Here is a 113,254-nt window from a genome sequence, read left to right as displayed (position 1 = left end):
AGTAATGAGGGAATAGAAACCAGGTGTGTGGGAAAACAAGACAAAACAAATAGAAAATGAAAGGTGGATCGGCGATGGCTAGAAGACCGGTGACGTCGACCGCCGAACACTCCCCGAACAAGGAGAGGACACGACTTTGGTGGAAGTCGTGACATATATACACACACAGTGCCGTGAAAAGGTATTTGCCCCCTTTCTAATTTTCTTTACTTTTACTTTTTTTATACTGAATATTATCAGATCTTCATCTTTTGATATTTTGGCCAGCAGCATACCACCCTGCATACCACTGCTGGCTTGCTTGCTTCTGAAGCTAAGCAGGGTTGGTCCTGATCAGTTCCTGGATGGGAGACCAGATGCTGCTGGAAGTGGTGTTGGATGGCCAGTAGGAGGCACTCTTTCCTCTGGTCAAAACAACAACAAATTATCCCAATGCCCCAGGGTAGTGATTGGGGACACTGCCCTGTGTAGGGTGCCGTCTTTTGGATGGGACATTAAATGGGTGTCCTGACTCTCTGAGGTCATTAAAGATCCCATGGCACTTATCGTAAGAGTAGGGGTGTTAACCCCGGTGTCCTGGCTAAATTCCCAATCTCGCCCTCAAACCATCACGGTCACCTAATAATCCCCAGTTTACAATTGGCTCATTCATCCCCCTCCTCTCCCCTGTAACTATTTTCCAGGTCATTGTTGCAAATGAGAATGTGTTCTAAGTCAATTTACCGGGTAAAATAACAGATAAATAAAATCCAAAACCTAATATTAGATAAAGGGAACCTGCAGCAATACAGGGCTCTTTTTTTATAATCTGAAAACACATATATGTTATTTGTCCCTCTTATACTCTCCACCAAATCTCCCTTTTCAAAAATACTGCTTTTAAGCAGATAGATATTCCAATGTTTTTAAAGAAGCTAACTAATCCAATGTTATTAAATCAGCTAGATAATCCAATGTTATTAATCAGCTAGCGAATCCAATGTTATTAAAGCAGCTAGCTAATCAGATGTTATTAAATCAGCTAGCTAGTCCAATGTTATTAAATCAGTTTGCTAAACCAATGTTATTAAATCATACTGTTGAAGTCGGAAGTTTACATACACTTAGGTTGGAGTCATTTAAGACTCGTTTTTCAACCACTCCACAGATTTCTTGTTAACAAACTATAGTTTTGACAAGTTGGTTAGGACATTTACTTTGTGCATGACACAAGTAATTTTTCCAACAATTGTTTACAGGCAGATTATTTCACCTATAATTCACTGTATCACAATTCCAGTGGGTCAGAAGATTACATACACTAAGTTGACTGTGCCTTTAAACAGCTTGGAAAATTCCAGAAAATGATGTCATGGCTTTGATAGGCTAATTGACATCCTTTGAGTCAATTGGAGGTGTAACTGTGGACGTATTTCAAGGTCGACCCTCAAACTGAGTGTCTTTTTTGCTTGACATCATGAGAAAATCTAAAGAAATCAGCCAAGACCTCAGAAAAAAAGTCTGGTTCATCCTTGGGAGCAATTTCCAAACGCCTGAAGGTACCACGTTCATCTGTACAAACAATAGTATGCAAGTATAAACACCATGTGACCACGCAGCCGTCATACCGCTCAGGAAGGAGATGCGTTCTGTCTCCTAGAGATGAACGTACTTTGGTGTGAAAAGTGCAAATCAATCCCAGAACAACAGCAAAGGACCTTGTGAAGATGCTGGAGGAAACAGGTACCAAAGTATCTATATCCACAGTAAAATGAGTCCTATATCGACATAATCTGATAGGCCGCTCAGCAAGGAAGCTCCAAAACCGCCATAAAAAATACAGACTACGGTTTCCAACCGCACATCTCTACAAAGATCGTACTTTTTGGAGAAATGTCCTCTGTTCTGATGAAACAAAAATAGAACTGTTTGGTCATAATGACCATCGTTATGTTTGGAGGAAAAGGGGAAGGCTTGCAAGCCGAAGAATACCATCCCAACCGTGAATCACGGTGGTGTCAGCATTGTGCTGTGGTGGTGCTTTGCTGCAGGAGGGACTGGTGCACTTCACAAAATAGATAGCACAATGAGGAAGAAAAATTATGTGGATATATTGAAGCCACATCTCAAGACATCAGTCAGGAAGTTAAAGCTTGGTCGCAAATGGGTCTTCCAAATGGACAATGACCCCAAGCATACTTCCAAAGTTGTGGCAAAATGGCTTATGGACAACAAAGTCAATGCATTGGAGTGGCCATCACAAAGCCCTGACCTCAATCTTATAGAAAAGTTGACAGCAGAATTGAAAAGGCGTGTGCGAACAAGGAGATCCACAAACCTGACTCAGTTACACCAAGTCTGTCAGGAGGAATGGGCCAAAATTCACCCAACTTATTGTGGGAAGCTTGTGGAAGGCTACGCAAAACGTTAGACCCCAGTTGGTGTACTTTTGTCCTTTCTTCTCATGTGGTATGGATGAAAAGGTCCCCACATGAGCGCTACATGCAGCGTGTTATCCCTCTTTCCCACCCCACTTCCCTCCTCTCCCAACCCCAAAATAGTTGACTTGGAGCACAGCTAGCGAGACAGACTTCCTATTCAGGCAAAAGAGCGTGGCACAGAACCCAGAAATATGGGTCAACGGTCCCCGAACAGTCTCCCAGTTTCATCACAGTCAAATACATGCCAGTTCAGAGCCACTACTAAAACAGAGTCTGTGTAGAGTTTGTGGAGCTCTCCTCTTACACGTAAGGATTTTTCTGACAGCATAATTGCAGCCACATTATGCAACATTACCTCTAGGGAGTTTATCATTGCCAATCATTTATCATTGAGTGTGAAAACGCCTTTTCAACAGTCAGCCAGGTCTGACAATATGTTCTGTATTTTATTATCGCCATCAGTGCCCCAACACATGGCCCTCTGTGACGAGTGATAGGGAACAGACTATTTCACAACAGATCCAGACGACTGCCTTCCTCCTCTTGTCCTCCTTTTGGAAATCATGTCAAAGGGCATGGTTCTTCACACACATCCAACGTAACCTCATCGACTTATCATCAATGTCAATATATACACCCATTTATTGTGGACATCCATAGGCTAAGGCACTGACACAGGAGGTCTCAGAGGCATTAGGACTTACACAAAGCTATCTGTACAATTTTGTTTGATTAGGAATGAACACTGCAGCTGGGGCTTTCCAACCAATAAAGGGGTAGCCACAGAGATAATTTGGTTGATCTTTATGGGGGAGGTACTTAACATCAAATAATTCTCATTGGATACAAGTCAACCTCTCCTGATGGTGTTTGATGTACAAGACACTGGACACAAACCACCCAACCACACATGATGGTCAATGTTCAGCAACCAGACACTGGACACAAACCAATCAACCAAATGCACAACTTATTTCTTTTTCTGATGACATGTCAGTGTAGAACTAACAGGCCACACTCATAGCAGTGTTTAAAAGCAGCAAGCTCAATGAGTTTCTGTAGTTGTATTACATAGCATCATATACTGTCAAGCTGACACTCAGGGCTTAGTGATGACTGCTTTTCACGTGATAAGACTGCAGTAATACAGTAGCCTATTCAGCACTACTACACTTAATAAAGATGCAGTCCGGGATCTTAAGTACTTACAAATTCGTAACATATCATACAAATTGGAATTCATAGCATATCATATTTTGCAGGATGTAGCATATCATATGAAATGGATGACGAAGTACACAATTGTGCACAATTTTCAGAGACCCCTTTTGCCTCGTGAGCGCTAGTTTCAAAACTACCAGCTGAAATTATACAAAACCTCTAGAGCATCACTTTAACTTGTCCAACCACACCATTGCATCTATGTTGCATGACCCAAACACATGTGACTCACTTGATATTACTTGCACAATAAATTTTGGCAAGATGGAGGTTTTCGATGACCTTGCCTTTGTACCCACTCCTGGTTGTTTCTAAAACAGCTCTGGAGAAATGCCAATTGCACCAGACATTGAAGACATTGCCTCAAAGCAGTTGCCTCCACCACTGCACTTGCTCTAAACACCCATCGTCATGAATATTCATCATTTGACACTATGTGGGAGTTGACATGGATCCCATTATGTATAAAACCCAGCACATCTCATTGCATCTTCGTTTGTGGATGCTCGACTAAGACGAAATCTAAGGAAATCATTTAACAGGTTCCTATACAAGTAAGTATATTAAAATATTTTCTGCTCTTTTCTGTGGACTCTTCATTCAATCTAATTTAGAATTATACAGGGAAATCTACATGGTCAGAATATTATTTGAGATATTTTCACTGATATATTACTTAATGCATTATGATGATCATAATATGATCGGCGGTCAATACTAATCATTTAGCAAATTAGTTATTTTTTCTTTGCAGAGCCATTGAATAGTCTATTAATTCTAAAATGTACATTTTTCTCCGTAGACTCAACTTAAGACAATGGAGACTATGAACGAGATCATTCCTTTCGCTAAAGAGATCCTGAGCCAGAGGCCCAGTCGGGGCATGATGAAGGTGTACCTGCTGGGTTCTACCCTGGCATTGTTTGGAGTGGTCGGTGGGCTGGTGGAATCGGTCTGCATGCCATTTTGTGATCAGGAGCCATTAGACGAGGAAATGATCAAGCTGATCACAGAGGAGAAAAAGAGGCAAATGCTGGAGCCAGAGATAATCACTGACGAGCCTGATGTTGTGGATGAGTTGCAAACGGAGATTGATGCTAAGAAGCCACTGGAAAGTCGTCAGAGGAGGGCGTCTATCAGGTCACATGCCTGTTGAAGATGCACTGCAAGTCCTTCTCATGTTGATTGAACTCTACACACACTAATGAAACCAACACTTAGAACACAAAATGTTGTGAAATAAGCTAAATCCACCTGGCAATCAAAAGGGATTGCACTTGGTGATTTCATCATGATAATTTGGCCATGTTTAGGGACACCTTGACATATTAGCAATGAGAAGAGAAGAGACTGGATGGATGGACCGATGCAACAACAGGCTACAGACTGGCTGCTGGGCAGCAGAAGCTTTATGACTGATTGAGAATTTGTATTTTCTTTTGGCGACCTAATAAACCTATTTTATGTTACCACTGGGTCATGATGTGTTTCATGTCAAACAGTGTTTTGAGTAACCTAAGGTAGCCTGCCCAATAATGTATATATATATATACGCTAGATGACTGACAGGGGGCTCTGTTTTAAGGCCACTGCGCAGGCATTTTTGTACTCCTCCACTAGTGTAAAAAGTTATAGAAATGCATTTATAAATGTCGACATTCATTTTTGCCAAGTATATTCTATTACAGACACCTTCATGCATACTTATTTGAACTGAACATAAATAAATAAAAATATGTAAAAAATCTTAAGGTAGATTTTTTTAGAGGTCCAATGTTACTGTTCCCACTACAAGAAAGAAATACATAAAAACATGTTATTCTGTCCTTGAAACATTTAATTTAAATATTGTGAAATTCCACCCATTCCATTGAAGGACTGCTCCTTTTGAGGTGTACCAATATGGAGGTCAGTGGCTTCAAAGCCTATCATTGGCCAATACATAGCATCAGCAATCCAATGTTTATATACTATAGGTTTCAGAGAGGACACATATTTTGAAAAGGGACAGGAACGCTGAAGGAGGTGTAGTATATGGCCAATAAGAGGGCTTTTCTTATGCACGACCCAACGCGGATTGCCTGGACAGAGCCCTTAGTCGTGGTATATTGGTAATATGTCACAACCCCAGAGGTGCCTAAATGCTATTATAAACTGATGACCAACGTAATTAGAGCAGTAAAAAGAAATGTTTTGTCATTCGCGTGATACACCACGGCTGCCAGTCAACATTCAGGGTAAGAACCACCCAGTTTACAATTGCTTTTAGACAGTTCATGCAGTAGGTGGCAGCATATCTATTTTTTAAGCAGAAACTGCCTGTCCTGCCGGAAATTACGTCGATGTTGTTTTTTTGGCTGTACCTACCTAGCTACAGTAACGTTAGCTAGATCATTTATCAGTTAGTCAGAAAGGCGTACCTGTAGCTTTTTGATAGCAAATAATCACCATATACCGTGCAGATGGCAGACCCTGCGGTGATGGCGGGTGGATTCAGTGCTGTAGTAGGGGTAAATAAAAACAATTGTCACACCATAGTCACGCCGTTAGCTAACTAGCAATTTAAGAGACGCTATAAAAAAAATTGGGGGGCTAATCAAATGAAAGCCATTCACTAGCTAACGTTACGTTTAAACGAATGTTGTAGGTGGCTGACTTGCTGTTTTATAAACTGGCGTTGACGTCAACAATGCTGACTAAACATATAACTAGCTATTGTAGTTTGCGATCCCTGAGTGAAAGGGTTTTCTCACTCACCTCATATGTTTGTTTTACAGCGTTCAGGGGGTGGTAAGGCGACGTCCAGTCCGGCAGAGAACTACCAGCTTGCCCGGCGTCGCACCCTCCAAGTGGTGGTGAGCTCGCTGCTGACAGAGTGTGGGTTCGAAAGCGCAGAGAAGGCGGCCGTGGAATCACTCACGGAGATGATCCAGAGCTGTATGCAACCTTTGTTTTGTTGTTATTGAAAATGTTATGCATGTTTTCAGTTTGGGATTAAACTAACAATAACCCTTTGCTGGCTTGAATTAAACAACAAGCCATGTCAAGTGACGAGGATTTTTAAGAAATAATCACAAATGTCTATATTACTGACCATTAATTGGTGTCTATTCCCTATGCTTTTTGAGACATATCTGAAGTGGGACGTTGTGCCAAGGCGTACTGTGAACACACAGCCAGAATCACACCCACCCTTTCTGACACTGTGGTCACACTCATTGAAATGGGTGAGTTTAACTTCAGGAAAGATGCTAAAGAATTGCAGCTTGAAAATGAAATCTCTATTTAATTTGCCTTCATCAACTTTTCTCTCATGTATCACCACAGGTTTCAATGTGAACACTTTGCCAGTGTATGCCAAGAGATCACAGAGGATGGTTATAACTGCCCGTGAGTATGTCTTTACTGTTAGTATGTCTTTACTGTTAGGAATCATTTGGTTGTGTTTATGAAGTTCTTAGGTAACATTGGCCTCTTGAGTGGTGCAGCGGTCTAAGGAACTTCAGTGCTAGAGCCGTCGCTACTGACCCTGGTTCGTTCCCAGGCTGTGTCACAACCGTCACTGATTGGGATTCCCTTAGGGTGGCACACAATTGGCCGAGCGTCTTCCGGGTTAGAGGGGGTTTGGCCGGGGGGTAGGCCGTCATTGTTAATAAGAATTTGTTGTTAACTGACTTGCCTAGTTGAATTTAAAAATAATGAAAAAACATTAGAATACGATATGTAAGAAAAAACAAGTGTTCAATCAATGTTATTCATGGAGTGCCATTGTTGCAACTATTAAACAGAAAGCATATGTGTTGGAACACAGTAAGTTTATTTTTATAACGCCCCAAAAATACCCCAAACACCAGAACGCACAGTCAAAATACACGTGGTGAAAACATCAGTAGCTTAAACACCATTATAAGTGCCAAGTGGCCTTTAATAAATAGTGAAACTCGACACAATCAATAATAGCATCATAATGAATGCCAGCAGTCAAAAATAGTCAATTATTGTCAACTCGTGCTTATATTGTGTGCATTTCTACGCAATGACAAAAGTTAGATTCCTAACATGGCGACGGAAGAAATGACAGCAGTTTTACGGGCGCCCAACCAATTGTGCTATTATGTGATTCTTTTTTTGCGTTATTTGTAACTTATTTTGTACATAATGTTTCTGCAACCGTATCTTACGGCAAAAAAAGAGCTCTGGGTATCAGGACAGCGATCACTCACCTCGGATTAGATGAAGATTTTTTCTACAATAAGCAGGACGCACACGACATTCTCCAAACACCCGACAGGACCGACATCCCCGTTATTTGCAACATGAAGCGACGCGGGTACAGAGGACAAAAAGCCGGATGCCTCGTGAGGACCTGGAGAAGGCGAGTGGGAAAGCTACCGTTACTGTCAATTGTACTCGCCAACGTGCAATCATTGGACAATAAATTAGACGAGGTACGATCACGAATATCCTATCAACGGGACATCAGCAACTGTAATATCCTATGTTTCACGGAATCGTGGCTGAATGACAACGTGGATATTCAGGTAGCAGGATATACGCTGCACCGGCAAGATAGAACAGCACACTCCGATAATACGAGGGGGGGCGGGCTGTGCATATTTGTAAACAACAGCTGGTGCACGAAATCTAAGGATTTCTCTAAATTTTGCTCACCTGAAGTAGAGTATATTGTGATAAATTGCAGGCCACACTACTTACCTAGAGATCTTTCAGCTATATTTTTTGTGGCTGTTTAGTTACCACCACAGACATGCTGGCACTAAGACAGCACTCAGTCAGCTGTATAAGGAAATAAGCCAACTAGAAACCACTCACCCCTAGTGGCCGGAGACTTTAATAGGTAGCAACACATCTGCCACCACCACTACCCACCCCTCTTTTACGCTACTGCTACCCTCTGTTCATCATATATGCATTGTCACTTTACCATATCTACATGTAAATATTAACTCAATCAGCCTGACTAACCGGTGTCTGTATATTGCCTCGCTACTGTCATTTTTCACTGTCTTTTTACTGTTGTTTTATTTCTTTACTTACCTATTGTTCACCTAATACCTTTTTTGCACTATTGGTTAGAGCCTGTAAGTAAGCATTGTTGTATTCGGTGCACGTGACAAATAGACTTTGATTTGATTTAGTTGTTATCCCTTGTCCTAACTGTTGACACACTTTTTGTAACTTTTGCTTGACATACCTTTTTTGTAATTTAGAAGACGCTCTTATCCAGAGCGACTTACAATAAATAGTGAGTGCATACATTTTTGTACTGGTCCCCCGTGGGAATTGAACCTACAACCCTGGCGTTGCAAGCGCCATACTCAACCACATGAGCTACACAGGACCTTTCTTTGGTTGTAGTGCGTAATCGTCTCCGTTGTTCTCTTTATTGTGTTCCAATAGTTTCTTCGTTCTTCAGCACCGTTGTAACAACAGCTGTGCTGGTGCTTTATTTTACGCAGAGGGAGGTCCCATCTTACTTTGTTCTTGGTGCCGGACAGACTTGTTTTCTTTGCAAGCATATTGTTATTCATAGTGAAGTTAAGAAATGTCCATGGTGACATTTCTCACCTTGTCAACGTAAGGTCTCTGACACTCGCTCACCTGCTGCCAGATGTGGATATTTTCCCAGATATTGAAAGCTGTTCAGCGTGTACAATTATGCACGCTCTCACTGTGTAATCTACTCCAAGTCGTCCAGAGTAGACTGATAACTGCTTTGATTTGGTGGACTGATATTAGGTACATACCATTTTAAGATTATAATTAGAATGGATCAATACAATAGAATGGCCCGCCCTGTTCTTCATTCACAGTTGGTAATTACATAATTATGCATTGTTCGTATCCCCTCGCTCATCAGCTCATCAATTCTCCCCTTTATAATTTACTTCATTTATTTATTCTGTTATGTGTGAAATTAGTTTCAGTATAGTTTAGGTTCACTTTCGAGCTGGGCACTGCACTTTCAACTGTCAGAAGGAGCAGAGCAGACCCTACTGTTGGGAGAAGGAGGGGCAATAGAAAAACCATAAAGAGATATGTGTGTGTGTGTGTCATTGCATGCATTCCTCAAACTGGTTATAACTCCAGATCTTAAATTTAAAATATAGACTTATTTAGGAAAAGTCAAGGACAGGGGGACAGAGTTAAAATAAAAAAATATATATATATAATCACTGCTCAAAAAAATAAAGGGACCACTAAAATAACACATCCTAGATCTGAATGAATGAAATATTCTTATTAAATACTTTTTTCTTTACATAATTGAATGTGCTGACAACAAAATCACACAAATTATCAATGGAAATCAAATTTATCAACCCATGGAGGTCTGGATTTGGAGTCACACTCAAAATTAAAGTGGAAAACCACACGACAGGCTGATCCAACAAGTCAAAATGAGGCTCAGTAGTGTGTGTGGCCTACACATGCCTCTATGGCCTCCCTACAACGCCTGGGCATGCTCCTGATGAGGTGGCGGATGGTCTCCTGAGGGATCTCCTCCCAGACCTGGACTAAAGCATCCGCCAACTCCTGGACAGTCTGTGGTGCAACGTGGCGTTGGTGGATGGAGCGAGACATGATGTCCCAGATGTGCTCAATTGGATTCAGGTCTGGGGAACAGGCGAGCCAGTCCATAGCATCAATGCCTTCCTCTTGCAGGAACTGCTGACACACTCCAGCCACATGAGGTCTAGCATTGTCTTGCATGAGGAGGAACCCAGGGCCAACCGCACCAACATATGGTCTCACAAGGGGTCTGAGGATCTCATCTCGGGACCTAATGGCAGTAAGGCTACCTCTGGCGAGCACATGGAGGGCTGTGCGGCTCCCCAAAGAAATGCCACCCCACACCATGACTGACCCACCGCCAAACCGGTCATGCTGGAGGATGTTGCAGGCATCAGAACGTTCTCCACGGCGTCTTCAGACTCTGTCACATGTGCTCAGTGTGAACCTACTTTCATCTGTGAAGAGCACAGGGCGCCAGTGGCGAATTTGCCAAACGTCCTGCGCGGTGTTGGGCTGTAAGCACAACCCCCACCTGTGGACGTCGGGCCCTCTTACCACCCTCATGGAGTCTGTTTCTGACCGTTTGAGCAGACACATGCACATTTGTGGCCTGCTGGAGGTAAGTGCTCCTCCTACTCCTTGCACAAAGGCGGAAGTAGCGGTCCTGCTGCTGGGTTGTTGCCCTCCTACGGCCTCCTCCACGTCTCCTGATGTATTGGACTGTCTCCTGGTAGTGCCTCCATGCTCTGGACACTACGCTGACAGACACAGCAAACCTTCTTGCCACAGCTCGCATTGATGTGCCATCCTGGATGAGCTGCAATACCTGAGTCACTTGTGTGGGTTGTCGACTCCGTCTCATGCTATCACTAGAGTGAAAGCACCGCCAGCATTCAAAAGTGACCAAACATCAGCCAGGTAGCATAGGAACTGAGAAGTGGTCTGTGGTTACCACCTGCAGAACCACTCCTTTATTGGGGGTGTCTTGCTAATTGCCTATAATTTCCACCTGTTGTCTATTCCATTTGCACAACAGCATGTGAAATGTATTGTCAATCAGTGTTGCTTCCTAAGTGGACAGTTTGATTTCACAGAAGTGTGATTGACTTGGAGTTACATTGTGTTGTTTAAGTGTTCCCTTTTATTTTTTTGAGCAGTATATACACACACACACACACACACACACACACAGTTGAAGTCGGAAGTTTACATACACCTTAGCCAAATCTCAGTTTTTCACAATTCCTGACATTTAATCCTAGTAAAAATTCCCTGTCTTTGGTCAGTTAGGATCACCACTTTTTTTTAAGAATGTGAAATGTCAGAGTTATAGTAGAAATAACAGCTGAAATAAATCATTCTCTCTATCATCACAAGTGAGTCAGAAGTTTACATGCACTCAATTAGTATTTGGTAGCATTGCCTTTAAATTGTTTAACTTGGGTCAAACGTTTTGTGTAGCCTTCCACAAGCTTCACACAATAAGTTGGGTGAATTTTGGCCCATTCCTCCTGACAGAACTGGTGTAACTTGAGTCAGGTTTGTAGATCTCCTTGTTCGCACACGCTTTTTCAGTTCAGCCAACAAACTTTATATGGAATTGAGGTCAGGGCTTTGTGATGGCTACTCCAATACCTTGACTTTGTTGTCCTTAAGCCATTTTGCCACAACTTTGGAAGTATGCTTTGGGTCATTTGTCCATTTGAAAGACCCATTTGCGACAAAGCTTTAACTTCCTAACTTCCTTGAGATGTTGCTTCAATAAATCCACATCATTTTTCTTCCTCATTGTGCGATCTATTTTGTGAAGTGCACCAGTCCCTCCTGCAGCAAAGCACCCCCACATGATACTGCCACTCCCGTGCTTCATGGTTGGGATAGTGTACTTTGGCTTGCAAGCATCCCCCTCCTTCTTCCTCCAAACATAACGATGGTCATTATGGCCAAAGAGTTCTATTTTTGTTTCATCAGACCAGATTACATTTCTCAAATGTATGATCTTTGTCCCCATGTGCAGTTGCAAACCGTAGTCTGGCTTTTTTATGGCGGTTTTGAAGCAGTGGCGTCTTCCTTGCTGAGCGGCCTTTCAGGTTATGTTGATATAGGACTCATTTTACTGTGGATATAGATACTTTTGGAAAAAGATATTGGTTCCTTTCTAAACTTAGCAATGTGGATGCAAATAGGACTCGGACCACAAAATGGGTGTAGTTGCAAAAGAGTTGAGTCCTCATTCAAAGGCAAGGACAGTTTGAATACAAAGAGAACAGTTATTTAGCATGTTTTTACGTGGAAATGTTAACTTTTAGAGGACTGAGATCAGTTATTTAAAGAAGACTGTGAACACCCTTGGACTAGAACTGAGCACAAAACACACGAACGCTATAGAGCACTAGTGACTGGTCCTAGAATGAAAGTAATTGTGATGCCTAGTTGCCTCCCTGACAATTTGTGTGTATTTTTCAGCTCCAGTAACAAATGCTCCTGTGATCCCGAAAGCCTTGATCGCTGGACAGAAACGCACTCATCCCTCCCACATACCCAGCCACTTCCCTGAGTTCCCTGATCCCCACACCTACATCAAAACTCCAGTGAGTTAACCACACTTCTTAGTTTTCCCAGCCAGAAACATCTTAGTATTAATACTTTTACGCTTTTTCCAGTAGTCTAGTGAAAAGATTTGAAAGATGAGTGAGTTTCTTCCTTGTTGTCTTTCTGTCACAGACGTTTCGGGAGCCTGTGTCAGATTACCAGGTGGTGCGAGAGAAGGCAGCCTCTCAGAGGAGAGACGTGGAGCGAGCTCTCACACGCTTCATGGCCAAGACCGGAGAAACACAGAGCCTTTTCAAGGATGACATCACTGCCTTTCCTTGTGAGCGCGCGCTCGTCGTTGTGGTCACACGTGATTCTATTTCTGTTATATGTTTCCCTTCATTCTTTCTCAATCTGTAAAAAAAGTTGTCAGTTCCCACTAATCTAATTTCTTACTACAGACAATGTTATGTGCATGTGTTTGCATTGGTAATATAACTTGTGCCTTTGTTATTGTGATTGCCAGTGATCGCAGCGCGGCCCAGCTCCATCCCATATCTCAGTGCACTACTGCCTTCAGAACTGGAGCTGCAGACTTTGGAGGAGACGGACTCCTCTGAACAGGATGACCAGACCGACAGCGAGAACACGCCATGCAACAACCTCAATGTGAGTTGGGGACAAGGGCCAAGGGAAATATTTAACCCAGAGTTATATTATCTGCAGTTCAATGTGGTTACGCCTATACAGAATTAACCTTTCATGAACACCAAGGAACACCTGCTTTCCCTGACAGACTGCCCAGGTGAATCCAGGAAAAAGCTATGATCCCTTATTGATGTCACTTGTTAAAATCACATCAGTCCGTGTAGATGAAGGGGAGGAGACAGGTTAAAGATGAAGGGGGGGAGACCGGTTAAAGATGAAGGGGAGGAGACCGGTTAAAGATGAAGGGGGGAGACCGGTTAAAGATGAAGGGGAGGAGACCGGTTAAAGATGAAGGGGAGGAGACCGGTTAAAGATGAAGGGGAGGAGACCGGTTAAAGATGAAGGGGAGGAGGTTAAAGATGAAGGGGAGGAGACCGGTTAAAGATGAAGGGGAGGAGACCGGTTAAAGATGAAGGGAGGAGACCGGTTAAAGATGAAGGGGAGGAGACCGGTTAAAGATGAAGGGGAGGAGACCGGTTAAAGAAGGATTTTTAAGCTTTGAGACATGGATTGTGTATGTATGCCATTCAGAGGGTGAATGGGCAAGATTTAAGTGCCTTTGAATGGGGTATGGTAATAGGTGCCAGGTGTACCAGTTTGTGTCAAGAACTGCAACGCTGCTGCGCAACTCAATATTAGAAAGGTGTTCCTAATGTTTGGTATACACAATGTATATTCAACTATAGCTGGTGTTGATTGCTACATCCTTATTGGGATGACACTGTTAGTATCCATCTCTAATATGGAGTCCATGGCAAGGCTAATTGTAAATTAGTTTATTTTTATTATGTTCATTTTCCTCATCTATACCTTTATTAAAATTTAGGATGATCCTGGAGCTGATAAGGAGAATTCCATGCTGCCCCCTGGGGGTGTGGTTCCCTCAGTGAAGGCCAGTGAAGAAAACATGATTGACAATCCATACCTGAGGCCGGTCAAGAAACCCAAAGTGAGGAGGAAGAAGTGAACGTTTACTACACTTAGCTACTAATTCGGACTTCTATCTGTCAGACACAACAAAGGGTCAATTGTAAGAAGCAGTCAACGGTTCTGTGCCTCTGAGAAGTGGACCCACGTGGACATCTGGAGTGAGGGACTCTCACCTGAACTTTCTACAGGGCAAATACTGCTCAATATGACTTTCTTCACTAGTTCCATTCATGAGAAAACAAACATTTTGCTATTCATTTTTTTTTTTGCAGATTTGTGGAGTGGTTCTGTCATGAAAGAAAATATGTAACATTTCCAAATTATGAGTTCAGTCATTGATAAATAATGAGTAGGAAATCAATGTTTTGATTTGTATTTTAACATGAAAACCTTTAATTTACCCAAATGACACATTTTAGCCAATCACCAAATACACATGAGGGCAAAAATCCGGCAACTTTATTGTCTACTTGTATACCTGGAGAGAATGGTGAATATCTATATTAAAGCGGCTATATAAAAACACTATTTATGCTTGTATCAGGTTGACCCCTGCAGAGTCAGGAGTACAACAACTGTAGATATGTCCTTTGCTTGGCAAACTCCTTGTCACAAAGCAGCTATGTAAGACAAACATGCAATGGCATTAGATGTTATTGCTGAAGATACATTTACAATAATCTCTGTATTACTTTGTATAGTAATGCAAAGTAAAATAACAAACCTCTGTCCTCAAGGCTTTCCTCTTGAGACAAGGGCAGTCTACCCCAGTCTGAGGAGCCAAAGTTCATAGGCCAAAACACCTTCCGGCTCTGAGTAGTATCATGAGCATATGACCCGGGGCTGCATCAGAAAAAAACAGCTGTTTGTAGTCAATCTATTTGACCGTTGATACATGCAATGCATTTATACAATAGATAATCAGTGTTTTCCTATCATGGACAGTTTGGAGAGTGCCATTGCCAATAACCACACACTCACCCTGGGTTGGAGTCAGCTGTAACAGGCTTGGTCCTGAACCTATTTGTGGTGTAGTTGAAGCGGGTTCTTCCAAGAGGGTACTTTACACCAGGTTCTGTCCTGCTGATACTTCCGAGGGGAATGAGTGATTATCTGGGTGGTGGGAAGAAAACACATTAACAGAGAAGGGTATTCAGAGACCTGAAAATGTACGGAAAGTAGAGGTTACAATCTGCATCACTCTCAGGTCTCTTCTGTACATCATACAGAATGGTAGCAACTTGATGGGACAATGACCAACAAACGCTTCACAATTAAAATGTATTTTGTATTCTTTTAACTGGCAGTTTGAGTAACTTCTGCAATGCATTAGGTATTACAATGCTGAAAACAACCAAATTGGTTTATTTGAAAACAACAGTATAACAGGTATAGTGGATAGAGGGTTGTTGAAAGAACATGACAGTATATGATTGAGAAACTCACAACATGATTGTCATAGCAGCTGGGGCCAGGTCGTTGCCCAGCCGGTTAGGTGCACAGTGCACAGGTCGGAAATGGCTTCCGCTCTTGGTTGCTGCCTAATGCGACGCTTTGCAGGGGAGCTATAAATTAAGCGATAAGCTCCAACATTTTTATTGATGCAAATAGATAATCACTGCGACATGCAATGTGGACTGATGCTAATAATTGTCCCTTCATCCTGCGCTGCCTTGTTTCTGTCTTTTGTTTACCTTTTTATCGGGTAACAATGGTAACCAGGTGAATGGATGCACGTAAATTATTCAAATTCTTGGCTGGGAACTTCACGTTGACATGATTGGCTGCTCTGTTCTCAACGTTCAATGAACAAGAATTAACTTGTTTATATTGCAATTTAATTATGTGACCATAATGCAATATTCCTGTATATAATGACAAAAATGTTTTTTTTGGGAGACAAACAGGCCACACTGTCCAAACATTAAGCAGGGTGTGGGATTTTAAGGATAGTGTAAGGGGCCAATATTTTACAAAAGTGCATTTGGCAAGTATTAAGTATTATTCTAAAATTTTCATCAATCTACACACAATACCCCAAATATTGACAAAGCAAAAACAGATTTTTAGATTTTATTGAAGGAAAAAAATGGATACCTTATCTACGAAAGTGTTCATACCCTTTGCTATGAGACATGAAATTGAGCTTAGGTGCATCCTGTTTCCATTGATCATCCTTGAGATTCTTCTGCAACTTGATTGGATTGTGTCGAAGCACAAATCTGGCGAAGGGTACCAAAACATTTCTGCTACATTTGAAGGTCCTCAAGAACAGTGACCTCCATCATTCTTAAATGGAAGATGTTTGGAACCACCATGACTTCCTGGAGCTGGCCGCCCAGGGACTGGGAGACGAGTCAGGATCGAGGGAAAGATGAATGGAGCAAAGTACATAGAGATCCTTGGTGAAAACCTCCTCCAGAGCGCTAAGGACCTCAGACTCGGGCGAAGGTACACCTTCCAGCAGGACAACGAGCCTAAGCACACAGCCAAGACAACGCAGGAGTGGCTTCAGGACAAGTCTCTGAATGTCTTTGAGTGGCTCAGCCAGAGCCCGGACTTGAACCCGATCGAACATCTCTGGAGAGACCTGAAAATAGCTGCGCAGTGACGCTTCCCATCTAATCTGACAGTTTGAGCAGATCTAAAGAATGGGAGAAACTCCCCAAATACATTTGTGCCAAGCTTGTAGCGTTATACCCAAGAAGACTCGAGGCTGTAATCGCTGCCAAAGGTGCTTCAACAAAGTACTGAGTAAAGGGTCTGAATATGTTTGTAAACAAGGCTGTGATGTAACAAAATGTGGAAGAGGTCCAGGGGTCTGACTACTTTCCGAATGCACTGTCAAGATAAAATTGCAAAGCCTTGGATTTTAAGCACTATTTTGTATGTATAGAGGCATGAGGGTCACTGATAGTTTTGACATTTTATTTCAATTTCACAGATGTCAATGAAAAAAATGCCAGCATTGAGTAAAACGGTCTTTTGAAACAAAGCATAATTTACAGAGCATTATTTTCTCACATTTCATCCTACTATGCATTTCCAACAGCAAAATTTAGGGTAGGCATTCTCTGCACACATAAATTCAACTTAATATTTACAGGCAATTCTTGCATTAGTCTTTAAATTACACAGCTGAGAAACTTACAATGCAAGCGAAATAACCAAAATCAGTCCCACAAAAAGCTGCAATCATATTTCAGTCACTGAATTGGCAACAAAAGCTTTCCTGTACAAACAAACCCCTTTTATTGGCACATGCGTGAGCTGATTAGGTATCAAGGGAAAAGGGAGGCATTTACAGTACATTATACAGTTCTTTGGGCAAGTGCAAATGAAGAGAGGTAAAGGAACGTACCCCCTTGGGTGGCAGGTAGCCTCGAGGTTAAGAGTGTTGCGCCAGTAACCGAAAGTTAGCTGGTTCAAATCCCAGAGCCAACTAGGTGAAAAATCTGTCTGTGCCCTTGAGCAAGGCACTTAACCCTAATTGCTCCTGTTAGTCGCTCTGGACAAGAGCATCTGTTAAATTACTGTTTGTGTAATACAAACAGAATAAAGGCTAAGGGGGATGGGATGGGGGATGGGATGGCTGAACTGGTAATCAGAATGGGGAGGTGGCTAAAGCAACTGACAATAGAATTTGAACAAATCAAAGTGGAGGGAACATCGTCACATGACAATAGGAAAGACAGCACGAGCAGTCTAGGGGGCATTGTCTCGTCTTCATTACTCCGACTGAGGCACTGAGATGGAGGGGCCTTTAGGGTCGTCAAAGCGGTCCATGGAGCGTAGCTGCATGATCATGTGCAGGCCGTAGGTGAGGATCAACAGCATCAGCAGAGAGGTAATCAGGCCCATCCAGATCCCTGGTGTGAAGAAGCCAGCACAGTCACTGGCATAGGAGAAATCTGTTGTCCCATTCAGTATGCTGAAGCCTTGGATCTAGATGGAAACAGATGCCGGCAAAATTATTAACAGTGGAGCAGGGGCTCACTTCAAAATATATGTCAAGCTCAATGTGACTTCCCTGGGTAAATAAAGGATGCATAAAAAAAACTTTTTTGTTCTAAGAAGTTCAAAACCCTCTAGAAGTTAAACCCTGATTATTGAAAGGCTCTTTGCGTGGCTGAAATTCAAGCAATCGTACCTGGAAGTCAGTGAAGAGGATTCTCCACTGGGTGGCATTCTGAGCGCGGGGCACTAGAAGTGCATTGCGGAAGTTGTTGACATTCTGGCAGTGGAAAGAGTACTCTGCCGGGGCATAGATTCCGTGGCTGCCATTGTAGGTGGCTGTTAGGGTGTTGAATACCAATTCCACAGTGTCCAGGGTGAACCAGTTCCGTGCAGACACAGGATAGCGCCGCTGGCTCATGGAGAAGCTGGAAATGATAAGACTCTAGTAACCACACACTTGACATAGGAATGGGAAGGTCCAGGAATGAACTGTTCATGCATTGAAAATATAAATAAAGAAGGTAGCGGAGACAGGTGGTGTCATAGGAACAGATGGTGTGCACTTTTTTGGTATAAGCTGCTATGATATTTGACTTGCATCTCATTAATACAAAAACTATTTTAAATGTTAACATTATATACTTACATGAGACGGAAGGGATTGTAAGGTGAAACAGAACTCCCATAATCAAGGACAAGCCTGAGAAAAACAAAATAGGATTCATATCCAAATCCTCCACCACAGAGCTCTGATTCCCTATTGTGGTCAACACACAACTGGGTAATTTGATAGTGCTAAAATATGCAACACATGTAACATAAGGCAACTAATCAATGATGTTATTATACTGCTACAATACTGTAGTATTGATATGATATAGTATCAATGATGTTACTATATTGCAGTATCAATGTTACTATATTGCAGTATCAATGTTACTATTCTGCTACTATACTGTAGTACCAATCATGTCACTATACTGCAGTATCAACCATGTCACTATACTGTAGTATACATTATGCTACTATACTGCTACTATACTGTAGTATACATTATGCTACTATACTGCTACTATACTGCAGTATCAAGGATGTTACTATACTGCTAGTAAACTGTAGTATCAATGATGTTACTATGCTGCAGTATCAATGTTACTATGCTGCAGCATCAATGATGTTACTATGCTGCAGCATCAATGACGTTACTATACTGCAGCATCAATGACGTTACTATACTGCAGCATCAATGATGTTACTATACTGCAGCATCAATGATGTTACTATACTGCAGCATCAATGATGTTACTATACTGCAGCATCAATGATGTTACTATACTGCTAGTAAACTGTAGTATCAATGATGTCATACTGTGGTATCAAGGATGTCACTATACTGCTACCATACTGTAGTAGCAATGATGTCACTATACTGCTGTAGTTTCAATGATGTTACTATACTGCAGTATCAATTATGTTACTATACTGCAGTATCAATGATGTTACTATACTGATACTAAACTGTAGTATCAATGAGGCCACTATACTGTAGTATCAATGTCACTATACTGATACTAAACTGTAGTATCAATGATATCATTGATACTGCAGTATAGTGACGTCACTATACTGTAGTATCGATGACGTTAATATACTGCTGCTATACTGTAATACATAGCAAAAAGTGGCATGTCATAGCAAAAAGAGAGTATCAGGCTCACTGTGAGTTGGTTTCATTACAGAAGGACCCAGACGTGCTCACAGAGCCATCAGAAGCAAAGGTTGATGGACCGAGATCAATCCATTCCTTGTCACTGAAGCTGACGTTTAGATTCTGGGCCCAGAGCATGATGCAAGGGCCTCTGGTGGAATTGAACATCAGAGGAGGTTTGACCTCATCCACAACTGCCTGCAGCAAGGAACGGCTCATAGAAGACTGGACAATCAAGGACGGCTCCTCAATCACCTAGGGAGCAAGGAGAGAACGCAATCAAAATACAGCTACAGCGTTATTGAGAAGATCTATAGAACATAACAAAAAGTACACCATGCCACTTTATTTCAAGTCAGGTGAATTCTGAAAAAGTGCTGATACATGGTGTAGATTAGAAGCATTTGTTAAGCATATTTTTATGTTTCTTACTCTTGAGGGCTTGAGTCCAGTGTAAATGGCAGTGTAGGGCACACTCTGGGCTTTCATGATGCTCAGAACCTTACCAATGACCTCATCTAGGGAGAGAGAAAAAAAGCATCACATTGTTGAGTCAGATAAATAGTTTTTGAATACACACACACCAGTACATATAATAACAAGGTTTTGACAAGAACAATAAATGGCCAAAACTTAAACGTACCATTGTTACGCAGGACATCCTGACAGGACAGGTAAGCACTGGAAAATAAGTATACAATACATGTTCAAGTTACTGTGGGATTGTGAACAAATCAATCAAAAAGTATTTTTCCAGAAGCCTGCACTCTAGAAACATTTGGTTTAATTGTATTACCCAGAAGAATATGGCAGGTTGATAACCAGCAGAGTGTTTTCTGAGGCATTGAAGCGGAGATGCTCCAGTGTGTCTGGGTCTACGCTGAGTGGGGAAACACCCAGCTTCTCCTGTAGCAGGCTTGGGACCGCACTAGCACCTAGCCATGACAGGGCAGGCAGCACCAACGGTGAAGACGAAGACTGTAACGCAGACTGGGAGAGAGAAATGGAGTCAAAATGAGTTGTCAACATACACCCGGATCTAAATTCACAAAGTAGGAGTGCTGATGTAGGATTAGATCCCCCCTGTCCATGCGATCTTATTCCCCACTCCTACGCTGAGATGATTTATGGCCCTGATCATATTAGTATCTCAATACCATGCCCCACCTCAAAAGACAGAATATTTACCTCAAGGTTAGGAAAGACACTGTCTTGCTTGTTTCCAAAAACTCCTCCATACCTTGTGAAGTCATCTTTGCTCAGCTATGTAGAAAATGCATATATCAACAACAATGTCAGTGGCATCTGCTTCACAGAGTTTGAGATGAATTAAAAACAGTACAATATAACAAGCTAAAATCCATTTACATGGCTAGTCTCATTATTACTACATATCTGAAATTCCAGCCTGCAGAAACAGGTCAGTCTGAGAATAGGAAGTAGTAAGGAGGAAGTGGGGCTGAGACGCATTGTCACACCAGAGAGGGAAACACCAGGACAGGGAATCACAAGTGGGTTACTATACTGTAGCTGACCAAGCTCTGCACTACTGGTCCCTAAAGCAAGAGCACAGTAGGCTATTCAGCTTTGACCTTACAGTATATAATGGTCATTGCATACTATGTGACACAGCTTTAAATAGTGTCTGCCAAGTAGTAGACAATTGTACGTGGTACAACTGAATACAATTATATGATTAATATCAGGCCTGACCTTGTCCTGTAGGAAGAGCAGCATATTGTGTGGGGCAGATCCCAGAGCAGAGTTTAGGTAGGCCATCAGCTGGACATTAGATATTATGTGACCAGCTGTGGGAGATACCAGCTGTGGTAAGGTGTACCTGGAAAGATGTACAACATCTTAAAATGATAGAATAACAGTACATCGAACTACTCAAATCAACAACTAACACGGAAATGATTAGCAGTGCATAATAACCCAATGATATCCAAAAGGGAGTTAATGCTTTGACCATTATAACGTTGTCTTATAAAGTGAGTATAGCTATGCAATACAGCTGGATTGGTTAGCTTACAGTAGCATGATAGATAGAGTTAGCACAGTGCTCAAAATCCCTTCGCTTTCAAACTAATAATACATATTTACCCTTCACTGGACCACATTACAAGCGGTACCTGACTGCCACAACTTCCAGTCGAAAATAAGGCAAATAAAAGAGCAATAAAGGCCATTTTAGTACGCATTTTACTTGACGACTCAGATCCTGCCATCGTCAGTTTGCTTTTCCGTAAAGTCCAAGTCACGTGGGGTAAAACGACTTCATTAAATCAGCTGACTGTCATGTGCGTGGAACACTTCCTGCTTATGCAGCCTGGGTTGCATTCAGTATGTCAGAACGGTGTGCAACGTTGAATTCAACGGAACCGGTACTCGACTGAAAGATCAGTTGAAAAACGTTGTAATTATGGTCACCCAGAGGGCAGTTACCATATGGTTCTTATTATACCTCAGTGTGTTAGTGTACCATATGTACACCATAGGGCTCCCGAGTGGTGTTGTGTTGTGGTGTTGTGGTTAAAGGCACTGCATCTCAATGCTAGAAACGTCACTACAGACCCTGGTTTGATCCTTGGCTGTATCACCACCGGCCGTGATCGGGAGTCCCACAGAGCACAACTGGCCCAGCGTCTTCCAGGTTAGGGCAGGGTTTGACTGGGATAGGCCTTCATTGTAAAGTAAGAATGTGTTCTTAACTGACTTGACTAGTTAAATAAAGGTTTAATAAAACCTTTATTTATCTCAGGCTGTTAACTTCTTATGGCTGGGGGCAGTGTTGAGTAGCTTGGATGAATAAGGTGCCCAGAGTAAACTGCCTGCTACTCAGGCCCAGTTGCTAATATGTGCATATCATTAGTCGATTTGGATAGAAACACTCTGGAGTTTCTAAAACTGTTTGAATGATGTCTGTGAGTATAACAGAACTCATATGGCAAGCAAAAACTTGACAAAAAAATCTGAAGTTTGGGAAATCTGAGGTTTGAAGTTTTTCAAATCTTTGCCTATTGAATATACAGTGTCTATGGGGTCAAATTGCCCTTCCTAAGGCTTACACTAGATGTCATCAATCTTTAGAACCTTGTTTGATGCTTCTACTGTGAAGGAGGGGGGAATGGGAGCTGAATGAGTCAGTGGTCTGGCAGAGTGGCATGAGCTGGTCACGCTGCTAAATGGGATATATAAGGAGGGGGAATGGGAGCTGAATGAGTCAGTGGTCTGGCAGAGTGGCATGAGCTGGTCACGCGCGGTCATGTAAGAGTTAGCTTTCGTTCCATTGCATTTCTGAAGACAAAGGAATTGTCCAGCTGGAACATTATTGAAGATTTATGTTAAAAACATCCTAAAGATTGATTCTATACTTCGTTTGACATGTTTCTACGAACTGTAATGAAACTTTTTGACTTTTCGTCTGGCCTGCGCGTCATGAATTTGGATTACTGGGCTAAACGCCCGAACAAAAAGGATAAATTTGGACAATAATGAGGGACTTTATCGAACAAATCAAACATTTATTGTGGAACTGGGATTCCTGGAAGTGCATTCTGATGACGATCATCAAAGGTAAGTGAATATTTATAATGTTATTTCTAACTTCTGTTGACTCCACAACATGGGGAATATCTGTATGGCTTGATTTGTTGTCTGAGCGCTGTACTCAGATTATTGCATGGTGTGCTTTTTCGGTAAAGCTTTTTTGAAATCTGACACAGCGGTTGCATTAAGGAGAAGTGTATCTATAATTCCATGCATAATAGTTGTATCTTTTATCAATGTTTATTATGAGTATTTCTGTAAATTGATGTGGCTCTCTGCAAAATTACCAGATGTTTTGGAACTACTGAACATAACGCGCCAATGAAAACTCAGATTTTTGCATATAAATATGAACTGCATCGAACAAAACATACATGTATTGTACAACATTAAGTCCTATGAGTGTCATCTGATGAAGATCATCAAAGGTTAGTGATTAATTTTTATCTCTATTTCTGCTTTTTGTGACTCCTCTCTTTGGCTGCGTTTTTCTGTGACTAGGTGCAGATCTAACATAATCGTTTGGTGTGCTTTCATCGCAAAGCCATTTTGAAAATCGGACACTGTGGTGGGATTGACAACAATTTTATCTTTAAAATGGTGTAAAACACATCTATGTTTGAGGAATTTCTAATTATGAGATTTCTATTGTTTTGAATTTGGCGCCCTGCACTTTCACTGGCTGTTGTCATATCGATCCCGTTAGCGGGATTCAAGCCGTTCAAGAACTGTGCGCACTGTTTTGGGAAACGTGTCGTTAACTTCTTGGCGCACCCATCCCGTTAGTGGGATCATTTACGTCAACATCCGATGATATTGCAGAGCGCCAAATTCAAATTAAATTACTACAAATATTTAATTTTCATGAAATCACAAGTGCAATATAGCAAAACACAGCTTAGCTTGTTGTTAATCCACCTGGCATGTCAGATTTTAAAAACGCTTTACAGCTAAAGCAAACCAAGCATTTATGTAAGGACATCTCTCTCAGCAGACAAAAAAATACAAACAGCTACCAGCAAACTAGCAAATTGGTCACGAAAGTCAGAAAAGCAATCAAATGAATTGCTTACCTTTGATGATCTTCGGATGTTTGCACTCACGAGACTCCCAGTTACACAATAAATGTTCCTTTTATTCCATAAAGATTATTTTTATATCCAAAATACCTCCATTTGGTTGGCGCGTTGTGTTCAGTAATCCACAGGCTCGAGCGGTCATGACGGGGCAGACGAAAATTCCAAATAGTATTCATAAAGTTTGTAGAAACATGTCAAACGGTTTTTATAATCAATCCTCAGGTTGTTTTTACAATAAATAATCAATCATATTTCAACCGGACCGTAGCTTTTTCAATTGGAGAGAGAGAAAATGTCCGCTCCAAGTTGTTGGCGCATGCAAAACTCTGCTGGCACCCAGCCATCACTGACACGATGTGATCGTTCTTGCTCATTTTTCAGAATAAAAGGCTGAAACTATGTCTAAAGACTGTTCACACCACGTGGAAGCCATAGGGAGAGGAATCTGGTTGATATTCCTTTAAATGGAGGGAAGGCATGCAATGGAACAGGGACCTTTCAAAATAAGAGGCACTTCCTAGTTGGATTTTCCTAGTTGGATTTTCACTCAACAGTGTAGGGGGCAGTAAACCGTCACGCAACGTTGCAAACGTTGCTGCGATTGGAACGCACCCCTGCCCTGCCCTAGAGCAAAAACACGTACAAATGCAACATCAAGCTTCTTTTTTTTTTGCCAAGCAATAACACTAATAATTGCAGTAGGCAAAGAAGGAAATAGCCCAAAATAGCTAGATTATTTTGCAATTGATTTACCACCACAATATTTGAGATTTTATCAAATTAGATAAGAATCTGTGAGATTATATAATCATTATGTTAGGATTAGCCTTTGATTCCTAGCAACGAAGACCTATTGATTGTAGGCCTATCAATTGTCTCTCTGTGATGATCTGATAAAGTAATTGAAAGGCTATTTATTATAGACCCCTCATTAGGCCTAATCTCAGAATATTGTTGAATAATATGGGATTTTTAAAGTAAACCGGGCGCTTTGTTGTCCGAGAAACCTGCGGTGCTCTCCTTGGTCCTGAAACGAGGACCTGAGTGGACCGTCAGAGCGGGTCACATTAATGCTGATGTGAGTGACAGCTAGCATGCGCATATTTCCGGCCTTCGTTTTCGTTGCTGTCAGTCATCGATATGGTCAATATGTAGGTGGCCCCTAGACCTAGTCAAATATGGTGGTCTTATAGTATAAATAAGTAGGCCATTAGACATTTCCACGTGTGTCTAATCTTGAGGAGGAATTAGCATATAGGGCTAAAATGAATGTTTTTTTTATATGCCACCATGAATAGGCTACACAAAGTAACCAACATAATGCTTCCATGAGCAACATTAATAGTATGTCATTCTTTAGTCTACACAGCTGATGTTACTTTTAGCCTATAAACACACCGGTAACTATTTTCAGTCTTTTATCATTCTTCTGAGTTTGTTCATAACAGCAGTGTTGGCGGAGGAATACCACTGCATCCGCAATTGCTGCGCCTCCCGCAATGAAAAGGACTGAAGGGGAAAATAAAATAAAACGCACACGTTAGTGTCTAATTAGACAATGGAAGATAATTGAAAAATGTTTAAAAAAATAAATCTAGCCTTTTTATGAATAGCGTAAGCATACAATAACATAACTGTTTAAATGTGAGGAGGGACGGTTTGAGGTTTCTCTGTTTCGTCTGTTGTGAGACTAGGGGTGTAGCCTAGTGTGAGGCGCAGACGCAAGGGATGTGCCCTACTTTCCGACGCGAATGCATCATTGCTGTTCCACAGCGTTCCATGGTTAGGGCCATCTTTGGTCGTTCTTGCCGGTGACAGTGTGTGGACCATATTCCACTTACAAATTACAACTGATTATAAATAATTACTAACTTAAAAAGGTATCTAACCAACATACACTTGCTAAAAAGAAACGGGGACAAATTGCGTCCGTTCTTCCACTTGGTTTCCTTTCCTGCCAATTCCCTGAAATTTCACTAGGCAAAAGAGGGCGAGACAGGAGAGGCGGTGATACAACATGGATGAGGAATATGATGTGATCGTTTTGGGCACCGGACTCACGGTAAGTAGTCTAATCAATTGTATTTGTGATATAGCATACTCAACTTTACATTTATGAAGTTTGCCTATGTTTCCTTATTCATCCAATAATGCAATTGATAGGAGCATCTGCATCTCTGGTTGACTTTAGGAAAATGTGATGGTAAATAGCCTATCTGCCACAAAGCTAATAAGATATATTTGAATAATGGATACAAGTAGGCAACAATTTATTTGGATACATTTGTGTTGTCAATGCATTGTTCATTCGTTGTGCAGCATCTTTAGGCGTAGCCCCAGAGTGATGGTGTAGTGGCCTTCATTGAACAGCATTTGCGCAGGTCTGAGAATGGTTTTAAATAAATAGAACCTCTCCCTAGTACTGTATAATGTTTCGTAGACCCGCCTCAGTCATCACACCCTGTTCCATATTCGAGGCACATGTGTACAGAGTTTACAATAAGACAAAGCCAACATTTTACGAGTACGATGGATATACATAAAATGAATATTTTTTGAGTGCAGACAGTTAATGATTTAGCCTGGATATGAACAATATCCACTACACTCATTTCATTTGGGGTGGCAGATGCAAAGAGAAAAAGCATGTATTTTCTTTATTTATACTACAATTGTTCGTTTTTTTATGAATAGTATTATTTGTATTATTCGTACAGTATTATTGTTATGGCTCAGACATCGCCTCGCGCTTGCGTACATCTTGTCCCTCCCTCTTACACCCCCCCCTCTCTCTATCTCTCCCTCCTGATACACACACACACTTGCTTTTTTAAGACTGATTCATATTTTGCCTTTCATTTCGTTTTAGGAATGCATCCTCTCTGGGATCATGTCTGTGAATGGAAAGAAAGTTCTGCACATGGACAGGAACCCCTACTATGGAGGTGAAAGCTCCTCCATCACCCCTCTTGAAGAGGTAAGGGCGTAGAACATTGTGGATCTAATGGTCATCATTTTGTGTCAATATCCACTCAAATATTCAATCATATTTAATATATTCCAACGTTCCACCCAGCCCTCCATGGTTTAACTCAGATATGTTATTATCCTGTATTTTCCTTTCACTGCCCCAGGTTAATGGTTTGGTATTTGTAAGAGTATTTATTGATGTTTTCACCCGTGCATATATTTCCCTTCCACAGCTGTATAAGCGGTTTGAGCTGCCTGACAGCCCTCCAGAGTCTATGGGTCGTGGAAGAGACTGGAACGTGGACCTCATCCCCAAATTTCTTATGGCCAATGGTCAGTTGTGGGATTTGTTTGTTTGCAAATGAGAGATACAAAAAAGCCTATAAGATTAATGAATATTCCTGTTACCAGTCGATACATACAGAACCAATCGGTACACCAATAGCATCAATCATAAATCATGTTGCTCAGTTACTCAACTTATTCATGTATGCAGACCATCACCACATAATGAGTATAAGTAGGAAGCAGAATTTACCCAAGAAAAAATGTAAATCACCATTATGATACCAATAAAGCAAAATATGGCATGGCTGTTGATGAAACATGGAGATACCTTACAAAGTTATAAAATGAAAACCATCCTTTTTGTCTGAAAATCCAATAAAACAGGTCAGCTTGTGAAAATGCTGCTATACACAGAAGTGACACGATACCTGGACTTCAAAGTAGTGGAGGGTAGTTTTGTGTACAAGGGAGGAAAGATCTACAAGGTTCCTTCAACTGAGACTGAGGCTCTAGCTTCAAGTAAGTTTGAATATACAGTAAACTGTACTTTATATTGTGTTGTGAGTTTGCTATGTATACCATCAAAGATTACATTTATTTACATTTTCCTACTATATATACAGTATAGTGTTGTATATGAGGCAGAGCTTTCACTTTTGTTTTTGTCATGTGTCCTCCAGATCTTATGGGTATGTTTGAGAAGAGAAGGTTCCGGAAATTCCTTGTGTTTGTGGCCAACTTTGACGAGAACGACCCTAAGACCTTCGAGGGCGTCGACCCCAAAGTCACCACCATGAGAGATGTGTACAAGAAGTTTGACCTGGGTCAGGATGTCATCGACTTCACTGGCCACGCCCTGGCCCTCTACAGGACAGACGAGTAAGAGCACTTAGATTGATTACCAATCGCTAATGAGATTTAACCTGGGCCAGGGTCTATCAGGAAGTAAACTGAAATTCCAAATGAATGCTTTGAAAAGCACACCCTGACTCCTATTGATCATGTGTCTCCCTTTCTCCAGCTACCTTGATGTGCCCTGTTTGGAGACCATCAATCGTATCAAGCTGTACAGTGAATCCCTGGCCCGATATGGGAAAAGCCCCTACCTGTACCCCCTCTATGGCCTGGGGGAGCTGCCTCAAGGATTTGCCAGGTCTGTGTGTTACATTTGTAATTCCTAAATCTCTATGTCCTTTCTTTAGTCAGACAAAGCTGTTCATATAGAATTCTGATCTTAAGTCACTCTGGATAAGGATAAAATAGTCTGCTAAAGCTAACTGACTCAATTGTAAATGTAAAATGTATTCAATAGTGTATTAGCATATTTATCATAACGTATAATTCATAGTCTCTCTCTCATACATTGTTAGATTGAGTGCAATTTATGGAGGAACCTACATGCTCAACAAACCAGTGGAGGAGATAGTGATGGAGGATGGCCATGTGGTGGGAGTGAAGTCTGAGGGAGAGGTAAATTCACCATCTAATCACTTCTATAAAATCACAATGTACTCTATCTAATCACTTCTATAAAACCACAATCTAATCACTTCTATAAAATCACAATGTAATCTATCTAATCAGTTCTATAAAACCACAATCTAATCACTTCTATAAAATCACAATCTATCTATAAAAAGCACGCTAAACTATCAATAAAATCACAATCTAATAGGTCTATAAGATCTAATCTCTTTACCTTATATTAAAGTAGTCAAGACTGCTGATAATCCACTGAAGAAAAGGGAACAATACCTGCACATATACAATTGGTAGAAGAGAGAAAATACAGTATGTTAGATTGACATTGTTGTCTTCTATATTGTCCTTCCCTTGTTAGGTGGCTCGGTGCAAACAGCTGATCTGTGACCCCAGCTACATCCAGGACCGTGTGCGTAAGGCAGGTCAGGTGATCAGGGTCATCTGTATCCTCAGCCACCCGATCAAGGACACCAACGACGCCAACTCCTGTCAGATTATCATCCCCCAGAACCAGGTCAACCGCAAGTCAGGTGAGGGGTGGACCAAATACAGGTTTACTAAGATGGGATGTTTCTGACTTCCTGTTGTCAGATGTTCTCTCTACCAGTAAGTTTACCTCACATAAAGTACAATAGCAGTGTTGTTGGAGAGTGAAAATTTCTGGAATAGTCCAGAAAAGTACAATTGTAAAATCTCAATCGAATACACAATTAGGTATCAGAAAAGCAAAGTGACAGCCACAGAACATATTTGTCAGGCATATTTTATACTTAAGCAATAAGGCACGAGGGGTGTGGTATATGGCCAATATACCATGGCTAAGGGCTGTTCTTATGCACAGAGTAATGCTGAGTGCCCGGACACACTCTTTTCCAAATCCCTAAACTGATCGAACTTGTGTTCTGTCCTCCAGACATCTACGTGTGTATGATCTCCTATGCCCACAATGTGGCGGCCCAGGGGAAGTACATTGCCATTGTCAGCACCACTGTGGAGACCAACGAGCCTGAGGCTGAGATAGAGCCTGCTCTGGAGCTGCTGGAACCCATTGACCAGAAGTGTGTCTTTACTCCCTCTTCTCTACTACCTCTTCCTCCCCTTTACTACTCTCTTCTCCCTCCTCTCTAGTCCGCCTTCCTCCGCTCTGCTCCCTCCTGTCTTTACCCTCTTCCTTCTGTCTTCTCCTCCTCTCTACTCCCTCCTCTCCTCCATTCCTCTTCTTCCTCCCACTTCTCTGATTGTCTTGGTCCTCTGTAGTTCAGTTGGTAGAGCATATGGTGCGTGCAACACCAGGAAAGTGGGTTCAATTCCCAGGACCACCCAAACATAACATTTATGCATACATGACTGTAAGTCGCTTTGGATAAAAGCGTCTGCTAAATGGCATGTATTATAATTTACATTTTAGTAATTTAGTAGATGCTATTATCCAGAGCGACTTACATATTATGTATTTAAATATATATTATACTGTATATCTCGTGTTGTTTCATCCCTGTCCAAAACTCAGCTTGTACGATGTGTGCTATCACAAATGAATAAAATGAATAGCAGTAAGGAGGCTTTTGTAAGTCAATAACTGACCTCTTCCCTCTTTATCTGTAGGTTTGTATCCCTCAGTGACCTCTATGAGCCCACAGACGACGGTACTGAGAGTCAGGTGAGTCAAACACATCTGGATATACCTCCTATATTGCTAAAACACCACCTTTCTGAGACATGTTTTAGGTCAAGGCAGTTGAGTGAAAAAAAATTGGTGTGATTTTATGTCTCGTTCAGATATTTGCCTCATCGGCCTACGACGCCACCACTCACTTCGAGACCACCTGCAACGACATCAAGGACATCTACAAGCGTATGACCGGAAGCGACTTTGACTTTGAGAACATGAAACGCAAACAGAACGATGTGTTTGGGGAGGATGAGCAATGAGGAGGGAGGGGCATCAGGGAGAGGGCGGGGCAGAGAAGGGAGTGAAGAGGGGGTTAATGGAAGAAGGCAGAACATATGGATGAGGTGGTAGAGGGCAGGGTAAAGAGTACAAAGGGTAACAAGTTAGATCATTTACAGATTGTAGGTGCAGGGTACTGGGTAGGGTACCTTATATGGGAGATGGTGGGAGTGTTCAGGGGAGTTCTAGAAGGTTCTAGAGTAGACAGCGAGGTTCTGCCTTCCGGTTGTCCACCTTTTTTCCCCCTCCTGAGGTCTCCGTACTCAAACATAATTAAAACACACACACACACACACACACACACACAGCACATTGTTCCAAGACTCACATTCCCTATTTCTATCTCTCACTGAAAGGCAAGGTTGATATGGTCTCTCATTCCATTTTAAACTACGTCTAAACTATGATCATTAGAGGTAGACCGATTCATTGTAATTGCAATTTCAAAAGCCTTTTCACTTTTCGACATGCATGAATACACAGTAGTATTGCACATAGAACATGATGATGCGGCAGCGTTCTGAAGGTTGGGCCATTCTCACACTGATCATTCCCTCCTGTCAACCCTGCTTTCACCCTGTTCTCTTCCTACTATTTAACCTGTTACTTATTTACATAGACAACTGCTCTTTTTTCGGCAAATCTCTCGCTCAGTCAGACAAAATGTTTTAAAATGAAAAGTTATAATATCAATAGGCCGTTCTGTCAAACTGATAGTGCTCACTTTGCAGTGCTGCTGTGTTCTCTGTGCTAGTAGTTAAGCTAACCGGTGGCTAACTGTTCTGTTGTCCCTAAAACCACGTTTTATTTCTCTGTTTGTTGTGTGATGTCAAGGTTACGATTTGAATGGTTTCCGTTCTTTATTTTTTAAATGTTTTAGAGTTTTTATTTCAACATTTGGTGCGCATTTTCACTTGCTGAAGTTATGAAGTTGACTGAATTTGAAATAGAAACATGGACTGTAATACTCTGAAGTGGACTTTGAGGTCAAACTGAAAAGGGAATGTGTTGTGTATAAGAGTGAGACGGTTACAGGGAGGGTCTGTCTGGAGGCTAGGCATGTTGGTGAGGTTACATGAATACATTTTTCAGGAAATGAGAAAGTCTAAACAGTGTCCTTGGGATGACCGAACTGATGTCACCTCATTGAAGTTGAAAATGGTTAAGGTAAGGGTCAAGGTTAGGGTTAGGTAAGGGTTATGGTTAAGGTTAGGTTTAGGGTAGGGACATCCCAAGGATAGCACTGAGTTGTACTCAAATAGGAAATCAGATCACTACATGTTGAGATATGATGAAGCAAGGTGATAAAAAATGAATGGAGTTAGGGACTGTCGCAGATTTGAGATCAGGAAAGTATTGCTTTTGTGTAAATGAAGGAAGACTGAACTCTCGGCTTGTAGTGAAAGGAAGCTCCAGATCATTGTTGTGGTCTAACTAACCCTTGTTGTGTATGTCACACAGAGAGACAAATTCCCTTTGGACTCCTGCTAGGCAACCTTACAGTAGCAAGTGGAGGGAAACGCGGACACTCCCAAAATGTAAAACACTTAACAGAATGCACCATTACAAAAGGTTCTGAGGCCTCGATATGAAGTGCCTCCCCAGAGTATGAACCAATTGCTTTTACTTGGTTTTAGCCTTAAATTTGGGGTCTTATCCAATATGTTTGGGTTCTCAAATAATTTCAGTATATTTAAAAACAATGTTATCTGCCGACCATTCCTCTGCTTATTGATGTCAGTTGGTTGACTTGATGCTGCAAATGTGTGGTGTCTTTCATGACTGCTAACTGTGAACATTGTATTTCCACTAACTACCACCACAGTCTAATATAACAGCGATAGAATCTCAGAAATTCTAGTCATTCTATTTCTATGTTCTAGTAAATCCTGGGGTTCTGTGGACTTGGCTGGGCCCTAATGTGAATCTCCTCCATTGTAGAAACCCTTAACCTCCATTCCGTCTTACCCTTTGAGGTTAGCTGTGTTCTCTTCATCTATATGTTTCCAGGCATGACATTGTTTTGAGATGTGGATCTGCAGCTTGGTTAGTTATTTACAGTACATATCAATTGTGGGCAGCAATGCTGAGATAGATGCCACAACATTTCCCTTCAAATTCGATTACAGTAACATGGATGACGTTAGTGGGAATTATTGCCGATCCCTTCATGTAGTCCATCATATCTCTAAACGCCTCAGTTTGTACGTATTTGGGGTGGCTCTGTGTGTCTTAGTACAATGCTAATTTATTTGATTTCACTGACGTTATGGTGTTGGAAGGTAATGCTGAATATGCTTCTCTAATATTAGTTTGTTATATTATCATAACTGATCTCAAAGTGATGCATATGTCGACTTCATTGTTTTAGTTTTGTTGTATCATGTTTGACCTGATTTACTGGTTATTACAGTTTTACATGGGTTAAACATTAACAGGTCTTATAACAGGTTGTGATGAAGGACAGTGGGACGATAGCAACAGTCTGGTCCTCCATCATAGGGTTCAATTAAGCTTTCAACCCTTCAGTCCAGTCATCTTTTAGACTCATTTCTACAGTTTCAGACTGTGCAGTTTTCACATTGTGTGAATTTCATACTGGAATTATGTTACCTTGGTGAATTGTGTTGAGCTTACTCTGCAAGCGTAGCTAGTTATATTTGGGCATTTTTCCCCTTCCTCGACACCAGATGCTGTCTTCTCTTTATTTATTTAAATGAAAGCCTAAAATGTGGTTTGATGTATTCATTTAAGAGTTTTGGCCTTTGACTAATATTATTGATGACATCCCTTGAAATTGCCGAAAACATAGGGCAGACGGAGAAGTAAACAACTTACAGTCCTTTGTTTGATCACTAGTATGTGAACAATGTCTTGTGTAACAAATAAAATGAATTAAACTATGAACAAAAGCATAGAAAAAAAAATTAAAAGCACATGGCAAACCTGAAAAGTCAAATCCATAGTGTCTGAGAGTCAATGTGTTTTAACAGAACTAAATCATTTGTGTAAAACTACCTACCCCAATAAGACCAAAACAAGTTCCATAGACAATTTATAATATTTAGTCATTTTAGGAATATACATACTGTATATACACAACCCTGACACTTAAAAAAATCCCACATTGCTCAAATCATCTATTAATATATTTGTTATAACATTAGAATTATAAAAGTACTTATGAAACATGATTTGCGTGAAGGAGAGATTGGAATTAGCTGTATGTGAAGATCAAGCAGCATTTGTCTGCCGAAGTATACAGAAAATTAAGATCTTACTGTTGCAATGTTAACTGCAGAAGGAGAAGTCTGTCACTATTGTTGTTTCAGAAAGGAGTGGTGCAATGACATCATCCCATATCCTTTATTTATTCATGTCTGACACCTGTGTAAATTACCTCATCATACTTACTGGACTCTCCCTCGGTCTCTCACGTTTTCTCTTTTGCATCTGTCTCTTGTTCTCTTTTGCCCTCTCTTTTCTCTGTCTCGTAATTGGCTCTCTTTTTCCTCTCATAATCTTGAATATGCATTCATGCACACTGCCACCGGTGCTCTCAGAGAGTAATAACTCACTATGTGACATTGGTATTGAAGGCTAGCCAGCAGCACCCTTTGTCCCAGTGCTGTTTGTCCTTATAGAGTTTCCCATGGCCTGAGCTACCCAGCTTTGAGGTGAAGGGGATAGCTAGATGAGTGTCTCGGTTCCAATCTCCATACCACTTAATATAAAGCAATGCATTAGGCATGTATAGTATTCTAACTAGTGTGCTAGGATGGACATTTGAAAAGAGCCCGTGAGTATTTACAGGTGATCCACCACATAGCTCTGGTAGGGATGCCCCAGCAGTCTCTCCACCTGCGCCTTGGGCACGACCCAACAACTTCCCAGGTGACCTTTCCTCACTGTGTCCTTCAGGGTCTTGTCCTGTAGGGTGACGGGCATGTTTATCACCCCCCACCTCAGCACCCCCTCTTTACTGGGCTGACGCAGTGTGTCACGAGGGTCCTTCATCAGCGTGACACGCATGTCAGCATGCTGGAACTGGCCTGTTGGGACAAGAGAACAATCACTAAATCATTACATATTTTTCTAAATCCCTTTATACAGCAGGGGCTTTAGGGTCAGGTGCAAAAAGACAAAGAAACCCATTTAAAGTAATTGAAGGGTGATAAATTAATGTACCCAGTAGGCCTTTGGTTGAAAGAGAGAGGCCCTGTCCGTCAGTGATGTAGAATCCGAGGTGTGCCATCTGCAGGTAGCTGGGGTGTCTGTAGTGGTGGAAGAGAACCAGGAAACGAATGTCCTTCGTCAGCTCGATCCAACAGCTCTGATGGAAGTCATCTCTGCTTTCCATGGAAACCATCACACCCTGCCTTGTAACAGATCCCTCCTGATTGGTGTGTAGGGTGTCCTGCCCCTCCCCCTCCACCACCACAGCATCCAATGAGAGGGTGATCATTATGGCGCCCAGCACACCTGTCCCGCCCCTGGTGGAGATGGTTATCTGGTCAAAGTATGTACGGGAACGGTCTTCGACGTCTTGTTTGGACGGAGCCCACATCAAATGACCATCCACCATGATACCTTCAGTGAGAGGAAGGCAATGGTTAATATATATATATACATATATACACAGTGGGGCAAAAAAGTATTTAGTCAGCTACCAATTGTGTAAGTTCTCCCACTTAAAAAGGTGAGAGAGGCCTGTAATTTTCATCATAGGTACACTTCAACTATGACAGACAAAATGAGGAAAAAAATCCAGAAAATCTACATGCTTTGCAAGTAGGAAAACCTGCAAAATCGGCAGTGTATCAAATACTTGTTCTCCCCACTGTATGTATGTATGTATGTATGTATGTATGTATATATATATATATATATATATATATATATATATATATATATATATATATATATATATATATATATATGCATTAACAGGATTAATGTGTTCGTATTAATGAGTTCCTATACAATGTCAGTGTGCTTCTCAAATTATACGGCACATTGCTAAAATGAAATTGCATGCCAGTAATATAATATGAGAGTTCTGGACTTGTCTTGGTAGTCTGTGCTGACTAACCTCTCTCTGAGTCTTCCAGCAGTCTCAGTACATCGTTGGCCCTGCCATCCACCGTGAAACAGAGATTCTGTTTCAGTTTAGGGAGTTGGACCACAAAGTGAGGGTCTCCATCAACTTCGGAATAAAACATGTTGGACATTAAGAAAAACAGGTGAGAAACATTAACTTTCAGTCATATGTTATGTCGTGTAGGCCCCTTACCAGAAGAGGAGAAGACTCTGACAGAGCTCAGTCTGGAGGGGGGGGGCGGCCCTGGAAGGACAACAGTGGCAATCTCATCTATCTGAAGCACTGAAACCAATGACAGGTCAGAGCCTGGGTCTGAAGTATATTAATCTTATGCTAGACTACATAGAAATACTTACAAGGATTTGATGCTGATTCATCCCCTGTAAACATACAAATTCCAAAAAAAGATGTTAAACATCTGTATCAACTTAGAAACATAAAGTATCCACATGGACAACACAACTAAACAGTTATATACACACACACATTTATGTATATACATCTAGAAACTATGACTTACAGGAATCATAGTCAAGGTCATTGTCGTAGGTTGCATCATAATCTGAAAGATGAAGTCAGACGGACATCATTAGACACCAGACAAACATACCCTCTCCCTGAGCTGGTCTAGGGGCTGTCATCAGAATCTCTATAGGGGAAACACATTTTAATATACAACATTTATGTTGTTACAGTGAATCTATTTTTCATGGCAGGGAAGTAAGAGAGAACCCACCTTTAACCACCTCCATATCTAAAGGAAGACCCGGAGGAAAAAAGATTACAGTTTAAAGCACCACTTCATCACTTAATACATTTTGTGCAATAGAATGGTTAAATCTACTGGCACACTCTTACATAAAAATGTTTCCAAAAGGATTCCAGCAGTCCCCAAAGGAGAACCCTTTTTGGTTCCAGGTAGAACCCGCTGTGCAAAAGGTCCTACATGAAACTCATAGGGGTTCTACCTAGAACCTAAAAGGATTCTTCAAAGGGGTCTCCTATGGGTACAGCCGAAGAACACTTTTAGGTTCTAGATAGAGAAAAAGGTGCTCAGTGTGTGCTTGATTCACCTTTTCTCTGGAGCTGATTGGAAGTAGAGACATCTGGTGGAGAGAAGTGGAACATGTCACAACTCAGGGCAGATTGATAGTACAGTGCCCGTGGTGCATTCGATTGTACATTTACATTTTAGTCATTTAGCAGATGCTCTTTTCTAGTGCGACATACAGTTAGAGTCAAGAAGATCTTTGAAAGAGAGCGAGAAAGTTGATCAGAGACAGCACACAAGTGTTTTGGAAAGAAAAGGGATACAGGTCTATAGTTTAACATCAGAGGAGTCAAGTGTTGGTTTCTTGAGGAGGGGAGCAGCTCAAGACATTTTGAAGTCAGAGGGGACGCAAACAGTGGTCAATGATGAGTTAATGAGGGAAATGACGAATAGGAGGTCTCCAGAGATGGTCTGGAGAAGGCGATGGGGTTGAGCAGGCAGGTTGTCGGGTGGCCAGACCTCACTCGTTGCAGGATAAAACTTTTTTACATCCGTACATCCGAACATCACACCTGCGGAACAGGTACAGGATGTCAACAACATCTGCCCGAATTACACCAGGAACGCACAATCCCTCCATCAGTGCTCAGACTGTCCGCAATAAGCCAAGAGAGGCTGGACTGAGGGAGTGTAGGCCTGTTGTAAGGCAGGTCCTCACCAGACATCACCGGCAACAACGTCACCTATGGGCACAAACCCACCATCGCTGGACCAGGCAGGACTGGCAAAAAGTGGTTTTGTCTCACCAGGGGTGATGGTCGGATTCGCATTTATCATTGAAGTAATGAGCATTACAGAGCCCTGTACTCTTGAGCGGGATAAATTTGGAGGTGGAGGGTCTGTCATGGTCTGGGGCGGTGTGTCTCAGCATCATCGGACTGAGCTTGCTATCATTGCAGGCAATCTCAACGCTGTGCATTACAGGGAAGACATCCTCCTTCCTCATGTGGTACCCTTCCTGCAGGCTCATCCTAACATGACCCTCCAGCATGACAATGCCACCAGCCATACTGCTCATTCTGTGCGTGATTTCCTGCAAGACAGGAATGTCAGTGTTCTGCCATGGCCAGCGAAGAGCCCAGATCTCAATCCAATGGAGCACGTTTGGGACCTGTTGGATCGGAGGGTGAGGGCTAGGGTCATTCCCCCCAGAAATGTCCGGGAACTTGCAGGTGCCTTGGTGGAAGACTGGGGTAACATCTCACAGCAAGAACTGGCAAATCTGGTGCAGTCCATGAGGAGGAGATGCACTGCAGTACTTAATGCAGCTGGTGGCCACACCAGATACTTACTGTTACTTTTGATTTTGACCCCCCCTTTGTTCAAGGACACATTATTCAATTTCTGTTAGTCACAGGTCTGTGGAACTTGTTCAGTTTATGTCTCAGTTGTTGTGTCTTGTTATGGTCATACAAATATTTACACATGTTAAGTTTGCTGAAAATAAACGCAGTTGATTGTGAGGGGACACTTCTTTTTTTGTTGAGTTTGTGTTCACTTTAACCGCAAGCAATTCAAAATGTTTGGCTTTGGTAATCGAGAGAATTGCAGAGGTGTTAAACTCGGATTTAACATGAATTGCAACCCCTCCTCCTTTACTCATCCGATCTGTTCTAAAAACCGTGTACCCATCAATAGAAATCGAGTTATTTGACACAGACTTCTTTAGTCAAGTTTCTGATAAAGCCTTTGTCTGCATTTGTCATTTTGGCCCATATTCTAATCATGTCTATTTTTGTAAATAGACATCTGACATTAACATGCAAGAGGCCTAAACCTGTTCTGTTTTTGAAATCATAGGGAGTCGGTAGAGATCGCATGGTATCTACCGGCCCAGGGTTTGGTCACACGTTACCAGAGATCAACAATAAAAGCATAACAATAAACCTGTTGTCCAATGCGTGAGGACTTGGCAGAGCCAGCACCATTGTCAATAAAACAAACAGTCTTTTGACACAGAATTATTTTTGTCATTCAATAGTTTGAGATTTTGGAAGTATGTCATCAAGTGTAGGTCCAGTTGCGTTTGAGAGTGGTACAAATGCAATTGCAGAGAGAGACCAAGTTCCTGGTGGTATTGACATTATGGTCTCGGAGAGTTTGCAAATTGTAGGGCATATAAGGCGAAGATAATTCACTCACCCATTGATCATTCAGCCCATTTAATCCATGATGGCATTGAGTAAAGAGCAAGCACAGTAACAGATACACAATGTCAGTTGTTAGAGGTATTTCAGCACAAGTGTGCAACGACCAGTAGACGTTGTCTACAGTCGTGGCCAAAAGTTTTGAGAATGACACATATATTGATTTCCAAAGTTTGCTGCTTCAGTGTCTTTAGATATTGTTGTCAGATGTTACTATGGAATACTGAAGTATAATTACAAGCATTTCATAAGTGTCAAAGGCTTTTATTGACAATTACATGAAGTTGATGCAAAGAGTCAATATTTGCAGTGCTGACCCTTCTTTTCAAGACCTCTGCAATCTGCCCTGGCATGCTGTCAATTAACTTTTGGGCCACATTCTGACTGATGGCAGCCCATTCTTGCATAATCAATGCTTAGAGTTTTTCAGAATTTGTGGGGTATTGTTGGTCTATCCGCCTCTTGAGGATTGAACACAAGTTCTCAATGGGATTAAGGTCTGGGGAGTTTCCTGGCCATGGACCCAAAATATCTATGTTTTGTTCCCAGAGCCACTTACTTATCACCTTTTCCTTATGGCAAGGTGCTCCATCATGCTGGAAAAGGCATTGTTCGTCACCAAACTGTTCCTGGATGGTTGGGAGAAGTTGATCTCGGAGGACGTGTTGGTACTGTTCTTCATTCATGGCCGTGTTCTTAAACAAAATTGTGAGTGAGCCCACTGTCTTGGCTGAGAAACAACCTCACACATGAATGGTCTCAGGATGCTTTACTGTTGGCATGACACAGGACTGATGGAGGCGCTCACCTTGTCTTCTCCGGACAAGCTTTTTTCCGGATGCCCCAAATAATCGGAAAGGGGATATATCAGAGAAAATGACTTTACCCCAGTCCTCAGCAGTCCAATCCTTTTATTATATATATCCCATTTAGCAGACGCTTTTGTCCAAAGCGACTTACAAGTCGGCTGGGGCCACTACTTTTGCATATGGGTGGCCCCAGTGGGAATAGAACCCACGACGCTTGGCGTTGCAAGCGCCATGCTCTACCGACTGAGCCACACAGGACCCGCAGTTGCAAATGAGAACTTGTTCTCTACTAGCCTACCTGGTTAAATAAAGGTGTAATGGTCTGGGTCTGTACCTTTTACAGAATATCAGTTTGTCCCTGATGTTTTTCCTGGACAGAAGTGGCTTCTTTACATAATTGATATTGTAGCATCTGTCAACAGACTGGGATGCGACGACTAACAAAGAACATTGTTCCAGTGAGCTGTTTTTTTTGTCACTGATCATTTGGACAAATCACGATTTTGCAGGTGCTCGCATCTTTACAATTTCGGAAGGGAAGGGACATTTGACCCATAGACTTGCACGGAACTTTGAGAGAGAAGGGGGAGGAGCTACCATTCTAGTTTATTTTCTAAGATCTGGCACAATTACGCAAGATTTTAGTTCTGGGTTTCCGAGATAAGTGGAAGACCTACCCAATAGTCCTGCAGCCTCCCACAGTTTTGGTCCGTCTGTAACGCCTGGCATGGGGGAAAACGTGGCAGAGACAAAGGTGGCAATCTGGTCCACATCTGGGTCTGTGTCTGTGTTACTGCCCTGTGGAGCTGGAGTAGGAGGGACATACTTAAGACTGTACAGGTGTGTGGTGACCTGAGGTTGGTTGGCATCAGCGGCAGACATGGTGGTGTTTTCTGAGGAAGAGAAGGATGAGAGGGATGAGAGGGATATTCTAAGTGGCGGGAGGGCTGTTCTAACAGAGATGGGCAGGGGCGTAGTGGGTTTCCCAGGCTGTGGAGCAGGGGTTGGGTCGGCTCTGACTGAGGTGGTGGTGGTAGTGGAGGTAGTGGTTTTCACAGTTGTAGGGACTGTAGTCTTTACTGTTTTGCGTTGGGTGGTAGTGGTGGTGGTTGTAGGGATGGTCTTCACTGTGGTGGGTGCAGGGGTTGTGGTGGTGGTTTTCCCAGGTGCAGGAGCGGTGGCTGTTTTGAGCAAGTTGGGCAGGGGGGTACTGACTATTCTGGCAGGAAGGGCAGGAGCAGTTTTAGGAGAGCTGGGAGGAGGGGTAGAGATTTTCCCTGAGAGAGGGACAGGGACGGTTTTGACAGCACTGGGGCTGGGGGTGGTAGTTGTAGTCGTTTTCTTGGGGGATGGTGGAGCCACTGTTTTCACTGGGTTGGGTTTTGTTGGTGGGGTGGAGCCCTTTCTGGGTTGAGGTGGAGGCTTTGTGACAAGAGGGTCTGGTTTAGCTTTGATCATCCTGGGCTTTTTCACAGGGATTGAGGAGGCTATGTTGGTGGCAGGTGTGTGGGCTACTGTGGTTGTTGTAGTACCTGTGGTGGTGGTGGGTCGAACCGTTGTAGTTGACGCTGAGGTAGGAATTTCATCAGCATCAGGCTTAACTACAATGAGGGAAGTAACAGGAGTGACAAAGTTGTACTTGAGGGAGAGGTTGGTGGCCTTCTCTCCCAGCAGTTTCTGTATGTTAGGGTCAGTGGTGTTCAGTTTGGCCAGCAGCAGCTCTTTGATAGTGAAGTAAGCCCAGAGACGCTGTACAAAGCTGGGGATCCCATCCATGCCCCCAGGGCAGCCCATAGAGAGCACTGTCCTATTCCCCTCTCCATTAGACACCAACACCTCATTCTCCACCTTCACCTTCTGCTTGGAGCCACTGGCTGTCAGAGACACCTGAGATGAAAATACAAAAATAGAGAAGAGAAGATAAGAGAAGATACATCTTTATTGGCCATTACAATATGAATAATTCAAGTGGACATTTCTTTTCATCTTATGGTATAAACAATTGACAAACACAGATCAAGCAACATGATCTAAATGACACAAACCTTCAGGTCCCTGACCCCTGGCTTGACCTTCCCAGTGACCACCAGCTCGGAGCCCTGGAAGTAGTTAGGGAAGAGGGAGCGTGTGACGTCAAAGGCCTGGTCGTCCATGTAGGTCAGCTGGATGTCTGACAGTAGCGGGCTGGCCACCTCATCGTAGAATCCCTTCAGCTGGAGTGCGGCGTCCGCATCCTCGTACACCATCCTCGCCACGCCGCGGTTGTCCAGTGCCAGGCGCCGTAGCAAAGGGAAGTCGGCGTCATCACCGAAAGCCAGGCCGAACAGAGAGGTGGCCCCTAGGGCGCTCTTAGCGTTGCTCAGGATGATGTCACCGGATGTCACGCCGATGGTAGCCTCACCGTCCGTCAGGAAGATGACCAGAGGGACCCGGCGGGTACCACCGGAGGAGGAGGGAGGGTTGACCAGCTGGGCGGCTGAGAGGAGGGCTGCATTGATGTTGGTCCCTGGAGGATAGAGGAACAAATGGGAAGGAGGCGTGGAGCAGAGAGGGAGGGTTGGCGGTGGAAGGAATGGAGGATGCAGAAGAGGATGCAGAAGAGGAGGAAAATGAGGAGTCAGAAGATGGAATGGAATGAAGAAGAGAGAAATACCGACAGTGTTTTCATGGTCTTGTCAAGTTGCTGCAGATATATTGCAATTCAAGTACATCAGACTCAATCCCACTCACATCCTTCAGCGATGATCCTCTTGACAAAGTCCTTAGCGTCTCGTATGTTAATCCGCGTGGCCCTCACTGTGCGACCCTTCCTCCAGGTGTGTACCTTGTCTGAGAAAGTGATGATGTTGAAGTGGTCCTCCTCACGCAGGTCCCCCAGGATAGTGGACATCGCCTGCTTTGTCTGGTCCACACAAATGCAGAGAGAAGAGAAAGGATAATTTATTGATCTATATAATGTAGAGTCAATGTTGTCATTCTTGTCTAAATGAATGGGGTGCATCTGGGTGCAATGTGAAAGAGGTAAAGGTGTAGGATCTTAATTGGATCACTTTTGTAGCTGAGAATTTTGCAGGAAATGCAGATGAGCTTCGTGATTTACACAAATTCACTGAAATCCCACACTAACACACGGTTACTGTATATTAACAATATTGCACTTTTCATGTAGCATACCTTTGTCAAGCTAATAGCCTAACCACCGATCAAGCATCATTATGGACTAAACGTTCAAATCCTGTTGCTGCATTATTTTGCTGTGACAATATAGGTCAAATAAATAAATACATCTGTAATACTTCTACTGTACCTGTTTGATCTTGGTGCCAATCATGGAGCCACTGACATCAATGACAAAGATTACATCCTTGGGGACAACAGGAAGCCCCCGAGGTGCAAAGTAGTGGACAAAGTATCCATCAAACACCTGAGAGAGGCCAAAAGAAGAGAATAATAACTCACTTGATGAGATTATTGTCTCACTAGATACTGTCATTTGTACAGTATTTGTTGTGTATGACTTTGGTCCTAGACAGTGTGTAATGCTTGTGCAAGCGTGCAATACATGGGTGTGTGTGTGTGATGACCTGTATGTCCCCAATGAGGTCACTGAGTTCTACATCGTACTGGATGATGTAGTCAGCGTTGAGTCCCTTAGAAGAGGCACTGCTCTGCTGCTGCAGGCTGGGGCTGTAGTGCACACGAGCACAACGAGGGTTCTGCTGGACCTGGGTGGAGGCTGGAGCCTCAGACTCACCTGGATGGAAGAGAAGGGAGACCAGAGAACACCCAGTCAGTTCACAGACAATCATTGTGCATGTTTGAGATATACTACAGTATGTTGAAGTCGGACTGCACACAATCACACAAACACAAATCACCCTACTATACAATAACTACTCATTATTATTTTTTAAGTTTTAATTGTCACTGATAGGTTTGGTTTCTGAGCTTTAACTATAATTAATCATTAGTTATAAAATAGACATGAGGGGTGCCATAATGAAGCTTGGGAGGGGCTGAGTGCAGGGAACATGGTCACATATGGCAGTACTAACAAGGGGAAGAACCGTTTAAGGCCCATATCACTCAGCTCCCTGACTAGCAATAATGATGCAATGTTTAGTGATGAGGAGGAGACTCCACCCAAAGTGGCGTATGCACACTACCATGGGGGAAACCATGTTTTTTGTCTAATGCAGTTGTATTGACCCTCTGGGCAGAATAAACTTGGTTTGAAGCTTCCATAGTGTCCATTGAGTTTGTACTCTGAAAATTAGAACCTAACATCACACACCGGATAGGTGCAGTGAAACGTGTTGTTTTACAGGGTCAGCCATAGTAGTACAGCAGCCTTGAAGCAATTTAGTGTTAAGTGCCTTGCTCAATATTTTTCACCTTGTCGGCTCAGCTATTCCAACCAGTAACATTTCGGTTACCGTCTCAATGCTCGTCCCAATGCTCTAACCACTGGGCTACCTGCCATTAGTGATTTTGCGCCCTGACTTGCTCAAACTGATGCCCTAAACATGCTGATTGTATTACAACTAGTACTACTACTTTGACAATGAACATTGATGGTTGTCTTTCCTATGTTACCTGTGACAGTGTTGGAGAGCAGTCGACTGGTCTTCAGTGGGAGGACCTTGATGAAGCTGAGTCCTGTCCTCTCTGCAATACTGACGTCCAGGGTGAGGTTAGTCACCAGTCCTCCAGGCCTCAGACCCAGGGTCAGTTCATAGCGACCCAACCTGCGGGGCAGCAGCTCCTCGTAGGACAGAGAGAAGGACATCCGGGTCCCCGAGGGAACACTCACCGCCACGCGGAACTTCTCGATCTCCCTCTCTCTGAGACCACAGCAGAGGAGAAACAACAGAGAAAGACAGTATTGGAGTGATGGTGTCAGTGGTCTATGGTGAACCTGAAAGAATGGCTGAGAGAGCATTGATGGAATGGAGTAGGATCCAGACTGAAGTGATGGAAAGATGTGAGTGGATGTAGTGGGTGGGTGATGGATGTCTGATTTGTACTGCAGAAAATCTAGAGAAAAATGGAAGTAGTTTCTTACTCTTTCACACAAAACATAGAAATCTGAATAAAACACATATCAAAGAGTGAATGTGGTATCAAATACTTTTTCAGACTGACTTGGTGGCAACAAGTCCAGCTGTTTTTCCTTGTTTCTTGGCTGCGTCATACATCTTCCTGGCGACACTCCTCTCCTTCACCTGGGCAATGTACACTTTGTCATTTGAGGTGCTGTGGAATAAGAGGACAGAAATAAAGTTAAATAGCCCTCTGGGTAACTCAATGGTCAGACTATGTGAACAAACATGCTTTGGTCTCATAGATTGAAAACATCAAGGTTTATTGACAGTAAATAGACTTTCCTTTATGGTAACTATTTGTATTATCAGTCACGTGTTACAAAACAATAATATACAGTACTTCAAAGCATTCGAGATGGATTAAGATGGAGGACATCTTAGACATCTTTGTCCCAAAGCAAGCACCAGCTAGCATTGAGCTAGCCTCGAGCTAGGCCCATATACCAGCTAATTCTAGGGCTACAATACCTCCTTCGCCAATTAGCCTGGACCCTTTATTGTCGTCACGGAGCCTTGCCGATCCATCACGACTGGACTGCTGGCATGATCGCCCGATGTGGTCTCAACAGGCTATTCTGTTACGATGTCACCGAAGAACCATCTACTAGCCCCGACCCACAACCTTTTCTGAACGCTTTATCCCCTGCTCACCTAGCATAGCAGTGACTACCAAACGGCACCCTGACTCACCTATTGCTGCTCTTTTGACCCTATGATCACTCGGCTTCACTGATGATGCCACCTGGAGTCTTTCAATAACACAGTACCTCATTTTGTTTACCTGTCAGCCCCAGTCTCGAACTCAGGTCCTGAATGTAACTAACTGACCCGCTTTTCCCATTCATCGCCATTTACTCGTTGTTGTCTTAGCTCGCCTGATCAACACCTGTGAATGCTTAATGCCTCTCTCTAATGTCAATATCATTTACATTACATTTAAGTCATTTAGCAGACGCTCTTATCCAGAGCGACTTACAAATTGGTGAATTCACCTTCTGACATCAGTGGAACAGCCACTTTACAATAGTGCATCTAAATCATTTAAGGGGGGCTGAGAAGGATTGCTTTATCCTATCCTAGGTATTCCTTGAAGAGGTGGGGTTTCAGGTGTCTCCGGAAGGTGGTGATTGACTCCGCTGTCCTGGCGTCGTGAGGGAGTTTGTTCCACCATTGGGGGGCCAGAGCAGCGAACAGTTTTGACTGGGCTGAGCGGGAACTGTACTTCCTCAGTGGTAGGGAGGCGAGCAGGCCAGAGGTGGATGAACGCAGTGCCCTTGTTTGGGTGTAGGGCCTGATCAGAGCCTGGAGATACTGCGGTGCCGTTCCCCTCACAGCTCCGTAGGCAAGCACCATGGTCTTGTAGCGGATGCGAGCTTCAACTGGAAGCCAGTGGAGAGAGCGGAGGAGCGGGGTGACGTGAGAGAACTTGGGAAGGTTGAACACCAGACGGGCTGCGGCGTTCTGGATGAGTTGTAGGGGTTTAATGGCACAGGCAGGGAGCCCAGCCAACAGCGAGTTGCAGTAATCCAGACGGGAGATGACAAGTGCCTGGATTAGGACCTGCGCCGCTTCCTGTGTGAGGCAGGGGCGTACTCTGCGGATGTTGTAGAGCATGAACCTACAGGAACGGGCCACCGCCTTGATGTTAGTTGAGAACGACAGGGTGTTGTCCAGGATCACGCCAAGGTTCTTAGCGCTCTGGGAGGAGGAAACAATGGAGTTGTCAACCGTGATGGCGAGATCATGGAACGGGCAGTCCTTCCCCGGGAGGAAGAGCAGCTCCGTCTTGCCGAGGTTCAGCTTGAGGTGGTGATCCGTCATCCACACTGATATGTCTGCCAGACATGCAGAGATGCGATTCGCCACCTGGTCATCAGAAGGGGAAAGGAGAAGATTAATTGTGTGTCGTCTGCATAGCAATGATAGGAGAGACCATGTGAGGTTATGACAGAGCCAAGTGACTTGGTGTATAGCGAGAATAGGAGAGGGCCTAGAACAGAGCCCTGGGGGACACCAGTGGTGAGAGCGCGTGGCGAGGAGACAGATTCTCGCCACGCCACCTGGTAGGAGCGACCTGTCAGGTAGGACGCAATCCAAGCGTGGGCCGCACCGGAGATGCCCAACTCGGAGAGGGTGGAGAGGAGGATCTGATGGTTCACAGTGTCGAAGGCAGCCGATAGGTCTAGAAGGATGAGAGCAGAGGAGAGAGAGTTAGCTTTAGCAGTGCGGAGCGCCTCCGTGATACAGAGAAGAGCAGTCTCAGTTGAATGACTAGTCTTGAAACCTGACTGATTTGGATCAAGAAGGTCATTCTGAGAGAGATAGCGGGAGAGCTGGCCAAGGACGGCACGTTCAAGAGTTTTGGAGAGAAAAGAAAGAAGGGATACTGGTCTGTAGTTGTTGACATCGGAGGGATCGAGTGTAGGTTTTTTCAGAAGGGGTGCAACTCTCGCTCTCTTGAAGACGGAAGGGACGTAGCCAGCGGTCAGGGATGAGTTGATGAGCGAGGTGAGGTAAGGGAGAAGGTCTCCGGAAATGGTCTGGAGAAGAAAGGAGGGGATAGGGTCAAGCGGGCAGGTTGTTGGGCGGCCGGCCGTCACAAGAAGCGAGATTTCATCTGGAGAGAGAGGGGAGAAAGAGGTCAGAGCACAGGGTAGGGCAGTGTGAGCAGAACCAGCGGTGTCGTTTGACTTAGCAAACGAGGATCGGATGTCGTCGACCTTCTTTTCAAAATGGTTGACGAAGTCATCTGCAGAGAGGGAGGAGGGGGGGAGGGGGAGGAGGATTCAGAAGGGAGGAGAAGGTGGCAAAGAGCTTCCTAGGGTTAGAGGCAGATGCTTGGAATTTAGAGTGGAAGAAAGTGGCTTTAGCAGCAGAGACAGAGGAGGAAAATGTAGAGAGGAGGGAGTGAAAGGATGCCAGGTCCGCAGGGAGGCGAGTTTTCCTCCATTTCCGCTCGGCTGCCCGGAGCACTGTTCTGTGAGCTCGCAATGAGTCGTCCGAGCCACGGAGCGGGAGGGGAGGACCGAGCCGGCCTGGAGGATAGGGGACATAGAGAGTCAAAGGATGCAGAAAGGGAAGAGAGGAGGGTTGAGGAGGCAGAATCGGAGATAGGTTGGAGAAGGTATGAGCAGAGGGAAGAGATGATAGGATGGAAGAGGAGAGAGTAGCGGGGGAGAGAGAGCGAAGGTTGGGACGGCGCGATACCATCCGAGTACGGGCAGTGTGGGAAGTGTTGGATGAGAGCGAGAGGGAAAAGGATACAAGGTAGTGGTCGGAGACTTGGAGGGGAGTTGCAATGAGGTTAGTGGAAGAACAGCATCTAGTAAAGATGAGGTCGAGCGTATTGCCTGCCTTGTGAGTAGGGGGGAAGGTGAGAGGGTGAGGTCAAAAGAGGAGAGGAGTGGAAAGAAGGAGGCAGAGAGGAATGAGTCAAAGGTAGACGTGGGGAGGTTAAAGTCGCCCAGGACTGTGAGAGGTGAGCCGTCCTCAGGAAAGGAGCTTATCAAGGCATCAAGCTCATTGATGAACTCTCCGAGGGAACCTGGAGGGCGATAAATGATAAGGATGTTAAGCTTGAAAGGGCTGGTAACTGTGACAGCATGGAATTCAAAGGAGGCGATAGACAGATGGGTAAGGGGAGAGAGAGAATGACCACTTGGGAGAGATGAGGATCCCGGTGCCACCACCCCGCTGACCAGAAGCTCTCGGGGTGTGCGAGAACACGTGGGCGGACGAAGAGAGAGCAGTAGGAGTAGCAGTGTTGTCTGTGGTGATCCATGTTTCCGTCAGTGCCAAGAAGTCGAGGGACTGGAGGGAGGCATAGGCTGAGATGAACTCTGCCTTGTTGGCCGCAGATCGGCAGTTCCAGAGGCTACCGGAGACCTGGAACTCCACGTGGGTCGTGCGCGCTGGGACCACCAGATTAGGTGGCCGCGGCCACGCGGTGTGGAGCGTTTGTATGGTCTGTGCAGAGAGGAGAGAACAGGGATAGATAGACACATAGTTGACAGGCTACAGAAGAGGCTACGCTAATGCAAAGGAGATTGGAATGACAAGTGGACTACACTTATCGAATGTTCAGAACGTTAAGCTTACGTAGCAAGAATCTTATTGACTAAAATGATTGAAATGATACAGTACTGCTGGAGTAGGCTAGCTGGCAGTGGCTACGTTGTTGACACTACACTAATCAAGTCGTTCCGTCGAGTGTAATAGTTTCTACAGTGCTGCTATTCGGGGGCTAGCTGGCTAGCTAGCAGTGTTGATTACGTAACGTTACGTTAAAAGAACGACAATAGCTGGCTAGCTAACCTAGAAAATCGCTCCAGACTACACAATTGTCTTAGATACAAAGACGGCTATGTAGCTAGCTACCTACGATCAAACAAATCAAACCGTTGGACTGTAATGAAGTGAAATGAAAATGTGATACTACCTGTGGAGCGAGGCGGAATGTTGACCGGGTTGTTGAAGTTCAATTCGGAAGACGTTGGCTAGCTGTTGGCTAGCTAGCTAGCAGTGACTCCTACGTTAAGGACGACAAATAGTTGGCTAGCTAACCTCGGTAAATTAAGATAATCACTCTAAGTCTACACACTCTAAACTACACAATTACCTTGGATCCGAAGACAGCAAAGACAACTATGTAGCTAGCTAACACTACACTAATCGAGTCGTTGAGTGTAATAGTTTCTACAGTGCTAGTGGACGTTAGCTAGCTGCTGTGCTAGTGGATGTTAGCTAGCTGCTGGGCAGAAAGCAGTGTAGACTACGTTAGGACGACGAAATACGATAATTACGCAATATCTTTGATACAAAGACGGCTATGTAGCTAGCTAAGAAGAAATTGCTAAGATTAGACAAATCAAACCGTTGTACTATATATGCCTTGCCTACTGCTGTCTTGGCTAGATCTTATTGTTTTATTTCACTGTAGCGCCCTCAGTCCCGCTCAACATGCCTTAGATAGCTCTTTTGTCCCACCCCAAACACATGCGGAGACCTCACCTGGCTTAACTGGTGCCTCCAGAGACGAAACCTCTCTCATTGTCACTCAACGCCTAGGTTTACCTCCACTGTACTCACAATCTATTGCAGAGACAGTCTACAAAGTTCTGTCATATTATCCAGGTCTGTGCCCAAACAGTTCGAGCTACAACTTTTAAAAATCCACCTTTCCAGAAATAAGTCTCTCACTGTTGCCGCTTGATATAGAAGTTAAATAAAGGTAAGACAAAAAATATATATACATGATGTCCAATAACACTCAAATGGACAGCAGATCATTGAAAGCTTATGGCAAATGTCATATGGCAAATGCCAAGTGTCACACAGCAAAAATCCAAAAGATGGCGAGCTCCACAGTAAATCTTCATACTGCAAATGCACATCAAGTCAATACTCAAGGGTGAAATTTAGAAAATTTGAAAACAAAATAAAAAAATGTATCACCCTCTAAAAAAGTGCTTTCTGGACCGTTTTTCGAAATTCTTTAGATTTTTGTTTTACAATTATACATGTATAAGAACTGTATGAACATACCTTTGTCATATTTTATTGTCATTTTTTAAAAACTTGTTCATAAGGCACATGTTTTGTCCATTTGCAATATGATTTCATAGGAAGTCAAAAGTCAAAGTCAAAAGTCAGTGAACCATTGCCAAATGCCATAAGAAATGTCCAAATGCAATATGAAAGTATTGAAAGTGGCAAATCAGGATGTTATGTCCATTTTTCATGTACGATCATAGGAAGTCAGGTTTCCAAACCCAAAAGTCAGTGAACTATGTTAACCTCTTGAAACTCTAGGGGCGCTATATCATTTTTGGATAAAAAGACATGCCCGTTTTAAGCGCAATATTTTGTGACAAAAAGATGCTCGACTATGCATATAATTGGTTCTAGGGCACGCACAGAAAATATCTTTGCAGTTCTGGAAACCTCAGTGATTTCTTTCCAAAGCTATCAATTATATGCATAGTCTAGCATCTTTTTGTGACAAAATATTGCGCTTAAAACGGGCACGTCTTTTTATCCAAAAATGAAATAGCGCCCCCATAGATTTAACAGATTAAGCCATGAATTAACCTAGATGGTCTATTTGTCATGTATGATGAGGGAGAAGTTGGAATCTGTTGTTTTTAACGATTTTTTTGAAAAGTGTTCAAAATTATCAGGGGCGCCCCGCCCCCTATTGGGTGGGCCCGGGTGGAGGGTGCTCCCTACCCAACCATAGACCCCTTGCTACCCCCTTAAGGCATTAAAAAAACATTTAAAAAATTTGCTCCTGGGAACCCATTCCAATCACCACGTGCATGGCTGTCCATTTGCAATATGCTTCAATAGGTATTTACATCACAAATTGGACTTGCTCAAAAATACTGCTGAAATGCAAAATTGACTGGCCCGATGAACTCGGGATGGCCGGGCAGTGATAGTGGTTCCTCTCCATCGCTCGTTGTGTTGATTTCATCATGTCCATTTGGTGATGTTTTTTCACTGTTGAATCTTATTGCAAATGTACTGTCTATTTCAATATGTTTCAGTAGGCATTTACCATCATGAATTTGACATACTCAAAAATACTGCAGAAATGCAAAATTGATTGGCCTGATGAACTCGGGATGGCCGGGCAGTGATAGTGGTTCCTCTCCATTGCTCGATGGTGACATGAGAGAAGTGGGACTCTGTCATTGTTTTACGATCTTTTGAAAAACGTCCAAAATTACCAAAATGTTCTGTCCTGAAGAATTTGGGATGGCCGGGCAGTGATTCTGGTTCCTCTCCATTGTTTGTTGGTGTTGATTACAGAATGTCAATTTGGTGATGCTTCATCACTTTTTAAACATATTGCAAATGTACAAAGGTCAGCCAGCAAGTCATCGTCAAATAGATATCATTCTGACACCAAACTGATACCATCTGACACCAAACCCACTTTTTCCAACTCGTTTAGAAGCCAGCTATTACATATTTCAGAGCAGGCCCATAATTCACAGCGCCTTCAGTTTAAACCATAATAAAAACATAAAACACATAGTTACGTTCTAGCTGCGGTTCCAGTTCTGATATTATGTGTAGGCCTATGTGAGGCGACCCCGAATCCCGAGTTTCTTTTCGATAGGTAATTTGTAGCCTGAGCAGCGATCTTAATTGGTGCTGAAAATCCACATTTTCCGGGCTTTGCTACGGGGTCCTTGAATGAGCTATTGGACAGAAATGTTAGGGTCCGTCTCTATGGGCCGAGGCAGTTTCAATGCACCTAGTTTTGCGACTCTGGGACTTTTCTAAATGTCGTCATTTTCGTGATGGTCAAAATGAATTGAAGTTATTGCAAATGTACGAGGCTGTTTCTCAGTCTGAGAACCTTCTAGAGCCACATAACTCACTGTGCACTATCAACTTGAGCTCTAGAACAGGTTCCTAAAGTTTCAGAGCTCTAGGTCTGATGGTTCTTTGATAGTTCGAACAAAGGTAACTATTGCAGGCTCTGTGTGTCTGTAAGCTCTACAGTGTGTCACTCCATTCTTGATGTGTGTGAGTTTTTCTTGGAAATCTGATGGGATAAATGACTGATTTAAAGATCATGAGGGTTGCCTAATCACACATTTGAAGTTTTGGAAAGATGTGACTTTCTTAACCCTTCAAAGCAGCCCTTTTGACCCCAATGTAATGCACTTCCGATTGGCACAGGAAGCTGAAAGTAAACACATATCCTCATTGGGGTAGGCCTTTACAGAATCCTGAGTTTAACTTCTCTAGGTAGGGGGCAGCTTTTGGAAATTTTGAATGAAAAGCGTGCCCAAATTAAACTGCCTTCTACTCAGGCCCAGAAGATAGGATATGCATATAATTGGTAGATTTGGATAGAAAACACTCTAAAGTTTCCATAACTATTAAGATAGTGTCTATAATATAACAGATCTGATTTGGCAGGTGAAAACCTGAGAAAAATCCATTCAGGAAGTAGGATTTATTTTGTTTGTTGTAGTTTTCTAATCAATGCCATTACAGTATCCATTAATTTGCAGTTCCTATGCCTTCCACTAGATGTCAACAGTCTTTAGAAATTGTTTCAGGCTTGTATTCTGAAAAATGAGGGAGTAAGAGCAGTCTGAATGAGTGGACCCTGCCGTGTCAGAGCTTTTTCATGCGCACAACCGAGAGTGCCTTTCTTGTTTACCTTTTATATTGACGATGTTATTATCCGGTTGAAATATTATTGATTATTTAGGCTAAAAACAACCTGAGGATTAATTATGAACATTGTTTGAAATGTTTCTACAAACTTTACGGATACTATTTGGATTTTTTTGTCTGCCTGTTGTGACTGTTTGAGCCTGTGGATTACTGAAGAAAACGCGCAAACAAAACATTTATTTTTATTTTTGAATAAATGAATGTCTTCTGAGTGCAGCCATATGAAGATCATCAAAGGTAAGTGATAAATTGTATCTCTATTTCTGACTTGTGTAACTCTTCTACTTTGCTGGTTACTGTTTGTAATGATTTGTCTGCTGGGCTATGTTCTCAAATAATCGTAAGGTATGCTTGTTGTCCCGTAAGGGAGATGCTGTTGTCCTAGCACCACACGACCAGGTATCTGACCTCCTCCCTATAGGCTGTCTCATCGTTGTCGGTGATCAGGCCTACCACTGTTATGTCATCGGCAAACTTAATGATGGTGTTGGAGTCGTGCCTGACCATGCAGTCATGAGTGAACAAGGAGTACAGGAGGGGACTGAGCAAGCACCCCTGAGGGGCCCCTGTGTTGAGGATCAGCGTGGTGGATGTGTTGTTACCTACCCTCGCCACCTGGGGGCGGACCGTCAGGAAGTCCAGGATCCAGTAGCAGAGGGAGGTGTTTAGTTCCATGGTCCTTAGCTTAGTGATGAGCTTTGAGGGCACTATGGTGTTGAAAGCTGAGCTCTAGTCAATGAATATCATTCTCACATAGGTGTTCCTTTTGTCCAGGTGGGAAAGGGTAGTGTGGAGTGCAATAGATATTGCATCATCTGTGGATCTGTTGGGGCGGTATGCAAATTGGAGTGGGTCTAGGGTTTCTGAGATAATGGTGTTGATGTGAGCCATGACCAGCCTTTCAAAGCACTTCATGGCTACAGACGTGAGTACTATGGGTCGGTAGTCATTTAGGCAGGTTACCTTAGTGTTCTTGGGCACAGGCACTATGGTGGTCTGCTTAAAACATTTTGGTATTACAGACTCGGACACTGAGAGATTGAAATGTCAGTGAAGGCACTTTGCCAGTTGGTCAGCGCATGCTCACAGTACATGTCCTGGTAATCCATCTGGCCCTGCAGCCTTGTGAATGTTCACCTGTTAAAAGGTCTTACCCACATCGGCTGCGGAGATCATGATCCCACAGTCTCCCGGAACAGCTGGTGCTCTCATGCATGTTTCAGTGTCATTTGCCTCGAAGCGAGCATAGAAGTAGTTTAGCTCTGCTTTCCTTTGTAGTCTGTAATGGTTTGCAAGCACTGCCACATCCGACGAGTGTCAGAGCCGGTGTAGTACGATTCGATCTTAGTCCTGTACTGACGCTTTGCCTGTTTGATGGTTCGTCTGAGGGCATAGCAGGATATCTTATAAGTTTCTGGGTTAGAGTCCCACTCCTTGAAAGTGGCAGCTCTACCCTTTAGCTCAGTGCGGATTTTGCCTGTAATCCATAGCTTCTGGTTGGGGTATGTACGTATGATCACTGTGGGGACGACGTCATCTATGCACTTATTAATGAAGCCAATTACTTATGTGGTGTACTCCTCAATGCCATCGGAGGAATCCCGGAACATATTACAGTCTGCACTAGCAAAACAGTCCTGTGGCTTAGCATCTGCTTCATCCGACCACTTTTTTATTGATCTAGTCACTGGTGCTTCCTGCTTTAATTTTTGCTTGTAAGCAGGAATCAGGAGGATAGAATTATGGTCAGATTTGCCAAATGGAGGGCAAGGGAGAGATTTGTATGTGTCTGTGTGTTTTATTCTCCAAAGAAGATCAATTCTAATGGTTGTCCTTCTGGAAGGTTCTCCCATCTCCACAGAGGAGGATGGAGCCAGGTTTCCTCCAGATGTGACACTTGGCATTCAGGCCAAAGAGTTTAATCTTGGTTTCACCAGACCAGAGAATCTTGTTTGTCATGGTGTAAGAGTCTTTAGGTGCCGTTTGGCAAACTCCAAGCGGGCTGTCGTGCTTTTCACAGAGGAGTAGGTTCCGCCTGGCCACTTTACCATAAAGGCCTGATTGGTGGAGTGCTGCATAGATAGTTGTCCTTCTGGAAGATCTCGCATCTCCACAGAGGAACTCTGGAGCTCTGTCAGAGTGACCATTGAGTTCTTGGTCACCTCCCTGAGCAAGGCTCTTCTCCTCCAATTTCTGAGTTTGGCCGGGTGGCCAGCTCTAGGAAGAGTCTTGGTGTTCCACACTTATTCCATTTAAGAATGATGGAGGCCACTGTCTTCTTGGAGACCTTCAATGCTGTAGACATTTTTTGGTACCCTTCACCAGATCTGTGCCTCAACACAATCCTGTCTCGGAGCTCTACGGACAATTCCTTTGACCTCATGGCTTCGTTTATGCTCGGACATCCACTGTCAACTGTGGGACCTTATATAGACAGGTGTGTGCCTTTCCAAATCATGTCTAATTAATTTAATTTACTATAGGTCGATTCCAATCAAGTTGTAAAAACATCTTAAGGATGATGAATGGAAACAGGATGCACCTGAGCTCAATTTCGAGTCTCATTTCAGTTTTTTCGAAAGGCCTGTTTTCGGATTGTCATTATGGGGTATTGTGTGTAGATTTCTGAGTAAAAATAAGTCTGTAACGTAACAAAATGTGGATAAAGTCAAGGGATCTGAATACTTTAAAAATGCACTGTATATAGGGAATAGAGTGGCATTTGGGACCCATACCTGATTACTGGAAAGACCTTAATCCAAACCATACAGTTTATGTGCTAAAATAAGGCCCTTTGAACAAATATATTAAAATAATAACCAACAGGGACCGAAATAAACTGCAGCCTTGAAGCAAGTCTTGTTTCAGACACAGAGCAGAATGGAATGTTGGGTTTATCAGGGTGGAAAATATAGCGGCCTGTATGTATGTGTAGCTGAGAGGGAGTGGGAACTGGGAACGGCTGCAATTGAGTGACCTACACACAGAACACAAGGCCCTCAGTCCCACGTTGAGAAACACAACTGAACTAAGAAATAGAGTCGCACGGCTATTTTCCTACTGATTTAGTTGGTGACGAGCCGGCGGCCCTGTGTCGAGTGTGTCGAGTGTGTGACTGACAGTAAAAGAGATTATGAGATTCTATGCATGTTAAACTAAAACGACATGTAAATGGGTCTGTGCGTGACATGTGTAGGCTGTGTGTCAGTATGTAGTTGTATGTGTGTGCGTGCACGTGTACCTTGGCTCAATGCCTTGGTAAACTTCGCAGGAGAGAGAGGGGGAAGAAAACAGGCCAACGTCCTATCATTTTTTCTTATAACTTTCCGACGTACATTTATAAAGCCGGGTATTCATCTGGTTCTAAGGTCCCTCCGAGTCTTCCCCCTTCTGAGCCGCTTCTGCTCCCAAACCCAACTACAGACTGCGGTTCCTCGTTGTGTCTGTAATGTTTACACATCAAATGATGTGTCTCCTTTCCACACTGGATGGAATGTCAGTTCCTGACATAATTCCTTTGAAGTTTTTATTTGGAACCACTGACTGGTGTACAGGATTTGTTTAGTTTATTTACTTTTTTCTATATTTCTATGTACTAATTAAATGTTATACTCTCTGAGGTGAGTCATACTGTCTCCCGCATGTGAACGATTCCTTTCACAGTTGAAAGTAAAAGTCCTTTTGATCCTGAAGGACAATAGCCTGAGTGCCAGTATGTTTGCGCTATAATGCCAACTCCTCGTCCCTCATTGTCAAGCATAAGGAGTTGGCAAGGGGGCAGAAACAGACTGGGACCCAGGCAAGAAGAATATAATTCCAAGGGAAAGAACAATTAATTTGATTACATGCCCACTACCTGTGATGATGTGTCTTATAAGAACACAAGACAGAGAGAGAGGATAATAAGTAAACTTGACTTGAAGCGTGTGATTCTGACTCACATGGTGAAGTTGGAGATGAATGCAGCAGAGGGCAGGTCCACCTCAAAGGCTGCCTCCTTGGTGACAGGTAGCTGGTTCCACACAGAGCTTTGGATTGTGGTGTGGGCGTAGCGAGACACGACAGAACACCTCACATGGTAGTCTGTCACCTTCAGCTGTGAACACACAAGACACACCAAACCTTCAGCAACTAACATGTACATTTGATCTGATGAAATCTTTATATAGCTACCCTAGTACAAAACCAATAGTGACTTCATGAGGAGCTTTGGACTTCTTGGTGTAATGGCTGTTTGATTGACAGTTGAGAAGACCCAGGTTTGAGTCCTGGTCGGGCTCTTTTGGAATTGGAAATCCAACTATTACTGGGCTTTTTACCCTGGCTTCAGTGGCTTGACAAGTTTAGACAAATGATACAAAGCCACACTCTGCAAGATATCCCTCCCACCCCCTTGTTTACTTGGCTAATTCTGGGCCCTGCTGAGACCAATCTGGTCAGCTGGGCCACATTACTGCTAGGCCAGGACACAGACAGACAGACAGACAGACAGGTTTCTCGTTACTCACTGGTATCAAAGACAGTGGACAAGCTTTCTGACACATCAGAGACCTATCAATTTAGAGTAATAATGGATGATTTACATTCTGTCACTGGCAACATTCAAAGCATCAAATAAAGTGTTGCCTCCATTGAGCACTGTAGGGTTTCTTACTATGTGTGTCACACATGTTATAACTACAGATTGCAATGAGAGTGATAGGTAGATCTTCACTTGCTGCATGAAATTTTCCTAACCTAATACTAGTGCCTTTAATCATCATGTTGCTATACATTTCCTGATGTGGCCTCGTTTTAGATTTGGTTCATTAATAAACTGAATTCAAATATGAGTTGGGTTTGATGTGGGTGTCTCTTGTGTGTGTTCGCAGGTGGGAAGCGTAAGCCAAATCATTTAACCAATTAGCTTCAGCTGGCTGGTGTGCTACCGTGGCAAAGTTGTTTTGACTTTGAATAGCCTAGCTCTGGGGATAGATAGGGACAGTCAATGAACTACACAATGTAAATGGGACAACATTTTCATGTTGCACATTTTTCAGTTGTCTCATTAAATGCTTTTGACATTCGAATATGCATTTCTACAATTTGTAGGTGGTTTGAGATTTTCATGTCATTGTTATTTGTCGATATTGACCTTTTAAAATATTGTCCCATGTACAGTGTGTAATTTACTGATGGTCCCTCACTAGCCCCATAGGAATATTTATTGGGTGCTGCCAGCTGTGAGCAGATGGGCAGGATTAAAACAAACCCAACCAATAGAAAACTGTTATGAGACAATTCATTGTGTGACATAAAAATGTTTCCCTATCATCTCGCAAATCTCAGTTTTGACGAGACTGACTTTATGACCAAAATTGTCCTATTTTACACTTTGTAGTCAATTTTGACACTATTTTCAAAAAGAAAAGTTGTTTCCACGTAATTACGTTGAACCAATGTGGAATAGCATGGGGCGTTGAGAAAAATGTTTCCATGGGGCAGAGAAAACGCACCCTCATACTACTCCTTCTCTGTTCCGTGGGTGATGTGGAGGTAAGCCCTGCATGTCCCCAGGCACCCTCATTTGTTGACTTCTGTGATCGAAAAAGCCTTGGTTTCATGCATGTCAACATCAGAAGCCTCCTCCCTAAGTTTGTTTTACTCACTGCTTTAGCATACTCTGCTAACCCTGAGGTCCTTGCCGTGTCTGAGTCCTGGCTCAGGAAGGCCACCAAAAATTCTGAGATTTCCATACCCAACTATTACATCTTCCGTCAAGATAGAACTGCCAAAGGGGGAGGAGTTGCAGTCTACTGCAGAGATAGCCTGCAAAGTAATGTCATACTTTCCAGGTCCATACCCAAACAGTTCGAACTACTAATTTTGAAAATTACTCTCTCCAGAAATAAGTCTCTCACTGTTGCCGCCTGCTACCGACCCCCTCAGCTCCCAGCTGTGCCCTGGACACCATTTGTGAATTGATCGCCCCCATCTAGCTTCAGAGTTTGTTCTTTTAGGTGACCTAAACTGGGATATGCTTAACACCCCGGCAGTCCTACAATCTAAGCTAGATGCCCTCAATCTCACACAAATCATCAAGGAACCCACCAGGTACAACACTAACTCTGTAAACAAGGGCACCCTCATAGACGTCATCCTGACCAACTGGCCCTCCAAATACACCTCCGCTGTCTTCAACCAGGATCTCAGCGATCACTGCCTCATTGCCTGTATCCGCTACGGAGCCGCAGTCAAACGACCACCCCTCATCACTGTCAAACGCTCCCTAAAACACTTCTGTGAGCAGGCCTTTCTAATCGACCTGGCCCGGGTATCCTGGAAGGACATTGACCTCATCCTGTCAGTTGAGGATGCCTGGTCATTCTTTAAAAGTAACTTCCTCACCATTTTAGATAAGCATGCTCCGTTCAAAAAATGCAGAACTAAGAACAGATACAGCCCTTGGTTCACTCCAGACCTGACTGCCCTCGACCAGTACAAAAACATCCTGTGGCGGACTGCAATAGCATCGAATAGTCCCCGCAATATGCAACTGTTCAGGGAAGTCAGGAACCAATACACGCAGTCAGTCAGGAAAGCTAAGGCCAGCTTCTTCAGGCAGAAGTTTGCATCCTGTAGCTCCAACTCCAAAAAGTTCTGGGACACTGTGAAGTCCATGGAGAACAAGAGCACCTCCTCCCAGCTGCCTACTGCACTGAGGCTAGGTAACACGGTCACCACCGATAAATCCATGATTATCGAAAACTTCAACAAGCATTTCTCAACGGCTGGCCATGCCTTCCGCCTGGCTACTCCAACCTCGGCCAACAGCTCCGCCCCCCCCGCAGCTCCTCGCCCAAGCCCCTCCAGGTTCTCCTTTACCCAAATCCAGATAGCAGATGTTCTGAAAGAGCTGCAAAACCTGGACCCGTACAAATCAGCTGGGCTTGACAATCTGGACCCTCTATTTCTGAAACTATCCGCCGCCATTGTCGCAACCCCTATTACCAGCCTGTTCAACCTCTCTTTCATATCGTCTGAGATCCCCAAGGATTGGAAAGCTGCCGCAGTCATCCCCCTCTTCAAAGGGGAGACACCCTGGACCCAAACTGTTACAGACCTATATCCATCCTGCCCTGCCTATCTAAGGTCTTCGAAAGCCAAGTCAACAAACAGGTCACTGACCATCTCGAATCCCACCGTACCTTCTCCGCTGTGCAATCTGGTTTCCGAGCCGGTCACGGGTGCACCTCAGCCACACTCAAGGTACTAAACGATATCATAACCGCCATCGATAAAAGACAGTACTGTGCAGCTGTCTTCATCGACCTTGCCAAGGCTTTCGACTCTGTCAATCACCATATTCTTATCGGCAGACTCAGTAGCCTCGGTTTTTCGGATGACTGCCTTGCCTGGTTCACCAATTACTTTGCAGACAGAGTTCAGTGTGTCAAATCGGAGGGCATGCTGTCCGGTCCTCTGGCAGTCTCTATGGGGGTGCCACAGGGTTCAATTCTCGGGCCGACTCTTTTCTCTGTATATATCAATGATGTTGCTCTTGCTGCGGGCGATTCCCTGATCCACCTCTACGCAGACGACACCATTCTATATACTTCCAGCCCGTCCTTGGACACTGTGCTATCTAACATCCAAACGAGCTTCAATGCCATACAACACTCCTTCCGTGGCCTCCAACTGCTCTTAAACGCGAGTAAAACCAAATGCATGCTTTTCAACTGATCGCTGCCTGCACCCGCATGCCCGACGAGCATCACCACCCTGGATGGTTCCGACCTTTGATTATGTGGGCATCTGTAAGTACCTAGGTGTCTGGCTAGACTGTAAACTCTCCTTCCAGACTCATATCAAACATCTCCAATCGAAAATCAAATCAAGAGTCGGCTTTCTATTCCGCAACAAAGCCTCCTTCACTCACGCCGCCAAACTTACCCTAGTAAAACTGACAATCCTACCGATCCTCGACTTCGGCGATGTCATCTACAAAATTGCTTCCAACACTCTACTCAGCAAACTGGATGCAGTTTACCACAGTGCCATCCGTTTTGTCACTAAAGCACCTTATACCACCCACCACTGCGACTTGTATGCTCTAGTCGGCTGGCCCTCGCTACATATTCGTCGCCAGACCCACTGGCTCCAGGTCATCTACAAGTCCATGCTAGGTAAAGCTCCGCCTTATCTCAGTTCACTGGTCATGATGGCAACACCCATCCGTAGCACGCGCTCCAGCAGGTGTATCTCACTGATCATCCCTAAAGTCAACACCTCATTTGGCCGCCTTTCCTTCCAGTACTCTGCTGCCTGTGACTGGAACGAATTGCAAAAATCCCTGAAGTTGGAGACTTTTATCTCCCTCACCAACTTCAAACATCTGCTATCTGAGCAGCTAACCGATCGCTGCAGCTGTACATAGTCTATTGGTAAATAGCCCACCCATTTTCACCTACCTCATCCCCATACTGTTTTTATTTATTTACTTTTCTGCTCTTTTGCACACCAATATCTCTACCTGTACATGACCATCTGATCATTTATCACTCCAGTGTTAATCTGCAAAATTGTAATTATTCGCCTACCTCCTCATGCCTTTTGCACACAATGTATACAGACTCCCCTTTTTTTCTACTGTGTTATTGACTTGTTAATTGTTTACTCCATGTGTAACTCTGTGTTGTCTGTTCACACTGCTATGCTTTATCTTGGCCAGGTCGCAGTTGCAAATGAGAACTTGTTCTCAACTAGCCTACCTGGTTAAATAAAGGTGAAAAAAAAACAAAAAAACATTGTGCACTTTTAAAACTAATTTCAGGCAATTCTATTCATTTTGCCATGGGTCTGAGAGAAAGAAATTCAGTTTTAAAGCATATTTAATACAATTCTAAACATTTTCCTATGAGATGGAGAGACAATGTTGCACTTTTAAAGCTAATTTCCTGCAGTTCTTCACATTATGTCATGGGACGGAGAGAACATTTAGCAGTTTTAAAGCCATCTATAAAATGTTGCTGACAAGGGCTAGTGGTGGAAAAAGTACTCAATTAATATACTTGAGTAAAAGATACCATAATAGAATATGACTCAAGTGAAAATCACCCAGTAAAATACTACTTTGGTAAAAGTCTAAAAGTATTTGGTTTTAAATATACTCAAGTGTCAAAAGTAAATGGAACTGTTAAAATATACTTATAAATATCAAAAGTCAAAGTAAAATTATACATTCCTTATATTAAGCAAACCAGATGGAACAATTACATTTTTCCATTTACAGATAGCCAGGGGTACACTCCAGCACTCAGACATAATTTACAAACGAAACATTTGTGTTAAGTGAGTCTGCCTGATCAGAGGCAGTAGGGATGACCAGGGAGGTTCTCTTGATAAGTGCGTGAATTTGACCATTTTCCTGTGAAATTGTAACGAGTACTGTTGGGTGTATGAAGTAAAAAGTACATTATTTTCTTTAGGAAAGTAAAAGTTGGCAAAAATATAAATAGTAAAATGATGTCCAGATACTCCAAAAAACGACTTAAGTAGTACTTTAAAGTATTTTTTACTTAAGTACATTACATCACTGGCTAATTGAGTGACTGTCAGCAGGCATGTAGCTACTTTTTTGGTGGGAAGAATCAATTTACTGATGAGTTTTCCTCTTGTTATATGTCACTCACTGACAGTCACTCAATTACCCGGTTAGTAAAAACTAAAAATGGATTGGTAAATTAGTCTAGTTAGTCTAGCCAGCGACAGTATCTACAGTAAACTTGTAATAATCGTGGCCGAATTATCAGCCTGGCAGGCAGGGCACGTGCCCAAGGGCCTTGACCTCCAGGGGGCCCCATTGATTTTGTTAGTCACGCGGGGCCCTAAGCCACCACTTTTGTCACTAGCCAGATATCCCTGATTTTAATGTTTTATTTTGCTTATGACACATTCCACTGGGACTGGGTCATGAACAACAGGCTGTTTCATGTAGCTCATACTCACCACAGATTTAGCTGCTTTGCTCTGGCGTCTCACTCTCTGGAGAGAAAATAACAGAGAGAAAGTTAATAAAAGTGTAATGAATCCTAACTACAGGATTGAGCGCAGCAGTAAGGAATATTTATTCACACCAGTGCCCTGACAGTAACAGATTTCTGGAGTCCTGTAGTTTGGAAAAATGTCATCAAAACAAGCTGATGCCCTCTGAACATTGTGCAAAGCTATAAAATCTTAATAGATTCATAAAAGCTTGCTTAGGAGTGACTTAAGACCACAGAGTTGCCCTAAAGCCATCATTATTCCAAAATGTATAAGCTTCCACACAATTTTCTATCACTGTATGGGAAAGAAGTTGATTTAAAATGTAAGTTAGTACATTTAGGTCCTTATCTACGATAATAAGTTGTATTAAAGAGGAGAACTTGAATTAGAAAAGTGACAACATTCTAACAAGGATTACCTTACAAAATCCCCTCCTTTTAAATTAATCTCCAGAATCTATGTGTGGTGTTGGGTCAATATTTCTGTGTCAAAATAAGATGAATCAAAGCTATTCATGAATGAAGGGGTAACTTTAAATAAATGCTTTCACTGTACACAGAGGTGCAGGTTCGGTTTCAAATGTTCATTTAGATCACAAATCATTGTTGTGTCAATACTTTACCACATATCCAAGATATACAACACAATCAAATACCTTTAAAGAGAGGAAAACATTTTAATTTGCAGTTAATTCTTCAGTAACAATTTTAATATACATTTCAGGTGAAATAGAAACTTTATTTTAAATTAATGTAAATGTAGGCTATATTATGTGTTACTATGTTTATTATGTGTTTCCACTTCATAATCATATTCACATCTGCCATATGCAGAGCCTTCAGAAAGTACTCACAACCTTAGACTTTTTCCACATTTTGTTGTGTTACAGCCTGAACTTAAAATGGAATAAATTGAGATTTTGTGCCAATGGCCTACACACAATACCCCATTATGTCAAAGTGGAATTACACTACATTACCAAAAGTATGTGGACACCTGCTCGTTGAACATCTCATTCCAAAATCATCGGCATTAATATGAAGTTTGTCCCCTCTTTGCTGCTATAACAGCCTCCACTCTACTGTGAAGGCTTTCCACTAGATATTGAAACATTTCTGCGGGGACTTGCTTCCATTCAGCCACAATCGCATTAGTGAAGTCAGGCACTTTGGGTGATTAGGCCTGACTCGCAGTCGGCGTTCCAATTCATCCCAATGGTGTTAAATGGGGTTGAGGTCAGGTCTCTGTGCAGGCCAGTCAAGTTCTTCCACACGGATCTCGACAAACCATTTCTGTATGGACCTCGCTTTGTGCACGCGGGCATTGTCATGCTGAAACAGGAAAGGGCCTACCCCAAACTGTTGCCACAAATTTGGAAGCACAGAGTCTTCTAGAATGTCATTGTATGCTGTAGTGTTAAGGTTTCCCTTCACTTGAACTAAGGGGCCTAGCTCGAACATGAAAAACAGCCTCGGACCATTATTCCTCCTCCACCAAACTTTACAGTTGGTTCCATGCATTGGGGCAGGTAGCTTTCTCCTGGCATTCACCAAACCCAGATTAGTCCGTTGGACTGCCAGATGGTGAAGCGTGATTCATCACTGCAGAGAACGCGTTTTCGACTGCTTCAGAGTCCAATGGCGGTGAGCTTTACACCACTCCAGCCAACGCTTGGTGATCGTAGGCTTGAGTGTGTCTGCTCAGCCATGGAAACCCATTTCATGAAGGTCCCGACTAACAGTTTTTGTGCTGACGTTGCTTCCAGAGGCAGTTTGGAACTTGGTAGTGAGTGTTGCAACCGAGGACAGATAATTTTTACATGTTACGCACTTTTGCACTCGGCGGTCCTGTTATGTGAGCTTGTGAAGCCTAGACGTTTCCACTTCACAATAAAAACACTTACAGTTTACCGGGTCAGCTCTAGCAGGGCAAAAATTTGACAAACTGACATCCAATGACGGTGCCACGTTGAAAGTCACTGAGCTCTTCAGTAAGGCCATTCTACTGCCAATGTTTGTCTATGGAGCTTGCATGGCTGTGTGCTCAATTGTCAGCAACAGGTGTGCCTGAAATAGCCAAATCCACTAATTTGATGGGGAGTCCACATACTTTTGTATATATAGTGTATGTTTTGTGACATTTTTACAAATTAAATGAATTTATGTCTTGAGTCATTAAGTATTTAACCCCTTTGTTATGGTAAGAAAACTGAGGATGGATCAACAACATTGTAGTTACTCCATACATCCTGTTTGCAATAAGGCACTAAAGTAAAACTGCAAACAATTTGACAAAGAAATGAACTTGTCCTGAATACAAAGTGTTATATTTGGGGCTAATCCAACAAAACAAATCACTGAAATGGAGTAGAGCTACGCACAGGCAAAATCCTAAAGGAAAACCTGCTTCAGTCTACATTCCAACAGACACTGGGAGACAAATTCACCTTCAGCAGGACAATAACCTAAAACACAAGGCCAAATATACACTGGAGTTGCTTACCAAGACGACATTGAATGTTCCTGAGTGGCCTTGTTACAGTTGGACTTTAATCGTATTGAAAATCTATGGCAAGACTTGAAAATGGACTTGAAACAACCAACCTGATAGAGCTTGAATATTTTTTAAAGGAATAATGTGCAAATATTGTACAATTCAGGTGTGCAAACCACTTAGAGACTTACCCAGAAAGGCTCACATATATAATCGATGCCAAAGGTGATTCTAACATGTATTGATTCAGGGGTGTGAATACTTATGTAAATGAGATATTTCTGTAATTCTTTTTCAATACATTTGCAAAACAATACTATAAACATGTTTTTGTCATTTTGGGTATTGTGTGTAGATGGGTTAGAAAAAATATATTTAATATATTTTTAATGTAGGCAGTAACACAACAAAATGTGGAATATGTCAAGGGTACGAATAGTTTCTGAAGGCACTGTATCCCAAAGTAATGTGCAGTAAAGTTACACCCTCACTCGAGTACAAAAATGACATATTGAGTGCAAAAAGGAATGTAGCATAGTATAAGGGTGGGGGGGAGCTTTGATTTTTGAGGCTGTCTTGACTGAGTAGCCTGTTTTTCAAGAGTTTCCTATATTAATTCAGTCCCATAGAAATATAAATTAATTTCCAATATTAGTCCAGTCCCATAGGAATATACAATAATTCTCACCTGTAAAAGTATGCCTTTTGCACCCTGGTGTGCTCCAAATTCCTCTGAAAATCCCCGCTGGACTGAGATGATGATGAAAAAGAAAATACAACGTATTTTTAAATCCACTTTCCCCATGGTCATATACTTTTGTCTCCGAGATGAAAAACGTTATGTTGCCAGTGGTCTCACGTTGCCAGTCAGTGAGAGAGATCCCGTGCGTATACACAGCACGCGGTAGGAGTACAAGCCTCACATATTACACAAGTTAGTTTTGCAAGGGGCAGTCGATTCGTTCCCCTCCCTCCACTTTATTTTAACCTATGAAAATAAGTTGAAGTATAATTTATAACTGACAGATATTCAGATGAAAACTCAAAAGAAAATCAGTGGGCGCAAAGTTGCAAGAGTTGAGTTCGGTAGGGTATCCTCGAGTGTACATAACTGGATATTTCGCGCACTGTTGCCATCAGCAGCATGAGAAGAAATGACAAATTATTAACCCATGAATGTCGACAGTTTGACAGAAAAACATCCCAAACTCTCTGCTCTTGCCCCTTTCTCAATTCCACAATGGGACCCTATAAAGGACGCTATACCACCCTGACATACAAATAAATAGGCTACAACATAGGCCGACAAATGTAAAACAAGTATCTTTAATTTTTATAAATGACTATCTGACATCTAGGCTATAATGAAAGTTTGCATGATCTGTAAAACATTTATAAAAATTGGTGTGGCAATTTATTTTAATTTCACCATTTATTTCATAAATCTAGTTCCACTTATTCAGTACAATAAACTCTTTGTCTTAACTAGTGGTATCTATACCATTGTCACAAATGTATTTATTGTCAACATGTTTTCTTAAAAATATGTAATCAGTAGTGTTGCATATCTAGCCAAGCCAAGAGACTCCTTTAGCAAAGTCACACCGTTTTTCACATCCATCAAGTCCTTTGTGGCTCGGTTGGTAGATCATGGTGCTTGTAACACCAGGGTTGTGGGTTCAATGCCCACGTGGGACCAGTTTGGAAAAAATAATCTAAACTCTACCCAGTCACAACTATAAGACCAGAGAGTCTGCTAATGCTGTTTGTTTGGGAACTGTTCATGATGTTGACACGTAGTCAGACATGTATCATTAAGAAACAGAAGATGTGTTTATTAATCTACTAGAATGAAGGACATTTTACTTTCGTCATCCTTTAGCCTAATGTCAGAATTGTCTGTCCTCTTTCACACTGGAGTGACAATACCATGCCAAACCACCTCTCACACAGCCTGTCCAACTGCACTTCAACATGAGACACCAGGGTAAGACAGAGTAGACTGATGCACATTTATTGGACGTTATAGGTCAGTCAACAACACTCATACAGTACTGGGCTTTAGCCGTCCCATGTTGGAGGCAGAAAGCCCATTTCCCCCTCACTGTTTCCGTAGGCAGTGGGGTTTGTCATTTTTGATCTTCTATTCATCTAGTCTTCTTCCTTATCTTTTTCCCATATGACACTTGCTGATTTTGACAAGTTTAATCGGGAAAAGGTACTAAGACATAATTGATCGAGCAATAAAGTTAAAACTTGAAAATATAATATTGCTGGTTCAGTACGGTCCTAGAGTCCATATCCTCTAAATCATATTCAAAAGTGGTCAGGAATAGTCTTCAGCGCCTCTTCTGGGTTTCTGGTTATGTCCACATTCTACAACAACAACACACATGGAGTCACACCGTTAGATTTGTGGAATCTCATAACATTTTCCTATTGTGCTTGGAATAAATGGATACGTTTTGTAAAGCTTACCCCAGGTCTCTCTCTGTGCGTGTTGACTGCCTCAATGTTTAGGCAAATGTGCTCCACTCTACACCCTGTACCAGGAGAAAGAGAAATGAGTGAAATTGTTGGATCCAATTACAGCATGTGAATTTGTTCAAGTCCAATTGGACAACAACTTACCATAGGCCACCGGTGTAAGTTTGAGCACAGTATGAAGAGGACATTTTAGGTATGGTAACTCATCTGTGGAAAAAAAAGTAGTCTCTATTCCAGTGCGCATGCGAGATTTGGTTCTGAGTGACGAGATAGTCTTAGACATGACCAACCTCATTACCACAAGACAATGCTAAATGAATCCATGTATTTTGGACTGTAAAGTACCTGCGGTTTTGTCTAGTAAGTAGGCCAGCAGACAACGCATGACGGCTTGGTGACACACGACCAGCACATTCTCCTGTCTCTCCAGCTCCATGATCACTGGCTCCAGACGGTGGACCAGGTCTTCATACGACTGTGGTAGAGAGAGGAAAATGAAGTGTACCATTATCAATCTATTGCACCAGGAAATGTACCTTCTTCATACTATTGCACCAACCTGAACCACACCATGCTCTCTATTTTCTATCTTTCCTTACCAGCTCGGCTTGGTTCCAGCTGGAAACGTTTGAATTCTTGAGCAGACAAGGTCAAAAATCTGTTGTATGTGCCCTTGAGCAAGGCACTTCACCCTAATCTGTTCCAGGGGCGCCGTACTACGATGGCTGACCCACACATTTCACTACACCTATCCGGTGTATGTGACAATAAAGAAAATCATCTTTAATTATCTTTCCCAGTCACTCAGATCCACCTCTACTAGGGAAGCTAAGCTGTACTAAGATAACTAGGTGTTCTACTAAGATAACTAGGTGTTCTACTAAGAGGACTAGGTGTTCTACTAAGAGGACTAGGTATTCTACTAAGAGGACTATGTGTTTTACTAAGAGGACTAGGTGTTCTACTAAGAGGACTAGGTGTTCTACTAAGAGGACTAGGTTTTCTACTAAGAGGACTCTGTGTTGTACTTAGATGACTAGGTGTTGTACTATGATCGCTAGGTGTTGTACTAAGATGACTAGGTGTTGTACTATGATCGCTAGGTGTTGTTCTATGACTGCTAGGTGTTGAACTAAGATCTCCACAATTTGTCTGAGTAATGTACAGTGTATGTATATTGTGTGTGTATTTTGTAAGCAGAGTGTGGTGAATTAAGACAGGTCCTACCTCACCCTTGGGGTAACGGTACCGGTACTTGTCCTGGTCTCTCAGTGCAAACTCTTCTGGGTGGTTCTCCTGGATATCTTCATATGTCAACTCCTCACACACACCCTGAGGAGGAAATGGCGGTGCAGAGAAGATGTCAATGAGTGGTACGGGCATGTACAGTGATGAGTAACCTATCCCAAGACCGAAAGATTTGCATTAGCTCTTCAGGGCAATGCATTGACTTTAGCTCAGTTGGTCACACATTCACTGCAAACTGTATACATGCATTATACAGTCACATAAAATATATGCTTAAACTCAACAGTAAACAGTGGTTAAATGCATCAATCTCATTTAAACTCAGCAGTAAATAGTGACTTATTGTATAAATCTCGTTTAAACTCAGCAGTAAACAGTGACTTACTGCATCAATCTCATTGAGAGCCTTCCACTGTTCGTATGGAATCCCCAGATGCTCTGCAGTCTGGATGGTCCTCTTCATATGGCTGGTCCACACCTTCAGATCCTTTATATGCTGGCCCTTTATGAAGCCCCCCAGAGCAGTGGCATACTACAGGGACAGACCATGTTCACAGGGAGTGGGTGGGGGTGTTTTTTTACACAATCATTTACTATATAAGAATGCTTTATTGTCCACTTTCTTTGCGGAGAATGACATTTTATATTTCGGATTTCAACCCAACCCCCGAGACACATATACTTTATGCTTTATGTTTTTTTTATTTTCTACATAAGGGAGGGCCCAATACATTAAGTCATGGGATGGGACAATAGCATTATATCTGGATTAAAACAATTTATGTTTTCATTTTTCCCTCGCTCTACTTTTTTCATTCAACTTTTTCCCCCTGGACGCTTCATCTGGACATGGTTCTACAGGACCTCCACCAGCCGAAGCAAAGTAATAGCATTAACATTATGCCTTCTAATTGCAGTCACTGTACTCATAATATACAGGAGAACGATCGCCTTATGGTGAGGATAGCCGTGCTACAAGACCAGCTTCAGATGCAATCGTTAAGCAAGGGTCATTTAAGTGTAGGAATAAGTACAGATAGTAGTATAAATCCCCTTGCACAGTCCCCACAGCCTGGACAATTTTCTCATGGCTTCTGAAAGGAAATACTGTAGGAATGCTCAACCGGTGTCGCTCATTCAGCCGACAGAAACTTTCAACCGGCTCTCCCCATTAAGCAACGAGTCGGAGTCAGAGGCCGAGCTTTCTCTGGTCTCTCCTCCACCAGTTACGGGGTCTGAGATGCCGAGGCCTCCAACCATTAGCTCTGACAAATTGAAAACCCTAGTCATTGTCAACTCCATTACCCGCAGTATTAGACTTAAAAATTATTATCCAGAGATCATACACTGTTTACCAGGGGACAGGGCTACCGATGTTAAGGCTAATCTGAAGATGGTGCTGGCTAAGGCTAAGACTGGCGAGTGTAGAGAGTATAGGGATATGGTTATCCATGTCGCCACCAACGATGTTAGGATGAAACAGTCAGAGGTCACCAAGCGCAACATAGCTTCAGTGTGTAAATCAGCTAGAAAGATGTGTCAGTGATGAGCTCTACAGCAGAGTCTCACAAATCAATCACTGGTTGAAAACTGTTTCCTGCCCCTCCCAAAATATAGAATTGTATATAATTGGCCCTCTTTCTGGGACTCACTCACAAACAGGACCAAGCATGGCTTGCTGAGGAGTGACGGACTTCATCCTAGCTGGGGGATGCTGTCATTTCATCTATGAACATAGACAGGGCTCTAACTCCTCTCGCTCCACAATGAAATAGGGTGCAGGTCAGAAGGCCGGCTGTTAGCCAGCCTGCCAGCTTAGTGGAGTCTGCCACTAGCACAGTCAGTGTAGTCAGCTCAGCTATCCCCATGGAGACCGTGTCTGTGCCTCGATCTAGGTTGGGCAAATCTAAACATGGCGATGTTGGCCTTAGCAATCTCACTGGAATAAAGACCTCCTCCATTCCTGTCATTATTGAAAGAGATTGTGATATCTCACATCTCAAAATAGGGCTACTTAATGTTAGATCCCTCACTTCCAAGGCAGTTATAGTCAATGAACTAATCACTGATCATAATCTTGATGTGATTGGCCTGACTGAAACATGGCTTAAGCTTGATGAATTTACTGTGTTAAATGAGGCCTCTCCTCCTGGTTACACTAGTGAGTATATCCCTTGCGCATCTCGCAAAGGCGGAGGTGTTGCTAACATTTACGATAGAAAATTTCAATTTACAAAAAAGTAAATTACTGTGTTTTTGTCTTTTGAGCTTCTAGTCATGAAATCTATGCAGCCTACTCAATCACTTTTTATAGCTACTGTTTAAAGTCTTCCTGGCCCTTATACAGCGTTCCTCACTGAGTTCCCTGAATTCCTATCAGACCTTGTCGTCATGACAGATAATATTCCAATTTTTGGTGACTTTAATATTCACATGGAAAAGTCCACAGACCCCCTCCAAAAGGCTTGCGGAGCCATCATTGACTCAGTGGGATGTGTCCAACATGTCTCCAACCAAGGATCCTCAAAAGCCGTGCTATAAATTCTCGGACAACGCAAAGATTCCTAGATAATATAATAATATATCCCATTTAGCAGACGCTTTTGTCCAAAGCGACTTACAAGTCGGCTGGGGCCACTACTTTTACATATGGGTGGCCCCAGCAATTTTTGGGATATTCACATGGAAAAGTCCACAGACCCACGACGCTTGGTGTTGCAAGCGCCATGCTCTACCGACTGAGCCAGACTCCCTGTACCTACCCTAGGACATCAGAGTACAAAAATTGGTTAACCCCCTAACTGAGGAACTAAATTTAATCTTGCGTAATACCCTATATGCAGTCACACCCCTAAAAACTTTTGTCATAAGAAACTAGTTCCCTGGAATACAGAAAATACCCGAGACCTGAAGCAAGCTTCCAGAAAATTGGAATGGAAATGGCGCTACACTAAACTGGAAGTCTTCTGACTAGCTTGGAAAGAATGTACCGTGCAGGATTGAAGAGCCCTCACTGCTGCTCGATCGTCCTATTTTTTCAACTTAATTGAGGAGAATAAGAACAATCCTAAATGTATTTTTGATACTGTCGCAAAACTAACTAAAAAGCAGCATTCCCCAAGAGAGGATATTTTTCACTTCAGCAGTGATAAATTCATGAACTTCCTTGACGAAAAGATCATGATCATTACAAAAGCAAATTAAGGACTCCTCTTTAAATCTGCATATTTCTCCAAAGCTCAGTTGTCCTGAGTCTGCACAGAACTGCCAGGAACTACCAGGATCAAGGGAGACACTCAAGTTTTTTAATCCTATATGTAATGGCCTCTAAACCTTCAAGCTGCATACTGGACCTTATTCCAACTAAACTACTGAAAGAGCTGCTTCCTGTGCTTGGTCCTCCTATGTTGAACATAATAAACAGCTCTCTATCCACCAGATGTGTACCAAACTCACTAAAAGTGGCAGTAATGAAGCCTCTCTTGAAAAAGCCAAACCTTCACCCAGAAAATGTTGAAAAACTATTGGCCTATATTGAATCTCACATTCCTCTCAAAACTTTTAGAAAAAGTTGCTGCACAGAAACTCACTGCCTTCCTGAAGACAAAAAATGTTACAAAACACGTCAATCTGGCTTTAGACCCCATCATAGCACTGAGACTGCACTCATGGAGATGGTAAATGACCTTTTAATGGCGTCAGACCAAGGCTCTGCATCTGTCCTCCTGCTCCTAGACCTTATTATTCTCATAAAACCATTGAAATGCCATGGCAGTAATGATTTTAAATATAAAACATGTCATTTAGTAATATAACAAAATATCATAAGAAAGAAAGTGTTCTCTTGCACAAACGGAATGAATTATTTTGGTGTTTTATTGCATTTGCTGATGAAATACTCATTACCGCAACGCGTCCAGAATGTATGTCATGTTTTAATTTTAACAGAGTAAAATGAAAATATTCAGAAAAAATTAATTGTTGTTGTACCAGGTGTTTTTAAATGACGTAAAAATATCAACTGAATATTCATGTTTAATAATAATAATAGGGCTGATTTTCTCATCCTCCGCAACATTTTTGAAGGACTGTTTACACACACAGGGAATTTTAAACAAAGTTTGACTTTGAATGAAGCAACACATCTGCCAGTACCTTCAATATGGCTACCAGGTAAGCAGATCTCTTTATATTTCTCTAGTTAAAAGTTAAACATTCTCTTGTCAGACTACGAGACAGAATTGATTATCATTACTGATACAAGTAGGTTTCCACATTTAGAAAAACGTTAGATTTCAAATTTTCTATGAAAATATACTTCATTAATGTCTAATTATGTACATTGAGTAAAAATGTGCTTAGTCATCATGTCTTCTCCATTGTTAGCAAAACATGCCAAGGTTCCTCCTCCTTCGCAACACCATTCTCACTTACCGCTGCAATTTAAGGCCAGTTGCAGTAGAGAGAACTTTTGTTTCGGTAATGAGAATTTAATCATACAGACTATATTTTTAAATATATATAATGAACTATTAATTTAAATATTATTTACTGTCTGTTGATATTTTGCCTTATGTCCTGTTTAATTGCAGACAGTCAGCAAGGGACAAAAATAAATCTTTAGCGAAGGCTAGGCAGACAAAATTCAGAGAAAATGTTTGCACCCTTCCCAGAACTGCTGTAAGAGTACAGAAGGAAGAAGACAGAGGTTAGAGGTTGGAGAGGTTACAGCAAGAGTAATTAGCATATATATATATCATCTATAGGAAGCCTATGCCCTCATACAGTCTCTATAGGAAGTCAATACCCTACATTGTTAGGAAGTCTACACATGCCCGAGCACACGTCCACCATACACTGTCACGCCATGGTCTTAGTATTTTGTGTTTTAGTTTATTAGTTAGTCAGACCAGGGTGTGACATGGGTTTATTATGTATTGGGGTTTCATATTGGGGTTTGGAGTAGTTGGGATTGTAGCTGATTAGGGGTGTGTGTGTTTAATAGGTTTGGCTGCCTGAGGCGGTTCTCAATCAGAGTCAGGTGATTCTCGTTGTCTCTGATTGGGAACCGTATTTAGGTAGCCTGGTTTTTGCTTTGTATTTCGTGGGTGATTGTTCCTGTCTCTGTGTAGTGTGCACCAGTCAGGCTGTAATAGGTTTCACGTTCTGTTTGTTGTTTTTGTATTTATTAGTTATTTTCGTGTATAGTTCGTTCGTTTGTCTTCCTAATAAACATGAGTAACCTACACGCTGCATTTCGGTCCGACTCTCTTTCAACTAAAGAAGAACGCCGTTACATACACAGACACACACATATCCAGTAAGCCATTTAGTTTGTACTATAAAATATACACACAAAGTCTGTAACCTATTCAGTTCCTACTATAGGATGTGTACACACAGACAGTCTGTAAGCCATTCAGTCCCTACTGTAGGATGCACACACACACACACGCACACACACACACACACACACACGCACACACACACGCACACACACACACACACGCACACACACACACAGTCTGTAAGCCATTCAGTCTCTACTATAGGATGACTTGTCCATAACAGTAACATTTTTCCCATGTTTTGAGACTTGCTCATTTAATTTAATTTCATCTTCCTTTCCAGTTCCAGATATCAAAATCGAAATCAAAATTGTACAATTAAGAAAACTCTAGATCTGACAAAGAAGCAACATGAAAAGAAGAAAAGAGTGGCGGGAAAAGGTTTTACAGAAGAGAGAAACAGCTAAAAGCTGTATTGGACATGACACCATCAAGCCAGGAAGATGATACACTTCAACATGTTCATAAAGCAAAATTAAGAAGTTATTCAAAATCTTCAAGACACAGCCTCCCCAAGGGAACAGCCATTATCACCTCAGCGGGTAAATGTCCATGCCATCAACTCAACTCCTAAAAGAAGAGAGACATCTCTACAGACACCTGGACCAATGAAGACATCTACCCCAAAGGAATCCCCCAAAAAGAGGAACAGAAGAAAAAAAACACTATTAAAATATAGGTCAAAGTTGCGTTAAAAAGAAGAGAAGCTGCTGGAGAGGACCAAAGAGAGGGTCAACCTAAAGAAAAGACTGAAAAGACTTGAGATGATGGCCAAGAGGAAGCAGGGAATTGTCAACATGGAAGACAGAGAGGTCCAGAAGAAAACTACAAAGAGAGGTCATCAGAGAACATTACCCAGTAACCGCCAGAGAAGACTAATTAAACTTGTTAGCCGCTTTCTTCATCAAGATTAAGTCTCCATTGTAATAAATGGGAAATCTGTAGAAATTCGGAAAAAGGGCCAGATTTCCGTAAGAGAGACTTAACGGACACTATCTTCATAGAAGATTTGTCTGATGAGGCACAACCTCTCCAAGCCTCAATTATTTAACCTTAAGCCATGTCACAGACAGAGAACATATGCTTGCAAAACTTATGACAACTTTGGCTTGAAGATAAAGAAGCTGCACCAACTTGGGGTCATAGAAACATCATCCCCAAGGGACACTATACAGGCCAGTGTGTGTATTGACGATGATGTGCTGTTCTAATGTTTTTGTATGTGTTGTTTTTATGTTTTCTCTGTTCTTAGCCTACAGTGGCTTGCGAAAGTATTCAACCCCTTGGCAATTTTCTTATTGTGTTGCATTACAACCTGGAATTAAAATAGATGTTTGGGGGGTTTGTATCATTTGATTTACACAACATGCCTACCACTTTGAAGATGCAAAATATTTTTGATTGTGAAACAAATAGAAAACTTTGAGCGTGCATAACTACCCCCCCCCCCAAAAAAGTCAATACTTTGTATAGCCACCATTTGCAGCAATTACAGCTGCAAGTCTCTTGGGGGTATGTCTCTATAAGCTTGGCACATCTAGCCACTGGGATTTTTGCCCATTCTTCAAGGCAAAACTGCTCCAGCTCCTTTAAGTTGGATGGGTTCCGCTGGTGTACAGCAATCTTTAAGTCATACCACAGATTCTCAATTGGATTGTGGTCTGGGCTTTCACTAGGCCATTTAAATATTTCCCCTTAAACCACTCAAGTGTTGCTTTAGCAGTATGCTTAGGGTCATTGTCCTGCTGGAAGGTGAACCTCTGTCCCAGTCTCAAACTCTTGAAGACTGAAACAGGTTTCCCTCAGGAATTTCCCTGTATTTAGGGCCATCCATCATTCCTTCAATTCTGACCAGTTTCCCAGTCTCTGTTGATGAAAAACATACCCACAGCATGATGCTGCCACTACCATGCTTCACTGTGGCATGTTGTTCTCGGGGTGATGAGAGGTGTGTGGTTTGCGCCAGACATAGCGTTTTCCTTGATGGCAAAAAAGCTCAATTTTTGTCTCATCTAACCAGAGTACCTTCTTCCATATGTTTGTGGAGTCTCCCACATGCCTTTTGGCAAACACCAAATGTGCAAGCAATTACTTTATTCTGTCCACTCTTCCAGTAAAGCCCAGCTCTGTGGAGTGTACGGCTTAAAGTGGTCCTATGGACAGATACTCCAATCTCCGCTGTCGAGCTTTGCAGCTCCTTCAGGGTTATCTTTGGACTCTTTGTTGCCTCTCTGATTAATGCCCTCCTTGCCTAGTACGTGGGTTTTGGTGGGCGGCCCTCTCTTGGCAGGTTTGTTGTGGTGCCATATTCGTTGTATTTTTTAATAATGGATTTAATGGTGCTCCATGGGATGTTCAAAGCTTCGTATATTTTTTTATAACCCAGCTCTGGTCTGTAATCTCCACAGCTTTGTCCCTGACCTGTTTGGAGAGCTCATTGGTCTTCATAGTGCCGCTTGTTTGGCGGTGCCCCTTGCTTAGTGGTGTTGCAGACTCTGGGGCCTTTCAGAACAGGTGTATATATACTGAGATCATGTGACATATCATGTGACACTTAAATAAAGTTCACCTGTGTGCAATCTAACTAATTATGTGACTTATGGAGGTAATTGGTTGCACCAGATCTTATTTAGGGGCATCATAGCAAAAGGGGTCAATACATATGCAGTAATTTTTTTCATTTCACTTCACCAATTTGGACTATTTTGTGTATGTCCATTACATGAAATCCAAATAAAAATTAAACTACATGTCGTAATGCAACAAAATAGGTGTGTTTACGGACATATTCAATCAATCCCTATACCAGTCTGCTGTTCCCACATGCTTCAAGAGGGCCACCATTGTTCCTGTTCCCAAGAAAGCTAAGGTAACTGAGCTAAATGACTACCGCCCCGTAGCACTCACTTCCGTCATCATGAAGTGCTTTGAGAGACTAGTCAAGGACCATATCACCTCCACCCTACCTGACACCCTAGACCCACTCCAATTTGCTTACCGCCCAAATAGGTCCACAGACGACGCAATCTCAACCACACTGCACACTGCCCTAACCCATCTGGACAAGAGGAATACTTATGTGAGAATGCTGTTCATCGACTACAGCTTGGCATTTAACACCATAGTACCCTCCAAGCTCGTCATCAAGCTCGAGACCCTGGGTCTCGACCCCGCCCTGTGCAACTGGGTACTGGACTTCCTGACGGGCCGCCCCCAGGTGGTGAGGGTAGGCAACAACATCTCCACCCCGCTGATCCTCAACACTGGGGCCCCACAAGGGTGCATTCTGAGCCCTCTCCTGTACTCCCTGTTCACCCACGACTGCGCGGCAACGCACGCCTCCAACTCAATCATCAAGTTTGCGGACGACACAACAGTGGTAGGCTTGATTACCAACAACGACGAGACGGCCTACAGGGAGGAGGTGAGGGTCCTCGGAGTGTGGTGTCAGGACAACAACCTCACACTCAACGTCAACAAAACTAAGGAGATGATTGTGGACTTCAGGAAACAGCAGAGGGAACACCCCACTATCTAGTCCTGTGTGGCTCAGTCGGTAGAGCATGGCGCTTGCAACGCCAAGCGTCGTGGGTTCGATTCCCGCTGGGGCCACCCATATGTAAAAAAAAAAAAAGTAGTGGCCCCAGCCGACTTGTAAGTCGCTTTGGACAAAAGCGTCTGCTAAATGGGATATATATATATAAATGGGATATATATATATATATACATCGATGGAACAGTAGTGGAGAGGGTAGTAAGTTTTAAGTTCCTCGGCATACACATCACAGACAAACTAAATTGGTCCACTCACACAGACAGCATCGTGAAGAAGGCGCAGCAGCGCCTCTTCAACCTCAGGAGGCTGAAGAAATTCGGCTTGTCACCAAAAACACTCACAAACTTCTACAGATGCACAATCGAGAGCATCCTGGCGGGCTGTATCACCGCCTGGTACGGCAACTGCTCTGCCCACAACCGTAAGGCTCTCCAGAGGGTAGTGAGGTCTGCACAACGTATCACCGGGGGCAAACTACCTGCCCTCCAGGACACCTACACCACCCGATGTTACAGGAAGGCCATAAAGATCATTAAGGACAACACCCACCCGAGCCACTGCCTGTTCACCCCGCTATTATCCAGAAGGCGAGGTCAGTACAGGTGCATCAAAGCTGGGACCGAGAGACTGAAAAACAGCTTCTATCTCAAGGCCATCAGACTGTTAAACAGCAACCACTAACATTGAGTGGCTGCTGCCAACACACTGACTCAACTCCAGCCACCTCAATAATGGGAATTGATAGGAAAGGATGTAAAATATATCACTAGCCACTTTAAACAATGCTACCTAATATAATGTTTACATACCCTACATTATTCATCTCATATGTATACGTATATACTGTACTCTATCATCTACTGCATCCTTATGTAATACATGTATCACTAGCCACTTTAACTATGCCACTTTGTTTACATACTCATCTCATATGTATATACTGTACTCAATATCATCTACTGTATCTTGCCTATGCTGCTCTGCACCATCACTCATTCATATCTTTATGTACATATTCTTTATCCCCTTACACTGTGTATAAGATATTAGTTTTGGAATTGTTAGTTAGATTACTTGTTGGTTATTACTGCATTGTCGGAACTGGAAGCACAAGCATTTCGCTACACTCGCATTAACATCTGCTAACCATGTGCATGTGACAAATAAAATTTGATTTGATTTGATAGGAAAATGCCAAGGGGGTGAAAACTTTTGCAAGGCACTGTATGTGTGTTATGTACTTTTGAAGCACTGCAAAATGAAATTGATTGAACTTGAAACCCATCTTTAAATAGCACACCCAACTACCTCATCCCCATATTGTTATTTATTTTTGCTCTTTTGCACCCCAGTATCTCCACATCATCATCTGCACATCTATCACTCCAGTGTTAATGTTAAATTGTAGATTGCGGAAGGTTTTGCGGTAATGGGAGAAATCAATAAAAAATGTTAATTTAAAAATCTATATTATTTCAGAGATTAGGTATTCTGTGCATGACTGTTAATAATCGTTTTTCTTTTTTCCTTTAATGTATTAGCTTTCCTAATGGTCTTGATGTTTTCAGACCATTGTGGTAATGATATTCTTTAGTACTTGTTTTGGAAAACATGTTCATAAAGGCGTTAAATTGTCAGTAAATGTTTTTAAATGAATGCTCACAAACACAAACACAGACCTTTTTATTTATGCCTATAAAGGAAATTTGTTGATGCAAGTCTTTTTAAAGATTTCATGTTTGAAATCTTTGACACCAAGATTTCGTGAGAATCACCGTAGTGCTGCTTTTGACACCATCGATCACCACATTCTTTTGGAGAGATTGGAAACCAAAATTTGTCTACAAGGACAAGTTCTGGCCTGATTTCAGATCTTATCTGTCGGGAAAGATATCAGTTTGTCTCTGTGGATGGTTTGTCCTCTGACAAATCAACTGTAAGTTTTGGTTTTCCTCAAGGTTCCGTTTTAGGACCTCTATTGTTTTAATGATGGCTTTTTGCTGTCCCGAGTCCACCTGGTCGTGCTGCTGCTCCAGTTTCAACTGTTCTGCCTGTGGCTGTGGAACCCTGATGTGGTCAACGGACGTGCCACCTTGTCCCGGACCTAATGTTTTCGACTCTCTCTCTACCGCACCTGCTGTCTCTAACTCTGAATGATCGGAAAAGCCAACTGACATTTACTCCTGAGGTCCTGACCTGTTGCACCCTCTACAACCACTGTAATTATTATTATTATTTGACCCTGCTGGTCATCTATGAATATTTGAACATCTTGGACATGTTCTGTTATAATCTCCACCCGGCACAGCCAGAAGAGGACTGTCCACCCCTCAGAGCCTGGTTCCTCTCTAGATTTCTTCCTAGGTTCCTGCCTTTCTAGGGAGTTTTTCCAAGCCACTGTGCCTGTGTGGCCTACTGACCTTGTGACCCCTGGGAGAGAGTCCTGAGTCTCCCCCAATGCGACCCAGAAGGTTCAGCTCGCTCTCCCCGTGGCGGCTCAGGAAGATAGAGCGCGGTGTGACGTGGATGTTCATAAGGTAGTACACGATCCGGCTCTGTATATGGTCTTGCACACGGTTCACCAAGTACCTAGAGCCCACGTTGAAGATCTTGATGTAAGACAGATGCCTTTGTATAGGAAATATAGAGAGACACATAGGGAGACAATTATTATTCAAGACAGGTGCCGACAAAATAACATGTAGGGGAAATACAGGAAGATAGAAGGAGAGATGGATTTTTTGTTAATCACAGCTATCTGATAACCAAGTATTTTTTTCAGTTTAGTTTTACTCTTTCTCTCATTCAGGGAGAGGAGCTGTTGGCATAAAGCCTGATCCCAGGTGTGTTTTTTTGACTATGACCATAAAGGAGTTGGCAAGACAGCACAAACAGTTCTGGGACCAGGCTAGTTGGCATAGTCTGTTGAACTCTACCTGTCTTTCTCATCGTCCAAAGGCACATAAGTTTGCTTGTAGCACTCGATACGTTTCAGGAAGTCTGCCTGCGCCTCATCCTTGTCACAGTTCACATAGTCTGGGCTGCTCACTTTCACTTCCTGGGACAAAGGTCAGTGTCACAGTGTAGAGTTTAACATCTTGCAGAGTTTGGCATCTTAGAAACAGAGAGCCCTCTGGTAAGGTTTGAGAATATACTTTCTCACCGTGATATTCTGTGCAATGATGTCTGGATCATCACAAATGGACTCCACAAAAAATACCTGTAAGGACAATTCAGTTGTGTTCATTATACCAAAGGGGTTTTGTCCAGTTTCACCATCTGAGTTTGTATTTAGCTGTTGCAGTGGTAGTAAAGTGTTTATTCATTATGTACAGTAGCAGCTACAGGACTGTCAGTTGGCCTTCCTTTGAACCTGCCTTGTAGCCTTTTTCCTTGGAAAAGCTCACAATGGATATCCTCCTCTCCCGTGTTGTGTTGGTGGCATCAAACACCTGGAGGGAAGAAAATATATTTTAATCGGCTGTACAGATGTAGGATTTTACAGATGTAGGATTGTTTTACTATTTTGTTGCTGAGCATTTTCCTGTGTATTTGATTTTTTTTAAAGCTTCTATAGTTTGTCATTTCCACCACGAAAAATGTATCAACCCCTACAAAAAGGTCCATTAATTATAATCCACATAAAAATTCTAATTTCCTGTTGCTTCAGAATTATTTTCCTGCTGTAGCAAACTGGCTTAAATGAAGATACTACATCTATACATTCCAGTCAATGTAGCAGAACGTGGGCACTGTGAGCACAGTGCAATGTTTCCCTAAAATTATTTTGGCACTGAGCAAATTTCAGGTCTGCTGAGCACAAACTTGAACTTTGTAAAAAAAAACTGTGTAACTTCCAGCGAAAGTCTACGGTGAACACTGAGCCTGTACCCGTTTTAAGTTACCGTTTAAACAGGGGCCAAGTAGGCCATGAAGGCTGGGTGGTCAATCATCAACAACAATGGAGAAAATGCATCCCATAACAGTTTAACATGGAAATAGCTGTTCTATCATTCAGCCTAGAGTAGCAGCCAAATTGTGGTGTTCAATGTAGGCCTACATTCCTTGAGACGTTTGAAAAAAAAGCATGCAGGGTTTGACATTAACCTGCTTATCCACTTGTCCATCAGACAAGGAGGTGACTGAACATTTTGTTGTGTTGTTTGATGTAAGAAACCACTTTACAAAGTAAAATACATTACTATTCCCATACCATTATTACAGAGAATCAGACAAATTATGCTACCCTCTGCCTATTGGCTACTTAGCTTATTCAAACCTGTCTCAAAATTAAACACTGCCCCTATAAGACAAAAAAAGCTCTTCGCCTGAATCGCTTTTCAAAGATGTCTGGAAATGTACATGTTTTGTGGTCTTGTAGGAAGCAATCACTCCCTATCTATAACTGGGCTAATAACTCACTAACTAGCAAAGGATATGAACAAAATGTACACACGTTGCTACATGCAGCTCTCACTTTGATCTCAAAACAAGCGCATCTACTCAAGACCCCTCATGCTGTAAATACAGTCCAGTTCAAAGTAAATTGCACAGATCGGTCTGTGTAGAGTACGGACTGAGTAATGCGTGTCAATGCAATAGGATCCTACTCTGATGCTTTCTGCCAACAACAAAATCTCTTGCATAGTTTGTTTTGTTTCGATATGTACCATTAAAAGTGGCTAATATTGCATAGATTCAATCACAATTGCCACATTAAAGGGAAACGTGGATAGTGTTAACAGGGAAAACTGGAAGAACGGTGGTCACCAATCTTTTCAAAATGCTAGCCAAGATCTACTGCTCAGTTTTTTTTAACGGGACTTAAAAACGTAAGCCTATGCAACATTAACCAATTAAAAACAGTACTGTAGAAATTAGGTTTGTGCAGTAAGCTATAGGCCCAATACATTATCACCACGTATACAGATGAAGTCGGAATTTACATACACCTAGGTTGGAGTCATTAAAACTTGTTTTTCAAACAAGTAATTTTTCCAACAATTGTTTACAGACAGATTATTTCACTTATAATTCACTGTATCACAATTCCAGTGGGTCAGAAGTTTACGTACACTAAGTTGACTGTGCCTTTAAACAGCTTGGAAAATTCCAGAAAATTATGTCATGGCTTTAGAAGCTTCTTATAGACTAATTTACATAATTTTAGTCAATTGGAGGAGTACCTGAGATTTATTTCAAGGCCTACCTTCAAACTCAGTGCATCTTTGCTTGACATCATGGGAAAATCAAAAGGAATCAGCCAAGACCTCAGAAAAAAAGTGTAGACCTCCACAAGTCTGGTTCGTCCATGGGAGCAATTTCCAAATGCCTGAAGGTACCACGTTCATCTGTTCAAACAATAGTATGCAAGTATAAACACCATGGGACCACGCAGCCGTCATACCGCTCAGGAAGGAGATGCATTCTGTCTCCTAGAGATGAACGTACTTTGGTGCGAAAAGTGCAAATCAATCCTGGACACCAGCAAAGGACCTTGTGAAGTTGCTGGAGGAAACAGGTACAAAAGTATCTATATCCACAGTAAAACTAATCGTATATCAACATAACCTGAAAGGCCGCTCAGCAAGGAAGAAGCCACGGATCCAAAACCGCCATAAAAAAGCCAGACTACGGTTTGCAACTGCACATGGGGACAAAGCTAGTACCTTTTGGAGAAATGTCTTCTGGTCTGATGAAACAAAAATAGAACTGTTTGGCCATAATGACCATCATTATGTTTGGGGGAAAAAGGGAGAGGCTTGCAAGCTGAAGAAAACCATCCCAACCGTGAAGCACGGGGGTGGCAGAATCATGTTGTGGTGGTGCTTTGCTGCAGGAGGGACGGGTGCACTTCACAAAATAGATGGCATCATGAGTAAGGAAAATTATGTGGATATATTGAAGCAACATCTCAAGACATCAATCAGGCAGTTTAAGCTTGGGCGCAAATGGGTCTTCCAAATGGACAATGACCCCAAGCATACTTCCAAAGTTGTGGCAAAATGGCTTATGGACAACAAAGTCAAGGTTTTGGTGTGGCCATTACAAAGCCCTGACCTCAATCCTATAGAAAATATGTGGGCAGAACTGAAAAAGCATGTGCGAGCAAGGAGGTCGACAAACCTGACTCAGTTACACCAGCTCTGTCAGGAGGAATGGGCCAAAATTCACTCAATTTATTGTAGGAAGCTTGTGAAATGCTACCCGAAACATTTGTTCCAAGTTAAACAATTTAAAGGCAATGCTACCAAATACTAATCGAGTGTACTGTATGTAAACTTCTGACCCACTGGGAATGTGATGAAAGAAATAAAAACTGAAATAAATTATTCTCTCAACTATTATTCTGACATTTCACATTCTTAAAATAAAGTGGTGATCCTAACTGACATACGGCAGGGTATTTTTACTAGGATTAAATGTCAGGAATTGTGAAAAACTGAGTTTAAATGTATTTGGCTACGGTGTATGTAAACTCCCGACTTCAACTGTATTATCATCGCATTGTTGTTTGGGCATTTAAAAAGATATATATTAAAACAATTGAGGTAGGCTATATGATCATTCCCGTAATAGATCCGTTGTTGTATTACTTGTGAGGCACAGCTGAGTGAGCAAACATTTAAATATTTTACTGGGCTGATGGTGCCTGCATCTGATCTTTAGTCTCAATGTAGGAGGAGGTGAGGGCCCTTGGAGTGTGGTGTCAGGAAAATAACCTCACACTCAACGTCAACAAAACTAACGAGATGATTGTGGACTTCAGGAAACAGCAGAGGGAACACCCCCCTATCCACATCGATGGAACAGTAGTGGAGAGGGTAGTAAGTTTTAAGTTCCTCGGCATACACATCACAGACAAACTGAATTGGTCCACTCACACAGACAGCATCGTGAAGAAGGCGCAGCAGCGCCTCTTCAACCTCAGGAGGCTGAAGAAATTTGGGTTGTCACCAAAAGCACTCACAAACTTCTACAGATGCACAATCGAGAGCATCCTGGCGGGCTGTATCACCGCCTGGTACGGCAACTGCTCCGCCCACAACCATAAGGCTCTCCAGAGGGTAGTGAGGTCTGCACAACGCATCACCGGGGGCAAACTACCTGCCCTCCAGGACACCTACACCACCCGATGTTACAGGAAGGCCATAAAGATCATCAAGGACAACAACCGAGCCACTGCCTGTTCACCCCGCTATCATCCAGAAGGCGAGGTCAGTACAGGTGCATCAAAGCTGGGACCGAGAGACTGAAAAACAGCTTCTATCTCAAGGCCATCAGACTGTTAAACAGCCACCACTAACATTGAGTGGCTGCTGCCAACACACGGACTCAACTCCAGCCACTTTAATAATGGGAATTGATGGGAAATTATGTAAAATATATCACTAGCCACTTTATACAATGCTACCTAATATAATGTTTACACACCCTACATTATTCATCTCATATGTATACGTATATACTGTACTCTATATCATCTACAGCATCTTTATGTAATACATGTATCACTAGCCACTTTAACTATGCCACTTTGTTTACATACTCATCTCATATGTATATACTGTACTCGATACCATTGACTGTATCTTGCCTATGCTGCTCTGTACCATCACTCATTCATATATCTTTATGTACATATTCTTTATCCCCCTACACTTGTGTGTATAAGACAGTAGTTTTGGAATTGTTAGTTAGATTACTTGTTGGTTATTACTGCATTGTCGGAACTAGAAGCACAATCATTTCGCTACACTCGCATTAACATCTGCTAACCATGTGTATGTGACAAATACAATTTGATTTGATTTGAGGCAGAGAGCAGCAGATTTAGGGTCCGCCTCTCAACATCCCCCGCTCTCCCTTTCCTCCATTGACACTGACCAAAAGGGACACTGTCTTCCAGCTGATGGTGAAACTGGAGTTGCACCGCTCATCATCCACAAATGTGTTGTTACTCTTATGAACAGATTAAGATAAATATTCCTCAATGTTAAGAAGACTCAACCCAAATAACAACAACGTAAGCCTATAGAGATATACTTTCCTACTCATTCCTTACTGCTACAGTGCTTATTGTAGCTTACTGTAGTGGAAATAGGAAAAACACACGTTTAATGTTGAATACGAAGTGTTGACATTGCTGAGTAAGAACTTAAACTTGAACTCATGAACTCATGAACTCGTAAAACAGCAGCTCTTTGCTATATTCATTGACAGTCTCTTTCTAGTCATGTTTTTAAATGTTTTGAAATCTTACAGTATCAATTTTGCTGTAGCTTTCTGTTATGCCTGCTACGTTACTGCAGACACGTTATCTGAGCCATCCGATTGGCCCATTGTAGGCCTATAGTGCACTTGATTTAAAAAAAAATAATATATATTTTACCTTTATTTAACCAGGCAAGTCAGTTAAGAACAAATTCTTATTTTCAATGACGGCCTGGGAACAGTGGGTTAACTGCCTGTTCAGGGGCAGAACGACAGATTTGTACCTTGTCAGTTCGGGGGTTTGAACTCACAACCTTCCGGTTACTAGTCCAACGCTCTAACCACTAGGCTACACTGCTGCTCTCCGTTCTCCGGAGTTTGTACTTTCAGACACATGAAATTGTTCAAAATGGCAAAACAAAATAGGAACACAAGGCTTTATCTTTTTTTTTTTTTTTTTACAGAAATGTTTGTCGATCGATTAGGAACGCATTGGAGATCAATCAGTCGAGTTTGATGACCACTGCTCTAGAAAGTTGAGTGAAATTCAATCTCGTACTTCTCTCTGTGGGCTGATATTTCGTCTGCTTGGCAGTCCAGGGGGAGCTGAGCAGCAGTCTTGGGGCTACTGTGCACCCGCAGCATAGAGGGAACATTGGCACAGTGTATATTTCTATAACCTTTATTTAATCTGTAAATCCATAGAGGTCAAAATATAGTTTTACCCATGGAGACCTGGAAGTATCCAGTTTATCATGTACAGTGTGTTTGAAGTTCAATGTCCTGTCCACCCTGAGTACAGTATGTCTCAGTCATGTGTAAGAGATATGGTGTGTTTGCCCTATTGACTGTCAGCTCAGAGGGGCAGTTTTAAATTGTCCTCTTACTCACGGCTACTTGTCCATGTTCCTTTGAGAAGTAGATAACTACATCTTCAAGGGCATTTGTAGCACAGGCCCTGAGAAAGCAAATGCAATGAGAAATCATTGGATTAACCACAGAAAGATAATTCACAGCACAAAAGGACATACCATGTCAGTTGTTACGTAATACTTTACACAAACTACCACTAGTCTGCACCTGAAATGTCACCCTATTCCCGATACAGTGCACTGCTACTTTGACAATGAAAGTAGTGGGAAAGTAGAGTGCTATGGGGAAAAGAGTGCTATTTCAGATGCAGCCCCACGCATAGCTTCGTCACATAGATAGAGAAACCCATCAAACCTGAGGAATCTCTTACCTGCGAATCTGCATGGCCTCCTCATTGTCCGGTCTGAAGAACTCAAAGTTCTTGTAGCTCTGGACTGCTTCCCTGCGATACTGGCCCAAGTTGAAGACTAGACGATAGGTGATTGATGATAGATGATATAGGATAGATAAGGGAAAGACAATAAACTCCAATCCTCAGTGCCGTGTATGGGTACTCAAGCACACCTCAGGTCATTTAACTTGGCTAGTGTGTGGGTGTGAACTGACCCTTTGTTGGAACTCCTATCCAGTTGAGGTAGCGGGAGAGCTTCTTGGATATGTATGTCTTCCCCCTGGCAGGCAGTCCAACCATCACAATCAGAGTGGGGGAGTTGGTGAGCTGGGGCACGGAGGCTGTGGAAAAACAAGACAGACCGTAGGAATCTACTGTACATGCCTGGTAGGTAAATAGAGTGGTTCTCTGTGAACACTGTTAACAAGGCACAAATCACTGGTGTGTGTAAACACTTACACACACAGTGTGTGTGTGTGTGTGTGTGTGTGTGTGTGTGTGTGTGTGTGTGTGTGTGTGTGTGTGTGTGTGTGTGTGTGTGTGTGTGTGTGTGTGTGTGTACCAATTGCCGAGATACTCCTCACCATCTCCTCAAGAGAGAGAACACCAGGTGACAGAGAGATCAAATATCTGTTAACCATGGCACACCTATCAGATGAGTCATCTCCCAACAGGTAAGGATTGGTTGAGCCCTCATTGTTACCATGTTATGTCTTACTTACCTTGTCAACAGGATCGCCAGAGGTAATGTGTTCTGCATAATAATCCCAGAGTAATTAGCCAACTCCTTTAAGAGTGTAAGACTACTTCAGAATATACCCTGAGAACCACAGAGTATCCCATGCAGCCAGTCACATCGGTGACAACACACTGGGACAAGGGTGCTACTGCAGACAGTACCAGCATGCAGTACCTCTTGTTCAGCATGAGATTTCATCGTAGAAACAAAATAACTGTGAAAGCATGTGGAACAGAATCATTCCACAGGCTACATCAGACCTCTCAAAAAAGTAATGTTCAAACTGCATATCCGCACACGGCACCAGATATCATTTCACATGTCAGGAAGCAACTCCACTTAACTGAGACTTTAGAAGAGCGTTACAGTACAATAGGTAGTATGAGGGAGGATATAGGAGAAGCAGGACATATTGCAGGATATAGAAGCTGGTAGTCTATATGAATGACGACTGACTGCAGCGTCAGAATACAGTATTCATATATTACAGGTCACAGGACAATGTTAGAGTAGGATTCATCTTATTCTCACACATGGGGCATGGAGGAGGAGGGAGGGAAGCCATTCAACAGATCTAAGATTTACACTAGGAAACATTCGATCATAGTCTTAACATGGCAACAAGATCAAAACTTGAGCACTCATCCACCTGTTGTTGAAGATAACTTCCCCATGGCTTATACTAATGAATGAATTAGGAAGTTGAGAGGAAAGAAGAGACAGAGAAAACAGACAGGAGAAGAGAAGGAGCGAGAGACAGAGAGAGAGAGAGAGAGAGAGAGAGAGAAAGAGGGGCAAAGAGAGAGCGAGAAACAGACAGAAACAGACGGAAACAGGAAAAAAGAAACGGAAAAAGAGAAAGAGAGCACGAGACAGAAATTGGTTCTTCACACTTACAGCCTCTCCGGCGACTTAGCTTGCAGCCTCCCATCCCCAACCATGGCACCCATATCTTGAGCAGAGGAGTCTGCGTGAGCTCATTCTTCTCCTGTTCTGTGGTCATGTCAGCACTCGGCAGAGCCCAGACAGACAGTCATGCAACACAGCACAGTCCCCCTGGCCCTGTTCAGCGGAGCGAGTGTGAGTGAGGGAGACAAGAGGAGCAACACAGCCGCCTGCTTCAGTGAACTCCGGCGGGGTCACATGACTGTTGCCAAGGAGCAGAAGGCGGAGGGGACGATGGAAGGGGAGGACCTCTAAATGTCATCCGATTCCCTAAATAATGCAATACTTTTGACCAGGGTCCATAGGGAATTTGGTGCCATTTGGGACACATGTTAGCTCATTGATGCCATGCTGTTTCACTGCTACTTAGCAGTTAGCGTAGAACATGGTCCGAGGCCAACTACTTTAGAGGGATCTAAAATATCCTGGGATATCAGCCAGTAGGGAGAAGGAATCACAAAGTCACACAAGTCTGTGTTGTGGTGGTGACATGGCACTAAAGCATTAAATATATCAGTCCCTTTGAAGAACAAGCTCATCACAGAGTAACAGTTTACCATAGTTAACCGTTACGATGAACTGATCAAAACAATATATGTTGTGAGGCTATAGTACAGCACATATATGTTGCTTGATTTGTATTTGGCAATGGTGTGGTGTTGCTCAATTATACCACAAGGTGGCAGTTGGAAGTCAGAGTTCACAGTTCCTTTTGAAAAGCTAATCCAGAGGAAAGATCAACTGACTATCATTACATACACTCTCACTGTCTGTAGCCTGTAGGTAGCAAATAAACTGACAAAACCGCTCATCCCTATATTCTCTGCTGTCTTTCTGCTCTGGTGCAATCATTCTCATTCAGAAAATATCTGACTTTGTTGACAGTACTTCAAGAGGTTACCAAGGCAACGAGGCATTAACCTGACTAAGGAATTAGACATCTGACAACCTAAGAGACATGGACAGTCCCTGATCTGATCTCATTACAACTTAATGCAGTGGAGTATTAAAGGGAAGAGGCGTCATGGGTTAGATAATGTCATCAATACGTAATGTAGCCTCCCAGCAGGCGAGCAAAACTGGTTGAAATGATATCAGTACTACACCATTACAACCTGGTTGCAAACTAGTTGTATTGACGTCATGTCAACCAGCTTTGTTCACTGGTGCCTACTGGGCAGTTCTTATTTATGTTATATCCATACGTTCTTTAAAAAAAGATTGTTATCCAGAACTAAAAAGGCTTCTTCGGCTGTCCCCATAGGAGAACCCTTTGAAACATATTTTTGTTTGAAAAGAGTTCTACATGGAACCAAAAAGGGTTCTCCTACGGGGACAGCCAATTAACCCTTTTGGAACCCTTTTTTCTACGAGTGTAGGCCTACTGTATGGTATCAGCTTTTACATGCAGTGGCAACATTGTTTAGACATTTCCCCTGTGGGGTTTGCTGTGACACATATTTACTTAGACCCGCAGTAACTTAGCAAGGATGAAATAAGCATTGGAACAGGATACTTTGAATAAAACTTTGTGGTCAAATTCTAACAGAGACAGACAGTTATTTTGGCAGTTAGTCTTACAGTGTCTTTGGCCTCTGCCATTATTCTCCAACAGAAAATATAATTCCCATAACACAGCAATACATTCTGTATCTAAGTGTCAGACCTCATACCAACTGTTAAGCTACCTAACTGACCACATTCTGGGCAAATCATACGGTAGGCTTATGTTGGCATATGTTAAAAAGGTTAAGTATCTAACCTGATATTCTGCAGTACAGACAATGTTTATGCCTTTCAGCAACAGTAATGACCACAGAGTGTAGATCTGGTTTTGTTAGTAGAGCCCAGGAGAAGCGAGAGAGGAACATGCTATCCCTGCTGGCTGAGAGTTTGGCCTGGCAGGAATTTAGCCTGGCCTCCATGCTCCAAATAGAATGACAGGGATTGACTGCACTGTAGCTGCTGAGAAATGAGCTATGGGCAGCTCCTGTAAACCACAGCTAAGTGTAAATGTGTTCCTAAAAACATCTGTCTCTCTCTCTCCAAGGAACTGTAAATTGCATAATAAAAGTTTACATGGAACATACTGTACTTAAAGGTCCAATGCAGAAATGTTTATCTCAATATCAAATTATTTTTCAGTAACAATATAGTTCTTACTGTGATTGTTTTCAATTAAAATGGTCAAAAATAAACAAAAACAGCTTCCTAACAATGAGCAATTCCTCAAGCAAGAATTGTGCTAGGACTATCAGAAACTAGCTTTTATGGCAGAGACGTTTAAAACTCTCTTTTTTATTGGTCTATTAACTAATTTACCACCTTGTGATGTCACCAGTCTGGCCAAAACTCCATCCCATCAAAAACAGGCAGAAATTTCAAACAGTCTTTTCAAATAGTTCTTGCACGTAAAGGGCATTACCATAATTTTCAAAATTTCACAATATTATTCCAACCTCATAGTGTGGAAATATATATAAAAGACAGAAAATCACCTTTTTCACTGTGCTGGGCCTTTAAGGTGGTTGAGGTTACATTCCATATGAAGATGGAATGAGATATTAAGATGGCAAGAGGGTACATGACATTTTGGAGTTGGTTTATTATTGAGCAAGATTCCTTCAGAAGACAGACCGTCCCGTTCCGTAACAGGTCCCAAAGATCTGATCAGGTTCCATTTGAAGGGTCCTGGTTGGATAACTATCCCAGTATGGATGACTAGCTTCTTTCATTTATTCACATTTAGGCTGCTAGCAGAAAACTGAACCCAATCCTAACCATTCACTCACTTATAGGCTACAACAGATGTAAAGATGATCACTCTTTTGTTTTAGAGAATTTTCAATCAATCAATTAAAATCAAAGTTTATTGGTCGGTTACAGAGATTTGCAGATGTTTTCACAGGTTTTCACGACTCCAACAGTGTAGCAATAAACCTAGCAATACAAAACAATATACACAAAATAAAAAATAAATAAAAAATATCAGAACGAGCAATGTCAGAGTCCGGGAATATAAATAATATAATAATAATATATATATATATATACAGTTGAAGTTGAAAGTTTACATACACCTTAGCCAAATACATTTAAACTAAAAAAATCCCTGTTTTGGGTCAGTTAAGATCACCCCTTTATTTTAAGAATGTGAAATGTCAGAATAATAGTAGAGAGAATAGCTTATTTCAGCTTTTATTTCTTTCGTCACATGCCCAGTGGGTCAGAAGTTTACATACACTCAATTATTATTTGGTAGCATTGCCTTTAAAATGTTTAACTTGGGTCAAACGTTTCGGGTTGCCTTCCACAAGCTTCCCACAATAAGTTGGGTGAATTTTGTCCCATTCCTCCTGATAGAGCTTGTATAACTGAGTCAGGTTTGTAGGCCTCCTTGCTCGCACATGCTTTTTCAGTTCTGCCCATACATTTTCTATAGGATTGAGGTCAGGGCTTTGTGATGGCCACTCCAATACCTTGACTTTGTTGTCCTTAAGCTATTTTGCCATAACTGTGGAAGTATGCTTGTGGTCATTGTCCATTTGGAAGACCCATTTGCGACCAAGCTTTAACTTCCTGACTGATGTCTTGAGATGTTGCTTCACTTTATCCACATAATTTTTCTTCCTCAAGACGCAACCTATTTTGTGAAGTGCACCAGTCCCTCCTGCAGCAAAGCACCCTCAAAACAGTCATTAAAACTTGGAGTCATTAAAAATTGTTTTTCAAACACTCCACAAATTTCTTGTTAACAAACTATAGTTTTGGTAAGTCGGTTAGGACATCTACTTTGTGCATGACACAAGTAATTCTTCCAACAATTGTTTACAGACAGATTATTTCACTTATAATTCACTGTATCACAATTCCAGTGGGTCAGAAATGTACATACACTAAGTTGCTGTGCCTTTAAACAGCTTGGAAATTCCAGAAAAGGATGTCATGGCATTAGAAGGTTATGATAGGCTAAATTACATAATATCAGTCAATTGGAGGTGTACATGTGGATGTATTTCAAGGCCGGCCTTCAAACTCAGTGCCTCTTTGATTGACATCATGGGAAAATAAAAAGAAATCAGCCAAGACCTCAGAAAACAATTGTAGACCTCCACAAGTCTGGGAGCAATTTCCAAACGCCTAAAGGTACCACGTTCATCTCTACAAAGAACAGTACACAAGCATAAACACCATGGGACCACGCAGCCGTCATACCGCTCAGGAAGGAGTTGAATTCTGTCTCCGAGAGATGCATGTACAGTGCCTTGCGAAAGTATTCGGCCCCCTTGAACTTTGCAACCTTTTGCCACATTTCAGGCTTCAAACATAAAGATATAAAACTGTATTTTTTTGTGAAGAATCAACAACAAGTGGGACACAATCATGAAGTGGAACGACATTTATTGGATATTTCAAACTTTTTTAACAAATCAAAAACTGAAAAATTGGGTGTGCAAAATTATTCATATACAGTTTTATATCTTTATGTTTGAAGCCTGAAATGTGGCAAAAGGTTGCAAAGTTCAAGGGGGCCGAATACTTTCTCAAGGCACTGTACTTTGGTGTGAAAAGTGCAAATCAATCCCAGAATAAGGACCTTGTGAAGATGCTGGAGGAAACAGGTACAAAAGTATCTATATCCACAGTCAAAACGAGTCGTGTGTCGACATAACCTGAAAGGCCGCTCAGCAAGGAAGAAGCCACTGCTCCAAAACCGCCATTATACTTCCAGACTACGGTTTGCAACTGCACATGGGGATAAATATGGTACTTTTTGGAGAAATATCCTCTGGTCTGATGAAACAAAAATTGAACTGTTTGGACATAATGACCATCGTTATGTTTGGAGGAAAAAGGGGGAGGCTTGCAAGCTGAAGAACACCATCCCAACCATGAAGCACGGGGGTGGCAGCATTATGCTGTGGTGGTGCTTTGCTGCAGGAGGGACAGGTGCACTTCACAAAATAGATGGCATCATGAGGTAGGAAAATTATGTGGATAGAGTGAAGCAACATCTCAAGGAAGTTAGGAAGTTAAAGCTTGGTCGCAAATGGGTCTTCCAAATGGACAATGACACAAGCATACTTCCAAAGTTGTGGCAAAACAGCTACTAATATTCTGACATTTCACATTCTTAAAATAAAGTCGTGATCCTAACTGACCTAAGACAGGGAAATGTTCTAGGATTAAATGTCAGGAATTTTTGAAAAACTGAGTTTACATTTTTTGGCTAAAGTGTATGTAAACCTCCAACTTCCACTGTATATATACTCAGTGTACAACAAATTAAGAATAGTTTCCTAATATTGAGTTGCACCCCCCCCCCACTCACACACCTCCCATTCGGTGGGGCATGGGTTCTACAAGGTGTCCAAATCTTTTCACGAGAATGCTGGCCCATGTTGACGCCAATGCTTCCCAAAGTTGTGTCAAGTTTCCTGGATGTCCTTTGGGTGGTGGACTATTCTTGATACACACATGAAACTGTTTAGCATGGAAAACTCAGCAGTGTTGCAGTTCTTGACACAAACCGGTGCGCCTGGCACCTACTACCATACCCCGTTCAAAGACACTTCCATATTTTGTCTTGCCCATTTACCCTCTGAATGGCACACATACACAATCCATGTCTCAATTGTCTCAAATCTTTAAAATCATTTTTTATTCTGTCTCCTCCCCTTCATCTACTCCAATTGAAGTGGAATTAACAAGTGACATCAGTAAGGGATCATAGCTTTCACCTAGATTCACCTGGGCAATCTGTCATGAAAAGAGCAGGTGTTCATAATGTTTATACACTCAGTGTGTAATGGTGTGTATAGACAGTATATGAATTGAAAAGGTGTGTGCAGGTGTAGTTATATAGGATGTGCCTTGACTAGAATACAGTATATACATCTGAAGTTTATAAAACAGTATATAAACCTTTCCTTCACATCAGGAAATGTTAACTTCTAGTATATTCAAGGTTTAAAAAGGCTTACTTTTTGTGATACAAAAGATGTATCAACCCCTACAAACAATGTCCATTATTTATAATGACCTGACCAAGATCCGCTTCAGATGGAAACGTTGTCAATAAAACGGTGAATTCGCGGCTTTAACAGTGTGCAGGCCTTCTTGTTCTATACCGTTATTTATAATCCACATTTCCTGTTTCTGTAGAATCATGTTCCTGCTGTAGCAAACTGGCTCCAATTAAGATCCTACAACTGTAGCATTCATTCAGTGATAGGTTACTACTATACTTGACTGTGCTAATCACACTGTAACAGAGCACAAAGATGATACCACTACTGTATAAGGAAATAGAAGGGAAACAACAGAATATATCAGAGTTACCAGAGTGACAGACAGACCTTCCCAAGTCCTTTCCCCTTTCGTCTGCGTGTCCATCCTTTCCAAATCAAGGCAGCTTTCTAAATCAAGGCAGCTTTCTAAATCAAGGCAACTTGAAACCCAGAGAAGACGTTGTCCGGTCTGTAGCAGTGTCTGCTGCACTGTCTGAATCATAGAGTGTAACACCAATCCACCAAGTCTATCTTGCTCGAGTGTATTTTTGTGCTGCTGCACTTAGCCCCCTGGACAACATGTGCTCGGGACAACATGTGCATAGACAGAAGTGAACCAGCATAGTAAAGTTGGACTTTACTATACCATCTAAGTGCTTCCTACTCTTCTCTCTCAAGCGAGTGCATGTTTATCATTGAATGCTCTCACCTGCGCTGTCACAGCGGCACCTCATTATGTATTCCATATGGAGCAGTTCTATCCCTGCAGGGTGCACGGTCTGAAGAAGACTTACTAATGCCTATGGCTCTGCTGTCAGATACTCTTATTAATGTAACCAAACCCCTCGGCCAAAGCATTTTCTCCCCTCTCACCACCTTCTCCCTCTTTCTACGACACATGGACATACGCTGGGCTTGTCCTTTAATGTTTGCCAGGTCTTGGGTTCACCATTCACAACTTACACACACACACACACACACACGCACACGCACACACACACACACACACACACACACACACACACACACACACACACACACACACACACACACACACACGCATGCACGCAGGCACACACACACACACACACACACACACTCACACTCACACATACGCACACTCACACACACACACAGCCAGGGGAGTGAGCTCAGAACAGGAGCAAAGGTCACCGAGGGGATTTGAAACTTTACAACTCCGTGGCTTTGCTTATCTTTCAGACCTGGGTTTGAATAGTATTTGAAATCCTTCAAATACTATTAGCTTTAGCATAAGCCTGCCTTTATTGCCAGGCGGGCTGGTTTTACCCTTCTGTGACTCTTCTATTGGTTCAATTGCACTAGGCAAGCTTAATCAAGCCCAGCTAAACTATTTGAAGTAATATGAAATAGTATTTGAGCCCAGGGTTAATACAAAGTAATTACTACATGAGAATGCGACAAGTAAGGACTTATAGGCCTCTTGTTGTTGTGTTCCATATACTACAGTTTCTCTGGCAAGATGGCACTGACAGACACAGACACCCTGTTTCTAGCTCCTAGACAACTTTGCAGTATTTTGTCTATTACTGCATTGTTGGAGCTAGAATCTGTGTAGTGACCAATACATTTGGATTTGATTTGAAAGGGTGTGTAACATTAAAAGTTTCAACAAATATGTTTTTAATGACTGGAGCTTACTATGTGCCGCAATCATAAAACCAATACCGACTGTGTTATGCAGCAGACAAATTCAACAATATGTCACATACAGCATATTACTGCATGCACATCAAAATGTATAGCCTACCATTAGCTGTATGTGTAAGGTCTGCTACAGAAGCATGGTATTGCTGCAGTCAGTACCATACCCAAGCTCCGTTCTTCACGTGAGGCCCCAAAAGAATCCAGTGAAATCTTGGGATGTCACGATACACAGGGGTAATGTAAAAAGCAATTGATGGTGGTTTAATTTAGCAGCAAAACAAAGCATCTAGCCATGCCTTATTTTATAACCAAGCCCCAAATTATCTTCTCCTATTCTAAATAGTTTAGTAAGGTACCATCTCATGTTGCACTTATGGATTGTAAATGGGCATTTTCCTTCACTAAACTTTTCCACTTACTTTGTCAGGATCAACTCATTTACCACTATCCCTATCTCTCACACAGCCATGGACGGCAGCCAGCAAAACTCAAACATATCACTACAGCTCATTTACTGAGCAAAACCCGTAGTGCACCAAAACAATAGTAAACATGGAAAATAATAATCTGTTTGATTTTAATCACAATCAGACTTTCTCAAGACTTTGCCTCCCTAGAAACCTTGAAGTCTGACAACTAGAGTAAAACATTTTCAAAAAAACACCCACCCAAGAAATCAAGAAACATAGGCATAGTAGAGGGCAGAGAGAGGGAATGACTGATGGGCTGCTCTGTGCTCTCTGACAGTTGGGTTAAGTAATGAGGACCCTCATGAGTGACAGACTCCTCAGCAAAGTACAATGGTACAGTATCCTGTATATGAGGCTCGGACATAGGATAAGCACAGAGACAATGGATTTTCAGAGGTGTTCTAGTATTTATGCCACAGGCCTAAACACTATTGATGGTTTCCATTTATAAAACAAACAGATCCAATGACATAAATGGTTGATGATACTCAATTGATAATTGACTTCACTGCACAGTAATTGACCTCACTGCACAGTAATTTACCTCATTTCACAGTATGTAGTTTTGTTCTTGTAATATTACACCACTATTTTTGCTTGAGGTCATGACATTAATTTAACACATGTTCAGAGAAAATATATTTGTACAGTGACATTTGAAAAGCACTGATTCCCATAGTTTTTGCACGCAATCATTTTTAATCTCTTTTTATGAAGCTTTTCCTGTGCTGTATCTGGTCTTGCACTTCTCATTCTAATCTAGGAGATCTTTGTTTAAACTTAACACAGTATGCTATACAATACTACCGTGCATCATTAGAGATCGTTTGGGACCTTGCCACATCCTGCAGCATAAATAGGTTGTGTTCCTGTCTGCTGCTGAATGACTGCTAAGCACTACCGAATGTTCTTACTGAGGAACACAAGGCTATTCTTGGCAGAACAACTATGTCGCATCAAATTGCAGAACATTTCTAAGCAAAATGTGAACCAAAGTGATAAGGAACTATGGTGTGTGAAGTCCTGTAATTCTTAGTTGAAGGATTCAAATGTATTCCCATGTATCAGTTCTGATTTTAATGTAGTGTTTGTAGTGACAGTGGGCCTGTCATTCCTGTTAAGTAATGCAGTGTATTTCAGATATAGGGAAAGCAATTGAAAAAACCTGAAGGTTGATGTAATGGGATTTCCAAAGTGTCTGGTATTTTATGTAGAGAATCTTTCTAATATGTAAAATATGCAAGTCATATGTAATTATTACATTTATCTTTTGAATCAAGTTTTTATTGGGTTATTGTAATTAAGTACCTTCGCCATGTATTTGAACTAATGTTATACATTTTGTAATACAGTATAAATTGTAACATTTGATTCCATACATATAAAGGATGAGATATATGTTTCATGAAATAAGAATAAGAATACGTTCAAAAGTCTTCTTTAAATTAAAATGTTCACTTTAGAATATATACAGTATCATGCATTCTTTTTAGACCTTCACCACATTTAAAGCCGATCAGCACATTATAATAATGTTCTATTTTGAATGGAGTTTCACACCTGCTGGCAGTTAGTCTGTTTCCTGTTCCTCTGCACATGCATCATCTTTTTACTGCAGTGGGCTAAATCAGGGCCACGAAGAGTGCTTCCTGGTAGTCTTTAACAAATCTACTTTGAAACGAAAGTATACACCTTACTTACATGGTTATTGCGTTAAAAAAAGAAGACACCAATATCATGTCAGATATAGCGTTGAAATGCATTCAGTTATGAGTTTGTATCCCAATATTACACTTCATATACATCACAGAAGACTGAAATAGAATAAAACCGTTTGACAAAGAAACATAGGATTTTAAGCGTTTAATTAAAAATATATATATAATAATTTCCTTTTTAACTCAGTCAAATTTTTGAAGTTGTTGCATGTTGCGTTTATATTTGTGTTCAGTGTAGTTTTGAACCATAAGCTATCTATTAATTATGAAATTATGACAAATATGAATAACATTCCACCAATGAGGCCACTAGGTCATTTAACTGCAGGAAAGGGCTACCAGCCCAGATTTCACATTGCTCTTTTTGAGTTTGAGTTTATTTTATTTTTACAGGGACAGTGCACATTAATCAACGTTTCAGTAAAAGTGCCGGTTTTAGCCAGCCAGCCAATTTTCAACCGCAGTCCCTGGGCAGGTTATTAAAAACAATTACAAAATAGACAATCATTGCGCAGTGAGCACACGCAGAGCAACATAGGACAAGCAAGACATAGTATACAGACAAAGCAACATAGGACAAGCAAGACGTAGCATACAGGCAGAGCAACATAGAACAAAAAGCAGCAAGACAAAATTCATAAAAGCAACAAAGTGTTTCCACACCTCACAAGCTACAGACAACAGACAACATGGAAAGCGTCAATACACAGCTAGGGATTATATTATATGCAGTCTATAACAGTGCCATCCGTTTTGTCACCAAAAAAATCCCATACACTACCCACCATTGGGACCTGTACGCTCTCGTTGGTTGGCCCTCGCTTCATACTCGTCTCCAAACCCACTGGCTACAGGTTATCTACAAGTCTCTGCTTGTAGATAAAGCCCCGCCTTATCTCAGCCCCGCCTTATCTCAGCTCGCTGGTCACCATAGCAGCACCCACTCGTAGCACACGCTCTTGCAGGTATATCTCACTGGTCACCCCCAAAGCCAATTCCTCCTTTGGTCATCTTTCCTTCCAGTTCTCTGCTGCTCATGACTGGAACGAATTGCAAAAATCTCTGAAGCTAGAGACTCACATCTCCCTCACTAGCTTTAAGCACCAGCTGTCAGAGCAGCTTACAGATCGCTGCTCCTGTACATAGCCCATCTGTAAACAGCCCATCTATCTACCTACCTCATCCCCATACTGGTATTTATTTATTTTGCTCCTTTGCACCCCAGTATCTCTACCTGCACATTCATCTTCTGCCGATCTACCGTTCCAGTGTTTAAGTGCTATATTGTAATTACTTTGCCACCATGGCCTATTTATTTCCTTAACTTACCTCATTTGCACTCACTGTATATAGACTTTTTGTTTTCTTTAGTTCTACTGTATTATTGACTGTATGTTTTGTTTATTCCATGTGTAACTATGTGTTGTTGTATGTGTCGAATTGCGATGCTTTATCTTGGCCAGGTCGCAGTTGCAAATGAGAACTTGTTCTCAACTAGCCTACCTGGTTAAATAAAGGTGAAAAAAATATATTAAAAAATAAATAATTCACAAATCTGATTGACCTTTAGCCATGTATTCATACATATTAGGTGGTGCAATCAATACCATGTGCCATAAACCAACACAGTCTACACTTTGCTTTAAATCAGTTTAACACATTATATATTTAAAATACAATTGGCACCTTAACCCAACCTATGGAATTGTTTTTAGATGGTCATACCATTTATCATGTAGCTATTTGATTTAGATAACCCTTTTGTCACACCCTGATCAGTCTCACCCGTCCTCGTTGTTGTCTCCACCCCCTCCAGATGTTGCTTGTTTTCCCCAGTGTATTTATTCCAGTGTTTTTCCCATTTTCCTTTTTCTAGTCCTCCCGGTTTTGACCCATGCCTGTTTCTGGACTTTGTACCCACCTGCCTTGACCACAAGCCACTCTGTACCTCCTGGACTCTGATCTGGGTTTTACCTTTTTGCCTGTGCAAGACCATTCTCTTGCCTACCCCTTTGGATTAATAAACATTGTAAGACTCCAACCATCTACCTCCTGTGTCTGCATTTGGGTCTCACCTTGTGCCTTGATACCTTTGGGTATCAACATTTTTTATATATATTTTTTTAAATATTGAATAACACTGTTACGGCTTTCTAGGTGGGAAGGAGAGTCGGACCAAAATGCGGCGTGTAGATTGCGATCCATGTTTAATAAACAAACGTAAAACACGAATCAATTACAAACACTACAAAACAAAGAACGTAACAAAACCCGAAACAGCCTATACTGGTGTAAATAAACACAAACCAAGGACACTAAGGACAATCACCCACGAAACACTCAAACAATATGGCTGCCTAAATATGGTTCCCAATCAGAGACAACGATAAACACCTGCCTCTGATTGAGAACCACTTCAGACAGCCATAGATTTAACTAGAACACCCCACTAAGCTACACTCCCAATACAAACACACCACATACAAAAACCCCATGCCACACCCTGGCCTGACCAAATAAATGAAGACAAACACAATATACTTCGACCAGGGTGTGACAAACACTCATAAATGGCAGAAAATACAATAAAAAAATAAATCACAAGCAACAAGGTTTTGAAGTGTCTGTCTTATATCTAGGAGATATAAGAAAGCTTTTGGAATATTTAACCCCTTATTTTTGTTGGCACAAATGATCTCCATACTTTCATTTTTTGTATGGGTTACCTTCAGATGAGTCCAATGACACTTGTGGGGGTCGTAGAGCACAATGGAGAACACCATCGTGTTGAGAGTCTCCCCCTTTCATAATATACTTTACAAAAATATAAACACAGCATGTAAAGTGTTGGTCCCATGCTTCATGAGCTGAAATATATATATATATTTCTCAAAATGTTGTGCACAAATTTGTTTACATCCCTGTTAGTGAGCATTTCTTCTTTGCAAAGGTAATCCATCCACTTAACAGGTGTGGTATATCAAAAAGCTGATTAAACAGCATGATCATTACACAGGTGCACCTTGTGCTGGGGACAATTAAAGGCCACTTTAAAATGTGCAGTTATCAGATGTCTCATGTTTTGATGGACCGTGCAACTGGCATGCTGACTGCAGGAATGTCAACCAGAGCTGTTGCCAGATAATTTAATGTTACATTGTTTACCATAAGCCATCTCCAAAGTTGTTATAGAGAATTTGGCAGTACATCGAACCGGCCGCACAAACACAGACCACATGTCACCACACCAGCCCAGGATCTCCACTTCCGGCTTCTTCACCTGCGGGATCGCCTGAGACCAGCCACCCAGACAGCTGTTGAAACTGTGGGTTTGCACAACCAAAGAATTTCTGCACAAACTGTCACATGCCGTCTCAGGGAAGTTAATCTGCTTGCTCTGCTTACTCGCTGTCCTCAAAATGCTCACCTTCGATGGCCACTCACACACTGGAGAAGTGTGCTCTTTGTGGATGAATCCCGGTTCAAACTGTACCTGGCAGATGGCAGACGTTGTGTGGGCGAGTGGTTTGCTGATCTCAACGTTGTGAACAGAGTACCCCTTGGTGGCGGTGGGGTTACGGTATGGGCAGGCATAAGCTACGGACAACGAAAACTATTGCATTTTATCGATGGCAATTTGAATGCATAGAGATACCATGACGAGATCCTGAGGCCCATTGTCGTGCCATTCATCCTCTGCCATCACCGCATGGTTCAGCATGGTAATGCACAGCCTCATGTCACAAGGATCTGTACACAATTCCTGGAAGCTGAAAATGTCCCAGTTCTCCCATGGCCTGCAAACTCACCAGACAATGTCACCCATTGAGAATGTTTGGGATGCTCTGGATCGACCTGTACAACAGCGTTTTCCTGTTCCCGCTACTTCTTCGCACAACCATTGAAGAGAAGTGGGACAACATTCCACAGGCCACAATCAACAGCCTGATCAACTCTATGCGAAGGAGATTTGTTATGCTGCATGAGGCAAATGGTGGTCACACCAGATACTGACTGTTTTTCTGGTCCACTCCCCTACCTTTTAAAACAAAATGTATTGGTGACCAACAGATGCATATCTGTATTCCCAGTCATGTCAAATCCATAGATTAGGGCCTAATTCATTCATTTAAATTGACTGATTTCCTTATACAAACTGTAATTCAGTCAAATCTTTGAAGTTGTTGCATGTTGCGTTTATATTTTTGTTCAGTGTAGTTTTGTAGACCAAACCATTCGGATGCCGACCAATTTTCGGGATGTCTCATGGTCTGACAAACACCACTGTAGCTTGGCCACCTTCCACTGCAGATGCAGAAGGCCGACATAAGTGGATGAGGTGGATTGAGATGCAGCCCATGCAATGATACAGTATCTCTAGTTTAAGCTGATGGATTGTGATGTGGATTTCTTTATTATGTTACGGTTGTGTCAATAGACTCTTAAGAATATTTTGGGGAGGACGGGCTCATAGTAATGGCTAAATTGGAATCAATGGAATGGTATCAAACACACATTCACTTCATTCCAGACATTATTATGAGCCCGTCCTCAGCAGCATTATTATTCCAGACATTATTATGAGCCTCCCCTCAGCGGCATCCTGTGATTTACAATATATTTACATCTATTAGATACAATGAATAACCAGGAACGTCAATTCATGCATATTACCATACATGGAAATCAATGTTTATTTTGTTTTATTTAACCTTTATTTAACCAGGAAAAGCTCAGTGACACCCAGTCTCTTTTGCAAGGGATACCTGGCCAAGAAGGCAGCAGTATTCATTACAACATTACTACATGCAAAACATACAATACAATCAGCACATCAACAGCACAATCCAGTTTACAGGAAATATTTACACTCATCATGAACCGTCTTGCATCAGAGTTTTAAACCCTTTAGGGGCACTAATACATCTAGGTGAAGCATATCTTGTCGACTATTCCATGCCTCTGGTCCACAATAGCAGAAGGCAGTCTTGCCTTACTCGGTGAAGGCCCTGGGGACTTTAAGTAGCAACCACCTAGTAGCCCGGGTCTGGTAACTGCTAGTGGTAGAGGCGAGCAGGCTACAGATGTAGAGAGGGAGTTTATCCAATATGGTTTTGTAAATGAACACGTATTAATGTAGCTGTCTGCACATATAAAGATAGTTCCAATCCACCATTTGGTACAAGGGGCAATGGTGGATGAGTGACTGAGCATTTGTAACAAAGCATAAGGATAGATGATAAACAGAGTCAAGTCTCTTTAACACAGAAGAAGCTGCATGCATATACAGTGACTTCGGAAAGTATTCACACCCCTTGACATTTCCCAAATGTTGTTGTCTTACAGCCTGAATCTAAAATGGAAAGAAAATTAGATTTTTTTGTCACTGGTCTACACACAATACCCCATAACGACAAGGTGGAGTTATGTTTGTAGACATTTTTTCTAATTAATAAAAAATGAAAAGCTGAAATGTCTTGAGTCAATAAGTATTCAGCCCCTTTGTTATGGCAAGCCTAAATCATTTAAGGAGTAAAAATGTACTTCACAAGTCACATAAGTTGCATGGATTCACTCCATGTACAATAATAGTGGTGAACATGACTTTTGAATGACTATTTCATTTCTGTACCCCACACATACAATTAACTGTTCCCTCAGTCGAGAATTGAATTTCAAACAAAGATTTAACCACAAAGACAAGAGAGGTTTTCCAACGCCTCGCAAAGAAGGGCATCTATTGGTAGATGGGTAAAAAAAGCAGACATTGAATATCCCTTGGAGCATGGTGAAGTTCTTAATTACACTTGGATGGTGTATCAATACACCCAGTCACTACAAGGATACGGTAAAGGAGTCAGTTAAACTTAATTCAGTTGTGGGAGAGTTCCAGTTCCGGGTTGGAGCGAGCGGTCGCATCTACACTTCGGTCCGCAGGTAGTATAACTTTTCATTACATTTTCATTACATTTCATTATAGTACAACGGTTTGATTTGTCTAATCTTAGCAATTTCTTCTTAGCTAGCTACATAGCCGTCTTTGTATCAAAGATAATTGCGTAATTATCGTATTTCGTCGTCCTAACGTAGTCTACACTGCTATCTGCCCAGCAGCTAGCTAAGCAGCTAGCTAACGTCTACCGTCCACCAGCACTGTAGAAACTATTACACTCAACTGAACGACTCGATTAGTGTAGTGTTAGCTAGCTACATAGTTGTCTTTGCTGTCTTCGTATCCAAGATAATTGTGTAGTTTAGAGTGTGTAGACTTAGAGTGATTATCTTAATTTACCGAGGTTAGCTAGCCAGCTATTTGTCGTCCTTAACGTAGGAGATACTGCTAGCTAGCTAGCCAACAGCTAGCCAACCTCTACCGAATAGAACTTCAACTACCGGCTCAACATTCCGCTTCGCTCCACAGGTAGTATCACATTTTCATTTCACTTCATTACAGTACAACGGTTTGATTTGTTTGATCGTAGCTAGCTAGCTACATAGCCGTCTTTGTATCTAAGACAATTGTGTAGTCTAGAGCGATTTTCTAGGTCAGCTAGCCAGCTATTGTCGTTCTTTTAACGTAACGTAACGCAATCAACACTGCTAGCTAGCCAGCTAGCCCCGAATAGCAGCACTGTAGAAACTATTACACTCGACGGAACGACTTGATTAGTGTAGTGTCAACAACGCAGCCACTGCCAGCTAGCCTACAAAGTCAACAACGCAGCCACTGCCAGCTAGCCTACTCCAGCAGTACTGTATCATTTCAATCATTTTAGTCAATAAGATTCTTGCTACGTAAGCTTAACTTTCTGAACATTCGAGACGTGTAGTCCACTTGTCATTCCAATCTCCTTTGCATTAGCGTAGCCTCTTCTGTAGCCTGTCAACTATGTGTCTATCTATCCCTGTTCTCTCCTCTCTGCACAGACCATACAAACGCTCCACACCGCGTGGCCGCGGCCACCCTAATCTGGTGGTCCCAGCGCGCACGACCCACGTGAAGTTCCAGGTCTCCTGTAGCCTCTGGAACTGCCGATCTGCGGCCAACAAGGCAGAGTTCATCTCAGCCTATGCCTCCCTCCAGTCCCTCGACTTCTTGGCACTGACGGAAACATGGATCACCACAGATAACACTGCTACTCCTACTGCTCTCTCTTCGTCCGCCCATGTGTTCTCGCACACCCCGAGAGCTTCTGGTCTGCGGGGTGGTGGCACCGGGATCCTCATCTCTCCCAAGTGGTCATTCTCTCTTTCTCCCCTTACCCATCTGTCTATCGCCTCCTTTGAATTCCATGCTGTCACAGTTACCAGCCCTTTCAAGCTTAACATCCTTATCATTTATCGCCCTCCAGGTTCCCTCGGAGAGTTCATCAATGAGCTTGATGCCTTGATAAGCTCCTTTCCTGAGGACGGCTCACCTCTCACAGTCCTGGGCGACTTTAACCTCCCCACGTCTACCTTTGACTCATTCCTCTCTGCCTCCTTCTTTCCACTCCTCTCCACTTTTGACCTCATCCTCTCACCTTCCCCCCCTACTCACAAGGCAGGCAATACGCTCGACCTCATCTTTACTAGATGCTGTTCTTCCACTAACCTCATTGCAACTCCCCTCCAAGTCTCCGACCACTACCTTGTATCCTTTTCCCTCTCGCTCTCATCCAACACTTCCCACACTGCCCCTACTCGGATGGTATCGCGCCGTCCCAACCTTCGCTCTCTCTCCCCCGCTTCTCTCTCCTCTTCCATCCTATCATCTCTTCCCTCTGCTCATACCTTCTCCAACCTATCTCCTGATTCTGCCTCCTCAACCCTCCTCTCTTCCCTTTCTGCATCCTTTGACTCTCTATGTCCCCTATCCTCCAGGCCGGCTCGGTCCTCCCCTCCTGCTCCGTGGCTCGACGACTCATTGCGAGCTCACAGAACAGGGCTCCGGGCAGCCGAGCGGAAATGGAGGAAAACTCGCCTCCCTGCGGACCTGGCATCCTTTCACTCCCTCCTCTCTACATTTTCCTCCTCTGTCTCTGCTGCTAAAGCCACTTTCTACCACTCTAAAATCCAAGCATCTGCCTCTAACCCTAGGAAGCTCTTTGCCACCTTCTCCTCCCTCCTGAATCCTCCTCCCCCCCCCTCCTCCCTCTCTGCAGATGACTTCGTCAACCATTTTGAAAAGAAGGTCGACGACATCCGATCCTCGTTTGCTAAGTCAAACGACACCGCTGGTTCTGCTCACACTGCCCTACCCTGTGCTCTGACCTCTTTCTCCCCTCTCTCTCCAGATGAAATCTCGCTTCTTGTGACGGCCGGCCTCCCAACAACCTGCCCGCTTGACCCTATCCCCTCCTCTCTTCTCCAGACCATTTCCGGAGACCTTCTCCCTTACCTCACCTCGCTCATCAACTCATCCCTGACCACTGGCTACGTCCCTTCCGTCTTCAAGAGAGCGAGAGTTGCACCCCTTCTGAAAAAACCTACACTCGATCCCTCCGATGTCAACAACTACAGACCAGTATCCCTTCTTTCTTTTCTCTCCAAAACTCTTGAACGTGCCGTCCTTGGCCAGCTCTCCCGCTATCTCTCTCAGAATGACCTTCTTGATCCAAATCAGTCAGGTTTCAAGACTAGTCATTCAACTGAGACTGCTCTTCTCTGTATCACGGAGGCGCTCCGCACTGCTAAAGCTAACTCTCTCTCCTCTGCTGTCATCCTTCTAGACCTATCGGCTGCCTTCGATACTGTGAACCATCAGATCCTCCTCTCCACCCTCTCTGAGTTGGGCATCTCCGGCGCGGCCCACGCTTGGATTGCGTCCTACCTGACAGGTCGCTCCTACCAGGTGGCGTGGCGAGAATCTGTCTCCTCGCCACGCGCTCTCACCACTGGTGTCCCCCAGGGCTCTGTTCTAGGCCCTCTCCTATTCTCGCTATACACCAAGTCACTTGGCTCTGTCATAACCTCACATGGTCTCTCCTATCATTGCTATGCAGACGACACACAATTAATCTTCTCCTTTCCCCCTTCTGATGACCAGGTTCGCATCTCTGCATGTCTGGCAGACATATCAGTGTGGATGACGGATCACCACCTCAAGCTGAACCTCGGCAAGACGGAGCTGCTCTTCCTCCCGGGGAAGGACTGCCCGTTCCATGATCTCGCCATCACGGTTGACAACTCCATTGTGTCCTCCTCCCAGAGCGCTAAGAACCTTGGCGTGATCCTGGACAACACCCTGTCGTTCTCAACCAACATCATGGCGGTGGCCCGTTCCTGTAGGTTCATGCTCTACAACATCCGCAGAGTACGACCCTGCCTCACACAGGAAGCGGCGCAGGTCCTAATCCAGGCACTTGTCATCTCCCGTCTGGATTACTGCAACTCGCTGTTGGCTGGGCTCCCTGCCTGTGCCATTAAACCCCTACAACTCATCCAGAACGCCGCAGCCCGTCTGGTGTTCAACCTTCCCAAGTTCTCTCCGTCACCCCGCTCCTCCGCTCTCTCCACTGGCTTCCAGTTGAAGCTCGCATCCGCTACAAGACCATGGTGCTTGCCTACGGAGCTGTGAGGGGAACGGCACCGCAGTACCTCCAGGCTCTGATCAGGCCCTACACCCAAACAAGGGCACTGCGTTCATCCACCTCTGGCCTGCTCGCCTCCCTACCACTGAGGAAGTACAGTTCCCGCTCAGCCCAGTCAAAACTGTTCGCTGCTCTGGCCCCCCAATGGTGGAACAAACTCCCTCACGACGCCAGGACAGCGGAGTCAATCACCACCTTCCGGAGACACCTGAAACCCCACCTCTTCAAGGAATACCTAGGATAGGATAAGTAATCCTTCTCACCCCCCTTAATGATTTAGATGCACTATTGTAAAGTGGCTGTTCCACTGGATGTCAGAAGGTGAATTCACCAATTTGTAAGTCGCTCTGGATAAGAGCGTCTGCTAAATGACTTAAATGTAAATGTTAAATGAGAGGAAGGAAATCGCTCCGGGATTTCACCATGAGGTCAATGGTGATTTTAAAACAGTTACAGAGTTTATTGGCGGCGATAGGATAAAACTGAGGATGGATCAACAACATTGTAGTTACTCCACAATACTAACCTAATTTACAGAGTGAAAAGAAGGAAGCCAGGACAGAAAAAAAACATTTCAAAACATGCATCCTGTTTGCAACCAGGTTGCAGTAAAACTGCAAGAAATGTGGCAAAGAAATTAACTTTTTGTCCTGAATAGAAAATGTTGTGTTTAGTGCAAATCCAATAAAACACATTGCTGAGTACCACTCTCTATATTTTCAAGCATGGTGGTGGCTGCATCGTGTTATGTGTATGCTTGTAGTTGTTAAGGAGTGGGGAGTTTTTCAGGATTAAATCTAAACTAAATTGAGCTAAACACAAGCAAAATCCTAGAGGAAAACCTGCTTCAGTTTGCTTTCAAACAGACACTGAGAGATTAATTCACCTTTCAGCAGGACAATAACCTAAAACATAAGGCCAAATCTACACTGGAGTTGCTTACTGAGTGGCCAAGTTACAAATTTTACTTTAATATACTTTAAAATCTATGGCAAGACCTGAAAATGGTTGTCTAGAATGATCATGTCACGTCCTGACCTTAGTTCCTTTTTTATGTCTCTATTTTAGTTTGGTGAGGGCGTGATTTGGGGTGAGCATTCTTTGTGCTGTTCTATGTTTTTGTATTTCTGTGTTTGGCCTGGTATGGTTCCCAATCAGAGGCAGCTGTCTATCGTTGTCTCTGATTGAGAACCATACTTAGGCCGCCTGTTTTCCCACTATGATTTGTGGGTAGTTATTTTCTGTTTAGTGTGGGTTGTGCCTTTTGTTACTTTGTATTTAGAGTTCCGTTATATTTAATAAAATGCCGAACACGTATCACGCTGCACCTTGGTCTTAACCTTCTTCCACCAGTGGCCATTACAGATCAACAACCAAATGACAGAGCTTGACGAATTTTGAAAAGAATAATGGGCAAAGGTTGCACAATCCAGGTGTGTAAAGCTCTTAGAGACTTACCCAGAAAGACTCACAGCTGGAATCGCTGCCAAACGTGCTTTTACAGTTAATCAATGCACAGTACTAAACACAGCAGAAATAGATAAGAGTGGGGGAGAAAGGAGAGCACGCAAACAAAGCTCCTCTGTCTGCTTTTACAATGAGAATGTTGTGCTGAACTCATATTGGTGCTGAAGCTTGTCCCTGGATGCGATGCTTGAATATTTGAGGGACAGACTGTTGAGCTCATTCCCAAAGCCTGGTGATCTGCATGAGAAGATCATCATTACTGTAGAGGTAAACCAATGGGTTGATGGCACTGTTTAGACATACAAGGGCTCGGCTGACGTGGTGAGCAATGTAGATGTCTGTGAACCAATTCTGATACACAATTCTCTTTTCAAAATCCTAGTTTTCAGGTTTAGATTCCTGAATATATGATACGGTGTGTAACAAACTGAGAAGAGAAAAGTCACAAGGAACACCAGTTTTAGGCATCTCTGCTTCATCACTTGGTTGATATTGGTTTTGGTGGAGAGAACCACAGCCACGTGTTCATAGCAACCCAATAGGATGAGCAGAGGGATGCAGAATCCACACACTGTCCATACAATACTGTAGTTCAGGTAATCATTGGTAAAGCAGTCAGAGGTGGTGTCAAAGCATGTTTCTGTCCCTGAAGAAGAGTTGGGTACTGTTCTGTCAAAGTACACATCAGGAAGACTGAATTTATTTGACCTTTATTTAACCAGGCAAGTCAGTTAAGAACAAATTCTTATTTTCAATGACGGCCTAGGAACAGTGGGTTAACTGCCTGCTCAGGGGCAGAACGACAGATTTGTACCTTGTCAGCTTGGGGATTTGAACTTGCAACTAGTCCAAAGCTGTAACATCTAGGCTACCCTGCCACCCCATCTGAATGCAGACGAAAACCCAAACTACAGCAGTGATAAATAACTACAGAGACCCTCAGTTATCCTGCCCATCACTCTCAGAGAGGGGGACAATGCTCAGGTACCTGTATACGCTAATACATGTAAGGAAACCAATACTTCCATACAAGTTCAAATTGAAGCAGAATCGTATCATCTTGCAGAAGACTTGTCCGAAGTTCCAGTGACTGTCTGCTGAGTAGGACGCAACCAGAAATGGAAGTGTCATCAAATATAGAATATCTGCCACTCCAAGGTTCAGAAGAAAAACATTGATATTTCTGAATTTCTTCCAGTTCGCAAACAATAATTTTAGTCCCAAACAGTTAGCAACAAGACCAATGATGAATACTGACATATACACTCAAATCAAATCAAATCAAATTTTATTTGTCACATACACATGTTTAGCAGATGTTAATGCGAGTGTAGCGAAATGCTTGTGCTTCTAGTTCCGACAATGCAGTAATAACCAACAAGTAATCTAACTAACAATTCCTAAACTACTGTCTTATACACAGTGTAAGGGGATAAAGAACATGTACATAAGGATATATGAATGAGTGATGGTACAGAGCAGCATAGGCAAGATACAGTAGATGGTATCGAGTACAGTATATACATATGAGATGAGTATGTAAACAAAGTGGAATAGTTAAAGTGGCTAGTGATACATGTATTACATAAGGATGCAGTCGATGATATAGAGTACAGTATATACGTATGCATATGAGATGGATAATGTAGGGTAAGTAACATTATATAAGGTAGCATTGTTTAAAGTGGCTAGTGATATATTTACATAATTTCCCATCAATTCCCATTATTAAAGTGGCAGGAGTTGACTCAGTGTCAGTGTGTTGGCAGCAGCCACTCAATGTTAGTGGTGGCTGTTTAACAGTCTGATGGCCCTGAGATAGAAGCTGTTTTTCAGTCTCTCGGTCCCAGCTTTGATGCACCTGTACTGACCTCGCCTTCTGGATGATAGCGGGGTGAACAGGCAGTGGCTCGGGTGGTAGATGTCCTTGATGATCTTTATGGCCTTCCTGTAACATCGGGTGGTGTAGGTGTCCTGGAGGGCAGGTAGTTTGCCCCCGGTGATGCGTTGTGCAGACCTCACTACCCTCTGGAGAGCCTTACGGTTGAGGGCGGAGGAGTTGCCGTACCAGGCGGTGATACAGCCCGCCAGGATGCTCTCGATTGTGCATCTGTAGAAGTTTGTGAGTGCTTTTGGTGACAAGCCAAATTTCTTCAGCCTCCTGAGGTTGAAGATGCGCTGCTGCGCCTTCTTCACGATGCTGTCTGTGTGAGTGGACCAATTCAGTTTGTCTGTGATGTGTATGCCGAGGAACTTAAAA

At 42.5% G+C, this 113,254-nt stretch overlaps 6 protein-coding genes and 1 pseudogene across 9 annotated transcripts; 3 read left to right on the top strand and 4 right to left on the bottom strand.

Annotated features, from left to right (window-relative positions):
• The first annotated feature begins 4,139 nt into the window (after nt 1–4,139).
• LOC135504092 (G0/G1 switch protein 2-like) lies at nt 4,140–5,110 on the top strand. Its single transcript, XM_064922383.1, has 2 exons — nt 4,140–4,195; nt 4,444–5,110. Exon 2 carries the CDS (start codon nt 4,459–4,461, stop codon nt 4,795–4,797), a length of 339 nt encoding a protein of 112 aa, XP_064778455.1. The 5' UTR covers nt 4,140–4,195; nt 4,444–4,458; the 3' UTR covers nt 4,798–5,110.
• Nucleotides 5,111–5,976: 866 nt separating this feature from the next.
• Nucleotides 5,977–14,876, top strand: LOC135504074 (transcription initiation factor TFIID subunit 8-like). Its single transcript, XM_064922352.1, has 8 exons — nt 5,977–6,151; nt 6,419–6,578; nt 6,770–6,868; nt 6,969–7,031; nt 12,645–12,769; nt 12,903–13,050; nt 13,237–13,379; nt 14,245–14,876. The coding sequence occupies exons 1-8, from the start codon at nt 6,104–6,106 to the stop codon at nt 14,383–14,385; spliced, it is 927 nt and encodes a 308-aa protein (XP_064778424.1). The 5' UTR covers nt 5,977–6,103; the 3' UTR covers nt 14,386–14,876.
• Nucleotides 14,877–17,262: 2,386 nt separating this feature from the next.
• Nucleotides 17,263–22,287, bottom strand: LOC135504057 (V-type proton ATPase subunit S1-like). The gene is made up of 10 exons (XM_064922325.1): nt 22,120–22,287; nt 21,727–21,853; nt 21,202–21,276; nt 20,810–21,003; nt 20,657–20,694; nt 20,446–20,531; nt 20,024–20,268; nt 18,952–19,005; nt 18,499–18,730; nt 17,263–18,293 (listed from the first exon to the last, which is right to left on the bottom strand). Exons 1-10 carry the CDS (start codon nt 22,242–22,244, stop codon nt 18,078–18,080), a joined length of 1,392 nt encoding a protein of 463 aa, XP_064778397.1. The 5' UTR covers nt 22,245–22,287; the 3' UTR covers nt 17,263–18,077.
• A 4,112-nt stretch (nt 22,288–26,399) lies between these two features.
• Nucleotides 26,400–34,294, top strand: LOC135504061 (rab GDP dissociation inhibitor alpha-like). The gene is made up of 11 exons (XM_064922328.1): nt 26,400–26,706; nt 27,514–27,621; nt 27,848–27,947; nt 28,287–28,421; nt 28,583–28,781; nt 28,924–29,055; nt 29,273–29,372; nt 29,743–29,914; nt 30,298–30,442; nt 30,990–31,044; nt 31,164–34,294. Exons 1-11 carry the CDS (start codon nt 26,662–26,664, stop codon nt 31,314–31,316), a joined length of 1,344 nt encoding a protein of 447 aa, XP_064778400.1. The 5' UTR covers nt 26,400–26,661; the 3' UTR covers nt 31,317–34,294.
• A 90-nt stretch (nt 34,295–34,384) lies between these two features.
• itih6 (inter-alpha-trypsin inhibitor heavy chain family member 6) lies at nt 34,385–67,387 on the bottom strand. Of its 2 annotated transcripts, XM_064922304.1 has the most exons (19): nt 66,958–67,387; nt 63,738–63,773; nt 57,692–57,846; nt 45,589–45,699; nt 45,040–45,287; nt 44,028–44,197; nt 43,751–43,867; nt 43,174–43,345; nt 42,489–42,949; nt 41,976–42,330; nt 41,121–41,336; nt 37,510–37,542; nt 37,173–37,190; nt 36,957–36,998; nt 36,793–36,816; nt 36,629–36,679; nt 36,428–36,541; nt 35,524–35,925; nt 34,385–35,387 (listed from the first exon to the last, which is right to left on the bottom strand). In XM_064922304.1, exons 1-19 carry the CDS (start codon nt 67,078–67,080, stop codon nt 35,143–35,145), a joined length of 3,093 nt encoding a protein of 1,030 aa, XP_064778376.1. In that variant the 5' UTR covers nt 67,081–67,387; the 3' UTR covers nt 34,385–35,142. The 2 variants fall into 2 exon arrangements, with proteins under 2 accessions (XP_064778376.1, XP_064778375.1); XM_064922303.1 differs by having other exon boundaries at nt 41,121–42,330.
• A 228-nt stretch (nt 67,388–67,615) lies between these two features.
• LOC135504055 (6-phosphofructo-2-kinase/fructose-2,6-bisphosphatase-like) lies at nt 67,616–96,941 on the bottom strand. 3 transcript variants are annotated; one of them, XM_064922321.1, is made up of 14 exons: nt 96,791–96,941; nt 88,602–88,727; nt 88,366–88,462; nt 88,014–88,080; nt 82,286–82,360; nt 82,072–82,128; nt 81,845–81,966; nt 81,329–81,536; nt 70,390–70,536; nt 69,984–70,088; nt 69,102–69,231; nt 68,901–68,963; nt 68,748–68,812; nt 67,616–68,645 (listed from the first exon to the last, which is right to left on the bottom strand). In XM_064922321.1, exons 1-14 carry the CDS (start codon nt 96,825–96,827, stop codon nt 68,586–68,588), a joined length of 1,359 nt encoding a protein of 452 aa, XP_064778393.1. In that variant the 5' UTR covers nt 96,828–96,941; the 3' UTR covers nt 67,616–68,585. The 3 variants fall into 3 exon arrangements, with proteins under 3 accessions (XP_064778393.1, XP_064778391.1, XP_064778392.1); XM_064922319.1 differs by lacking the exon at nt 96,791–96,941 and adding an exon at nt 96,430–96,708; XM_064922320.1 differs by lacking the exon at nt 96,791–96,941 and adding an exon at nt 90,023–90,243.
• Nucleotides 96,942–111,210: 14,269 nt separating this feature from the next.
• Nucleotides 111,211–112,254, bottom strand: LOC135559299 (P2Y purinoceptor 1-like; annotated as a pseudogene).
• Nucleotides 112,255–113,254: the final 1,000 nt, after the last annotated feature.

This window comes from Oncorhynchus masou, chromosome 18, assembly GCF_036934945.1.
Source record: "Oncorhynchus masou masou isolate Uvic2021 chromosome 18, UVic_Omas_1.1, whole genome shotgun sequence".
NCBI lineage: Eukaryota > Metazoa > Chordata > Actinopteri > Salmoniformes > Salmonidae > Oncorhynchus > Oncorhynchus masou.
The sequence above is the reverse complement of the archived record's forward strand: the minus strand, read 5'-3'. Positions and strand labels throughout refer to the sequence as shown.

Bases quoted from the DNA above. Each gene is read 5' to 3' on its own strand.
- LOC135504092 (XM_064922383.1), top strand. From the start codon at position 4,459: ATGGAGACTATGAACGAGATCATTCCTTTCGCTAAAGAGATCCTGAGC.
- LOC135504074 (XM_064922352.1), top strand. From the start codon at position 6,104: ATGGCAGACCCTGCGGTGATGGCGGGTGGATTCAGTGCTGTAGTAGGG. The intron at 6,869-6,968 runs GTGAGTTTAACT...GTATCACCACAG, and splicing joins GGTCACACTCATTGAAATGG to GTTTCAATGTGAACACTTTG. The intron at 13,380-14,244 runs GTGAGTTGGGGA...ATTAAAATTTAG, and splicing joins CGCCATGCAACAACCTCAAT to GATGATCCTGGAGCTGATAA.
- LOC135504057 (XM_064922325.1), bottom strand. From the start codon at position 22,244: ATGGCAGGATCTGAGTCGTCAAGTAAAATGCGTACTAAAATGGCCTTT. The intron at 20,532-20,656 runs GTACGTTTAAGT...CTCTCTCCCTAG, and splicing joins GGATGTCCTGCGTAACAATG to ATGAGGTCATTGGTAAGGTT. The intron at 20,269-20,445 runs GTAAGAAACATA...CTTGCTCCCTAG, and splicing joins CTGGACTCAAGCCCTCAAGA to GTGATTGAGGAGCCGTCCTT.
- LOC135504061 (XM_064922328.1), top strand. From the start codon at position 26,662: ATGGATGAGGAATATGATGTGATCGTTTTGGGCACCGGACTCACG. The intron at 27,622-27,847 runs GTAAGGGCGTAG...TCCCTTCCACAG, and splicing joins CCATCACCCCTCTTGAAGAG to CTGTATAAGCGGTTTGAGCT. The intron at 29,056-29,272 runs GTCTGTGTGTTA...ATACATTGTTAG, and splicing joins CTGCCTCAAGGATTTGCCAG to ATTGAGTGCAATTTATGGAG.
- itih6 (XM_064922303.1), bottom strand. From the start codon at position 67,080: ATGACCATGGGGAAAGTGGATTTAAAAATACGTTGTATTTTCTTTTTC. The intron at 45,700-57,691 runs GTGAGTCAGAAT...CTTATTCCACAG, and splicing joins TTCATCTCCAACTTCACCAT to CACCTCAAATGACAAAGTGT. The intron at 42,950-43,173 runs GTGAGTGGGATT...TCTATCCTCCAG, and splicing joins GAGGATCATCGCTGAAGGAT to GGACCAACATCAATGCAGCC.
- LOC135504055 (XM_064922319.1), bottom strand. From the start codon at position 96,583: ATGATTCAGACAGTGCAGCAGACACTGCTACAGACCGGACAACGTCTT. The intron at 69,232-69,983 runs GTAGGACCTGTC...TCTCTACCACAG, and splicing joins ACCGTTACCCCAAGGGTGAG to TCGTATGAAGACCTGGTCCA. The intron at 68,964-69,101 runs GTACTTTACAGT...TTTTTTCCACAG, and splicing joins CTTACTAGACAAAACCGCAG to ATGAGTTACCATACCTAAAA.